At 38.1% G+C, this 144,179-nt stretch overlaps 2 protein-coding genes across 3 annotated transcripts in view; one reads left to right on the top strand and one right to left on the bottom strand.

Moving 5' to 3' along the window:
• The first annotated feature begins 34,487 nt into the window (after positions 1-34,487).
• DCLK2 (doublecortin like kinase 2) lies at positions 34,488-129,068 on the top strand. 2 transcript variants are annotated; one of them, XM_050895407.1, is made up of 17 exons: positions 34,488-34,929; positions 47,876-48,210; positions 82,596-82,698; positions 85,151-85,252; positions 86,585-86,635; positions 90,817-90,911; positions 100,125-100,197; positions 101,167-101,275; positions 108,194-108,251; positions 112,023-112,142; positions 113,886-114,032; positions 116,310-116,443; positions 117,754-117,831; positions 119,509-119,605; positions 121,498-121,578; positions 122,787-122,903; positions 127,666-129,068. In XM_050895407.1, the coding sequence occupies exons 1-17, from the start codon at positions 34,509-34,511 to the stop codon at positions 127,885-127,887; spliced, it is 2,343 nt and encodes a 780-aa protein (XP_050751364.1). In that variant the 5' UTR covers positions 34,488-34,508; the 3' UTR covers positions 127,888-129,068. The 2 variants fall into 2 exon arrangements, with proteins under 2 accessions (XP_050751364.1, XP_050751365.1); XM_050895408.1 differs by lacking the exon at positions 86,585-86,635.
• A 7,884-nt stretch (positions 129,069-136,952) lies between these two features.
• LRBA (LPS responsive beige-like anchor protein) overlaps positions 136,953-144,179 on the bottom strand; it is a 432,278-nt gene continuing 425,051 nt past the window's right edge. Inside the window, exons 56-57 of the mRNA XM_050895295.1 lie at positions 140,809-140,960; positions 136,953-138,481 (exon numbers count right to left, since the gene is read on the bottom strand). Of these exons, the coding sequence (XP_050751252.1) occupies positions 138,391-138,481; positions 140,809-140,960 (243 nt within the window). The 3' untranslated portion in view covers positions 136,953-138,390. The remainder of the gene's footprint in view (positions 138,482-140,808; positions 140,961-144,179) is intronic.

Genomic DNA, 144,179 nt, shown 5'->3' with positions numbered 1-144,179 from the left:
TACTGGTACTGGGGCGGGGTGTCTTTGTTGGTGGGTTTGGTTTTTTTTTTTTTTTTGCTTTGTCTATCTCAACTAAAGGATTTTGTCAATTTGCTTGGAATTCATACCTTGTGTAAGCCAAGCTTTTAAAAGTCATTTAGCTGAAATATTAGCATGCATTCTTATACAAGTTTATATAACTCCTGAAGCTCCTGTGAAAGAGCTGAGTGTCCAAAAGCCAAAGTCTTTTTCTAACTTTCCTCACATACCCTTTGAACTTTTTAAATGGGTAATGAATTTTCTCAGCTACACGCTTCAGTTGGTTTCCTTGGATTTGATGCTGATATTAAGAGCACCGCCAGCTGTCACTTGCTTTACCAGACTCTAGACAATGAATCAGAAATGTGTTGGCCTTTACATGTATTATCCAGCTTTTGCCAGTGTAGTGGTCTCAAAGCTGCATTGACAATTTTCATGCTACCAGATTAAGTGTGCCTTAAAGTAATGCACAGATGAGCTTCCATACTTTCTACAGAGCCTTTCCCCCTATATTCTCTCTTCTATTATTGTCATCACATTTCTCTCTTTACCTTTGCTCTTGTAAAATTTACCATGGTCTTTTAGATTATACCAGGAGTTTGCAAGTTGTTCAACAAAAGCCTATGAGAAGCAGCATGTCAACAACAACAAAACATTCTGGTTTCAAACCAACACTCACTGCATGTTCCACAATAGCCAAAATGTTTCCAAAAGCTAAGCACGTTCTCCTGCCATTAACAGCATGCTATTCCCTGTGACTGTACAAACATGAGTTACCTTTCTTTCACTCACAGCTGGCTGACTGCCTTCTGTCATAAGCAAGAAACCTGCTGCCTCTAGTAACAGATGAATTTGTCCATGTCAAAAGCTACTACTGATTCTTTTCTTCATATAAAAATAGCGCTCTCTCCTTTTGGCCTACATGCATCTTTCCCACTGACAACTGTTCCCCCCCCACCTCCCCAAGAGAGACTCCAAATGTTTACATTTCTTAATTGAATTTGTGTAGAAAGGAAGTCCGAGTGAACTTTGGCTTGTGTTCAACAGTAATTCAGATAAGAACTAGAAGGAAGTTTGAATTTAAAGGAGAGAAATTAGAAACTCAAGCCACCAAATGTTATTCAGTGGCATGTCAAACGCTTATCAAGATATCATTTATGACATATTTAATTGTTTCTTGTAATTTGAGTAATATGAAAGACTTTAGTAATAACAAATGTTTCATTGTGTTTCTTTTTGAACTGCTATATGAAATCCTGAAACATTTAAAGAGGATGCTATAATTAGACTTGGCTGGAAACTTCTTGATTAAACACTTTTCATTTGAAAAATGCTGATTTGTCAGAAGTGCAAGTTTTTGCAGAAATAGATGTGTTTTAATGAAACTTTCACGAGAAAAGCTTTTCAAGTCAAAACAGGAGATAACCAGACATAAACCGTGACAACACTCAGCTCACAGAGGTAAGAAGTTGTTCTGCTGTGTCCTGAGGCAGTGGCCTAACCAAAAGGCTCTTTCGATCTGGATTCCCTAGTAAATGATACAGGACAAACTGCCATAGTATTGGATATTAACTGGCAGCTTATCTTTCCTTCCACATCTGATCTTGTCACCTACTTCCTCCATAGCTGTCACCCATTTACTTATTGTAGAAACTTTGCCACTTTGGCCTTATCAGATTGGCCTGACTGTTACTGCATTCTCCTTGGCTATCCCAGTTCATTTTAATCTAAATTTTGAGCATTTCTGAATCTGTAATATTTCATTCCACCAGGTCAGCCTCCACACTGCACCCAAATTAGGGAGAGCTTATTTAGTTGGTTAGCTTTCTTTAACTGGTGTTTGTCAGAACCAGTTCAAACTGATGTTTGCTTCATGTCACTGAATGAAATCAAAGATAAACCTCTCAAATTCTGCAAGACTTTAAGAGTTCACAGAGCTACCTTTAAAGCTTCATCTGTAGTAAAAAATACAGTAAATCAGTCAGTCAGTTAATTAAGACTGAAAAACCACTGTGACCTTTTCAATCTACTTATGAAATTCATGAAGAATTGCTTTCCAGAATGAGTAGGATTGCATGATATAGTGTAATAGACTGAAGCCAAAACTAACAAGATCTTTGAAGGTCTTGAATAGTCTGCTTCCAGTGAAATCTAGAGTCTCCCAGACTTGTTACCTGGCACGAGCTATACCATCAGTTCTCATGAACAGATTGTGAAATTTGCAATTTCCTAGGAAAATTTTTGTGCTGCGATCTACCCTGATTTTTTTCTGTTGTCAGGCTGCTCACTTCTCATGCCAGCTGCTCCACCCACCTGTTCCCCTGTGTATAACTTAATAATCTCCATGTGATATAAACTAGAGCAGACCGAGGAAGTGTAAACTTTCAGTGTAGGATGATAGCACGGGCCGACTCCGGGGGAGTAGAATGTCTGGCAGTACACATACAGCAAGCACAAGATTTTGATCAGCAGTAATGAATAGATTGGTTCAGGGATAATACTCATCAAGTTGGTTGGTGTTATGGGGATTGATTCTGCAAGGTGCTATTCATCTTGTAGCCACACAAACATTTTTGAGCAAATGAAATGTTCTTCCCACTTTCCCGTCTTCTAGCTTTCCTCAGAAGTCACAGTAAGGATTCTGTATCCAAGCAGGAATTCTAGCTCCTACAGTCAGAGGATGAACAAACTAACAAACAGACACATCTTCCAGTCTTCGATCAAAAAAAAAAAAACCAAAACCACAACCCACACCAAAAAAACACCGTGCTCCCACACCACTTTAAATCTCCTATGGAACTTCCCAAAGTCTCGTGTTGAAGTGGTTGTGGTGATTTCCTAGAGTTTTAACAACTTGTTGTTTCAATTTAATGGTATGAAGTCTTTGGTAAAAACAGTGATTTAATGTCACAGAAAATGGTGATCTTTCTCTCTTCAAAAATCAGCTGCTGAAAAGTTAAACATCAAAGGGAGCAGGCAAGCTGACCAGACTCCCCTCCACTGACAGCAGAAAGAGGAGAACTTTCAAATTGTGGTTCATCCCATCTTTCATAAGATGGGAAGAAAGACATTTTAGAGTTCATTATTTCTCTCCATTGACTAATGAGGCAATCTAGGTTAGCAGGTTGGAGTAAATGTCTAACTTTAAAAGTTTAACTCTCTAAAGTTGGAGTGTGACACGAAGTTCACCCTAGAAATTTCCTTGTACGTACCACCGCATACATGTACAAATATCTGTATAACATTACATAAGAAATGCTGATGTACTTTCATATCACCATTATAAAGAATCAAATCTTTGAAGATCAACTGTAAGTACATTAATTTTCAAGATTATCTTTGAATAATTTATTAAGTGAATAAGAAAGTTTTCATAGTTTTCTCAATTTGGTGGCAAATTTTTCCCCTTTAGAACAAGGAAATACAGCACTAATTAGTTTTCTAATTTTAGATTTGTATATCTTGTTTTTGATTTCACATTTGTTTAATTACATTTATAAGTATTGGTAAGGAGTTTTGATACTGAACAAAGGTAGTACTTAGCTAAGTAATTTAAACAACTTGTTTGCTTGTTTAATTATATGTTATCAGTCTACAGCCAAACACTTCACCTTATTTAGTCAAGCAGCGCCACTGCCTTTGCTAGATTACTTATGCAAGTAAAATGAGCAGAAGTTGTCTGCCATGACTCTTAATTAGATGGATAATTCATCATTGATATCCATGGGGAATCAGAGGTTTAAATCTGGACAATTAAACACCTTCATGCACCTGGGCCTCAATGGCCTCACCATGCTGAGCCTGCTCTTCTCTTACTGATTTCAGTGTGAGGCAAGGTTACTCAGCATCTCACTTTTCTCTGCCTGGGTATGAACTCCATTAAAACCTGGCAGTAGCTCTAAGGACTAACAGTTGGGAACGCAGCTAAGTAAAGTGGTGCAGAGTCCATTCGGACTACAATAGTGGAAGAAGGAAATGTACCTTGGGGCAAGAAAATAGATCTCAGCTGATATCATCTAGAGCACTTTGGAAGCAAGATAAAAAGAGCAGATCAGCAGAAGCTCACTGTGGCACTGTGGACTTAGAAATTACAAATTAAAGTCTATGCTACACAGGCAACAATAAAGAGCGCTTCTGACAGGCAAAACATTACTAACTCTTATTCACCACAGGCTTAAGAGAAATAGCCCAGAGAACAGTATATTTACACCACTATGAAAATAATAAACTAAGGTTACCAATGAATTTAGAGAAAAGGGATAGGATATTCTTATCCCTTTTGGAGGTAATAGCAGTTTTCTACTTCCCATCATTTAAGATCAGGACTGTGATCTGTTTGCACTATAGGTACCTGTATTTCATTTATTGCTTCACTGCATAGAAATATTTTAGCCTGGTTTTCCTAATCATTATGGATTCACAACGTGTGTGCAGGTCCTTCTCTCCCTAAGTTTTCTAGCACTCTGCTGGGTATTTTTCCAAGGGAATCCATACCTCAATGATATGAAGGTATATCACTTATTTCTAAAATCTGACGACCACTGCTACTGGTTTTCCTCTAAATATCCAATTCTGCATTTTAGACATTGTTACACAAGGTGGCAGACAGGAGCTCTTTTTTATTATAACGAACCTGGAAGAATTTTTATTTCTGTAACTGTGACAAGATGCAGTCCTAAAATCCCAAAACTTTAACCACACCCAAACACACAAGCAGCATATTCTAGCTAATTTTACAATACAACAATACAACAAAACTTGCAAAAACCTTCACCTGCGATATACTTCCACACTTAAAGACATATATTGACATGGATAGATTTTATGGATTACAGTTCTAAACTACTAACAGCTGTTCTGTGTGGGCCTGATAAATACTCCTTACATGTATGACACACTTTGTTAAATTATTACACTGTTACACTTAGGAAAGAACAAATCCTGCCCACATTTAGGTATGTGCTTGACTTTACCAGCCTGACTATTCCTGGCATCAAGTATGATGTTCATAAGATCAAGGCCTAAGATATCATGTGCAATAACTTGGAATAGAAATGTCTTCTAAAAAAATAGCACTTGCCCTAGATGAAAGCTACTGAGATTTCATTGCAATTATCAGCAGCAGCCTAGTGAATAAACATGAGACACTCAGGAATTTACTCTGGTCAGGCATCAGGGAGAAGAACAGCATGAAACAAAGGAGGGAGAAATGATGCAGAAGGGCAGAAGTGATTCTTTATAGCTTCCGAGTGTTGTAATTTATTTTGAAGTGTCTGGTTATTCTTAGTGAAAAGTCAGGCAGGCCTAGAAAAGGGCCAAATGTGTATGCTGGGACAGAATTTAGTGCTAGACAGATTTTGGAAGTAAAGCTCTGGAATCACAGTAGCTTTGCCTCTGAATTCTGCACCTGGTTACTACAGAAATGTTTAATGTATCTAACAGGAAAAGCAGATCTGTGGCTAAAGGCTTTCTCTTTATTGTTAGTGTAGCGGACCAGAGGACGAAATAAGATACAGGTGATTAACAAAGGATCTCATGCTGCTCCATGTTTGATATGACCTAGATTTGGGAAAAGCAGGTATTTACTAAAATGAATTATTTAACATCCCAAAGAATATAGGCAAGCTGTGTCATGGAGTGGTCTGGAAATCAGTCCAGCTTATGCTATAATTTCTTTTATTACAAAGAAAAAGTTTCTTTTTTTTTTTAATAGCTTTGCTGCTTGTCACTGGCTACTTCCGACCTTTGCACTGCTACTTCTCATCATTAGACTTTCTTTTGTTAAATCACCCTCTCATTTTCTGTCAAATCCTGATTTCCATAAGGGATCCATTATTAAATCCCTGCACTAAGTGAGAGGATCTGAGGAAGGCACCCCATAAACAACCTCAAATTACTGAGATAATTTTAAATGGTAAGCCATGGACAAGCTAAACCAGTGACTTCTACTATTTCTGCTGAAATTCTCTAAGTTTTTGCATCTGTTAAAAAGGACTCCAGACTGTCATATTCCTTGTACTTGCTTCTAGCAGTAACTTATTTAATATTTTCTTATATTCAATGTTTCCTATATCTAAACTGCAGAATCTGGGAGCCCTTCCCAGCCATTTGGTCTAGCTGCAGTCTCTGTCTGCATCCTGACCCCATGTCAAGACAAGTGTTCACAAACTTTCTGGCTTCATCCACACTTTTCCCCATACCTTGCTTCCCATGGGAAGAAAAACAGACATGAAGGGTGCAAGAGGGTTGTAGTATGCTGTGGCCAGGTCTTCAAGTACGACAATCATGTGATCAGGTCTCTGGGTGTTTCCCAGTGTTTAGACATAGTCATTATTCATTCAGTGTTTAGAGTGGTACAGTCACTTTCCCTCACATAAAATGCGAAGGTGTTAGAAGTGATCAGGGCCCAGTTCCTTCCTTTTATGAGGCACAGACCCACATCATTGGAATATCATCCTGGAAGATCTGTGGTAACAGAATCTTTGAAAGATGGATCACAGGCAGAGTAATTAATGTCACTAGGACTTTCCCCAGCGATAAGGAAGTTACTCCTCATTGCTAATTTCTACATTAGCCACAGTGGAATTGTATTCTAATTTCCAGATGTATGTGGATGAGATGAAAGGAAAAGGATTAAGGGACTTAACATGAAGGCATTGCAACAGTCATCTGGTGGGGCAGCTTGCAAGGGCTAAAGCTACAGCAAGGAACAGCTTGCTTACCTATGGTCGTAGCTCTGAAGGGACTTGTAAAATTGAATCAACAATAAAGCTCATCATTTTTAGATGATAAATGACATTTTACACAGGGTGTTGAAGGAAAAGGAATAAAGTGTATCGTAATCGCCCACTGCTTGTGGAACTGTTGAACCACTTTCTGGTTCCTTTTTTTTTCCTTGCCTTTTTATTTCTCCATTACCATTCAAAGAGGTTTCTAAAAACTACACCACTGCTAGAGCTTTTAACTTCCTGCTGTGATTTGTGGGCAGCAAGACTGTTGTATTCCTCTATTCTTCTTTGGCAGTGAAGAACGAAGAAAGAGATTGGAGGTTTCTTTCTGAGACACTACAAGAAGAGACAGAAGAGAAGGAATTGCCTTGCTACATAAGGCAGTAAAAGACTGCAAATTCTCTTCGAACACTCTTCTGAGACAAGCAAAGGCAGTAGGATCACTGAATAAATTATCTTTTCTTTGAAAACTGTTAAGAGAGACAATCACAGAGAGAATATTAAAGTTCTTAAAGTGTTGATAGATTATGGCATTACCTCCAGGAGAAGATCTGGTTTGGAAGGAGACGCACTCTGAGGAATCAAAAGAGAATGAATAATATTATCAAACCAGCTGCTGAACATAGCAAATGGAAGTCTGCTTCCTCTGACCTTTCTGTCTGTACAGACACACTACAGTGGGCTTGAGAGACCTGAAATGAGGATAATTTTCCTGGGCCTTTTTTTCTCTAGATAGTAGAAACAGATTGTGAGCTGGAATTCGGAAAATTCAAACCTTATCCTAAGATCTAAAAGTTGAGAGAACAAGTAACAGGAATTGTCAAAAGTCAGTGTAATGCAGAGATCCTATTATTGCTGAGAATTATTTAGGATTGTACCTAGCATTTTCTAAACTCCTTGCTTTCATACCAGTCATGGTTCTCATTAGGTGCATTAGAAGTCTTTTAGAAAGGAATTCTTATTTTGTTGTGCAAGAGTTCAAACATACTTGGGCAACTGAATTCACCTCAGCCCGTTCAGTAGGTATTCCAAAATTACAACTGGCTGGACTGACAGCCTGCTCTTACCTATCCTATTCAGTGAAGTACAGTCAAGGATAGCCTCATTTGGAGATCTGCCAATCTGCCACTCAATGAGCTATTCAAAGTCTATCCCCCAAAGAGAATTGCTCCTCTAGTTCCTCTTGGTTTCTCTCGAGTTATTTCAACTTTTCTTGACCAGCAGCCACACCATACCGGGGTATAACTCTCCCTTGCTGAGCATGTGGTGCAGTAGAAGCAGTGCTAACAGAAGGCCAGAGTCTATCTTCAAAGTAAGTGATCTGACTCCTAAGCAAAGTTCCCCACTTCTGCCAACACAACAGTACTCCTTCTCCTTCCTCTCTCACCAGACTGTCTAGACAGCCGACAGAAACAGCCTATAGCTGCAACAATAGCAGCCTCATGGAAACACAAAATAGTTGGATCCAAGGAGCAGGGTACAGTGCCCCATGAAACTGAACAGGCCCTGGGTCAAGGACAAAGGATATTTAAAGAAAGCACAGTTGAATCCCTGAAGAATTCTACCTCTGGAGAATATTTTTTTGTTAAAGAGGTCACTGAGACAGACAGCTTGCAATCTCATTTTAGTTAAAGCAGGCAAGTAATTGTGAACTAAATTCATGACAGGAAAAAAACCCACATATCAGTCTATAGATACTGATACAAAACTAGTTGTAATTGAACTTACAGACAAGAGAGAAATGTGCTTGTGTCAAAGATGTATCATTGGATTATCCTGAGTAGGAAGACACAGACTTTGCTGTTGAAAGAAAATGGTTTCTTAAGATATTAAAAGCAGATCCTTGGGTCAAGTCAACAAGCTTATCACAAGACTAGACTCTGGTTTGCTATGCATATCTGAGACCAGAAAGTAGTCGCTCTCATGCTGACCAGTCTGTTCTTAGTGCTTCTGTCACACAAATGTTCATAGTTTTGTCAGATTCACTGAAACAGAAATTTCCAAATAGGTGAGGAAGGGTGAGGGCATAACTGCTGTTCCACTCCCACATACACCATGATTCCTTCCCTTCCTGTCACTGCAGTAATGTCAAACTCAAGCTTTCAAAAATAATCATAAACCAGGACTCTCTAAAGTAGTAAGAATGACTTCATAGAAGCAAAACTAAAAAACCACCAAACACCACACCGCATAAGTAGGCAGAGAGCGTACAGGGCAGGGAGTTGTTTCTTGTTATCCACCTTTTGCAGTGCATTGTTCCAAGTTCTCTTAAGAAATATTTCTCTAAGCATACTTCAAAATTAGTGGCAGATGATACTATGTATAATTAGTTAATTCCTGGAGATGTTTAGAAGAGACGTCAGATATCTTCAGACTGCTTCTTTGGTACTTCCATAACCAATACATAAATATTCTCCTGTTTCATGCTTTTCTCAGAACACCTTAAAATTCAAGATTCAACAGGAGCCAAACAACACGGAAGAGAAAAATTGGCCAGACATCTTTTCTAATTAAGTGCACTCAACAAAACAGTTAGAAACAGTTTCAAAATACACTTTCTACCTATGTATCTTGGTAATATGTACTTGGAAAAATATGTACTTTCAGTGAAATACCAAAGACATGCACAAGATTAAAAATACGAAGTTGTGTATATTCAGATGTAGGATAAAATTAATCAGTAACACAGGAAAAGGAGAAAAAGTTGTGAAAGTATCTGTGGCCAGTGACTGTGTATTAAAAAAACAAAACCAAAAACCAACCAATCAAGTATTAGTTACACTCACATTCCATACAAGATGACTTGTTCTGGTTTTAATAGACCTCATTACCATTTGCAATTAGAAAGGCTTTATCCAGCGTCCTCTGCTCCGCAAAAACAAGACTATGTTATTAGCACCCTTCTTGAAATGTATCAGATGATAGAGTTTAAATATGACAAAAACCTGAATTCAATATGGCACTACTCTAGTGTTCCTGAACTTTAAGATATACATACTGGAAGTGACATAGAGCTTTGTCTTCCTTTCAGTTGAAGTAACAAAAAAATTCTTCCTGCTATCCCCACTAAGCTGACTATCTCCTCATAAAATAATATTGAAACATCAATAACATTTTATTGATACTAAGAGCAGGATGGCCAGTACTGTGCAAATGCAGAAGGACAGCCTCTTTGCAGATAGTTTTCCACTTATATTTGCGGGCTTTTCAGATTGTTCAAGCAGGGGCAAAATTTGCTCTTTGCCATATGTAACTGTTCGAGTTATTAATTTGCCAAATCAAGTCTTCTAAAACAGCATTATTAGGGAAGTTGTTATAACAAGAAACATAGCTTAGCAACAAGGGAAAAAATTCCTTTTGTAATTTAAAAGAAATGGAGCTAGCCATTCTGCTTCTGTACTTTTTCGTGTATATGTATATTCTTGCCAGCTCATGGAGAAACTAGCTGAGAGAGTTGAACCCCACAGGAGATGCAGATGGCTCTTTGATTTAGTTATTTGTGAAATAAAAAGAAATTCTGCCTGTAGACAGAAAAGTGGGTTTTGTTCTTTATTTTCCATTTACTGAAGATGAAAGCTCCCATATAAGAAATGCAGAAATCCGTGCCACATTTCTTGCTTATATAGTCATCAACGACCTAGCATGCACACAATTGTCAAAACCTAGATTAAACATTGTAAATGACCACAGCATTTTCTTCCTGGAGCTAAAGCTATGATGTGATCTATGGCCATTTTTCCCTTATTTGGAAACTGCAGGGTTCATACTCCGGGCACAGTAAAAACACAACACAGAGCTATCAAGCAAAAGTAATCCTCTTTATTTCAAAACAGATGACTAGCTATTTGCATGGTTAAAAATACCAGAGTTTTTCCCGGGTAATCCGCTAGCCAGTCTGGTCTACTTTTCCCCCCCCACAGCTCTAGGTCATTCTTGGATTAAAAACAAAAGACTCCACCCTTACTGAAATTTTCTTTAATATCTTCACATCGTAAAACAAATTAAAAAAAATCCAAAACAATCACCTAGACCTTTACAACTCATTTACTTTTTTCTTTCATTAGCTTTTTTTCAATTATATTTTTCTATAATGTTGTAAATATTCAAAATTTTAAACTTATGTATGGTAGTTCAACTTTTGCAACTATTAGATTTTTGTGTTTCCTGTAAGAATAACGAAGGTTTCTGCAAGCATAAACTTAGTTGCAAGATGTCTGCTACAGAAACTGCAAGAAACTAGAGGAAACCTCTTCATCACTTTGTGAACTGCAGAGAGCCGGCACCACCCACAAGAATGGGTAATGCTGGTTGTCAAAGAGGCTGGGCCATACCAACCAGGTAAGGATTCAGCACCTCACAGGAGCCACATCTCCCAGCAAGGCCCTAAGAATTGTTTAAAACTCCTGTCTACCAAAGCAAGCTACTGAGGACATGGTGGTAGACACAGCTTGCCGCCTTTGTTGCACACAGAGCAACGATTTTGCAAAGGAGTCCAACTTCTATTGTAATGAGTGAGATCTAGTGAACATAACTGTAAATAACCAAATGTTCCTGGTGTGACAGTGTTAGATATTCATTGTAGGAATAGATGGATCATGGCAGGTAAAATAACTCTCTCTTTGGCAATTTTACAAGTTTTGAAGTTGTATGCCAGAGTATACAGTAGTCGCACGAAACAGGAAGAAATTAACGGGCTTGCTAAGAAGTCAGTATTATGACCCAAGCCATCAAATATATGGTTTGAGATAAGAATTAATTCTTAGGTAAGTGGTAAGTGCTGACAGAAGCATTTTTTCCATCACTAATATACATAAACCTTTAATTTTTTTTTAATAAAAATAATGATATGAAAGAAAATTTGACCTAGAAAGGGAAAAATTTGTCAGAATCTGAATCTTTCTGAAGTAAAACTAAAGAGAGAAAAAAAATTAAAAAATTAAAGGGCACACAAATTAGCTTTCTGAGAAATGTCATGCTTACTAGCAATATCACTCTTTTTTAAGAAAATAAGTATATACAACTATTAACCCCGTTTTAAGACATAACCCACACTGAGAAATTACTGGCAAGGTATCTTTTATAACATTGCACTAATATAGATCTCTGGTAACAGCCTTACACAGGCTGTCACTGCTATTCTCTGATGTAGGAGGGAGACAAGTATGTGAGGCAGCACAGACTGGCAGAGCAGGCTATACACACTACACTTGCCAAGATGCCTGAAATATAGAGCAAAACTGTGCCATTCAGTCAAATATGGAGCCTGTGGAAGTCTAGCAGCGATAAATAGTGACACCTAAGGGAAGGAGTGAACACCTCCCAAGGGAAACAAACATTCATGCAACGGAAGAAAAAAATAGCTATCCAAGTCCTCTCAAAATTACCTTTATGATTCCCAGGAAAAACAGTTTTAAAAGGGCAAGTTGTCTATCACACTACCTGTCCAGAATAGGAAAACTGGCAGAAAAAAAACTTCAGTCATGAGAAAGGCCTCTTGTCATCCAAAAGGTCAAAGCAGCTGCTTCCATTATCACTAGGGCAGCTTCATCCACCTTTGTCCTACGTACAGAGTTTAAAAAAACCCTGCTATCCAAGAAAATCTCCATGTCCAGAACATTAAAAGTAATGTAATACAAGAATGCTAATATTATGATTGATACCACATCAATTCCACAGCAAAACAATCTCCTCCAAAAAGGTCAAACAGATTCATCCTCTCTGTAGAAGAAATTATTTCCCCCTCTGGAAGAACAGGTTTGTAGCTTCATATCGCACAGAAACAAAGCCTGCATTATCTTCTAGACAATATAGGTGCTAGAAGGGAACAGGTGTATTTTCTGTTCTGCTGTTCTATGGCCTACACTTCCTCAGGAGCATGCTGCTCACTAATTTTCTGCTCCCCAGCTCTGATTACCGGCAGATCCCCATATTTGTCCCGCTCAGCAACCATAATGCTTAAAGATGCTGTCACTTGAAATAGAAAACTGTACTGGCAAAAGAATTACACAGGCTTACCAGAGGGTAGGAGACAAAAATCTCCCTTTCTTTCTTGCATTAACACCTCTGAACTTAATTTTACCTCAAGCAATTCGCTGATGATACAAGTAAGATACTTTAACTGAGAATAAGACCTCAGAGAATACTGCAGAATTCAATTTTAAGTCACAGCCTCACCATTCTGACACGTCTTCTGTATCTTACTGTGTCATGTTCTTGTTTGTCCATGTCCCACAATATAGCATCTGTGTGTTTCTCTATCTTAATGTCACCAAATGCTAGTTTACACAGAAGGGCTTGCTTAGGTTCTAGCTAGTTATATACTGTACAAACACAAATTAGCAGCTTACAAAAATTACTCTGCAATCTTCAATATCTGAGAACATAAAAATAGTCCGTTTATTCTCTCCAGTACCGGTATAATAGTAGATGGTTAGGGAAGAGCGCATAAGAACAGAGCAAACATGCAGTGATGTACCCCGGTACTCCTCCAGCTTCCAGTAGTCTGTGACTTGGGGAAGTAGCTTCATCAGCTAGAAGTCTTATCATTGTGTTTAATAAACTTAGATGGGTTTTCTTTCATTACTTTGAACCTGTGCAAACCTTTTGGCATGCACAACATCCTTCAGCAGCAAACTCCACAGTTCAGATGCACACTACGTGAACACATTTTTTTTCGTTGGTTTGTTTTGAACCTCCTGATAGTTCCTTTTGATGCCCTTCTGTCACAGACCAGAAAAGACAATGATCACTTGGACCCTATCTGTTCTCTCAAAGTCACCCATCATTTTGTAGATCTTCTTATATTCCCCATCAGCAGACTTTCACAGACTGTAGAGTCATTAGGTCTGCAGTCACTTCTCATGTGGAATCTTCCGTGTTTCTCTTTTTGCTATCAACTCCTGAGATCAGGAAAGTTATGGTATTTGTTTTGTTCTGTTCTCTATTCCATCTTTATCATTTCTAACACCTATCTGCTTTTTTATAATCACCACAGAGCACTGCACTTACATTTTCATAAAAATACTCATAACTACAGTATCTCTTTCCTGACTGGTTAGAGCTGATTCAGAACTCTTCATCACATATTTGAAGTTAAGAATCATTTTCTTCATCTGTGTTGCTTCACCTTTCTCTACAGTGAATTTAATCTGCCATTTTGTCACTCAATGTGACGAGGCCTTTCTTCTTTGCAGTAAGTTTTCTTTTTTACTGCTCTGCACATTAACGCCATCAGCAAATGTTGTCACCTCCCTCTTTATTCTCTTTCCTAGATTGTTTACATTGAATAGCATGGGCCTTAATGCAGATCTCAGTGGAATTTGCCCGGTGAAAATCCTATGCTGAGAAAACTGAACATTTGTTTCTACCTTCTGTTTCCTATCTTTTCAACTGTTACTAATCTATGTGAAGACCTTTCCTTTTATCCTATGGCAGTTCGGTTTCTTTAAGTATTTTGGAGGGATTTCTGAAGGCCTTCTAAAGTCAACCTCAATTAGATCACCTTTGTCAAGCACACAACAGTGATTCCTTTAGGGAACTACAGCAGAGTTGTGAGACATGACTGTCCCCTGCAGAAGCTACACTAGCTCTTCCTGAATACATTATATTTATCTACGGCTTCATTGCCCTGTACAGACATCAGACTCATCAGTCAGGAATTTTCCACATCTTGTCCAAAGTTCTTTTAAAAACTGGTAACACATTTGCCACCTTCTCTGGTACAGAGGCATTTCTAAGTGGTAGTTTATATAACACAAGTAATGGTTCAGCACTACCTAAATAACAACCTCCAACTGTTCACTCACTCCCGTCTGTATTTCACCTGTCACCTTTTTCAATATGTCACAGTAACCTTTGCTTTCCATCCTCTAAGGAATGCCTAGAATCTACATTAGCAACAATGTCTTATTAAAAACTTTTAATTTTTTTTTTGTTTAGTTCTTTTAATTCCTGCATGAAGAAGGCCGCCTCCTATATGAAGAGGGCCAGCTGACCAAAGTTTCTATCCTGTACACAGCAGGTGCATTACAAACAGAAACATCAACCTTTCTGATGTTCATTCAAATCTTGACCTCAACTAAAGGATGGTGCTGAACACCAAACAACAGCATTTGCAGTGATAAACATCACATAAACAGTGATCAACATCCATCTGCAGGGGAATTTGCATGCAAATAACTCAGCAATGATAAAAACATAACTACTAGGAACTACAGGTCTGATCAGCTGTAAAGTGCAGGTCCCTTCTGATTTTAATTTTTATTTAGGTTTTGTTAAGAAAATGTAAGGGAAGAAAATAGAAAATTTTCAGTGGTATAACTTTTAGTGATGTTTAGGCATCAAATGCTCTATTTTATGCACTTGAAACCCCATCTCCTTTCAGTAATCTTTATTAATGAAATAAAAAAATCAGTACAACAAGAAAATCGGTACAAGAGGTGCTTCTCATTGAAGTTCCACTGTTGACATTCTGTTATGGCATACTCAAGACTCAGCACAATGAAAATGCGCCAGAAATAAACTGTACTTATGTGTTCTTAAACACAACATAGCAGTTTAAAAAAAAATTAGAGATATAAACTGCTGTGTATCCTAGTGAAATGGTAAGTTTGGCATTTGTTATAAACAAATGAATTGAATTCTTGAATTCATTGAATTCTTATGCATGTTTTACCCCCTCATGTAACTAACTCATCTCTTCTGTGTCGTCTTCTAACAGTCTGACCCACACAGCTTGCCTGTAAACTGTTTCCAACTTCCCTCTCTGCAGGCTTCCTCCCAAATCTAGTTCTTCAAGGTGTGCAACTGATGCAACCCAATATGAGATCAGTAACATCAAAATTTAACAGTATTCTGGGGAAAGGAAATGAGAATTGCACTACATCAGAAAGATGGAAAGTTTTCCTTCCACCAGTCTAAGAAAGCCATTTCTTTCCTTACCCTGAGCATCTTATTTACAAAATACCTTCTTACTTTGGCTATCAAGTAGCTGGACACCAAAACTGTGATGTGTGTTGTGTGCAGCAACTATGTTCAGAGACATTCAGAGATTCAGTGAAATTATGGTATTAAAGAAGTCTGACTTTTCACATGGAGTAGTACAGCAGTTAAAAAGTCAATTTTAGAAGCATATCTAAGATGATGCCTTCTCTTCCACTTGCAGAGCAAAGATACCCAGGGAAGAAGACTGATTTACAGAATACATAAGTTAGTGACTGGATTAAACTAGTTTGACTGAGAGTCTAAAAACTGCATGAGCACGCTTTAAATGATAAAATTGTTTACACAGATTCAAAGAACAATTTTATTAACCCAGGCTCTTTATATAATATTATAATACAAAGAAATTTCCTCTAGGGATTTTAATGAATAATTTTGTAAAGTATTATAAAAAATTGTATCTTAGTTATAAACAACAACAATATAACATCTGTTCTTATAAATGGTATGAGAACCAGAATAACTGTAGAACCACATTGCTTTCATCTTTATTCAAATCTATTGGCTTTTTGTATAGGGCAAATATTCAATAATTTTTTATGATTCATGGATGACAATGAAGATAAGTCATCACAGAGGACTCCACAAAGCAGAGTAATCACACTTCTTGGTATCAAATTTGGTGCTTAACTTTGAAGTTTAGGATTTGACAGGTATCTCCCTAACTTGAATTGCCACGGTTAAATGAGCCTAATCTGCTCTACACTTCAGCCACCTCTTCCCAGACTCCCACTCACCAACACACAATGGTGTAAGAAGACAGCAACACAAGCCTTTTCAGAATTAAGTCATTTTTGAGGTATTGCGCCCTTTTCTGTAGGAGTGGTAGGAACATAAATTGAACCTGTTTAGAAAGGACTCCCTAAGTTAAAGTCTCTCATAGTCCGATCTCTCATGTTCCTTTATCCTCTGATAACAGCTGAAAGATGCAGAGCAGACTTGTGAATCTCCAGCAGGTAACATGCAACCAAATCCACTTTCCTGGGATATTTACTTACAACTATCTCCTTTTGCCTGCAAATGTCCAGACACAATAAAGTAAACTGACTATTTACAGGGCAGAGATGCTAAAACACATTCCTTTAAAATAGTAAATTGGTGCTGGTAGTGTCCCATTTAATTGGAAGTTTTGTGAAATGAAACAAAAGGAAGCTTAGGCTTAAACATGTTTGGCTAGAATCTAGAGAGACTCATTTTTCATCTATTCTGCTAATTTGTATAGAATCTATTTCACTCCTCAAACAGGCAAACAATTCAGTATGGGGGGGGGGGGGGGGAGAGAAAATAAAATGTATCAACCCTTTCAAGTTGCTATTTGTCATCACAGAGTTTCCTAAACTCTAAATCCAAGACCTTTTCCATTGAGCACAATCCTCTCAGAAACCAAGAAGGAAGACAGATGTCAAAACAAATCTAGCAGAGTGGTTCACAATGTAATCCAAGTGCCTAACCAGGGCAAACATCAATGCTATGTAGAAGATCTTCATGAGGATCTTGGTATTCTCTGTATTGCAACAAACTGCTCTATTAATGGTGCTCATTCTGTAATCCACTCTGCCAAGCACACCAGCTTTCTAAGAGAGGCTTTTCTGAGTTGTCGACTCGTGTCCTTGGGATAGTCCCTCACCCTGCAGTTTTGCAATGGTTTAGTTCCTCCTCACCAAGTTTTACATAACCCTGTTCATAGCACTGATATGACAAATTTAAAATTGTAATAGTTAATAATGATCACACCTCTCCTATCATCACAGTCCTGACTTGTCTTACCTTAGCACTGACTGATACAATGTTAACAGCTGATCTTCCCAGTTTGAAAACTAACTTGAACAGCACGAGCAAACTGAGATCTTCCAGCCCATCACTACACTTTTCCTGCAGCTAAAGAAATTTATAATCCCTGCTTGCCTGACCATAGCACTACTACCTTTAGCAAACAGATAAGAAAAATGAAGGAGATGAAGGAGAGAAAGGAGATGAAGGAGGAAGGAAGGAAAATATGGAAGAAATCAAATACAGAATACCAGACGCAGATTCAACAGGGTTCATTTGATAGAGGCTTGGCAATAGGTGTCTGATGATAAAGAGTTGCTCTGTTAATTCAGTAGAAGTCAACTCACAACTCCTGTTATGCTTTAGGATCAGCTGGGGACAAGTTGTTCCCAGCTCCAATAGTTAGCACAGCGTAGACAGTTCATCCAAAGGAAAATCTAATTCTCCCTGTGGGCAAGGAGTCTTGGTCTGAAGAGCTCCTATTAAACCCCAGGTGGAGTGTAAACAGCTCTCCTAAATTATAAAGCACGTGAAAGGATTGCAGTAGATTCTTGACCTTTTGTCATCCCCTGGGGTGAGCACTTGCAGTAGAGTAGCTGTCCATCTGCTCTGTTAACAGCCTCTATGTTTCAGTAGCATACAATATTAAAGCTATTCAGTATCAGGCAGTGTAAAGCTCACCTAATTTAACACCTGGTACAAAAAGCAGCAAGCTATTATTACAAATGGCAAAGACACCGGAATGCATTTCAAGGAAAAAACAATACAGACCCGTGATTAATAGACTAGCCGTGCCACAATTAGACAGTCAATCACTAGTATCTTTCTATTTCATTTGAGTTAAACACAAAACAGTGGCATTAGTAACCTCCATTCAGACTGACCAGAGTAATGTCTACTCAGAGTGCTAGCCATTTGGAATTATTGACTCCCATTGACTTGTCAAAAAATTGTCACTTCTGTAATTTCTCATTTAAGTTTGACAAAAATGAAATGGAACGTTTTGTGAACACTTCTTTGCAAGCAGGGATATTATCAGCTGTATAGAAAGATTTCTGGAAAAGAATACAAGGAATAGGAAGCAATCAGGGACTAATCGTGAATCTAAGACTAAAAGAAAATTGAGTAATGGAAGCAACAGAATACAAATATACAGAGTGTGTTACTGCGGCAAAGAGAAGGGCAGCCAAAATGCAGAATGAATTAGTGCAGTCAAATCAGTTAAGAGAAAATTGGATGGGTTATAACAAATCATGAAAAGAATAAAACTGGAGACAACGAAGGACTTTTAATAAATGAGGAGGCTGCTGAAATTAATGAGGCATATCAAATGTTTGAGATATTGCAGTGCTTTACAAAAACGTGCCTTCTGTGAGGCAAGTTGAGAACAGAACTGGCAAGTCATCAAGTGGTAGAGATATGTAATGCATTGCATTGAGTGTAGGTAAGAGAGGACTTTTAAACATGACCATATGTACCTAAGAACTTCTGAACTCAGGGGAGAGGTATTTCCTTTTTAAGACATGCGTGCCTTGAGAGATACCAAGCTACAGGAGAAAAGAAAGGCAAATATGGTACCATTTTAACAAATACTAAAAAATTCTTGTGATTATTATCAGTAAATTCAGCTCCAGTTACTGGCCAAATAATGAAACTAAACCATTTCCTGTGCAGGAGGCAAGCAAGCTGTGATCTAGAAACACCGTGCATTATAAATTGTAGCCAATCATCATTCTAAACATATCTTTAAAAAAAAAAAGGGGGGGGGCAATAGGAAATGGAATTTTTGAAAATTATTTAGTAGAGTCTTTTGGGGTTTCAATTCACATGTGCATGATAGTACTGTGTTAAGTCACCAGAAAACAAAATCCAGACAAGGGGAAGAAAAAAAAAAAAGACTAATGGCCACATTCATTAGGGATTTGCCTGAACTGTTTCACCTTTTGAAAGTCAATCGATGGAAAGCAAAAAAAGAATATTGATAAAACTTCTGTTTATTGAGCTAAGGAGGTGTATCAGGAAATGCAAGCATTATATCTACACTTGAATATTTTCCTAATTATAGGAAGCATAAATCTGACTTACTCCTGACAAATGTGACACATTCTACATGTCTTGCCATTAATGAGTTGGCAGGGAAGTAAAACAGCATAACAATTAAAATTACCAGAAGAAAATAAATTAGGAAATATTGCAAATACCAGAAAGAACAAAATAGCAAGGCAGAAGACAAATAGCTCAGGGGCAGGAGGAAGAAACTGGAAAATCCTGAAAGGAAATTTAAACTATCTTTCAAAACTCTGATTTGTCATGGCCAAATCATGGCAAAGTTGTTGGTGAGAAAACTAAAGAGGTGAGTAGCAGATATTAAAGGTGTTCCCTCGTCAATCCTTCTGGCATCCTTTGCCCTAATTCTGCTATTCAAAATCCCTACATCTCTCAGAATCCCTAGCCCCCATATTCTGTGCCAGTGGATATGCCTGCCCAGGTCTTGCTCTGCCAATCTACTCTAGAAGGCTGAAATTTGAGTTAGAACGAGGCAAAGGATATAATAATATTTCTCTATTCTTGCGATTGACTGACATTATGATCTTAGCCAAATTACATTCTGTGGATTTCCTCACCTTTGCAAGAAGACTGAGGGCTAGTAAAACAAGAAGGGCTTTCAGATAGTGTTTTGAGAATTAATTGCTACATGTAGAAGACTTAAACTTTGTGTTAGCAGTACTACAGAAACCCAGAGAACTGTAACATTTCGCCCAGTCAGTACATGCAACTCTGCTTTCAGTGTGGGGATTCTTGTTTGGATTTAGCTGCCTGTTAAACCATTGTCACTGACATACACTATTCAAGTCTCCTTACTTATTCATCAGCGTTCAGGGAGAAGACTAAAATCAGCACAGTTAGAATATGACCTTTTTGTTTCAGTTCATATAAATAATGTCATGAGATCATATTTCTGCTCTCCCTGATGTGAATAGTTTCATGAACTGAAGAGAAATAGAAGCTTTCAGAACTTTTGCAGTCACAAACACAGCATCTCCCCTAAGTGGCTAAACAGCAAAAAAGGCAATTCAACTTCTGAATAGCAAGAATGCTAGAAAAGGCGACTGACCTATTTACTCAATGAAAAGGATATTAGTAGTACTTGTAATCCTCATTGATACTGACAGGAAATGTAAGATTTCTTTTTTACTTTGTCCACATCTTGAAGAACAGGAAAAAAAAAATAAATTTACCCTAGTACTGAAGTGAACCGCTCCTGTCTAAAGCTTTTATTTTACCCAGACAGATCAAAATACTTTACAGGTATTTATGCAAGAATTATCTCTGCTTCACAGATGGAATATGTGAAACAGATTCTGGTGACTTGTTTAGCAGCTTTACATCAAAGGAATGTCGGAACTCTAATTCTGGCTGTGTAATTCTCTGCTGCATGATCTTGACAAAGTTGGATCTAACTTTGAAGCTGGTCCTGCTTTGAATGGGAGGTTGGACAAAATGACCTCCAGACATCTCTTCCAATCTAGTATGATTCTAGTTTGCTTTGTATCTTTCAGCTTTCCAGCCTGAACATACAAATCACTATGCAGACTTCAAACCCCAGATACAACATATTGCTAGGCTCTGCGCAAAGTCAGTGCTTAATCAGGAACCTAGTAGGACACAGAATTTTAAATAGCAAAATCTGCTCCTTAGCATTTGAGCATCATAGTATCTGCGGAATGACAATTGAATATCATTACAAGTTTTAAAATAAGTGCTAGCACATAGCACATCATCATCCTCCGCAGCACAGAACACCCAGCTGTTCTCAATTAGAAGAAAGCACCCCTTGAATTCACTAAATGTAAATAAGGGTATCTTATTTGGAAAGAACGAGGTATGTTCAGCAAGAAAGATCACAAATCTAGTTTTAAAATATCAATTTCATAAAAATTCTAAATTACTCCACTAGTACTGAAAGGGGGAGATCTCTCCTGTGCTGCAGTTTTGTTTGGATGTCCATCAGCATTCTGTCATGAAGCGGTTTGTTTTCTCTCCTCTGGGAAAACAATTTGAAAGCACAGAAAATATTAGTTGAGAAGGAGGATAGAATGGATATATTTTAAAGCAAAGAGGCAGATGACCTTGTAGTAGGTAGCTTGACTGAAAGAGCTGAAAAAAGAGCTGAATACCTTGTTAGGCAACCAGCAGCGTTATAAAAATTAAAAAATAAAATTACTTTTAATTCAACTAATACTTTGCAAATCAGTACACAGGGTGGCTGATACCAGTGCCTTTTTATATCATATTGTTCTGAGTAAGTGGTTTTTACTCCAGCTCTGTAAAATTATCACTTTTTTTATTTAAAACCAACTCTGACCAGTTACCTTACAAGTCTTCCGATTTTTGTTGATGTAGCTGTGTTTTCATAATTATCTCATTTGCCTTTTAGCAAGGACAACACATCTTCTGATTTGTCTAATGCCAGGGGGTTTGCTGACCATGCTCTAGCATCAAAATTCTTGTTTTGTTGCTGCTTTCTCTGCAACTTTTGCGTGGGATTCTTAAATCCTTGCAACTACAACATTTTTTACGTTAATTTAATTATTTTAACCTTCTTCCAAATGCATTTTTAGAAAAGTTAATGTAAGTTGCCATTTTTATATACTAACTACAGTACCATTACCTAAGAACCAGGTAGTAATTTCTTTAATTCTTTTGGTTCTTTGCTTTTTTTAGCCTTCTATTTCAGTACTGCTTGTTTCTTCAGATTTATTTTCTCTTAGAGGTTCAACAAACTATTTAACCACAAAACTAAACCACAAAACCCACTTTTGGTGAGATGAAAAAGAAGTTTGGGATCTGTGGAGTTCTTCCCCATTTACAGCTAAAGATCAATTACAGGTCATCATGTCTTTTAACATATGATCTTTTGAACTTGGGTGCACTTGATTAAACAGTTACCATCACCTACATCTTCCTTTCTATGAAAAGCTATTCCCCAGTAACAATCAAGAAAAGCAAATCTGTAAAACTACTCGAATGTCACAGTTCAGTCTGCTGTAGTTGATTAATTCACCAGCAAACCCAATACCACAGCTCATACCTTAGGTAGGGAACAGAGGGAGCTGAAGAGCTGACAGGAAAAGTAACCTTCTTCAGAGACAAAGACAGATGGGGAAGTAGCAGCTTAAAGCACCAGAGGTAAAACTGACAGAACCTGTCAGAGCCTTTGTATGTTTTTAAAAAACACACACAAGCTCTGTTTCCTTTGAGAAGAGGAACAAGACACACAGGGATGTTTCTCCGGCAACATACCTCTGGCTCCTTTGCAGAAACAGCTACCTTGTGCCACTGCCTCTGGGGCCTCATTCAAAAGAAACTATTAACATCCTTTGTGCATTATTTTTTTTCAATACTTATTTGCCCTCTGCTTTCCGTCAGAGGAAAAACAGCCCAAGGAGCAATAGCCTGCAAGGGTGAGTCTGCATGTTTGCTAGCTTCAGCTGTCAGAGAAAGGTTTGGGTTTTTTTTTATTTTAACCGGACTTCAGAGCTGCTTTTTTACCCTTCCAAAGAATAGCTTTCAATTCTTTTATTCTTAGAGTTCATCCACATGGGTAAATTAACAGGAAAAAGTATTGTGGAAACAAGTTGTCTGTATTAGCTATGAAATCTCTCTCTGTGGATACTCATAGCCAAATGAGGGTACCTTTCCCTGAAGTAGTTGGTCAGTAAAGATTGGACAGAGGGAATGGACATAGGACATACCCAGAACATCTACTGCAGTCATTCAGTACTGGACTGACTTGACTGACTGGATTGGGCTGGGCTGCAAGTTTTCCCTTCAAGAACTGTGACCAAAACTGAACATAATGATTCATGCTAGGCTGGGTTTTAGGGTGGGGTTTTTTGTTTTGTTTTTTGGGTTTTGCTTTATGGGGTTTTTTGTTTGTTTGTTTTTCCAAAAGAGAGTCACACTTAATTAGAAACAGCAGGAATAAATCATAAACAAGGCAAAACTGTTTTCAATTGAATGAAAGATTTACAGTCATCTTTTTTACTTACAGCCTTATTTCATCCCAGGTATTTCAAATTCTGGGTGCTAGGATGTACTCTGATGCCATTTCTACTTTATTCTTTTCTGCTTTTCAGGACTACCTTTAGTTCACCCCAGGCATTTTGTTCTGTTTTCCTGTCTGGGTACCAACTAAGCATTCTGATATGTTCAACAGAAACACCCTGAGGTACTTGACACCCACAGTAAAGTATTAGTACTTAAGACGTGCAAAGTTTATCGTCCCCATTCTTCACATTGTACCATCCAGTCTCAAAATATTTGTTGTTGTTATATTTGGGCATACAGTATTCACAAAATGCCATAAAAACATCAACACATTCTTCAGCTTCAACCCATAAAATAGCTGTATTCTAATGACTTCATACCACTTTTCAGTCCTCTCATGGAGAGCTTCGTCTTGACACATAGCCCTCTCTTCAATGGTGCAAATCATTAACTTTTTTGTCCTAGTAATGCTTAAATACTATTTCCATTCAGTTGTTCACTTAACTTGCTGTATGTGATATGATTTCTAAATAAGGACCCACTCACTTGTTTTGTTTTCCTATTGGTCTGCTGCCACTGTAAATAGTTCACAATATGTAAAACTGTGAAGATGAAAGGGGTCTAGGAAAAAGGAGATATGAGTTCTAGCTCTATGAGTCTCACCACACGATATTGCTGTACTAATTCCCTTTCCTAAAGGGAAGATAAGATGTTCTTTCTTCCTCCCTTCTTCTGTCTGGCCTGCTCTAAAGGTAAATGTTTTGGGTACTATACATCTTTATATATATACACACACCCCTGATCTAGTTGAAGATGTCCCCGCTCATTGCAGGGGGGGGGTTGGACTAGATGACCTTTAAAGGTCCCTTCCAACCCAAACCATTCTATGATTCTGTGATGTGTTCGGAGAGCACCTCTTACAGCTCATTACTCTCAACTAGAGCCAGCATATTTGTGCAATAGCAATAAAGCAACAAGAAGTCACCTGACATCTTCCAAACGTTATTTTTCTGAGTTGCCCATAGAAATAGGTCTAGATTAATCAAGTTTAGTGAGTTATGTTGATGTCTACATCCCCAAATAGCCTTTCCCCATGCCTTTTTTTTTTTTTGGACGATCAGAGACTTACACAACACAAAACACCTATTTATTTTCAGTACATAACAGCACACAGTCTGAGATAAGGCTAGCTAGATCCAATTTGTGAGCTAGAGATCTCTACAGTTGTGCATAATCTCTTCTCACAACCCTTCCTAGCTCTCAGTTAAATGTCCAATAATTTGTTGTGAACCAGCCTAATCCACAACAGGACTGAAGATGAGCATGACAGCAATAGGTCACACAGTACTCCTCAGTGACAGAGATACAAAGATACAACAGTCAAGCAATCTGTTCTAAAAGGAATCTTTAAGACAATAGGGGTTTTTTGTTTGTTCTGTTTTTCTGGCGGGTTTTGTTGGTTTTTTCCTAATAGACAAAGAATTGTAGTCCAGAAAATGAGATTTAAGTTTCCCTTTTTGCTACTGTTAAATGCCATAGGTAGCAAATACAATCCTTAACTTAAGAAAAGCAACGAAAAAGGAAGAAACGACTAAGCTGTGTAACGGGATACAAACACATGATTAGCAAAAGAACCAACATGCATTGGAAATTATGTTCTTTTCATATTTGTTCCTTGTTTATAACAATACCAAAATTTTCTTCCTACAAATATTAACCTACACAAATATAAAACATATTTCTAAAATAAATAAGCAAAAATTCTCCACATCCTCGAATTATCCACAAGATGGCAGTGCTGCCATCATACAGAATAATCCGACCAAACCGATTATCAGTACAACCCGTCTTTCCCTGACTACACATACAGCTGTCAGAAGATGGTATTTTACTCATATCCAGACAAAACCCTCACCATTCAGCAACTGGCTGAGCAGTATTTAACATGCTGTAATAATGAATTTTACAGGCTAACAACTGACAGCCAGACTGGAGAAGGTCGTTTGGGGTTGATTCTTCTGTGATGTACTGGCCTCTGAATCTTCTTTAAAAATAATAATCATTATAGGCTTCACCTCTGGTGCAGAGTAATGTAAGGGCTGCTAAATTGGTCGGTTTATCCCCTCCAGCCAGGTGGCTAGCTATCCGAGACCCACTCAACAGCTTAGTTCAGACTGGTGACGAATCGTAATAATCAAATACCATCCTGTGTATTCCTATGCAGCAAAATAAAGGCATGATTGTGCATCTGTTACAATGTGTATACTAGTTTGGTATAGCTTGCAGTGAACAATAGTTGTGAATACAAAACAGCATATGCTGTCAACTAGAGTATAAACTCCACACACCCCCTTAGTTTTCATTCACCTTGCTGTTGTCATTCATGCTAACAAGATTAAATTTATACAGAACACCTGCATGGCCTACAGTTATATTTTCATTTAGCTGCACAGATTTTCACTGTCCAGATTAAATCATATTTTACCTGAAAAGCAAGGAACTATCATTGTTTTAGACAAAGGAGCAAGACATGGAGAATATTTCTGCTATTGTGAAACTATTACCACTCTGCTTCTCTTTCATTACCTACCCACGTATCTTCAATCCAGTGCAAAGCTTGTGCCACCATTTTTTTCCCCAATTTAAAAATCTTCCGGAGGGGTGGGGGTGTAAAATAAATCCAGTATCAATCAAGTAAGAACAAGATTATGACCTTTTATCTGCAAAAGTTTTCACATAAGAAATACTTTACAAACTAAATATTAATCCTCTATTCTCCTGGTTTAATCCACAGCATTTTCTTGCAATAGATGTTCCAAGGCCAAATAATATTGACCTACAATTTCAGAGGTTACGAAGTCTCTGAGAATTTCATGCTCTACAGTAAATGAGCAGCAGAGCGGCAAAAGTTCTACGATGTTTACAGCACAGTTGTTTTCTTGCTATTCAAAACAAAAATGTCAGTGGGCAACGTAGGTGTCCAATTCTAAAAAAAGAAAAATTAAAAATCCGAACTAGAAGTATTTTCCTAGTATAACAGCTAACTCTCATGACCAATTTGCGAGTAAAGGATCAGACAACAGAACAGAAAACCAGATGGAAAATCTGTTGAAATATGTAGGTTTGCACACCAATCAAGTATATACCATCCCAGCTGGTGTAAACCCAGCTTGCATTGGGCCATAAGCCCGTATATTAATGGCTGAAACACTGAAATAGGACAGTTACTGCACTTTGATTTGGACTTTGAATGAACTAGTATGCTTATACTCTTTTTACCCCTGCATGTCTTGCTAAATTTGAATTCCTCTTATATAAGAATAGAATTACAAACTAGCACAATTTAAACTACTTTGGCATATGTCCTTGTTAAGCAGATTAATAGCCTAATTCCCTGTTATCTGCTCTGGCTAACTACTAGTTTACTGGTGCTACAGTTTTCTGTTCTATAAAGTAGTACACACACTGAAACTATGTGTGTGTGTATATATATATATATAAAAATATATATATAAAAAATAAAACTTTCATTTTTTTATAAAAACCTGTAAGAGCTATCATATTTCCTAAGAGTTCTCTCCTAGAAGAGAGTAGAAGTTCCTAGAAAGGTTTTTTTCCATAGGTTTTTCTCATCTTTAAAATTCACCACTAACTTGTACCAGATAGCCTAGACACAGTGACTTTTAGACCACTGAGGGAAAGAAGAGACGTAGAACACCTGTGTGTATGTAACTGAAAAAACTGAGTAGCAGTGAACGTTTTTTGTTTTCCCTGTACTCCAGTCATTTAGTATTTTCTGTATATGGCAGGAGAAGAACATAGGAGTGACTAAAGAACTCTCTAATTTTGGGGGGAAAAAAATAAAATCAAACATCTAATGGTAAGCAGAAAACCCTCCCCAGGTAACTTGATTGCAACTCTTATGTTTGTCAGTTGTGTTTTGGTTCCTGATCTGCAAACACGAGACAGTTTTTGAAGTCAATGAATTACCATTTGCATGCACACCAAAGATAAGCACTTTGGACTGTAACCTCGATGAGTTTAGGACTAAATCCTTTCAGTGTACATGTGGCACTTAGCCCCTTGTCATTATGGAAAGAAATAAGGCAGGGATAAAACTCAGTACTTCAGGCACAGTTTCCTTCTCCTTACTTCTACAGAACCAAAGGGTCATATTGCATATAAAATCTCCCATCTCTGAGATTTGAGGAAGTTCACCATGAAAATAGGATTCAGACTCCTTCAGTTCTCTGAGGAGTCTTGATTTAGAATTAAACGCTAGCATCTCACTTTTTTACAAGGAAAAGAAGAATCAGGATTGTTACTTTTGTTCCAAACTCAGGCCACAGCAAATATATTGAAAACTCTGGAACAGCCCAAGGTTACTTCGTGCCTATAGCCATACTTTTGTCAGCAGCTAGCTTCTCATGATCTCCTGTGCTCCTCAGCTAGAAGTGTAACTGAGAGTTATTCCTAATTGAGTCACAACTGACCTTGAAATTATTTAGCTTAAGGTTTTGCCTTCTCAAGAATAATAGTTGGCTGCACTTGATAATATGTATTCAATTACTTCAATTCTATATTATTTCCAGCTCTTTACAAAGCAGCACAGACCACTACCCCTTCTGGAAGAAACCTGACTGGTTTTGCAGCAAATTGTTCACTTTCTAGCCCATGCACACTACCAGGACCTAAGAAACTCACCAGATTTTCTCCACTTACCTCTCATGATTTCTTTATTTATTGATAAATCAGAATCTTTTCCTCCTCCCAGACCTGCCAGGATGAGCGATCCTAAAGGAAACAGTAAAATAGGAAGTCAAGAGATAGCAATAGTCTCAATTTAAGTCATCTGAAGAGAAGAAATGTGATATTCACAACGTTACTGCCAATAATTAAGCTCCAAAGCAGCACTTCATTATTTTATTAAGGCCAAAAGTTCAATTTGGCAAAGTTCCAGCACAAGCTTCGACCATGCTGGCTGTAGTAGTTGAGAGACATCATTCTGCTGCTAATGTAAATGGTTTTGCTGGCAACAAGCAGTCAAATGTATAGATTTCTTTTCAAAGATACAAAGAGTACTGAAACATGCAAGCTAAAGTATGACTGATACAGAAAGAGCCTGTGAAGATTAAAGGAATATTTCACAAAACTGGATCTGATTTCCTTTTAAAAAATTAAAGCAAGAAGATTCTTATCAAATGAAAGCCAAATGACTGCCTTCTCTTTTCTGTAGAGGACTGAACTTCATTTGTATTGTGCCTATGAACAGACAGAATAATTTTGCTGAAGTTAACTAAAACCTTTGTTTGTAATTAGGAACAAAACAGTGGCATACCATTCTCCAGTAAATCTGACAAAACACATAAAAATATTCATACCATAATTACTAGAGCAGTCACACAAACGTAGAAGGGCAGGATTGGGTTTGGTCCCTCAGCTCCAAAACAACACTTATCATTATATGCAAGAATTCTCTAACAAAAGTGACTAGAGCTCTAAGCTGAGTCTCCAGTGATGTGCACAGAGCATATATTAGCACAAAAAGGGTGAGATCACTCTAAGGGGATACAACTCAGTCTCCCCCAGTAGCTGGCTAGGTGGTAGATCTTTAGATAATGTTATAAAATTCTCATCAGCCATTTCTGCAACCCTTCTTGATCGTGTCCATCACTGTATTGGTACAGTACAAAAGAAGAAAAGGCTCTGACACTTTACAAAGTCTATTACAAAGTCTATTACTGTGAATAGCACCATGACCCAGGACTTCCACAACAAAGTAGCAACAAGAGTAAGACCATACACAGGCTTCCAAAGCAAGATACGCACCCACAGACATGACCGTGCTCACCCTAGATATAGCAACATATACCAGCAATAATAGCTTGCTTCCTCTCTGCAAAGAATTAAAATTTAATTCTTCTTTATAAAACTATAGGTTACATTCAGCTATTGCTCATTCAGAAAGAGGCTCTCTGCACCATTTTTTCATTGAATACTGCACCCAATAGTCTTCAGGTGAAGAAGGTGAAAGGCTACATTTGCCTTTTTTGCAACTTAGAAAAAACTTCTCATGAAGAGTTCATTCCCCTCTTTCTTTCCTTCTGTTGTTTCCAAGTGGTGAGTCTCCACCTTGGAGTAGAAATTAATCCCTAAATACATGACTTCACACTTTTACTTCTACATTTCATTCCACTTCTCCAGTCTTCAAGGTATTTCTGTAAAGCATCATCATTCTCTGCTGCACTAATTATGCTTTTCAAAGTCCTCAAGAGAGTTACAAGATTCCTCCAGAAAGTAAACCTAAGAAGTAAAATCCCTATTTCTACTAGGTATTAAAATTCATAGAGCTCAATAAAATTGGGAGTTTTTTTAGATATAATGTTTTTCTTACAGGCAGTTCCTTGTTGTGCCTCTATCTCGCACAGGCAATAATAATCTATTTTACTCTCTGTATCACAAGGCTAGTAAACTTGCTGCCTTTTCTCTTGCTAATATGCCACTCTGATCTCAAATTTGATTAACATAATTAATTACTTAATTAATTTTGCTTAGAGCAAAATTGTTTCCAAATGGTACTAAATATATTGGTTCTTTTTTGGATGTGAAAGAGGTTTGTGTGCTTAAAAGCTTGTCCTTTTTCTAACAGCTGTATTAACTGCTCTGATGCAAGGTGTTACCTCACCTTTTCTTGCAGCTTGTTGACATTATCAAAAGATGTCATTTGTACACTCTCCCTTTTTTTACAAAAAATCATTCCTTGGATGAAAATGCCCCTGAAGCCAATGAAGTCAATTGTGGCACTGGAAGAGAACAACTGGGAAAATTATTACTCTTCATTCTCTGCAGTTGTTCTATTGCCTGCTTTTTCATAGGCCTAAAAAGTTGATACTCTTGGCATATAGCTACACTGTACAATGGCTTTGTTCTCAAAGCTAGGTAAATATGCTATCCTACCTTCCTGCCCTATCCCATTTTTGGAGGTCAGGGTTAATATTCAACCAAGATCATTCCCCAGATCAAATTTGCACAGATATTTGTATTAGCACAAACAACGGCAGCAACTCCAGCTGGGTGGGAAAAGGAATCTAGGAACAACAGTGTAGATGAGAGAATTCTGTGTAGTTGGCTTTATTTCAGTAACCACTGTATTATAATTACATTTTTAAAAAATTCCTTGAGCAGATCATTTGTTTCAAAATACATATTGTTTCATTGTTGTTTTCATCTCTACTTTCTATATTTCATCAGGTACGGGTCATCAGTGAACTTTAGACCTCTGCTGCAGTAGCTATCTCAGAAAGCACAATTAATTTTCCATTTTTAAGTATATTGGTAATTCACTATAACAAATAACTGTTGGCAGTGATCTTTGAAAGACTTATTTGAATCTTTTCCTATTCCTTGATAGGACAAGGGGTAATGATAGGACAAGGGGTAATGGCTTTAAACTGAAAGAGGGTAGGTTTAGATTAGATGTAAGGAAGAAGTTCTTCACTGTGAGGGTGGTGAGGCACTGGAACAGTTTGCCCAGAGAGGTTGTGGATGCCCCCTCCCTGGAAGTGTTCAAGGCCGGGTTGGATGGGGCTTTGAGCAAAACCAGGACAATTACAATTATTATTATATTTTTATTATTAGTAGTACATTTTATTTTACTTTTGTTATTAAACTGTTCTTATCTCAAGCCACGAGTTTTACTTTTTTTTCCCTGGTCCTCCTCCCCATCCCACTGGGAGGGGGCAGAGGGGAGCAGCTGCATCGTGCTTAGCTGCTGGCTGGGGTTAAACCACGACACATACATACAAATAGAAGCACTGTGAACCATTCCCAATGGGGACTTACAGAGCTTATTAAAAATACAAACAACATCTGAAAAGAACCAAAAAGGAAGAGCACAAGTTGTAGGAACATGTTTGAGGTGTCACCAGGAATTTCCTTGGCAGTTACACATGCAGGTCTAATCGCAACCTCTCTGTAAATAGCTTCTTAATATAGAAGTAGTTTAGTTTTACAGGCTAGAAGTCAATTTCATGTTTATATGCTCTATAAAACACTGTGGCTGTAGAGACTTCAAAACCTCTCTGTAGTGGGGATTCCCTTTGAGGAGGAGAGAGAATTTTCCTGGTCAAAGATGTGAGAATTCCCTTTTAGTTTTACTTTACTGTAGGGATTGTATAAAATTCCTTTCCTCCCATCCCATCTCTAGCTAGAGAGTTCAGAAGTCAGAGCAAGTCCTGCACATGACATATCCTACCATCCAGCAAAACAACTCGAAACCAATAAAATGTCTACCCTGACACTGAATTCTCCAACCTAAATTCAGCCATTGATACTGTTAATACTTTAAATTCATATATATATTACATGTTAGTCTGCATGAATCCTCTACACATAGTTGAGCACTGTACTGTGGATAGTAGGGAATTGTTAACAGCTGGGAGGAGGTAGAAGGTATGTACAAGGGAGAGACTAAACTTCCCTGAGCATTTGTGATCTTCTTCTGAGAAAATCGAAAAAGATTAGTTGAAATAACCTTCAGCTGAGGTTTAAACTACCTAATTTGACTTGTTCTGCCAAGACTAGACAAGCCCATGCAATTGGGCCCATTTGGAAAAAATATAGCCTCACAGCTGAGATCAATCCACTTTGGAGCAAAGTTACACAGGTGAGTTTGAACTTAGTAGGTGTATTCATGCCCCTACTGTAACAAAACTCCCCCCCTCGTTCAGTTCCTTCTGTTGATTTTACCACCAGAGGAGATAATCCAGGTCCATGGTTTATCACATCCTTTTGCTTGTGGAGGTTTCCAGGCATCACAGAAGTTGGCACTTCAAGAAAGAGTGAAATTCACTGATGTTTTCCATGTATTGTCTTTAGGAATATTGTAGCTAGATGTTTAATCTACTTTGTAATAAACCCAGTAATAATGGTGAGATTGTGCTTGACTTTATTGGTATTTCAAAGTACAAAAAGTGAAAAATAATAAATCCATAGAAAGTGTGGCAAACAATATTTTCAAAAAGTGCTGAAACACAAAACCAAACATAGATAGAACTTCTTAGCCAAATCTCTTCCCTTTCCCAGTATGTACAAATAGACAGAAAACATATGTCCTAAGCTTTGTAGAATGTCTCTACTGAATAGAGTTCTGTCCTAAGCATGAAAAGGACTTTCATAAACCTATCCTCTCCTGTATACGTCTTTCAGTTACTAATTTAATTTTCATATAGAGAAGCTCCACCTGCAGCAGTTACACATACAATGCAGAGGGTCAACCCGAGTACCACCTCCTGACACCAATTGAGTAAGTAGTGTGGAAAAGGATGGGCAAAGGTTCTTACGGGCCCAGGACAAATGAGCAGAAACTGTGACCACCTGTAATAATGTAACACAACTGGAATCTCTCAGAGCAAGAGATCTGAAAAAAGTGAAAACCTGTACCTAGTTGTAAATGCCTTTTACATTTTTTATGTACTCATTATGTCAAGAAAAGAAAATATATTCTGTAGTAGTTGAAAATAAGTTGGAAAAAAAAGTTGAAATTGCACCCATTTCAATGCATCTGTCAGCCATTTCTAGCAAAAGTGAATATGACTTGAGCAACCCAGGGAGCATTGAGAAGCTACCTGGGGAAGCTGTGAACCGTGGGCTAAAGCACATTTAGGAGGTTAAGACCGTGGGAACAGCAGTTGGGCTCATTTTGTTCCTCAGAGAGGGTGGGAAACTCAATGGCGGTAGCATTGACAAATGAAAAAGGGAAATGATAGGGATGCGCAGTTTTCTGTCCTGAGGGATGTATTTTAAGGAGGCGGCCATAGAGAAAGGAGCCCTAGAGGCATTTTTAGCGTTTTAACCTAGTAACGGAGCCAAAGTAAGGCCAGGAGAGGGCCAGCAGACAGCTCCGCTGGTACGCCTGAGGGGGCGGTGGTTCGATGGACCGGTCCCGCCAGAGCCGCCGCCAGAGGGACAGAGCTGCTCCTGCGGTACAGCCGCTTCCCCAAAATCATTCTCCTTTCCTAGAACCCCTCTCCCTTCTCGCTTCATCCCCTGAGCCCCGCCGAGAAGCCGGCCGCGCCACCAACGCGGCTCTCGCCGCGCTCACCGCCCGTCCCCGCCGCTGTTGGGGACAGCGGCGCCACCGCGCCCGCCTCGAGCCGAGATGGCGCCGCCCCCGCCCCTCTTCCCGCCCGCCCGCGCAGCGCCCCCCCCCCCCACGCCCCGCCAACGGCCGCGCCGCCCGCCCGGCTCTAGGGCCCGGCAGCAGCCCCGCCCGCCTCCCGCTTCACTGCCGGCGGCCGGGCCGCAGCTCGCTCCTCCCGCCGGATCCGCCGCGGTTGTTTGCTTTCTGAGGCGGGCGCTAGCAGCGCCCTTGCCCGCCGAGGACCCGGCAGGTTGCGCCGCTCCCCACGCTGACTGGCGGCCGTTGGCGCCGCAGGGGTCCTGGTGCCCCCGCGCCGGGAGCAGAGCGGGAGCCGGCCGGGAGCTGGCGGAATAGGCGCTCCGTCCCCACCACCCCTCTCCGGCGGAGTCAGCAGAGAAAAGGCTGAGGAGGGGACCTGCGCGCACCGCGTCCTCCGCATTGTGCGAGCCTGCATGGGCACGGCGCGGGGGCGCGGCCGTGGGGCTCCCCCGAGCCTCCCGCCGTGCGCTCGCACCCTCCCCGGCATTGCCTGTAGCCGGGAGGCGCCGAGTTAGGGCCCGGGGGATGCTTTTGTGCGCGACTGCGGGCGGAGCAGCGGCTAACGGCGGAGCTAGCGGCAGCTGGAGCTGCGATTGCGGGGCAGGTCGGGCGCCGCGGTCACCCGCAGCCCTCCCGGCGAGAGAGGCCGGGCGCGATGCTGAATTAGGGGACGGGAGCCCTTGCGAGCGCGGGGGCAGGCTTAGCAGCCCGTAGCCGGCCTGGGTCCCAGCGGAGCTGGGAGGGCAGGCAGGCAGCTCCCCATGGCGAGCAACCGAAGCATCGAGCTGGAGCACTTCGAGGAGCGGGACAAGAGGCAGCAGCGCGCCGGGCCGCGCCGCGGCGGCACCGGCTCCGGCGGCGGCGGCGGCGCGGGGACGCGGGGCAACGGGCTGATCCCCAGCCCGGCGCACAGCGCCCACTGCAGCCTCTACCGGACGCGGACCCTGCAGGCGCTCAGCTCGGAGAAGAAAGCCCGCAAAGCCCGCTTCTACCGCAACGGGGACAGGTACTTCAAGGGCTTGGTGTATGCCATCTCCACCGACCGCTTCCGCTCCTTCGATGCCCTCCTCGTTGAGCTCACCCGGTCCCTGTCGGACAACGTGAACCTGCCCCAGGGTGTCCGCACCATCTACACTATCGATGGCAGCAAGAAGCTCACCAGCCTGGATGAGCTGGTGGAAGGTGAGGGGGCTCTAGTGGGCCAGGGGCAAGCAGAGTGCAGGCTGTGGGCGGTTCTGCCCTGGCATGTTGAGGTCCAGCGAGAGGTGGCATGGGGCCTGCTGGCGGGTTGCAGGCTTTCCCTGGGGTGGGCTTTCCTCTTGCTACCCTGATCAAAGCTGAGAGAGGTTGCCTTGCTGAAAATCGGCAGCGATGAAGCCCCTGAGGGCAACTGGGCCGCGGTTACCTGCTGCTGTGTGGTAGGCCTCATTTTCCTAGTGTGGACCGTCCACTTCTCCCATCAGCCAGACGAGAGCTGTCTGCATGTGTGGGGGTTGACTCTAATGGTAGTTAAGCAGCAGGTACTCTTTTCATCTACGAGGACTATAGTAAAGTTCTTGGCTACCTTTCAGTCATCACCATTTGTAAGAGAGGGAAATGCTGTAATTTACTTCTCTAACAGTTATTACACTGTCATTGATGCCTCACAGTGGCTTAAGCTTTCAGAGAGAAAGCCCCTGTGCTGTGAAAAGGGATATTTATACCTTACCACTTATTAAAACAAACAAGTGTAAAGTGCTATTTTCAAATGTGATCAGAGTCCATATTTATGGAGGGAATTATCTACCTTGTCTGACTTCCAAAGGCATTTTGTAAAATCAAATGCTTTTCAGAATTGTCCCTAAGTAGCTTTTGATAATGAGGCTTGGCTGCTAAGGTTATGTAGACCTTGCAAATCTGAGCAGAGCAGCACTTGCCTATGTCTCAAAATGGGGCCAGAAGTACTTTTTCCTGAATGAAACATATGCCTCTTTTTTTTGTAGGGAATGACAATTACCAGAACAAGGAGCAGAATCCCCCCATGTTCTCTCATGATGTCTTAAAATACAGTTTAAACTCAGCATTACATGAATCAGCCTTTCAAATGTATTGATTATGTTGTGCACACTGTGAGGTTCATAATCAATTTACACTGGATGCTTCTCCTCAGGTACCTAATACATCAACCACTGCAGTCTTCCACCCAGTGACTCTATATGCCAGGGGTAGCTGATTTGCATTAATGAAGAAGTACAATTTGTAGGTCTTCTAGTGCCTGCTCCTTTTTAGGCTTTCAGCTGTGTATCCTTTAAGCTTTGATTTGGAAACTTCCCTTTTCAAAGCAATGCTGAATCACACCTGGAGAATTTGATGAGAAAGGGAACCTGAAGATCTTTCTATAATCCAGCAGTACAGGCACTGGGAGTTAGGGACCAGCCACTCCAGAACATGCAAGAGGGAGAGGCTACATCACTTGCTGCATCAAGGGGGGTCTCACTCAAAAAAAGTTATGAATGAAAGTGCACTTTATAATAGTAACATAGTGCCTGAGGACTTTCCCCGTCATGTGATCTACCATAAGGCTGTTCCACAGTCAGAGGAAATGTGAAATGATTGTAGAGTGAAATGCCGACTCTCTGGTAATAAAATAAATGTGAAATCAACCAAAAACTTTTCTGTGATTCGGTGATTAATTTAGAGATAGCTAAAAAAAAAAATGAGATGCTGGTGTGGGGATGGTAGGGAAAGGAGATGAAGCAAAAATTGGATAAACTAATGATAACTTAGGGTGACTTGAAATGTTGTAGAAAGAATGATCTTAAGTTTTTATGGCTTAAAACAAAACAGACAAAATGACTTGCTGGACAACAGTATAAATGCAGTATATACTCTCATAATTCTATTTAAGTTAATAACTGAAAGCAAAAACTTACTTCCTGTCTCTTCAAATACTCATTGAAAGAGTGACCTTTGTCATTGCTCTTCACTGGAAGAATAAAGCAAAACAAATGTCACAACTGAAATGCCACTTCCATGATTTCTCAGTAAAATAAAAGGAGAAAAAAAAGTCCAAATTACTTAGTCATCTGTCCATCACCAATACAACTCTTGAGAATCTTAAGAAAATCCTGTAGCATCATAATTGGATTAGTATGTTCTCCAATTAGCATGCCAAAAACTTTACCAGTGTAAGTCTAATCACCATACAGAGAAAGGAAAGCATATACAGGGGCGGGAAGAAAGCAAAAAAGTAGTGAATTCCTTGAAATTATCTGAGCTCTTTGCCAGCTGTTTTGTTCTTGAGATGCTGGCAGAGGATCTGATTTGTTTTTATTTTCTTTATTTCTTGTAGTTCCAGCACAATAAGCTTGTATTTCTGCTCTAGAATAAATACTTGAACATTGGTGAACTGCAGTAGCACCAGAAGTAGTTTTGAATGGTGTTTTGTTGTATTGCTTTTTAATTTTCAGAAAGGAAAATAAAATTAAAGTGCTGTTGTGCATGCCAGCTGCAGGCTGAACACCAGACCGAACATGGGTCCTTGATGCAATACCTAATTGACTAGTCTGTTTGCACATAATCAGTGTTGTTGAACTGGTACATGGAATCTCAGCAGCTCAGGTTCAGTAGTGGCAGCTCTATCAAGTGAGCAGAAGGTGAGTGCTCAGCCACCCTTGCCAAGCTAGCAAGATCTGCATTAAACCTCCCTCAGCTCAAGCCTGTGTGTGTAGCTCTTGGACATTGATGTGCCCCAGTGCAGGCAAGCTCTTTAAGGCCTACTCACCATTTATCAGGTTAATATCTGTCTGAGGTTTAAAAGCTGGCAGTATCAAATTCTCTATCATAATAGTCCAAACTAGCTGAATTGAGTCACTGATGAATGCTTTTTGGGATTTGGCTGTATTTGGCAATCTGTTTTACTGTTTATCATTTTAAGAGGAAGATAGCTAATGCACAGACTACAGAATCTACAGAAATGTAGATTTCAAATATTACTGTTACAGGTTGAGTCAGTTAAAAATTTGACTGGATCACGTTTATTAGTCAAAAAATGACAAGCTCCATTTTAAGCATATTGCTTTTATTAACTGGATATGACAGTAAAAAAAGCATGTTATGCTGGACCAGCCTTAGGCAAATATAATTTCTATTCCCAGCCCTTGTAGATTGGGAAAATTATGGCTCATGAGTTTGACAGTTTCCATTGCTTTCTTAGAATGGGAAGAGTAAAGAATTTCATTGTCTGCTCCTGATCTTGTTTGAGCAGACAGATCCAGAGAAGGGATGGGGGTTAGGAATACTATGACTTTCTTATAGTTTTCTTTCTTTCAGCTTTAGTATCAGACATTACACTACTTTTTACTTTTGAATAGGAGATTCCATGTGTAATTTTATATTTTTCCTTCAATAGCAATAATGGAATAATAGTTTCATTTTTATTCTCTACCAAAGTTAACTAATTAAGTGTTTGTCTAAATCCTTCAGTTTTCTTTAAAAATGTAAGCTTCCTAAAGCATGACACAATGGTAATAGTAAGAACTGTGTAGTTCTTTAGTGCTGAGGTTTGTGTTTTACATTGATGTCAGTCATGCTCTGTCTCGCTGTCCTGTGCTTTCATTGTCTTGGTAGTGAAAGACATGGAGAATCCTGATTGTTAAGGTCTGCTGCAAAGTTGGGAGATATTGTTGGATTTGGGAGGGGAAACCAAGTGTAGACTCTATTCCTGGCAAGAAAAGTTATGTTGATTTGGCATGCGATAGGGCATTTTTCTAGTTCCCTAGGTAAGGAAGCATTGCTAAGAGTCTTTGTTCTTTCAACTGCAGTGCTTAATTAATACAGTCCTTTATAAAATGTCAGTAGTTTTGTCTGCACAGTGGTGCAGACAATCAACAGGCATCTGTAGGGAAGTCTTTGGGCAGGAGGTGGGAAGGTTCTGAGCAGGGCAGTCCTTATGCATGGCTAGGACATGCAGCACAGGACAATATCTGCTTGAGAGAAATGGGCTCTGCCACGCTAATACAGAGTAAAAGAATGTTTTTGAAATGAGCTATTGAACAATCCAAGTATTTTCTGCCTTAGATCATTGTTATTGTTACTGCATATTACATTTTAATCCTGCTTAAGTACCTGTGATTCTAGTCGATGCACACTGTTGTATTAGGTCAAGAATATCTTTTCTCTTGTCAGGGCAAGCAGATGGTAACACCAAGTAGGCAGTTTGTATTTTTGCTTCTTCCAAAAGGTATGATTACCGTCCTGTGCTAAAGCCAAAAGCTGTAATGCTTTAAAAAGAGGCAAATGTAGCAGGTTTAACAAAGAAGGGTAAAAAGGAAGAATAAAAGAAGGATTAAAAAACATTAAAAGTGTATGCTTCCAAATATATGTTCAAATCACTGTATGATGTGTTCATCATACGCAGTCCTGGAGCAATGGGGTGTGGATGTGAAATACGGATGTAATTGTTAGTTAACTTCCCATCCAAGCAAAGTAAAATAGTTCCACCACTGTGCATCTCCTAGTTTCAGGGACAGGAGAAATGTAATTTACCTGAAAAGAGTTATTTACTTACTGTGGAGGAGGCATGTGGTATTAGGCAGGTTTGATACCAGGTGGCCTTAACTGTCTTCTTGAAAGCTTTTACCCTGCCTGAGCAGGGGGTTGGACCAGATGACCTCCAGGGGTCCTTTCCAACCTCAACTGTTCTGTGATTCTGTGAAAGCTTGTAGGAAGCTGTCGTCTGAACCTCCTAACTCAATAAAGTCAAGAGAGAACTAGGAGCAGTTAGTCATCTGCTAAAATCCTGGTTGTCATCTCAGGTTTTAAAAGGTGCATGGGGAACTTAAATGCTGTAGATGAGGAAAGTTCATGACTTATACAGGGTTATTGGAGGTGACGTGAAAGTGAAGAAATTGTAAGAAACTGGTGAGGAAGGAAGTTCTGTGAAAGAAAGGAAGGAAAAAGAGATCTAAATAACCTAATCCTTCATAAAAGGGGTTGTTTTATTTTTAGATCAGTCCTTTTATACACACCGTAAATATACCGTTCTGGAAATTGCTTGGCTTTGTGTTACAGAACACAAAAAAGGTACTCTCGTGTGATTCCTAAAGTTAGAAGGTTAGTAGCCCTCATAACTACTGTGCTGTACTGAATAAGCAGCTTTTGACACCCTTGAAACTAATGAGTTCCACCAAAAGAAGCTGAGGAATGTCAGATGGATAAATGAAATGTACCTAGAAACCTGCCCTGTCCTATGTGGTTCGTAGGGGAACACATGCTTAAAAAATATGGAAACTAACATTTTTCTTTCTGTAGGGGTGTTTTTACCTGTGTCAGCTATATCATTCTCTGTTATGCAGTGTGTCATTTAAAAACATGATGCTTTATGTGGCTCCTAGGAAATAGTAGTTAGTGCTTGTTAATACCTTGCAAAAAGCAAGCCAGAAAACCTTGTTCAGAGACTTTTGTTTCAAATATCCCAATTCAGGATTTTTGAGTGTTGTATACTTAATTTCTTCCTTACATTACCCACTGCATGACATATCCACAGTTGGTTTTTAACCTAATGCTAAGGAAAATGAAATATGTACAAGCCTTTCTTTAGTAGTCTCTGTTTTTAAGGACAAAAAGTCTGAATGTTTCTAGGCTATTTCTTAAATGCCTAGCACTGTGCTTCAACTCACAAAACTTGTGAAGAACCCCAAGTGGTCGGGCAGCTGTGTTTCCTCAAAACTGCACATAGTTGCAAGTGATGTACACTTGTGATACAAAAGGACAAGATACATCCTTCTTTTCCTATCAGTACCTAAAATTGCATGGCTGAATTTTGGAGAGTTCACATACACCCTACTTTCTTTATCCCTGCATTTATGTCTTGAAAGGTGAGCTAGACACATTTCCTGTGAATAACAGTGTTGAAGAAACAGATGGCAAAAGAAAACCTTTGTAGATGAGTTTTTAAGTAAGCAAAACAGTATTTAGGCAACTGATGGTCTATGGCTATTTATCAGTCAGATTGACCAATGTAGTCTTGTTTTCTCTTTTACCCGTTCTGTGTTCATCATCTGTATTTTACTGTCGTGAGGGAATGACGAGTATTGTGTTTAGACTGTTAGTGCTCTGAAACTAGAATCCTTCTACAGTGTGCTTAAACTGTATACACACAGCACACACACACAGGTCTTGCTTCATGGATAGTGCATCTGATTATTAATGCGGTACAGGTAAATTGTTTAGAGGCGGGTAATGTTTTGTTGTTAATAGGCGAAGTTTCATGTCTTCTAGTTGTTTTGCTAATGTTAATAAGACATAGAGAATTAGAAGTAAACTTACTCCATTTGTTGATTATATTGTGACCCAAAATATCATTAGATGTTACTCCTTTTAAGTGAGCATATGCCCCATTTGAGGAATTTAGGTGGTAGCAGGATTTCTTCCTGGAAGAATTGACACTTTTAGATTGCTCTGGGTACTGTCATGAAGCGTCGGATGGAAGGCACATATGCTCTGTTGAAATTATAATGCCAACTTATAAGGAGGTTTCATGCTTCTGCCAAAACTGCTCTGCAGCCTGGTTAAGCTTTCTGCTGTAGAATAGTTTGGCTGGGTTCAGAGTCCCAGCTGTAACCTACGTCTGTAATTCTTGCATTTTTTTCTGCATTTAAAAAAAAAAGAAGATAGTATTGCTTAATAGATCTTTCTACTTCATTGGTCTATAGTTTACTTCTTCACCTGCAAATCTCAATGTAATATTAGTGACTAACTTCACGATCTGGTCTAAAAACTAAGGAGCTGATTCACGTTAATGCTAATGTTGTAAGCGAAAGGCATGGTACTTATTTCCAGTAATGTAACTGCTGTGACTATGTGCCAGTTAAGGCTAGTATGCATTAGCTTTAAAATCTTTCAAGACTATAAATGGAAGGTGGGCCTTCAAACCATAAAATTGACCATATCGAAGTCAGCAATGTAAATATTTGAAGTATTGTTTATGCCTATTTGTGGAGTTGTGTCAACTTTCTAGGGCTGGTAGATGCACAAATGACAAAAAAAAGCTACAGCCTGGTCTAAATGCCACTGAAGTCTCAGAAAAGATTTTCTTAGTGATTGAGATGGTATGTATTTAGGTTAGACACATGAAAAATCTCATTCAAGGCATTTAGTGAAACAGCGAAACTTATGTATGTGATTTTAACTGTAAAGTTTTCTGTTATTTTGTTAACAATGTTTGAAATCAAATTGCTTGGTTTAAACCTTCAAAAAATGAAGTACTGTATGTTACATTTTACAAATATTGGTTTTCTGGGAGAGTGTGGAGATTATCAGAAGTGTGTATTTATACATGAATTGATCCCAAGCAGATTTAAAATCAGGTCATACGTTAAAGCTGTGAGCAAATATTATATATAACATTACACTTTCAGGTTTTTACCTACAAAATATAAAGTAAAAAAGAGATAATACTCTTACAAATGACTTGATGTTTCTTCCAGACAGACATATATAAATGCATTTTCTACTTTGAAGGATGGCTAAAATAACAATTTAAACGCTAGCACAGTGTTCAAAAATTAATGTCTGCTCATCAAGGAGTGGTGTTTTCTTAGGCATGCTTTTTGAATACACCATTCTGTAGGAAAGTTTCCTGTAGTGAACTTTATAGGTGTGATTTAACTTACCCCTGCCATTTTTTTCTCCCTTAAATGTTTGCTTCCATTGAATAATCAATCATATACCCCTGTTAAACCAAATAAATCAATGTTTAACTCATTCCTAGAAAACCATTCTTTGTGCAGAAAGCAGCAATTGGTTTTCTAATTATATTCTGTTTCTAGTGTCTTTTCGGTATTTTGCAAGGTTCTCAATAGAACTTAGAAACTGTGGGTGAAGTGCTGGCTGCGGTGAAATCATTAGAAGTTTAAGTAGTAATTGCAATAGAGTACAAACTTCATCCTTTATCTTTTAAGTCATGAACCGAGCAAGTCACTCAGTGTATGTGTTTTCTCACTTACAGTCCTTGCTCTTATCCTGCCATATGTGCCTGCCTTGCAGGTGTAGTAGGAAAATCTGTTTTCCATGTAAAACCTGTGTTACTAAATTTAGTTTATGTGACTGGTATAAGAAAGCAGGCATGGAATTTAAAACACTAAACAATCCGTAATATACTACAGTTCTCAAGTAATTAGTCGTTCCTGTACCTGCCAATGATAGGAAATTTTGCAATCAGTTTTGCCAGATACTTTTTTTTTTTTTTTTTTTTTTAAGTTGAAATAGTTTGTGCTTCGACTTAAGGCTTGGCTAAATGCAGTTGAAACAAGTTATTTGAAATTTGTTCTTTTCAGGTATTACATTGTTTTAAATTGAAAGCACTTCCTATTTTTTTTTCATCAGAAAAGGAAAACTAAGGCCTCTGCTTAAAGGAAAAGAAATAATAAGAAGAAATCTGTGGCAAATGGGTATTGCAACCTATTCAGATAATCAAGAAATTATTTTATTCATGCATCAAGCAAGGGAACTAGTAGAAGGCAAAGAGTTTTACACTGCTGTTTTAAAGAAATAAAGATCCTTTTGGATTAATACTGACTGAAAATTTTATAACAGGACAATTTCTGCTGTCCTAAAGGGTGTTGTAGTACAGCTCTGTCAGATAGTAGATCACATCCCATGATAGTATAAAGAAGCTATTCTGTTATGATACGTGTCCATAAAAGACAAAGCTAGCATACCATATTGAGACTCTTCTACGGTAAATCCTCTAGCAAAGGGATGTTCTGTTCTCTACCTGTACTTCTTTATGTAAAGCAATTAATTTATTTCAAGTTGGAGAGCCCATTTCTGAATAGCCTTAATTTTGAGGGGGGTTTTGTGTTGTTTTTTTTTTTTAACTTTGTTAATTTAAGCTTCAGCCCTGAGGTTTAACTTTGAATTGTCTTGTGTGCGTTTGTTGGTTTTTTCATGGTCTAGAAAGTGCATTCTTTTTGAGTTTGAAAGGATAATTCCAAACATGCTCAATGATGGTGAGTTTTGAGGTACCTTGTGCTGATTGCTAGAGTTTATTTAACTCTTTTGCACACAGCTGGACAGGCTGTACTGAAGAGGTTACGCTGAAGTGACAGGTGACTTCATGTACTGAAGCTTATGTAAAATCTTTGAGATGCTAAGGGCATTCAGTGTGTTTAGAAAGGTAGTCTCATGCATAGGATGCTGTCAGATTTATTTATATATAAATTATTATCAGAAAACATTACCAAATTCTTATGCAAATCAATAAACTTCAAAGCAAGTGGTCAGGGACTTTCCAAAGTTGAATGCCTAATATTATGCACCCAGAATAATGACTATATTACCTTCTGTTCATTTTTTGTAGGAGGAAATAACAATTAGCATTCTTAACCAACACGCACACACAAGAAACAAAGTCACGTGCTAGATGCATCCATAAAAAATTTAGCATGTAATCATGGAAAAAATTGTCCTAAGGGTATGTGCTGGTTTTGGCTGGGATAGAGTTAATTTTCTTCATAGGAGCTAGTATGGGGCTATGTTTTGGATTTGTGCTGAAAACAGTGTTGATAATACAGAGATGTTTTCATTATTGCTGAGCAGTGCTTGCACAGAGTCAAGGCCTTTTCTAGTCCTCACACCGCCCCACCAGTGAGTAGGCTGAGGGTGCACAAGAAGCTGGGAGGGGACACAGCTGGGACAGCTGACCCCAGCTGACCAAAGGGATATTCCATACCATATGATGTCATGCTCAGCAATAAAAGCTGGGGGAAGAAGAAGGAAGGAGGGGACGTTCGGAGTGATGGCATTTGTCTTCCCAAGTAACCGTTACGCGTGATGGAGACCTGCTTTCCTGGAGATGGCTGAACACCTGCCTGCCCATGGGAAGTAGTGAATGAATTCCTTATCTTATTTTGCTTGCGTGCATGTCTTTTGCTTTACCTATTAAGCTTCTTATCTCAACCCACGAGTTTTCTCACTTTTACCCTTCTGATTTTCTCTCCCCCATCCCACTGTGGGGGGTAGTGAGCAAGCAGCTGTGTGGTGCTTAGTTGCCAGCTGGGATTAAACCACGCCAGGGTTCTACGTCACACAGTAAACTAGTTGTAGAGGGGACAATAACAAAATGATCAGCAGTTACAATGTTAGTAAATCTATTGGTATGAATTAGAACTACCAGCTTCTTTGAGATGCTTCTTATTTGGCAGCACTGTGTTCAGAGATAAACAGCTTCATGGCTTGTTAGAAATTGTTCAGAAAATAAGCATAGTCCTTTGAATCTAGTGTTAGAGGATGCAGAGAGGGAAGCCTTTGCTTTCTATTGCAGCTGAGCTGCTGTAACAAAACTTGAATATCTCGTGTTATTTCACAATAACAGGATAGATGAGTGAAAGGTCTCTGAAAACAGCTGTTGAAAGAGAACTGTCCACCTATTTAGAATCACAGGATAATTTACTTTGGAAGGGACCTTCTGAGGTTATCTCATCCAATGTCTTGCTCAAAGCAGATCTGATTAAATCAGATTGCTTGGAGACTTGTTGCAACTTAGCATGTAGTTCTGGGGCAGCATAAGCTTCTAGGCCACCACAGTTTTTCTTAAACTGTGTGGGATTTTTTTTTTTTTCCCCCTACCTGTAGATTAGTGCTAGTGTGCATGCAGCTGTGTGGAAATCCCATTCAAGGAGTTTATGGGCTGAAAACAGCTCATTTTTCTTTGTTCGTTTTTTGGGGAAGAGGAGGTGTCTGTTTTTGTCTGTATTGGTTTCTGTTTTGTGCACCACTTGGTCTATGAATATGAGGAGGAATGATGGAGATGAGTGAAGAGGAAGAATACAGGCAAGGCAGTGGCATCCATAAAACCTCACACCAAATTGTTTCTTTGTATCTCAGTGGAGTACAGTCCCAGTGATGTTTGTGGAGGCAGAACTGGCTGCCAGACTTCCCAAACAAAATCACTGTTCACTTCATTATAATCTGTTTTCTTTCAAATACAGCAAGTAAACTTTCAGGAAGGTCTAAATACAAGATAAATTAAAAAGCAGTGTAATTGGTATGGGAAAAGAAATACGAAAAAGTCTTTCAGATCACAGTAATTCTTCAGGGGTTTGAAAGTAGTTTACTATTTTGCTTTTAGAATAAGCTATACAACTTCTAAGCTAAATCAACTCTCCAAACTAGAGTTCAGAAAGTAAAAGTATTGGTTAAAAGTTTTCTAGTGTGTATCTAAACATAGGTATACATTTTGTAACTTTTACAATACTGTCCAGTAGACATGTTGTCCAATACTGTCCAATGTGTATTCTTTACTTCTCTTGCTGTGTATGTAGGAGGTGAGTTTGGTTTGTTCCACCAGTGACCTTGAGCGTGTAGCTTTAATCTTAGAATAGGCTAAGCTTTTTAAGATATAGGTGGCTCTTCTGCCTGGAGGAATGGTGTGTTCCATCAGTTTGGAATGCTTCCCTTTCATCCTTCTGGCAATACTATGCCTCTTCGAGAAAGTCTTTGGATGTCATTTTGTGAGACCCTGTCATGGTTTAACCGCGGCCAGCAACTAAGCACCACGCAGCCGCTTCCCCCTCCCCCCTCCCAGTGGGATGGGGAGGAGGAAGAAAAAAAAAAATGTGCAACTCGTGGGTTGAGATAAGAACAGCTTAATAGCTAAAGTAAAATAAAATATACTACTAAGTAAGAATAATAATATAATAATAATAACTGTAATGAAAAGGAATATAACAAAAAAAAGAGAAATAAAACCCAAGAAAAGACAAGTGATGCACAATGCAATTGCTCACCACACGCTGACCGATGCCTGAGCAGCGATCTGCCCCTCCTGGCCAACTCCCCCCTGTTTATATACTGGGCATGACATTCCATGGTATGGAATACCCCTTTGGCTAGTTCAGGTCAGCTGCCCCAGCTATGCTCCCTCCCAGCTTCTTGCACACCTGCTTGCTGGCAGAGCATGGGAAACAGAAAAATCCTTGACTTAAGATAAACGCTACTTAGCAACAACTAAAACATCAGAGTGTTATCAACATTATTCTCAGACTAAATCCAAAACACAGCGCTGCACCAGCTAGTAAGAAGAAAATTAACTCTATCCCAGCCGAAACCAGGACAGACCCCAAGGATGTGGGTTACAGAAATAACCCAGAGTTAAAGATGTCCTTTATCATGGTCTGCTTCTTGAATATTGCTGTAAGACATTAAAAGAGTTGTGGTAAACAACAAACAGCAGTTTGAAGAGAAAATTGTCCTCTTCTTAAAAAAAAGCCCGTTAGCCTCCAGCCTTGCATTATGTCAAGAAATGGCGAAAAGTAACAAATTCCTTAGGTCTGCATCATGGCTGGTGCCACTTTAAATAATTTGATGTAAAAGTGTGTATTACTAGCCTGTGATAACATTTTTTTGTCCTCTGACCTCCCTTTCATGACTTCGGGAGATAGCAGCAGTGCAGGCTTTGAATTAGGAAAGAAATTAAAATGGGGAAGTGTAGATGTCCTTTCCTATTCCTGTAGTCTCAAAGTCCCATTTGTGGCCTCAACAAGTGTTTGTTGGTCTAAAAAATGTTGAAGTGAATACATTTCAACAGTGTATCCTTGGTAGAAAGGCAGTAACTCCTGGTAAATTAATGTGTCCTTCAGGGCAAGGATCTTGAGATGCTTGAATTTTATTCTGTTAAAACTTGCTCCTTTTAAAATAATTCATTATTAAACATAGATATGTGTGTACACATCTTGAAGTATATTTGAGGAATATATAGGGGAGGACCTGGATATTTGCTGTAGGAGAATGCTCTTAATGTCATGTATTGTGAGCTCAAGTAATTTAAGCACTTGCAAAATGACTCTGCAGTCAGAACTTATGATCCAAAAGAATGGGAAATATCTTCAACCCCCTCATTACCCTTTACTGTTTTGTTTTTTTTTTTTAATTTCTTAACCAGAGGTCTTTTGAAACCTGTTGAAACCACTCTATGAGAGTATTGTTTGGGTGGAAAGCTCTGATAATTTACAGTCCTCCATTTAAAATGGCCTGCAGTTGAAATACAGGAAAATCACTCCTTCTGAAAAATCTGACATTTTTTTTTAAATTCACAAAAAATAGCTGCAAAACCCCTTAAATTATGAAAATGTCATCTTCTTTTCAGGTGAGAGTTATGTATGTGCATCCAATGAACCGTATCGCAAAGTTGATTACACCAAGAATGTCAATCCCAACTGGTGTGTGAACATAAGGACTGGCTCCACTCGATCCTTGACATCTTTGACATCCACAAAGAGTGAAGTGAAGGAGAGTAAAGATTTCATTAAACCCAAATTAGTGACTGTTATTAGGAGTGGAGTAAAACCACGGAAAGCTGTGAGAATTCTGCTGAATAAGAAGACTGCTCACTCCTTCGAACAGGTCTTGACTGACATCACAGAAGCCATTAAGTTAGATTCGGGTGTAGTCAAGAGACTTTGTACGCTGGATGGAAAGCAGGTAGGAGAATAAATTGCTGTGACTGTCTAATAATTATGAGTTAATCTAAGCTTCTTTGTTTTCATAACTTGAATTCTTATTACTGTATATGCTTTAACCTACTTCTGAATAAGGACAGTTTAATAAATGGCAACTTTAAAATTTGTATTAAAATACTAATATCTACAAAAAAATTAAAATTGTATATAATGCAAAAGAAGTTGACCACTTTACATTCTAAGTAAAAAAAAAAAAATATTTTTTTAAAATATCTTTTTCATATACTAGCTGTTGCATTGCTAAAAAAAGTGCCTGTTGATTAAGTAATACAGTTTATTTGAAAGCAAACTTGTTAAAATACATATGTGTTTTCGGAAGCAGAGTCATGTTTTCAGACTACTACATAGTGCTGAGTGGTATAAGAAAAATATTGCTGCCTCCTTCCCTTTCACTTCCACAGATTGCTCTTTAAGTAGTAAAAGGACTGAAATGTCTTTCTGGAGGTAGTAACTGACATGATCTAAGGTCAAGAATTTTATCTGAAAAGAATAATTCTGGCGGGTGGTCATATCTTTGCAACTTGCTTTTACTTTTAGTTTTACCCCTGCAGAAACGTGCTGCCAGGATTAATGATGCGGTAGGTCTTTTCCTCTCACTCAGAAATACAAAGGAGCGGCCCACAGGATTTTCTGCTGCACCAGGTTAACGTGTCAGAAATACATTTGCTGTTGATCAGTCAGGGTAATGACTCAGCCCTTCATGGAACAGGACTTTGATACTTGATACCTTTATTTGACACTAATGTGGAACTTTGACAGCATTGTGACTTTAGTAATACAGAGCAACACAGGCTGCAAAGTAGATCATATTCAGTATCAGGTACCTGGACTATTGTATTGTTGACTAAATGTTAGGATCCTTGCTCATTCAACAGGTATTTTTGCACACCTGCATACCTATGTATTTGCATGAACTACTTGTAAAAGTTTCAATTGTGTTGAAAGAGATGTGGGAATTTTTATTCTCAAGCTTTTTATAATGGTTGTAATCCTATAGACTACTTAAAAAGCACCTTTTTGTGTTGAAAGGTGCTAGCAAATGTATTGCAGAACAAATGCACTTACTCAGATTGTCTCGATATGAGGTCTGTCTCTGGTTATGTTCTGTGTGCTGTGGATATACTTTTTGTAATTAAGTACTTGAAAAGAACTTCTCTTCTTTGGTATTAAATATAGCGAGGCAAATGCATCACTGAGACTTGATTTTCAGTATTTGGTAGCACTATAATGTGCTCTTTAGTTCTTCTAATAGGTTTGATTTTTTTAATGAGATTTGTTAACGCGATTTGTTAAGAGAGAATCCTTTCTAGGAACATCCGAAATGTGATTTAATCATGTTTAATTTAATTCATAATAAAATAGTTTTGAGGATATTTGTTATACAGTAATTAGTCTCTTCTCCCCATGAAGTATTCTGTTACTGTCTCAGATAAGATGATTTTAATCTTCTCAAGCAAGTAGATAGAAAAAGTCAGGAAAGGAAACTGCAAAAACTAGGATTCTCAGTTCAGATTCACCTCTTCTATTGCATTGTTAATACAGTAGAAACTCACTGGTCTACATTGATGTGGAAGATGCAGTAGTGCATCAGGGATCAATAAAATTAATTAACATTAAATCTCACATATATTGCTTGCACATTACTATCACCCATGGTGGATGATGGCTATCTTCAGTCCACAGTGCGGATGACCAATCATTGGTAATGCTCCAAAATAAGTATAAGATTTCTAATTGCTGCATTACCTCTTCCTGCCCTTCTGTGGTAAAGGCAATAATCAAACTTGGACTGCAGATGTAGATGTAGGTGTTCTCAAACAGGATTGAGAAATCCCTAGTTCTCACTGCTAACAGCCTGCAGATAGCTGCTCCTTACAACAGCCTCTCTGTGTAAACTGTTTCAGCAGTAGTAGTGCATAAATGTGGAGACCTCCCTTCCATTTGGAAGAAAGGCCTTTTGTTTTTCCATAGACTTTGGGAAGGAGCCTTTGCTTGCACAATCATAGTGTAATCATGATTTAAGTGGTCATGGGATATGGTGCCCCAGATAGAAGACCTATGGCTTTAAACACCCTGATAATAAAAGCCTCCTTCTGCTTATCTAGGAGGATAGAGACTTCTGGGGGGGTTTTTTGTTTGTTTCTTTTTCCCCAAAGTGAAGGACTGACCCCAGTGTGAGGCAAAAGGGATTTTTTTTTTCTTTTCTTTGTTTGTTCATTGCTGGTATACGTAGAGGTTGGTGCCCAAGGGCTTTGTGGGGTCTGGCAAATAAAGAGTTGCTTTGCTGCCAGTTACCAATTGGTGGAAATTTCTGAGCCTATTTTCTCTAATGTAGTAATTGCTTATTCTTCTGAATCTGCTACGGAGGCAGATCTTTTATGTTCGTTGTAGTGTTGGCACAGCTTGAAAGGCAACCATTAAAAAAAAAAAGGCATTTTGTAAATGACTATGTTCCTATAAATGTAGCTCTTGTGTTTCTCAGGGTTTTGGTTTTTTTCTTTCCCCTGCTCCTTCATATTTTTATCTATGAGGAAATACATATTTTTTGCGTTTTTTGTGGGTGAATAGGTTTAGGTTGTATTTTCTGTTTAATACAGAATTGATGCTGAAATTCAGATGTTTAAAACATGCATGTATAAAATTTGTATCCTTTTATTAAGGAATGTGTTGTTCTGTTAATTTATGGGGTGATTTTGTTTTCCAGCAGAACTATTTAATGTGTAGTAAGAAATGATCATGAAACCAGTGCTCTGTGAAGAAATCTTTTTAATTTTGAGCAGTACAACGGAAAGGATGTCCTCAAAATAGTTTTTATTTACTCTTCTAACTTCATTAATCTTGACTGTAGCAACATCTTGATGATAATACTAACACAGAGAATAACATCCATGTTGGATATTTTCCTTGATTATTGTGTATGAAGACAGACAATTATCAAGCTTTTAACTGTAAGATTTTGTAACATTTACAAGGTTTCCTTTTATCTTCAGTTTCAATATGGGTGCTGTAACTTAGCATATTAGTGCTTTGTAGCCTCAAGTACAGAATTTTTTTTACCTACATAGATGCAAGGCTGACTTTTCACTTTTAAGCTGTTGAGCGACCAACTTTTTTTACCTCCCAAGACTTTTGTGATGGTTTCTGTGTGAGGAAAAATGTTCCTGTAAAAGTAACTAGGCTTTAACTTTGCAGTGCAGGCTTCTGCTATTCCAGTCTTTGTGCTTCTGACATTGAGGTTTGCCTAATATATTTGCTTGACCAAAGTGTTTTCCTTACTTGGCTGCATTTTTCCTGGAATCTGTCACTATCCTACTGTGAAGCAAGGACAGTCAGACTGAAACTTCTCCAGTTGGGAGGTTAACCCTTCGTTATCTCAGAAGAGAATGGAGGGTTTCTATCTTGCTAAACAAGTTTCAAGCTTCAGTGATAGCAAAGTGTAGGGTAGCAACTTAATGGTAAATTACCTGGACTAATTGTTTAAAAGAATATAATGGGGGGGCGGGGTATAGGGGGAGTTTCCTGTGAGAAACTCACAAAAAGCCATACGGAACTCTGAAGCATGTGTTTGACACACAAAAGAAAATAAAATCTTTGCTCCAGGAAGATAGTAACTTTTTAAGCTTGCATTGTGCTGCAGTTTCATGGATTAATATCCATAACAGGATTGAAAAGGTGGATGAGCCACCATTTCTGTAGTCCATTCCCAAAATAGTGAGAACATACCACAAATAAGCCTTATTTTAAAGGTCTTTTTTGATGGGCCACAGGTATGTTGGTGGCTATCTCTGAAACCAAAAGTTCCCTAATTTTCTGTTAACGAAGTTTTTCATAAGGTGCTCATTAAAAGTAAATGGGTAACTGAAGAAAGCATATATTACATTTGGGAGTATTCATCAGACTCATCATGCTCTCGTCAGTAATTTTTTATTTTCCAGTGAAGATTTGAAAATTCTTAGTAGAGATGATAGCTTTTGTAAACTGAATTTTGTATTTGCTTTGTAGTGGAAGTACTAAGGAGACCAACTGGAGCTGTTAACATACCCATCATAGAGGGCAGAATCCAAAACAAGGGATGAGCAGGAGAGATCTCATTTATTAGTACAACTGATATTCCCCATATTCTTGTTTCAGTTCTTTTGGCATATAGGCTTCTGTCATTCAGGTCTGAAAATCTCCATTAATATAGTATTTTTACTACAGTCTTAATTTCAGTGAGAGCTGACTATTTAGTACTGAGACAAGTTTTGGAACATACGACTTTTGTTTTTCTCGGTTTTCCAGTCTTGTATGCAAAGTCATACTTGGATGAGATTTTTTTAAAAAATAATTTTATTGCAGTTAACTGAGTAGTTTTAGCAAATATTTACCTTTAGTGCAATTCTCTCCTACCTAATCACAGTGGAAAGGCTACTTGGTTTTCAACTGTATCTTATTCATCAGCAGTACACTTTTTTTTTTAAGGAACCAGGCACTAGGAGTTAGGTGTACTTTTTTTTTTTTAAGTGTCGTTTAATTGTACTGTTACATCACTGTCTGATACTGTTACATCACTGTCTGATATCTCATTGCAGGCTGAGAAACTGTAATAGAAACTTGCTTCCATGTTAGCAGGCATTATGTGTAGTTGAAAGCTACTGAAACCAGAAGAAGTCTTTATCTTATGTCTCAGGCTCTAACCTAGTACAGGAACTTTCACAAACGTATTGGAAATAGCACAGATTTGAATTTCTGCTACAGGCAATTTTGCAAGAACATAGAAAGCTCCAACTTTTTTGCAGTTCTAGTTCTGCAGAAATTTAAAACAGCACTTTAAGCTGAAATGTTGCATTAATCTGCAAGTATGAGGGGAAAAAATCCTTAAGCTCTTGCATTCCTCACAGCTCTTCAAAAGTCTTATATATTGTCACAGAGGAATGTCAGTGGCAACTGCAAAGGGAGTAATTCTCTGCATTGCAGATCTCACAGAAGTTTGGCATTGGTGAGCAAGGAGTATTTCCTCGTCTAGCTTCAAGACTGAACAGTAATGATAGTCCCTGCATTCATCTTAAAGGCTGAGGGTCAGAAGAGGTAGTGTCAACTTTTAGAAAGCAATTTAAAATTTGCCAAACAAACTGCAGCAGACTACTTGGTGATTTGACACTATGGATATGATTGACAATATAACTACTAAAAGAGTAGATACGTTGGATAGAAAGGCTTTTCAGAATTCATGGTTGATGTCCACAAGAAAAAGCATGTTAATCTGCTTATTGTGTGGCAAATTACACAAATGAGAGTTATGTCTACTGGGGGGGGGGGGTGGTGGTGGGGAGGAAATCACTGCAGTCTTTATATTGGTTTATAAGACTTAAATATCAGCACAGCGTGTGCAACATTGCATGAGAGAATGGGAACAGGACCATTACCTCTGAGACCTCTTGATGCAGCAGTGGATAGCCCTGCAACTTAAGGGTGGAATATCAACTTGAAAGAGGCATATATATTGTTGGTTGGGGGGGGGGGGGGGTGTTGGTTTGTTTGGGTTTTTTTAGCTGACATGAGTCCACAAACTGATATTGTGTGAGAAACAGTAAAACATATTGATGGAGATGCAACCAGAAGTAGTATTTAGATTGTCTTTAAAAGAGAGAGAATAGAACTTCTGAGAGAGAGACCTTCCAAGAATAGGAACTAAGTGGCCTGGGAAATTAAATCAGAAAAGATACACACTTACAGTAGAGAGGTGGAAAAGAAAAGCTCATGCTAGATGCTGTCCAGAGCCATGTTTCTCATTGACTGGATGGACATGAGACAAAACCAAAATGGAAGAGCTAAAGATTACTTTCCAAGGCATAGGGAAACCCTGAAGAAGGAGTCCTGGAAAAGTCTAGTTCATTGGATGAGTTGACTGTCCCTAAGATTGAGCTAAATAAACTTCACTCTGAGACTTATGGGGAAAAAAATTGAGGAAGCAATACTGTGAATCACTTGCTGATGGTTGGCTGAATCCTTTTCCCCTTTTATGAGTAAATATGTAGCAGTGGAACACCTCTATTACCTGGAAGTTGAAAAGTTCCACAGTATTTGGTACAGTCACCTTTATGTGTGGTATAGGCTAGAAGGGTTCTGACATAGCACCTGTCTGTTCAGAGAGCCTGCTGTTTTGGGTTGAGCTCAGGACACAAAATGCTTCAACAGAGTGCATGATGTGGGCTTTGGGCGGGGGGTTGGGTTTTTTGCTGTTGGTGGTTTTTTAACAATAAAGAGTTATGAAACAATGACTTGACTGGGGAGAGACACAAGGGAAAAAAACCAATAGTGACTGCTTCCTTGTAACTGAAGTAAGCTTTTCGACACTGTCTTTTCACATCAGTCAGCCAGGGAAACATGGTCTAGAAAAAATGCACTACTTACTGGATGCACAGTTGGAATACTGTTGTTCTGAATGATTATTGATGATTCACTGTCAAACTGGAATTTTATATTGAGTAGGGGTCAATGAATGTGTGTCTGTACTAGTCACTGTAAATGACCTGGAAGATGGAATAGAGGATATGCTTAATAAATACAAAGAACACAGCAAACAGATGAGCTACAGGAAACCTGGACAACAGAAAATGAGAATAATCTTGAAAAACTGCAGAAATAGCTTAGGATAAAGCAGGTTGAGTAATCTTAGACTCACTGGTTATTAACAATGCAGATAGGAAATGGCAAGTAGTTCTTGTTGAAGTGGTAAAGCATCACAGCTGAAGATGAATTAATGGTGTCAATGGTTGTGCATAGGAGAGGAAAGCTAACGTCCATACAGAAGTTACGGTCAGTCATCTTGTTTCTGATGTACATGTCAGGTGGCCATTCTGCTCTGTCTCAATGCAATGATAGCAGCAAGAGACAGTTTTATTATGGAAAATCCAGAGAAGAGTAAAAAGAATTAAGAAAACATGTTCTATGAAGAAAGATTGAAGGAAATGGGATTGCTTAGACTAGAGAAATATCATCAACAAGTTTTTGGGAGGATGAACAAAAAAAACTAGCAGCAAAGAAAAAGGAAATTACTTCTGTGTCTTCCCTGTGTATAGGAAAAGAAATAATAGCCTTAAAGTTAAATCAGATCCAGTGGAACTCAGTAGTAAATAGTCACTGTAAAATTAAGATTAATGAAGAGGTGATTTTTGTCAGAGCAGATAAATGGGGTCTAATGGTCTCTGAGGTTTCTGAAAACCTTTTTGTTTGTTTGTTTTTGAGTGTTTTTGGTAACTAAAGGCTATCTACAGCTTTGGAAGAGCTGTTGAGCTAGAGATAAAATAAAAAAAATCTGAGTGCCAGTTAACATTAAAATGTGCATGTATACACACCTGCATCCCACAGAGAATTCATACAGCAGGGTTTACAGTTAGAGTAAGTTTTATCCCAATGCTAGCAAACCTCTTCTAATATTTGATATGAAACGTGATTTAGGGGAAGTTGGGCTTGTACTAGAGGCTAGAATTGTTTCAGAGAACAACTGTGGAGAGATGTCTGTCTAGTCAGTGTGGGATACAAATCTTGCAAGTCTAAGGAAAACAAAAGAATTAAAGTGGCCCTAATCTTGAGGAAGTCTGTATGACAGGAAATTAATTCATCCATGGACACCGCTACTGATATTTTTGCTCAGACTTTCAATCAGTGTGCTCAGAACTGGAAGCCGTGGTTATTTATTTCTAGAAGAAAGGAGGAAATAGTGTACTCAAGCAGAGGAGATAATTTTGGCCTCTGTCCATGGACATAGAAATATTCCCATCCGTGGTTATTTACGGAAGGAAGTGTTATTTGAAACTAACCTGAAATTAACTGTGCCCTGTCATAGATGCAGGGATCTGAAAAAGACCCTAAATATGAAAATACAGAGATCTTTTTCCAGCTACAAATCTTGTCATGGAACACTTTCTAAAGCATTTTCATTACACGCAGTGGTGCAAATGCCACAGGCAGATAATGTATGGTTTAGGATTTATGCTAGAAAGTATTTACAATTTTTATCACAGTTGTCAGTGGATCATATTACCAGTCCAATTGCCATTTTGAGGAAAAAAGAAAATGCAAAATGATAAGGATTTTGTTTAAAAGTAACAAAATTATGATGCTTAAGGTGCTACAGAAAAAGTGTTAAAAAAGAAACAGAACCTTGAGCATCTAGTGAGTCATCTCAGAAGAGTGTCTTAAGCTGGAAGTGAACAATAATGCTGAGGAAGCTCTTCAGCTTCGTTGCATATGCAAAAAATAAAGGTCATGCCATGTGAAATAGCCACAGTCTAGCACTGGAAAACTTGGCTCTCTGGAACAAAGGTCTTTATTGTGTATTATTGTTACTTTCTGGAGATCAATAACCCAAAATACAGTACAGACAAAATAGAGAACATATATCTCTTTCCTCCCCACACGATTACATAATTCTAGCTTTGGTGATGTGGTGTAATGTTACTGAGAATGTAATGGCTGGGGTCCACTGGATAGGAATTTAATCTTTTTCAGTGAGGTAAGGTTTAGATATGTAATTAGTAATACCCACTGCCATCGAACTAACAGGTTGGTGAAGAGGGGTGTTAAAATAATAGAGTATTTCTAAAAATGAGCACAAAATCAGACCCCGATGCGAAGTCAACACTTTCAAATTAGAGTGTGGCAACTGAAAAAAATTGCTGATACTTTAGCTAAAAGCAAGCATGTGTGTCCTGTTAAAAAGTGACATCCAACTTGCTGGAGTCTTTGTGGATCTATAGAGAGGATAAATCCTACTGGGTTTTCAATTTTTGTCTGTGCACACCATGAGCTGACAGCACTTAATAAAAATGACATGCTGCACAGTGTGGGAAACAATCACTGCAAAAATAGTGGTGTCACCAATGGTAACGTTGTATCTTTGTTGATGTATGATTACAATAATTTTAGTGCTGGGTTACAGAAATGGCGTGTGTAGCTCTTGGAATAAAAGAGCGGTATGCAGTCATTGTCTGCCATCTGCCATGCTAAAGATTGAATCACATGACTTGGAAACTAAACCTTGGGAATTTGTTGTGTCCCGCTGAGCCTGGCCATTAACAGATAATTAGTCTGGTAAAAATCTTTTGAATTCATTCTGCAGCTGTCATATGCCAGATTAGGATTTGTGTCACAGGTTCCTCATTACTTTGAGATCTTGGAATTTTTTTTCCTGTAATTAAGTTACCCTATGTTACTTCAGTAAACAGTTCTTGCATTATCACATTTAAACATGCAAAGTTTTCTTTAAGAACCCTTTTACATCTTACAGTGTAAAGCTATTTACCAACCACATATGAAAGGGTTTCAAGGTTGAATTTTCTCCATTCCTGTTCATAACACAGTCTATAAGCAGGCTTTCTAGTTTTAGGTTTTGTCTTTCAGATTGTCAGGTTGATGGATCTGTTATAGTAGCTGCTGCTTGGTTGGCTGCAATCAGATTGTCAGTGTCTCTTAAGTCTACTGAAGCAAAAATACTGAAATCTTAAAATATGAACTTTTCTTCTAGATTTGCACCAGTTATTAAGAAAAATGGCATTCTCTTCCATAATAAATTAATGGCAGGAAACATGAAACAGTATGTCAGAGACAGGAAAGGGAATATTCATCTTTAATGTTTAAAATATTGCTAGCTGATTAATTTGCAATGAACCTTTAAACACAGTAGTCTGAAGACTCTGAAAGGAAAGTAATGTTGAAGTAATAGCAACACAAGCCAACTTTTAAAAGCAAAGAGCTTCCCAGCGCTTAAATGGAGCAATGACCCTGTTTGTGGCTTGAAGTTTGTAAGCTTTGCATAGGAAGGAGTGATAGTGTTTTCACTGTAGACAGTGAACATCAGTGTTCTTGTAGCACTTCTCTTGTTTACAAAGTCAACAATCATTTTCTTCTGTTGTGCAAATATGCAATCTATGCCATGTTCTCAAATATTTATTTTGTTCATATTTATTTGGTGGTTTATTTATTGATACATGGCACAGGGTGTCTCTGCAACCATGGAAGGCTTTTTGAAGAAACTGAAATATTTCAGAAGAAAGCAAAAAGAATAGAACATAACTTGTAAACTAAATGGCAAGTTAGATTTTTGGGCTAGTAGGTTCAGCATTTCTTGGCTTTGCCCTTCTCGTTTCTAACCTCCAACTCAACTAGTATTTAGTTAGGGAATTCTAGTCTGGATAAAATTATTGGAAAATAGGCCAGTTAGTTAAGAAAAATAAAGATGGTTGAGTACCAGACAGCCAGAATCCTCTTTGTAAGTGCTTTCTGAAGGTGCCATTTTCTTGCATGTGGAAAACTTGCAGTTTCTCTTCTAAAGAAATCAAGGGTCTGGTTGATTTAAATCTGAATAAAATTGAACAAGAGAGATTCAAGCATAGATAAATGTGGAGTTGGATCCTAGTTCAAGAGTATTTGCCTTATTCTCCCTATATTTTGCAAGGGACCCAATAATACAGACATTTAGAATATGCCTACGTGGTTGTACAGGCAGACATCTGACACCAGCTAGCTTTGATTTGTATAACTTACGGACCTGGAGGTGGTCTATGTCTGATCAGACTGCAGACTGATTGACATCATATCTAGTTGCTATCAGGTGGGTGGACGTGTTCTCACCCAGTCAAGTATATAATGCTTTTTGAGGTAGGAAGTATTGTTTCTATTGCAAAGAGAATCGGAATATAATGTGTGCGCTTGGTAATAGGTTTTTTTACCAGGCTTCTATGGGAGTAGTAGAGAAGCAACTGATTTTCCCATTCTTTCTTTTCTTATAGGCCCATGTGTCAGACATTAAGAAAAAGCTTATAAAATTAGTATTTTTTCCCTCTGACATAGTTGCTTTATTACCGAGTTTCAGAGTTTTGTTTCTCCTTTTCCTGCAGAAATGAAGAGTGACTTTGATGAAGGGCTTTTGATTGAGCAGTTCGGGTTCTACTCATATTGAAACTGAGACATCATGGCTGTATGACTAACTTTTCTGGATTAGCTGTACTAATTGTTTCTGATATTCTGTTTCTGTCTATTTCTAATCTATATCTTATGTTTCTAGCATATACTGTGCTATAAACAAAAGTATTCTGAATATTTGGTTACTAGGTTTTCCTAGAATCTGGGACAGTTTTCAGATGCATTTAGATACAAGTTCTTCTTTCCTGCAGTCATGTTACAACTAGGAATAGTAATCCAGCCAAGGTACATTTAAAAGTAACTATTAGCTAGAATCCTTCATATAATCACTTCAGGAATAGCAGAAGTAAACAGGCTGTTGAGATACAGGACTGGAAGGGACAGCATGGGTGAGAATATCCAATCGCTGGCTGGCATTGGCAATCTCATATGCTTTATGTCCACAATAGTTCACAAGAATGTCCACTGTGTCCTTCTCCTATACACCGCTTGTCACAAATCCATCCCCAGGACCTGTATCAAACTGAAGATTGCTAATCCATGAAACTTCGGGACTTTGATGTTTGTGTGTTACAGAGAAAGAATGGGAGAGATGAAAAATGTTCTTTATAACCTCAGCCTCTACACTGCCAAGAAATTTTAGATGGACTGTTTGAAAATAATTCTAGAAATTGGACAGTGTTCTGGCTTTCTTAGCAAAGAGAACACACTGGTGTACTTGACATCTGACTCAAAAAAACACCTCTGCAAACAAAATCCGTATGCCACAACTGGCTTTATGTGAGCATAAGAGGAAACATGGCACAGTGAAGGTTCCTGGTAGACTTAAGTATTCTGGCCAGTTCTCCTTGTGGCTGATTTTGCCTCAAAGGGAAAAGTATTCTCTCCACTTCCCTGGAGCTGAGGGGTTAAGCAGGGAAATCTGTCTTCTGCAGGTACCCATGCAAGCTCTGATAGAGCAGATTAGTGTGTAAAAAATTATGTATTAAAGCATATTTGTAATATTTATGTTAATATATACTTATAAATTTTGTAATATATAATACTTCTTATGTTTTTACTTAAAGCATAAATACAGTAAAATGAATATTGTAAGCTTGTAAAGTCTAAGAGGAAGATGATGAACAAATGATGAAATCTGATTCATGAAGCTCTGTATTTTGTCCTCCTTTGTTTTCATACACAAACAATAACATTTCCTGCAGTTTTAGTATCAGAGTGGCTGTTGGTAGACAATGGATTTGTTATTACCTGCAGTCCTTGAAGTCTGATGCCTGCTTAAGAACACACTTCTAGTTCAAACACTAATATTCCTTTACTGAAAGGGATTTGCTCTTGCTTTTGGACTGACGTACGTAATTGGATGTGTGAGAACCTCATCATTGTCTTCTGTCACACATTATCAAGAAGCCCATGAGAGAAGGTGCAGTCTGAGATGTAAAGGTGTTTTTTGAGAAGTTTTTGGGATCTGAGAGGGCTTCAGATACTCTTTGAACTAGTAATTATTATACATATTTGCTTGGTTTTGACAAATGACTACATCTTGATTTCTTTCAGCGTAGTTCATCTTTTGCACGTTATTTTTTTTCCTATCTTCTACTTCTCAAATATTTGACTTTTAAAAATGTATTTATGATACTTACATCTAAACAACTTCTTTTTTCTCCCATATATATGTCACTAAATGTACACAATTTAGAACAGTATTATAGTAAGTGGGGGAATGAAGGTGTTTGATTCTACTTCTTATGAATTGCAGACACTTGGCTGCAGACACCAAAGCAACTATCATGGCTTGCTCATGTATTTTGGCAATAATCAGTGTGAGGTGAAAGTTTCTATTCTTTGGACTTCTATTTTGGAACTTTATTTACCATCACAGTAACTCCATCTTCCGTATATCTTAATATATGGAAGATATAAAATAAATACTAATATTAGGAGTGTTCACTGGTCACAATATTGTGTAACAATTTTTTTTGCCAAAATCTGCATGGAGGGAAGTGCAGATTAGATGGATGAACATTTTTATCTTTTTTTTTTTTAGGAAGTTTTTCATCTTCATTTAATACCTATGTAACGAAATATGATTGACATTACACATATATTAGTGGAAATAAAAAAGACTTACCACATGTTTTGTTTGTTCCAATACAAATCAAAAGACGTGAATAGAAAATTATCAGAAGCACTGAGACATTATGTACCTCTAAAAATGATTAGGAGTTTAGCACCTCTCTCACTCTTATCTGAGGCTTTCAAGAAGTCTCTGTTCCAGTCCTTAGTAAGAAATAAGATTTATATGGAGTTTTTGGAGGTAAACACTCATATATAAGTTATCAAGTATGGGGGGAGGGTCTGTCTGAAAATTCAGCCTGATTGCTGTTTAAGAAAAAAGCACCTCTAGTTTTAAAGCTATTAAAATATGATTAGCCAAATAGAGTCTATAAGGCCAGATCACAACACTTAAACCCTTCAGTCTCTGATGACCTAATTTAATGAATGTAGTTTGGTAGTGAGAACAAGAAGAACAGCAAAGTACTTTATAAACTCAGTGTTCAGTTGTATCTCTGTGTGAGGAGGGGGTGAAACGTTTTGAAATTGTGTTGGAAATCTGAACTGTCAGTGTGAGGGTTTTTTCATTCTTTACTCCCATACTCATTACAGAAATAAAGGATGGACTCACAGCTATGTGGACTTTTACTGAGCTACCTCTGATTGGAAAGAGAACAGCCGGAACACAGTGCCATCCAGCTACATTTCTTTGTTTGCTCTAGTTCTCCTTAATCCTCCTTAGTCTAATGCATTCCTTCTATAAGTATTGCTAAGTCAAGGTATGCAAAACTACTCCAATGCTTGCATATTAGTGGCAAAAAACTCTGCAGGGATTTTGATTAACTCTGAACCCAGCAGGCTTCCAGAATGAAGAGGGACTCCAAACCTATCAATAGCTAGGCCTCCAAGATTTCTGCTTCATGCTCACACTGTGGGGAAGATCCTTGTGTCACATCCTAGACCTTTCTTCATCTGTTGGGAGGTAGATGAAAGCCTGGTAGTGCCTAAATGCTTATCTGAAATTGAAAACTTCAGGTTATCCATCTTGGTTAAATAAGGATTCTTCACTAATAAAAGCAGTTTTCATCATTGCATTAGCCCTGTCACCAGGGTCTTCACTTGATGGTTGGGAGTGCAGGGCATCGTTTGTTTATCAAAAGCCTCCCTGAAGAGAGGAAACAGGATAGTCCGTGGTACTATCCTATGGAGAATGTTGCTGTCATCTACAAACCATTTTCTACTTACTCTTCTAGTTAAAAAAGATAAATTATAATAAAAAAATGTCAGCTGGTAAGCTAAGGAAAATGAGATGCATACCTGCTCTGACTGTTCTCAAATGTTTGGACACAGATGCTCAATACATATTGAGGTATATTTTCTGGACAATGGAAAAACTGTGAGAATAGGGCTTTCGATATTTCTGCTAAATATGACTCCCCAGCGTTTCACTGCTCTCAAGTTTGCAGCATATATCTGAAATGACTTCGAAATCTTTTCATGTGGTTTGTGTTTCGTTTTTTTCCCTTCATCCGTAGCCGAGTTTATTGGAGAAATTCTCTTGAAATCACATGTGCATTAGAGGCAAAATATGCCTCTCTTCTGGCTTGTTTGCCTGATAGTTAGAAGCGGATCTATCTTTTAAATGGAATCTTTTCCTTTTCTCAAAATTTTTCCAAAATTGTAATCTCTGTGTTTCCTCCTTCTCTTCAAAGCCAGTGGGAATTGATACAGATCCTGGCAACAGGACGTGTTGCTGAAATTCTCATTGCTCTGAACAAAAATTCTTTATTGCTGTAAGTATTGGGGAAGGATGGAGGGGAAAGCTAGCGTCCAGTGTTTTCACATGCAGACCCAACTATGAATCCTTGTTAGTACACTGATAAGAATTACAACACTTCCTCTTTTGTATGATGGAAAAAAAGGGTTATGTGAAGTTCAAAATTGACTTGGGACTGAACTAAAAAAGCCTTGTCAGGTGTGACATGAGAAATAAATATTAATACCTCTTGTGTAAATTCATTTTGTTCGGGATGAGTCTGAAGTTAGAGGCTCTTTGTGACCTTAGTTTTTTCTCAGTGTTTTATATATCCATATATAATTAATCTCAAAGTGTTTTAGATGATTCATCTTACTTCATACTGTGAGTCATTTTTAGTCTGACTAGCATACTTGAAAAATTTTATTTTTAACTAAGGGCTAGATATTTTGTGTATGATACCTGAATGTTTGTGAGAGGACCTTATCTGTAAACTGTCCTCAGTTGGCAGGGAACAAGTTATAACTTTGTTTTATTCTATAAAAGTTCTCTTTTAATTGTCATTTGCTGTAATAGAAAGTGCAGGCTGTCTGTGAAATGAAATATTAACATGGAAACTCTTATTCTAATAGTGTATTACCAGGTTTCAGTGAGAAAAGTGACTTTTATCAGTAGCATTCTTTACCATATATATGCTTGTGTTTGTGTATTTTGTAAAACGCATAAATAAAATTGTTTTCAGAATTTGTATCCTCAAAACAACAGCAAATCTAATAACTTTTTTAATAGAAAGTATAGTTTAACTAGGTTGTTCACTTTTAATATTCTGCTAGACTAGATTCTTCGATGGTTAAATCTGGCTGACAGTTCTTAGAATTTGATATATTAGGTTATACTTCAGATCTCAAAACTCATGAACACATTTCCAACTATTTTAAAAACTAAATTCTCAGGTCAAAATCTGAATTCTGAGAAATTAATTTTCCAAAATACCTGCGTGTTTTCACTAGTGCATAGATATGCTTGAAGTAAGTAGCGCTTGACAATCTATTCATTTGTAAAACTCTGATTATAAAATTGCTGGTTGCAAATTACTTATTCTGCATCACTTCTTTAGCAGAAACTTGATGTCTGCCTTCCTCTAAGTCACTGTGACCCTTCTCCATCACCTCTCTGATGGGATTTGATTTACGTTTGTTTTGCTTGTTTTGCTTCTACTATTGTGTTGTATTAAGATAGCCTTGGAAATCCCTCAGGTGATTTCAGTCTAAATATGGCACACTTTTTTTTGCCTTTTTTTTTTCCTACCATCAGTAATGTTAGCATGTGCTAGGTAAGGTATGTAAATGAATGCATCTTTGGGCAAGGTGTTAGTTGTACAAAGTTGTACATACAAGTTGAGGGATAAACTTACCTGTTTACATGCTCACTCTCTTTGCCATCTTTCTAACTTAAAAGGATTTAGAGTGTCCACAGCTTTTAATATTTTTTTGTATATTTGGTGTAAATGCTTCACTTAAGGAACGTTCTTTGTTTGGTTCCTGGTGATAATACACAGTTTCTACTGAAACACAGGTGTAAAGTTTCAGTAAGTCTAAAATGGCATCAATGTAACCATAAATGCTGACTCTCCATTAGAGAGTGTCATGACCTTATTCAGAGTGATAGTATGGGCTTTTTATAAATAATAGCAAAATGACTGGACTGTGAATTTTCACTTGCTTTTCCTCCTCCCTCTCTTGCAATCTTTCCTCTGTCTGGAATGGATTTCAGTGAAAAGTGGACATTATAACCTAGTGATATCAATAGGGTTTGGGTGGGTTTTTTTTGTTTTGGGTTTGGTTTTTTTGTTGTTGTTGTAACAAAGTATTGTGTAATTATAAAATCTTTTAATGGCAAATCTGTGAGAAAACCACTATGAATTTTTGGCTGTGGATATAATAAAATTTATTTAAAATATTGTATTGAAAGAATAAGTAATCTTACAACTTGATGAAAAATATTTCTTAGTTTTTAATTGATGAAATACTGAAGCTTCAAAACACTCAAATTAGGTAAATATAATCTCACTATGCAGGAGGAAAATTCTGTCAAATGAAGACTATTTTTTTAATTGAACTCAATTCAGTGGGTAAAGTTTTACTTTCCTTTGGCTGAATTTGTCACAAGCTTAATGTTAGTAAAGAATGAGTAATTGTGTTTCTCAGGAATTGTGAAGTAGAGATTGTAGGGGCCATCTTGAAGTAAATGATATGCACTTTTGTGGAGTTTCTTTAAAAGAATGTCACCTGACAGTTTTAGAAAAAGCTGATGCAGCATCTGCTACTTCATACTGGCAGACAATAAATCCACGTAGAGGATTCCTGCATTCATTTGCCTTGGATATAAGGAGTTTACAACACTGCACAATAAGCGTGGCTTTTACTTCAGTCTACTTCAGTTTTATTATTTATTTTAAATATAAAATAAAGTATTTTAAAAGCAAAAATGTTTGTGAAATTTGCAGATTTTGACAGAAGTGAATATTTACTGTGAATTCTCTGAGTTGACAAATGACTGGAATAACTTCTAAAGTGCATGGCCAAGAGGGTGGCACAGTTAGAGACTGAGGGTAGATACATTTGCATATAGCCTATGAGGCATTAAAATTAATATGATTTACTTTTCTAACTTCTATACTTGCTAAAAAGCCATAAAATACCTCATCTCTTTATAAAAATGTTTTAAACTTTTGCTCTTCCCATGTCTAGTGTAAGCTTGCAGGGAGATGAAACATGTACGTGTTTTAAATAGTGTTATTTTCATAACTGTTATATTCTTAAATTTTGCTGCTTTTCTATTCTTGCTGAGTCTCACTGCTTTTTACTTCCCTGCATATACTTCTCACAGTAGTAATTTGCTGATGCACAGGGCAATACTTGAACATTTCTGGGGTCTGTGTGTAAACTTAAATTTGGGTTGACAGTACTTAATTAAACATGAAGCATAGTAAGAGAAACTGTGTGTAGGGGGAGATTGCACTTCTGCTGTGATTTTTTTAAGTTTTTTTTCTTAAGCCTACTGTTTTTAGAGTTATCCTAAGTATTACAAATATGTCAACCAAATCAGAGAAAAAAGTCTTCCCAGGAGGAATAAGAACTTTCACTGAACTTGGTTATTGTATTGCAGGCGCTTCATACTGTATCTTTCAGAGCATTCTCCAGATGGACTTTCAGGAATTTCCGTACTGATAGATACTGAGTTGAGAAAAATCAGAAGTCCAGAGAGCTTGACCGTTGCTCGCTGGCAGGCTCTGAGCTGTCGTGTTTTGTTTGATCTGGGTCTTAAATGCAATAAAGGAATCGTAAAAATCAGTTTTAGACTTTAATACAGCTCTGCAGAAAGCTGCGTTCAATCCCTGCATGTAAACGGATTTCAGGATGACTGAGTTCCTCCACATTTATTAATAGTTTTCACTCCTTTAAAGGCACCATTATGTAACTGCCATGTATTGAAAGTAAATATTTGTATAACGATTTCAAAGGATTTTTTTTAGACTAGTAAGCCAAGAGTTTTATAACAAAAAATGTTGCTACAGTCCCCTTTTCACAAAAGAAAAGCCTGTCGGGGAAACATCTATGGAATACTTAGCAGACACAGTGTAAACCATGGATTCCTGGAGTTGCAGTTAACTTTTCCATATGATATTCTAAGCAGCAGTTTCAACATGGTGTTCATAGAAAACAGATGGTTCCTAACAGCTAATTAGGAATGGTAAAGTAATAGCTGATAATTTTAAATTCCCTTCTCGGGGATCTGCATCTCTACTAGAAATATTTCTGGGGAGGCTCAGAAAAAGGCAAAAAAAATATTCCACTGATCCAGTATATGCTTTCTAGAAGACCTTTTAGCATTATGCCCTTATTTTGGGAATAAATGAGCCGTGTTGCCTATTATCCCTTAGACTTCGCACTTGCAACTGAATTAAAAAAGACTATTGTTAATGTCGAGTAGATAGTTTGTATCAATACAAATCATATCTCTAGGCATTTTCTTTAAGGCAGCTTCTAAGAGAGCTTCTTGTTTGGGGAAGGCTTTGCAAGTCAGACAGGTATCTGCCAGCCCATTTTAATGCACTGTACAGAGTGCACTGTACTGCCAGTCCGTTTTAATGTACCAGTAGAGAAAATGTCAGGGTAAGTAAAATCAAGGAACTATGATTGGATACGCTGAATGCAGATAAGAATTAAGATTCTTGCAGTGAATCTGCCAAAAGTAGCTGGGCTTGTGTTCTAATTTTGAACACTAAATCAGTTGATCACTGACAGGGCCACACGGAGGTCTGCTTGGCACACATAGTGAAACTCTACCCAGAGCTAGTAAAAACAACATATGTTCCCAGAAGCTGCTTAGGAAGCTCTGTAAGCACTGGGGAATATCTGCAAAAGCCTTAGACCTTGAGAGTAGAAATAAGGACACCAATAACCTCATAATGAAGAAGTAGTCGCCAGAACTATATTCCTGCTTTATCAATAGTAACTAAATGGATTAAGGCTAATACTGCTGTAAACAAGTGTAGGAGTGGTTGAATTTCTAACCAGGACTCCAGTATGGACAGAAATTCTCTCAATGGGAGGAACTGCAAGAGCGGGAGGTGTAAAGTGAATCTGTTAGTATAACTGATATGTGAGATTCAATGATGATATCCTGACATATTTTTGTTTAAGTGCCTGCTTTACCCTTTTATGGTCTATATTATCTCAAGACTGTGGTGATATGTCAGCATTTGAAGAGAATATCAGAAATCATGCCTCAGAAAGCATTTTCTGCTCTTGGAGAATATAAGATTCTTGTGGTCTAAGGAGGGGGAGAATGACAAAAATTCAGGTGTTTCTGACACAAGGTACCTACAAAATATTAGTCAAATGAGAAATACATATATTTTTTATAAATCTGCTTGTTCAGGATCAGACAACTAACTGTATATTAAGCTGTACATGTAATGAAAGTTAGCAGGAAGGAAAAAGACAAATCGCACTACGTGCTTCTTAAATTAGGATGCTTCCCCAGACATTGTATAGTTTTTGGAGATGGAACAAATAAAACCTTGACCTGACTGCAGAAAACTGGAGGAATGGGGTTGGTGCCATGTTGTTGTATGTGTAATCAGAAGTATGTGACAATGACAACCTGCTGCAGTGTTTGCTTCAAAGCCTATGTAATTCTGAGCAGATCCCGTATCTGCTCCTGATGTGCTGCTAAATAGCACTCCCTGGTGCTGCTGCTAGTTGCAAGGTATGTTTGTGATATGAAGAGATTGTCCATACCCCTTTTATTCTATTGTATTGCAAGCAGCCTGTAGCGTACAATGTGCATTTCTGTGCAGTTGCGTACCCAGGTGCAGGCTGTGGAGCTGTCTGTACTACAAACCTCCCTTCTGCATGGGGCAGGGGTGAGTTTATAATACATTTCAGTTCCAGAAGGATCACTTGACGGTGAATAGGTGCAATTGCAGCATGGCTTTAAGTTGGATCTGATACAAACAGCAGTGCACTGGCAGCATCCCAGGCCTCAGCTGCTGGTATTGGTACCCAGGATGCCAGACTGCCTTTTTCAAAGTTTTATGCTGGAGCATTGCTACTGTTAGTATTGAATATGGCTGGATTAAAGCTACCCTGGATTTGTGTGCATGAGATGGAGTCCATATTAGCAGAGTCAAGCTTGGAACTTGTAGGCAGATGCAGGTACTATCATCTCCAACCTCAACGTTATTTTTATCTTATTACAGAATAAATTAAAAACCTATTGTAAATACACTTTTCAGCTCTTTATGCCATGATCTTATGTCTGCTTAGTCTCGGTGAGGACATTGCTTTGTTTTTTAGGAAAAGGAGGAGGAGGGAATTTGGAAGTTTTTTCTGTTTTGCAAATTAATCCTGATAATGGTAATGAAAAAAAACCTGTAATCCAAGGATTCTCGAATTATTTGCATAGGTATTTCCATCAGCTGCAACTATAGGTACATTTTGAGCCAGATTGAACATCTTGATACCATTCTCTTTAAACTGGAGTATGGAGCATAGAGCAAAGGCATCAGCGCTGCAGCTTAGATTCAGCCAGACTGAGCTGGACCTTGATTAATTCCACTTGTTGGGAGCTGTGATGGGAACATCATGAGAGATGCTAGAGAGGTGTAGCAGCTACAGTAGCTTCCAGTTCTGTGCAGAATAATGTGGCGATTCACCTGTTGGGGCTGCATTTGCTATTCTCAGCTGCCCCAGACTAGCTTAGAATCAGGAACGCAGGGAGCATCCTCTGTATTGTTGGAGGTGATCTCCATGTCACTAGCTGTGTATTACAGCTGGGAACTCTCATCTGTTCCCAGTTTTGTTGTAAACTAACATAGTTTACATTTTTATCTATATCTTGCAGTTTAAGTAATGTTTTTAAAAAATCTTCTTTCATCAAAGTTGAAAACAGGTATGATAGATATATACAAATGCTAAAGAAAACTAATTAAATGGAACCACCCCCCCAGAATGGTGAAGCAGTATTATTTATATTACACAGTGGCACTAGCAGGCACAAAACTGTCTCATAATGGCTCTTGCTGATACGTGATTAATAAGAAAAAAATTACATCATCTCCATATGTAACTTTTGCTTCTGGTTCCGTAGCCTGGTCTTAGTTTTAGCTTGAAGCAGACTGGGTTTTGCTTGTTGTTTGTGTGTTTGCTTATTTAACCAGAGATAGGTGATTAGTGATTTCCAGACTGGCTAGCTTTGCACACAATATGAATAGGAATGTGTAAGGGTTCTACTGCTGCGTTTACTGGTTTTCTGTATGTGGGAAAAAATGTGATTAATGCAGTGAAAATAATGAGGTCTGATACATGAGGTCTTAAGCGTCGTGAAGACAAAGTGTGATGAAATGCTTGATGAACTGGTGATTTAAAAAAAACATGAAACACCAACAACTTGAAATTAACAGATGTATCCCAATTCACATTTCTCATTGTACTTAAATGGCTTTCAGTAATGTATTAATGCTTCTAAGTAGTTTTTATATAGAGGAAAAAGGGTTATTTGAAAAAAACAGCCCTTGGATAAAATAATGTATTTAATGAGCTCTGACTTTATTATGGGAAAAACACAGACTTGGGACACTGTCAGTTTAGCAGCAGTTATCTCAAGTAAAATTTAGGAAAAACAGATTAAGCCAAACCACTGAAAAGATTTGGTCAGCCAAAATCTCAAGATTATACAAATCTAAATTTTGCATTGGGCCTTTATGTAAATTAGCTCTGTGTAATTCTAAGGTCACATTTATGTAATTCTAAAGTTAGAAGAGGTTTGTATTACAGGAATAAATATGGTTTTTATTTGCTCTTCAGTGAGTGGTAGGAGTTTGGAAGAAAGTACTGATTCAAGTATTGCCAAATATAAGTGGAAGAAAGTGAAAAATTCTTTTAAAGTGCCAGCATTGTTTTCTGAGGATAGCAGAGCCTTCAGTGACTGGCCTTCAGTGTTGAGTTTCACTGTGGTTGATGTTACGATTTGAAGATTGTGCTTGCTCCATTTTACACTTCATAGTTCAGTATCTTAACAGGAGGAGGCCTGGAATGTATTTTTAAAGTTTCTTCAAAAAAAAAAAAAAAAATTCAGTGGTTTGGAAATGGATCTTCAGTAACAATCTATGATGTATTGTTCCTGCTCTCTGAAAATTTATTTCCAGATACCAGTAATGGATTCTGAACTAATTAATTCAAAACAAGATGATCTTTCTCATGCATTTCAAAAGCACCTATCATATAACTGATACAAAGGTCCACAAACCAAGATAATGTTACCAGATACTTCCAATGTTCAGCAGTGTCTCTGATGTTTTGGGTCAGCAGAAACAGTCATCCAGGCCTCTTTAGGGTTTTTTAATATTTAGTAGTTTATTGCTGCATTATGACCTTATATGCATCTTTTTCACCTTCCAATTTACTCACACTTTACCTAAAAAAAAAAACCAAACAAAAAACCCAATAGACTGAGTCAACTTTTAATACAAAAAAAGTAGAGTCACCTAAATCCTCTGCCTAACTCACCAAAGTCGAGTTCCAAGCTGCTAATAGCAGTATAGCAATAGAAGTGTAATACAGTGTGATTTTAAAATAGGATATCTAAAACACTTCACCCAAGCATTATAGCAGATGCCACAAAGGTCAACTGACTGAAAAAGGGGGCTTAGCACTTCTTTTCTGTACTGTTATGTGGTCTGGAGAGTTTTTGGGGGGGTGGAGTTGGTTTTGTTCTGTGCTTCGGGAGGGGGGTCCATTTTGCTTTTTTTCTGAAACTTGTGGACGTTTGTTCGAAGGAAGAACTGACATTTTCAGATAAGAAGAAAGAAACGTGTGTGAGATTTTGTTGGTTTTTGTTTTTAAGGAGAAACTGATGGAGACACCTTTTTTCCTGGCAGGATTTTTGGTATAGCAGTATTCATACATCTGTTCTTTTGTCAGTGGCTAAAAATGTTACTTTTCCGCTGTCTTCGTAATCCATTTGTTGTCTGAACATGAAATCAAAGATGTTTCTACATCTTCAAATGTGTTTTACATCTGTTTATCTGCCTAGTAAAGCAATTCAGAAGCAGCAGCAACAGACTTAGAAATAATATTGGTCAAAGTTGGGAGCTAATGGAATTGAATTGGATCTCTGAAAGCCAGTTGCAAAGTACAGTTTCTATTTCCTGTATTACTGGAATTTTTCTCACATTTCTGAGCATCTCATCTTTCGATTAATCAGTTATATCCTCATTGTTTTTACTTGATGCCCCTAGCCCAGCATAACTGTTCCAGACATTGCATACAAGTTCAACAGACCTCAATAGCTCATGACAGGCAAAGCAGAGTAAGCATGGAAGCTAATTTGCTGAGCAGCAAATACCTTCACAGTATATGTGGTAGTATTTTTACACTGAATTTCTGTTATTTCATCTGTGAAATGTCATTGTTTGAAATGGTGAATAGAGAGCATCCAGAAGCTCAATTTTGTTTCTGTATTTCCAGTTTGCAATTAAGTGAGGAGGATACTTCAAGAATCAAATGCCTTTGAAACTTGTGCATGCTGTTTGAATGTATGGCAAGCAATTAACATTGCAAAACCTATAAGCTAATATGATAAAAATAGAACTGCAAGGTTAGTTGGAAGTGCAGTTGTTGTTGTACTGAAACAGAATGCTGATTAAATGAAGCAACTTAATGGTTAAAAGTGTTAAATGACCAAAACTTAAAATATGTGTGAAAAGCATCCTTCTAGTCTGTAAGGAGCTCAATGCGTTTTAGTAAGCCATCTTGTTATGTGCAGTGGTATATATGAAGGGGACAGAACTGAAAGACCTGAATTTATAGGGTACCTAAACTTTTTCCCCTCCTATTGCAGTGCTGTGAGAAACAGCTTTGAATAAATACAAGATTGAAACCCTGACACAGGAACTCAGAAAACAATAGATTTTTATATCTCTACATAACAACATTAAATTGCAGTGAGTCGTGCATTTTGACTAATACTTTGAATCTTAGAGTTACTTTGATTTTTTTAATAGGATTCGAACAGAAACCTGACTTCAGCAGCTACTACATGAAGAATTCAAGCCATAGGAAAACCACAGAATCATAGAATGTTTTGGGTTGGAAGGGACCTTTAAAGGTCATCTACTCCAACCCTCCTGCAATAAGCAGGGACATCTTCAACTAGATCAGGTTGCTCAGAGCCCCGTCCAACCTGACCTTGAATTGTTTCCAGGGGTAGGGCATCTACAACCTCTCTGGGCAACCTGTGCCAGTGTAAAACTGTAAAACTTCCATTTAAAGCTTAAAGATTCATGAAAAATTATTTGTACCCTTCATCAAAGGACCTTGCCAGATTTCTACCTTTTCTTCTGTTCTTTCTGCACTGGCCACAAACACTGAGTTTGAATTTCTTATTTGTCTATGGAAAAATAGTTCTCATTTAAAGAACTGCTGCTTCTGTAACCTCTCCAGGAAATAGTGTCTGCCCATGAACAGTGGAAACCTTGGATTGCAGTAGATTATCGTTGCATGCCACAGCAACTCTTCTGATCTAAAGAATCAGAGAAATGAAAGTACATTGAATATTTGGCCATATGATTTCATTCTTTTAAGTTCTCCATAGTATGTGAATGCCATGTTTTTCAAGTTAGGGTGATTACCTAAGGGCGCTGATTTCTATAATAGTGCAAAAGGGGTAATTTTATGGAAAAAAAAAGGTATAACTTATATTTTAACTGCATTTGTGTTGTGGAACAGGGTGTCATTAAATCCATAAGATTTTACTGAATTGGACAAGCCAGCTATCTGTCCTTATATGTACACTTTTTCTTTTAATGTTCTTTCATAATACAAGTAGCTTTTATTTTTAGACTAGCTACTCAGTGGTAAGATGGAAGGTTAGCTGTGTGAAGTCAGGTGCTATTTTTGGTTCTGTATTAGGCTTCCCAGTTATGCCACTTAAGGAAAGACTCTGCTGTGATTAATGCATCTATGGGCAAAGATATAATCCTTGTCTTGTAACTGAAAATACTGTTGTTTTTTTTTCTCTTCAGACAAACTGGATTATGGTCATATCATGAGCTACATTGGTTAATTGTCTGTTTCCAGTTTCCACTTATTCCTTGTTTAGTAAGGCTGTTGTTTCTTTGTGTAACTCTTGAAATTGAGAAGCATGACGTTAAATTTCACTGTTTAATATACTGAAATGATTCACTCTTGTTGAAGTAGTGGATAATGCTGCGGGAAGGGTTGTTCTGGGGTGTTTTGTGTTACAGGGATAGATGAGTTGTACAGTGTGATTAAAAATGATTCAAAATTTCCAGCATTTTAGTCCTTTTCAACTGTAATTATCCGATATCTAAATAGCTGCACATAATCAGTGCAATACTTGAAATATGATTTTGCAGAAAGAGATCAGTTTTGCCCTCTGGAAAAACTGGCGAATGGACCTTGCCAGAAAGTCCTACAGTACTGGAAGGCTTTAAGAAGTAGATACGTGTAGGAACTCACTTTAACTTGTGCATACATCTACAGCTTATTTTTCTTACTGTCATTTCCATTGCAGGGAGGATGATCTATTTGAATCACACTCAAATGCAATCTTCCATTTCCACATGTGTTCATTTTCTGAATTAAACTTCGAGATGTTAAAAAATATGTGCAAAAATCTGTTTAAAATTGAAATAAAACTAAAATGTGATATGTGCTCTATTCTGTCATCTATTCCCAATAGTTGTATGGCTGTATGAGTTGTGATGACCTGACCAGTCTGTTTATGCAGTCTTTCTGCATTGTCATACTGTATTAGGCGTTTCCTGGGCTTACTGCCAGGCTTTTTCTGTTTACAAGGGAGCAGGCAAAGATTTAACATTTCTGTTTTCTTTCTTACTCTTTAGATTCCCTGTGGGACAGAAGGGTTTGTCTCCTCCTTTTTCACTGCTGTTTCTCATCACGGAGTATCAGTGAAAGGAGGTTCATTTTCTAATGATGACTGTATTAATGTGATTCAGCCATTGATTAAATAGTCATTTGGGAAGCTGGCCTAGAAGAATTATTCTCATTACAGTCTCTGTTTCAGTATTCTTTTTTTTTTTCTTTTTTCTGTTTTCCTAACTAGGTTAACAAGCTGCCTTTATCCAAGGCAGGCAAATTCAACATTTAAAAATTTTTAAAAACAGAAAACTTAGTTTTTCTCTCACTGTTTACTGAATTTAATAAACTTGAAGGAAAAGACAAAAGGGTGCCAGATGCCAAACCTCAAATGGTAAATCAGACAATGTCTTGTGGGAGTTCTGACCTAGAAATCAGATTTATTATATAGTTTTATTGCAGTGTCCAGCAGAGCTGGGGAGGCCCTCAGACCTTTCACAAGCTATGATTGTGCTATGATAGCTTCATGAATTTGAATAATTCCATTGACTGCAGCGGAACTGCTCTCAAGCCTGAAGTTAACCAACTGCCTGGGTTAAAAAGTGACTTTGTAGAGTGAGACAAAAATACAGGTGAACTACTTGAATTAGCTATAGAGAAAAAGGACCATCACATGTTTTCACAAACAGATAGTTAACTGAGACTGTTAGAAAGGTCTTGGAGCCTCTGAGTAAATTGCAAACAAACAAACAAACAAACCCCACTTTTAAAAAGTTTCTTTATTTTGTCAAGAAATATAGGAGATTAATATAAACGAAAATCACAGTCTTTAAAATCTGAAGTAAATTTGCCAGTCAAGACACACAGTCATATAACAGAAGATCAGGTAATGATTTTTTTAATTTTGTAACACAGTCTGTACTTTTGAATTCTTTCTGCATGGTCTGATCTCTGTTACTGTATTTCATATTTTAGTTGAAGACAAAATAATTGTGCATTTAAGCCTCAGAAATTAAGAGGTATTTGACCTAATTCCAATTATTTTTAGAGAACACAGGAGATTTTTTTTTTGTCCTAGTCTCCTAATGACCTTATGGAAGTTGGCTGTTGGGAAGTTACTATGATGCATTGCATAGTCCTCATAGCTACAGCCAGTAGGAAAGGTGTCTAGAGTCTGTCAAGCTCGTGGTTGTATGTTCTCAAGCTTTAGGGCTCCCCAGCCTACCATATAGCTATTTTGGGCAGGCGTGCACAGTCTTAGTAGCGTTTGAGCTATTTCAAGCGTAGCATCAGAGGTTAGTAGCTTGCTTACACTTCTTTTGGTGTTGTGTGATTTTGTTTTATTTGGGTATTCCCAGAGGGATTCTGTAGTAGAGCTGTCACAGAGAACATAAGCTGATGAGGAACAGAAGTTTTTGCAAGTGTCAAGTGCTTCTTCTCTATACCAGTAGGAATCTTACCACTTGACCTGATTTTCCAGGTTTACTACGTATCTGATAGAGCAGTGGTTTTTGTTGCTGTTCTTGTGTACAATGTGAGCTTCCATACTTGCATGGCTCTTGAACAATTGCTTTTTTGCCTGCTTCCATATCACTTATTGTAGTTGCCTTTGACACTTCGTCATTTCTACCAAATAAATAGGTTGTTAATTAAGAAAAGAATACTGGCAATTACAGTATTTTTTTTAAAGGGCATGTCAGGGGCTCATTGGTTTGGCTTTTCTCTGTATTTCTACTTCCTGGGTATATTCTGGCTACCCATCTGGCTATTCTCTTGCTGTTTATTGAAGACATGTCAGGAAATGTGACTCAGTATAACCAGGCAAATAGCTGCCTTAAGCTAGCTATTTGAGCTAGCTTAAGAACCTCTTTTGTGCCAATCTTGGTTTCAGTCACAAGGCTATTGATGGCTTAGTAAGTAGTTAAGAATATTGGTTAAACACATACACCCCCTTTCCCTTGGTCAGGTTTTTCTGTGAAAGTGCAGAGACCAAGGGGAAGTTCCAGGTAAGAAAATCTGTGTTAAAATCAGAGTGCTCAGTAGGAAAGGGCGGGAATGCCCTTTTCACCTTCCTTTTTGAGTTCCTGAGGCTGCCCAGAGGAAACTCTTCCTCTTGAAAGTTAAGTCTGCCCCTGTTGGTGATGGAACTGAAATAGAACACAGACAGCTGACCTGTTTCTGCAGGAGTGCTTTCCTTGCATTTTGCACTTTAGGGCATGCATAAACCCTTGAACTGTAAGCCTGACAGCTTCAAAAACACTGCAAGAATTTTAATGAGACTGTATGGCAGTGAAGAGGAAGTGGCAGCGCTAACTTTATTTAAAAAGGGGAAACAAAAATGATGATTACAAATATGACCTGACTGGCAAAGTAGACAAATATTTGACTTTGACTTACTCAGAAATAAAGATTGGTGCAAGGGGCAAAGGGCAAAACCGTCAGGACAGCATAGCTGTAATCTGCCTCAGTCAAAGAGGAGTAGCATTTCCCAGCAGAAATGTGGAGACCCCTCACACTGAAGGCGGTAGCAGGGAGGTTGTATCTAGATTTGTCATGCTGACATTTCACAAATTATTCGCATTTTTTTTCAGCAATTCATGGGAAAAAAACCACTGCGTTTCTTTAAGAATTTCAGCCTTAAATGCCTGTCACTACTGCTGAGCTGAAAACACATACACAAATCCAGCTGTTACTATGCATGCCAGTTTTCCTAGTTTTCCTTTTGCCTTGTATGTTATGTGCTTCCTTTTTAAAATATTTACACCATATCCTGTTTCCTTAAAGTCAGTAGATATAAATATTTCTTTCATTGTTAAAATAAATACAAATAATCTTGCATATCTTTTCCACTTTTGATGTTTTAGTTCCCTTTTCAGCTGATGTAGAGAATTTGTCATCCAGAGAAGCTTTCCCCAGACACAGGGTGTGGCTCTTCAGACTTAAGCTGTACAGTCCTGTTGCTGCTTACTTAAATTGAATCAGCCAGACTAAATTGAGCCAAAGTATTTGTCTTTACAGCTCTTCCTTCTACATTTAGAATGAAGCATATTTGTAGAGCTGGAATAAATACAATTTATCCAGTGAGCTCCTGGCTGGAGGGTGTTGATACATGGTTACAGAATTCTCTTTGGTGCTAAAGATTTGAGAGGAATTGAATTCTTTAGTAATTTTTCAGGTGTTTATAAAACCTCCATGGTGTCAGTCTCTCAAATTTTTTTTTAGTTTTTTTTTTTCCTCTGGAGGTTGGAGGACAACTATCTTGTGGATAAAGGTTTATTTATATAATTCAATTTTTTTTAATTGTAATTTCATCATAAAGGACAATTATTAAACACTTGTTGAATTCTGTCTATAAAAGTTCAATCATTATTCATGTTTCTTCTGGTGGGAATGTATCTTCTGCTTGTTAGATTCAGAGGTGGGAGTAGGGGTTGGCGTAAATTACTTTTCTAGGCCTGTGTGATGGTAATGGGAAAGGGATTTCTCTATGGATCACAATTTATATATTCTAGTCCAGTAGCTTGATCTGACTGAAGAAGTATTTCTTTGGAAAGAGGAAACTTCTTTGGTTACAAATATTTGTCAGAAATATAAACCTATTTTAAAAGGTAAATATGATGGGTGTATGTGACATTAAAACACTGCACCAGCAGACAGCAGGAGATCAGGAAATTGATTTTTCAAATAGATGTGTTTCTCTCCTTTCCCTTTCAACACCCCATGTTCACATTTTGGCTTGCATTTTTGCCCATTCCTGTGAGTTTGTGCTTCATTTTTGTTCTGCTTGTAAACCACATTTTTGTGCTTTCAGCTGTGTGATTTTGAAGTGCTTTTACCATTAATGGTCTTGCAAACTACTGTTAGTCATGCCACTTCTGTAACACAATGCATATTTAGTAATATGTACTAAATTATGTACTAACTACATTTCTCTGTTAGAAACGTCTTTGTGTTTTTCAAAAAACTTCATCCATTCAGTGTCCCAAGATTTCCTCAATTGGGAGGGGGGAAATTTTATGAGAAAAGACTGCTTTTTTTGTAACAAGCAATTCAAGTTTTGAAGCACTGGATCATTGAGCATTTTACATACTTGTTTGGGTTTCTTGCAATTGAAGCCAGTTACAATTTAATTCTCCTGGTGCTGCCGCGTGAATTACGTTGTCCTCTGATCTTTGGTCTGACAGTGAGCACAGCCTTTTTGAGCCCATCGGGAAGCAGTCATGCCCAGAGTCATTTGCACATCGTCTCAGAAAGCTATGGTGAGAATGCAAGTGAATGGATTCTGTTGAAACAGACATGCAATAATGCTGTGGGTCACCCTACTAAAAAAGAAAATGTAATGTTGTCTTCCAGTTATATTTATTCTGAGACTACTTGCACAACATTTTTGCTTTTCTCTATTCCCTTGTATTCCTGCTTGTAATTCTAAGCCATTAGAAGTATTTTTAAAGGACTGAGTACAAGTCCAATCCACTCCTATCCAAATATGCGCTACTCTGCTGTGTATAGTGATATATTTTGAACAAAAGCAGTGCAACAAGACAACCTGATAGCAGTCTTGAGTTGTCAGAGGAGCACCAATAAGTCACTTTTTGTTCTAAATAAAGGGAAGGCAGTGGAGTTACCAGCAGAACATGGGCAATGTTTGGCTAGGAAAGCGTGTTGTGTTTAGAAATAAATAGGATTTAACACATTTTAAACATGTTAATTGAAACATCCGGAGTTAACAAAATAACATTTTTTCTAAAATGTTCCTAAAGCAGTTTTTCAAAATATATTTCGCTTTTTGGGGCGGAGGCGGGGGGGGGAGGGGAGAATTCAAGGAAACGTGAAATTCCTTTGGTGTAAGCCTTTGTAGTGTTGGCTATAATGATAAACCTCTTCAAGGTGTTCTAAGTTTTTCACATTTTCAACTTCATGCATAGAAGCTCACAGCATCAGGACTAGCAAGAGAGTTGTTACTTGAATGAATGACTACATGTTTGGCTATTTTTGCTATGGTACGCTTATATGCAGCTTTGCTAATACCATCTTCCTTTGAAAGGCATTTTAGGAAATATTTTGAGGGACTGAACAGTTCCTTTAACACCAAGTGCAGCAAAACAAAGAATGGGTAAGACAGAGTATAGACGCTTAGTGGAAAGAGAAGCAGCATTTGTCGTACACTAGTTTGACAAACCAAATTTTGATCCCTAACTTACTGGAATGACTGACATGCCTTTTCATATGCACAAGTTCTACTGCTAATGAAACTCTAAAAAAAAAAAAATCAATAACCGTTCAGAATTTTTTTTGTCTTTAAATTTCTAAACTAATTGAATCCCGCTTAAAGCTATAAAAAGTTGCTGTATGCTCTAAGTATAGATATTCTTTGGAATGGTATTGTGTGATTTGCAAGTTAGACCACAGTGGACCTGCAGCATTAAAAATCCCATGCAAACCATTTAGTTATTTCAGCTTTCCCTTAATAGTTTTTTTCACACTAAGTGGGCAAAAAACTGTTATCATTCATTGCAGCATATACATTAATTTTAATTCTGTAGGAAACAAAGACTGTTTATTTTAGCATGTTTGCACCTTGGGAGCTGCTTTGTTGACTGTATTACGATAAAGCCCTAGAAAAATAACCATTAGATTGTACTTTTAGGAAAACAGAAGATTTCCATGAACTTGGTTTTAAAAATACTTCCCTCACCCCATAATGTGTGGTTATTTGGGATTGGTAAGTTCTAGCAGATCTTTATTCTTTGTTGGATACAGTTTTTCAATATGTTTTTTTCTTCTTGTATATTTTATGTGTAGCCAGTCTGGACTATTTGTAGGGAGAAGGAGGACTTCCAGTATTCACTGCTGGAATATAGCAAGCATCTATGTAAATCTTTCTCATACTTGCATTTATCTGGCTTTCAGGTATAAGTGTAGTTTACTATCTTTTACAGTAAGCTAAAGTCTGTCTTGGTCTGTGACTGACAGGTGGAAGTCACAGCGGTCAGGTACACAGCGTGTGAGCAGACTGAGAGGCTGGCATTAGCCTGAGCTCCAAGATGGAGGTGCGGTTGCTCCACCTCCAGCAGTTTATCTGATCCCTGGTACTCATGATTACTCCTGTGTATTCTTGCCTGGGGAAACTGTGCATATATGAACATGTGGGAAAGCATCTATGGAAATTTATACCTTTCTTAAAGTTCTTTATTCCCCTCCCCAATAGCCATTTACAAAAGATTTTAAGGTGCATTTCTAAGGGTACTCCTGCCATCTTTTGTGCACAGATCTGACCCTTCCTTTGTAGAATTGCTCTGCAGACCGCAAAAGGATGATGCTGCATGCAGTTATATCCCTGTGTATTTCCCAGCTTCTGACATAAGACCTGTCGTTCTCTCCTCTCTTACTCTCAGCTCAGATGTTAGACTGGATGGGTTAAGGGGTGAGGGGGAGGCTTTGAATCAGAACAGAAAGATTCATTTTAGGCTCTGCTAAACCACAGCATTTAACTCTAACCTGCTCAAAACAGCACTGCAAGGGCATTGCGGGCATGAGTAGAGCAGTGATGGGTAGGCAGAGCTTGCGGAAATGGGACCCAGTTTTGGGGGCTTTGGGTGTGAACTTGTGCCTCACAGAACATCTCTGCCCGTGTCCAGCAGTGCTACTGGCATAAGTGTCCTGAAAGCTTTCTCACAGCTTTTCCTGTGGAAACGATAATGAGTCCTCTTATTAGTAGAGAGAGTTATTAAGCACAGAGGAATAAAACCCGTTTTAGCAAAACTTCTCTTAAATTTGCACGGCCTTTTGAATCCAGTTATTACTGCCTCTTCGGTTAACTAGAAGCAGCGGTTTCAAGTACAGCTGAAAATGTCTCTCGTCAATGAGAGCAGATTGTCATTGCAACGGTAAGGTAACAATAAAAGGATTTTGGTGATGGCTGGAGTCCTTTGGCTTTTGGCTGCATAACACAGTGACACAAATGCTGGATACTGCATGTGGCACTGTAGTGAGGATCTTGCTGTAAGGGCGCTGGCTGTTATTCCTGGGTTAGCTGCCATGACAACTGCGCTGCTGGTGAATGCCCTGTGTGGGTGTTCTTGCAGAGAGCTGAGGGTCATTGATATTCTGAGTGTTTCTCAGAATACTGCAGGCAGTAGAGAGCCCTTCCTGTAGTTCTGCCAATGTTTACTATTATCACAGTGGGTAAAATATGCAAATGGTGTTGACAGGTATCTGGGAAGGAAAAAAGCTAGTTTCCCTAAAAGCAGTTTTTTGTTTTACCTCTTTAATTACATGGTTTTACCAAATGGTTCTAACTTTCTTAGCTTCTACATAGCCTTTTATTCCCAGATCTCATTTGGGTGTGTTAAAAAGAACAGGGAAACAATTATACAGTAAAATTTTAATCCGTTTACATTTTAAAAAATAGCTTGCTACCTGCAAACACTTTTTTTTTTTCTTACAAGGGAGTTAGAATGAGTTTGGTGGGATTTCTTGCTGTGGCATTTTTGGTTTTAATTGTTTTTAAAGCAGACACTTGCTCCACTACAGGCTGACTTTTATTGACTTTTGAAGAGTGAGGTTTTTTCCAAGGTCTTTCGTTTTGTGTTTTTAAAGAATGTCTGAAACATTTTTCTTTCTGATATCCCCATCCTTCTCGAAATACATTGTAACATTATTACGGGGAGAATTAAGAACAGACAGAGCTGCAAAGGGCATGGAAGGGACTCTATATTGCTTTTTTCTTTATTATGGAATACCTTTTAATAAAAGGAGGAATTCATTTTTTTTAACAGGACATTAAAACATGGAAATTAAATGCCTCAGGGTATGAAAAAATAAATTTGTAGATGCAATCATTTTAACTCAACAGATTTTCCCACAGCAATTAATGTAAGAATATAAGAAGCTTTGATATTTGAGTAGTGTTTATAGCTGGTCTTGTCAAAGTCATCAGCATGCATGTGTAGTTATAGGCAAAAATACAGGTGTTAAATGTAAGAGAAGGTGTTTTGGAGGTGAGAGGCAGTCATATTTTACATTCTTGAACCTGAGGTTTCCTGCACTGCTGGGAGAACTGAAGTACTTGAGAACTGGAGTGTTTCTGTCATTATAAAAGAACATTATGATATCACTGTGAAAAGGAAAACACAAACTTACTAATTGTTGCTAGCTAACTGAAGATCTAGTATTTGAAAGTATTGCATTTGTTTATTTTGCTTTGTATATTTTGCTGTCAAGGTGACATGCTTGCAGGACTTCTTTGGAGATGATGACGTCTTCATTGCATGTGGGCCTGAGAAATACCGGTATGCTCAGGATGACTTCGTGTTGGATCACAGTGGTAAGACTGTACATCCTAAACCCACTGAAATAGTCAACTTCATTGAGAATTCTGCCCCCCCTCCCTGTTCAATCCTCAAGAATTGTGTGATTTAGGAAAATATACATGGGAATATATTTTCCTATGAATTAGGAAGTTTTTCCAAACCGTCATCTGGATTCTGTAAGTCTGTTAAAATGCACTGACAAACCTGATCTATTTTCTTGGAAAACAGACCCTGTCCCTAAAGTTACATGGAAAACAGCAATGAATTTTAAAAGGTTCAGTCATGGATCTAATGGATCTAAAATCTGTTAAAAATGTTCACTTTTGACATCTGTGACTATAAGATGATTTCCATATTGCTGTCTTCATGAGATTTTTGAAAAATCACATATGTCACCATGCTCATTTCAGGTCTTGAATTGTCCTGCTAGACAATTCATACATTCCAGTCTTGTCTGCTGTAGACCACGTGTTGAGCCTGTTTATATTGTGAGGTTATAGGGGGTGTTGGGTGGGGAAGGAGGTAAGACAAACTGGGACTTTGTGCCCATGCTGTCTGCCATTGATAGATCATGAATTTAACTTGATTTACGAAAGTTGTTTTTCAGTAAGAGAAAATTTGTAATGTAAGTTCAAGGAAAAAGCTCTCTCCTCTACCAGGGAGTTTTAGAATTCGCTTGGAGTATCAAATCATATATATGTTGGTTTTTTCTCCATGTTCATAGAATCATAGAATGGTTTGGGTTGGAAGGGACCTTTAAAGGTCATCTACTCCAACCCTCCTGCAATAAGCAGGGACATCTTCAACTAGATCAGGTTGCTCAGAGCCCCGTCCAACCTGACCTTGAATTGTTTCCCGGGATAGGGCATCTACAACCTCTCTGGGCAACCTGTTCCAGTGTTTCACCACCCTCATAATAAAAAATTTCTTCCTTATACCTAGTCTGAATCTACCCTTTTTTAATTTAAAACCATTACCCCTTGTCCTATCACTACAGACCCTACCAGACATGTTTTTTCTGTCTATATTGGTTCACCTGTAGAATCACCCTGTGATTTTCTTTTATGAAAAAATTAATCTGTGGTAAAGAAAACTTGCCCTGGCAAGAATCATCAGATTATTTGAGGAGAGCTTCAGGTTGTGAATAAGAGGGGGGTTTTTTTGCCTTGCTCTCAGGTAACTGAAAGCAAAAGCACCTGCTGTTTTTCTGATTTTTACAAACGCCATAATTTCGATACAAAATCTTCAGTTACATCAAGAAGTATAGGTATATATCTAACCACTGGTCCATACATTTGAATGGATGGAGGATTCAGCTGGCTCCCATTCTGTTGTTTTTGCCAGCATGCTACTTTTCCAGAATTGCCTGATTATGTTGATTCAGCTAGTGTGGAGGTGACAAGAAGGGTATTTTTTTAACATAGTTTTACACTAGCAAAGATATGATTTTATTCTTATGCAGGAATGGAAGAGCATGGTTGTATTAACTCACACTGCAAATCTCAGTCTGGGCAAAATCATAATTTCCCTTGCAGATTTTAAGGCCGTAAGTTTGCTTTTTGCATTACACCATTTACACAGTAATTGGGCTCGTTTCCTTTCTGAGAACCCAGTGATGGAGGGGTTTTTCTTCCTTTGTCTCCAGCTTTGGTGGTCCCTGCTTCCTCTAATAACTCTGGAGGTCTTAATGGAGAAAAGGAGGTTAGGTACAGAGTGGAATATGACTTGACTGGCAGGGCATGCAGCTCTACTTACTATTTTTGATGGTGACGTGGCATCATAGTGATGGCATTGACATCATAGTGATGAATAACAGGGACAAAATTAGGAGGGAAATTTATATGATTCTATTGGGAGTGATTTGCAGTGGATGCTAACTGTAGGAATTAAAATGTTTCCAAAATGTCAATGCATGTATGCCTATTGATTCCTTTCCCATTTAGGTTGTCCTTTATTTAATGATATATAGCTGATGCTAAATGGCAGCAATCTGTTGTCTCAGCCTTTTGGAAACAATAGACGTTTTTCACCTCTTTAAAAATTGGTCACAACATCAGTTTCTTGCAAAAGAAGGTAAATGGGGCTTGCTGTGCAGTTGCCCTATATGAAGCTGCCATTACAGCGTGCAGGATTTCCTGAATTATCAGAACAGCTTTGGCATCAGCTGACTCCTTTACTCTTTCAGCTGTGCGTAGGTACAAACTTGAATTATGGTAATAATCCAGCTTCAAGACATGAAGGAATATTACATGCAGAATGTTACATACAGTGTTTGAGTAGCTCAAATATGTTTGTATGGTATGTAGGTTAAAGTTCTGAGAAGCTCTTATAAATTTGTTTCATTCAGTTGGGCAAGCATGTTTAGAAGATACTGATGTTCTTTTTCTGGATAATAAACAGCAACAGTAGTGTTTGGAGGAAGCCTGTACATCGAACTGTTGTCAAAACTCTCTCTGCTCTTTGTAGAATGCCGTGTTATGAAGTCCTCTTATTCCCGATCATCTGGCATGAGACATACTGGGTCCAAAAGTCCAGGACCTTCACGTCGAAGCAAATCACCTGCCTCAGGTACGGCTTCTAGGAAAGTAAAGTAAAATACATGAAAGTTAGAATTTGTTTAATGGGGTGAAAAAACTGTTGACTCTGTCTGAAATACAAGTGCCATGCTTTGTTTCCTGAGGGAAAAAATGTTTTTTCAGTTTGTTTCATAGATTTAATACTAATTTATAATAAAATTTGCATTTATTTTTGAATTCTGAAAAAAAATGTGGTTTCTGTTTTTTAATTAACAGGCACCAAAAGTTTCAGTTTATGAACATTGGAATAATTTGTGCTAATTGTACACTTGGGATGTGTTTTCAGCATGGCACTTGATTTTCTTGAAGACTATTAACTACAGGATGGTTATGTGGTTAAATTCACGTTCATTGAACTAGAGTATACCCTTAAGTGTTTTGAATTTGAAAGGTTTCTCCTATATAAGCCAAATATTGTCGGAAATACAGGATTCTACTGTTTCAAGTAATTTTAGGAGATGTTCTGGAATGTTATTGCCCATTAACAGAGAAATTTTTTTTTCTTCTTCTTGTGCTTCCTGTAATTTCAAAGAAAGGTTCACATTATGTGTTTGCCAGCAGTTTGGCTGAGCACCATATGTTCCAACCATTGAGTCTTTTATGCAAATAAATAGAAGGGAAAAACTTGGTTTTTTCCTTTTTTTACCTCTGCATTTAATTTCTAAATACAGTAAAAGTTAATTTTTTTTCCCTCAGACCTGGAGAAGTAGCCCTGAAATCAAACCATTGAATATGTAAATATACGATGCTCTGTTTTGTGTGTAACTATACATGTAAGCTCCTGTGCATGTATTCAAAACTGCAACATGTTCCATATTCTCATCGCCATATCAATATTTGTTTTGCTTAATTGGTGCTGGTTAAAGTAATTTTATGTCTTTGAGTTCTTTCAAAGTGGAATATTTATCATCTGTTTATAAAGGTTGAATATTTAACTGAAAAGCTTCAAAGAAGGATCGCAGTAACAACAAAGAAAAATCTAGCATGAAGGGCAAGTTTCACAACTGATCTACATGTCATGCAATCCTGTGAACTCCAATGAGATAGCATGGGATATCTATCAACAGTGAATTTTATGCAAAGTATTTAGAAATCAGTGCTATCATTTCTTTACTTATTTCTACTTGGACACCCCTTTGGTTAGGTTAATTTGAAAAATTTATCTAAAGTGTCTGGTATTTATCCTTCTATTTGCTTGCCATTTTTTTCTCATGTAGTCTTTACTTACCTTTATTTACCCTTCTTCCTTTCATGCATGTTCAGAGCTGTTTAATAACTTCTTTCCTTAATGTCTTTTTCCTTTGTGTCAAATATATGAGTACAGTAAAGAGGGGTGGCCACTACTCCAGTGCTTATTCTTCAGCAAAATCCCCAGGTGAGCCATTACTATTATGGCTGTATATCACTAGTGTGTCTCCTCCCTCTCCATTTACCTGTATTCTTTTCGCTGTATTTGTGAATATTTTCAAGCTTGAAACACAGGTTTTGCATTTGGTGAACCAGAGACATAATGGGTGTTGGTTTTTTGTTGAAGTAGATCGTTTGAGTGAAATAATATAAATGATGCTTTATAGTTGTTGGACATCTGCTAATGGTGTCAAAGTTAAATTTGTAAAGGTATAATTTGACTACAAGTAGAGGAGTATTCTGAGGAGCAATACATTTGTATGTGTATTCTAAAGCATATTATAATAGAAAATTTCAGCCAGCGCAAAAAGACAGGGGTGAGAGTTGCTGAAAAAAGCAGTGCAAAAACACGTGTCAGTTTTTCATTTTATTTGCAGTTTCTTACCTTTCTTTGGGTTTTTGTGTTATTTCAGCCTAAGTTCTAAAACACCAAGAAACCTCTCTGAACCTTCAGTTCTAAAACAAGTAACATGTATTTTGATTAGCAAATAAGTTAAGAGTTTGCACCATACTAGAAGTTAACAATTTAAAAGGTATTCATAGGTTTTTTCAGTTTTCAATATTCCAATATGCTAAAGAATTGTAGGCTAATATGTACTACTTAAAGAACGACAGAGAAGAATTCTTTTTTCCCTGTATATTCAGGCTGCTATACATGTCAAAAGAAACCTCAAAAGAACTTACAAAACACATCAGAAGGGTAAATTTTGCATATACATGAACTAATCAGCAAATCAATAGCAGCAGACAAGTTTGTGCCAAAAATGAATACAGATTGCTTGTGTGTTTTTTGAGTTTAAAAAAAAACCCCAAAACAATAGTACTGCTGTCTGAAATAGCAGTGTTGTGGTTTAATCCCAGCCGGCAACTAAGCACATAGCTACTCACTCACTTTCTGCCCCCCATGGGATGGGGGAAGAGAAATGGAAGGGTAAAAGTGAGAAAACTCGTGGGCTGAGATAAGAACAGTTTAATAATTGAAAAAAAATATAACAATAATAATAAAAAATTGTAATGAAAAGGAAAATAACAGAGAGAAATAAAACCCAAGACAGACAAGTGATGCAAGTGAAAACAATTGCTCACCACCAACCAGCCGATGCCCAGCCAGTCCCTGAGCAGCGGCCCCCCTGCCAACCTTCTCCCTAGTTTTATTGCTAAGCATGACATCATATGGTATGGAAAATCCCTTTGGTCAGTTGGGGTCAGCTGTCCCGGCTGTGTCCCCTCCCAGCTTTTTGTGCACCCCCAGCCTCCTCGCTGGTGGGGTGGGGTGAGAGGCAGAAAAGGCCTTGACTCTGTGTAAGCACTGCTCAGCAATAACGAAAACATCTCTGTGTTATCAACACTGTTTCCAGCACAAATCCAAAACATAGCCTGTCGAGGTTTAACCCCAGCCAGCAACTAAGCCCCACGCAGCTGCTCCCTCACTCCTCCCCCTGGCCCCAGTGGGATGGGGAGGAGAATCGGGGGAAAAAAAGGTAAAACTCATGGGTTGAGATAGGGACTGTTTAAAGTAAAATATAATACTAACAATAATAATAATAAAATATAATAATAATAATTGTACTGAAAAGGAATATAACAGAACAAAGGAAAAAAAAGAAATAAAACTCAAGGGAAAAAAAACAGTGATGCACAATGCAATTGCTCACCGCTCACTGACTGATGCCCCAGCAGCGATCCACCCCTCCCGGCCAACTCCCCCCAGTTTATATACTGAGCATGACATTCTATGGTATGGAATATCCCTTTGGCTAGTTCAGGTCAGCTGCCCTGGCTCTGCTCCCTCCCGGCTTCTTGCACACCTGCTTGCTGGCAGAGCATGGGAAACTGAAAAGTCCTTGGCTTGGGATAAGCACTGCTCAGCAACAACTAAAACATCAGTGTGTTATCAACATTATTCTCACAGTAAATCCAAAACCCAGCACTGTACCAGCTACTAAGAAGAAAATTAACTCTATCCCAGCCAAAACCAGGACATAGCCCCACACTAGCTACTATGAAGAAAATTAACTCTACTCCAGCCAAAACCAGCACAAGCAGTTGGCTGACTCCCTATAGATGCAAATTTTTTACATATACACAGGGCCAATTCCAGCTTTTACTGTTGTTGCAGTTGTATACCAACTCACATGCAGTGGATCTCAGAAGATATTGGCAAAGCTCTATCTACAGACAGCTCTTTTAAATAGGATCCTCAGCAGAACATACCATGTGTTGTAGAATCATAGAAGGACAAAAGCTGGAAGGGACCTCTGGACATCATCTAGTCAGACCCCTGGCTCAGAACACCTCCCTTGTCCACCAAGCATACCTAAGATATTAGCAAAGAGCTAGAGTACTGTCAGTGTAGCTGGGATGTTCTTCCTTAGACACTTATGAGAGGGAAGAAGTTTATGTTAACCAGCCAATTTCACCGGTACAGTTTAGTGGGTCTGTCGATGCCTAAAAGGATGGTAGTGACTTAGAGACAGATAAGGATGTGTTATAGTGTAGGCCTCAATGGTCATGTTCAGGAAATAGTGACCTTTCTGTGAGCTGTATAAAAAGAATTTGTGAATAAACAAAATTTTTTCCTCCTGTAGTAATAGTTGGTCATTTGGAAGCAAATTCTACTGAAGTATCTCATTTTTGGTCCTGAACTTTACAGCTCAGTATTTTTTATAATGGCTACAGCAAATTGTGTACCTGAGAAGCGGAAAACAGTAAGATAGCATTCACTAGCCCTTTTTATCATCACACTTGCAAATTCTTTATAGAACAAGGATATGCCAGGTTTCAAGAAGGTTATCTAAAACAGTCATGAAAAGAAGTCTGCAGGAGGGACATATATTCCTAAATACTTTTAGCTTCTTAAAAAAACCACTTAAATAATTTGCCTATTGTTCTTACAGGCAACCCTTGTTAAAGTCAAGACAAAAATATCCTAAACATGCTGAATACTTTTAGTAGAAAAGACTAAGCTCTTAGACCTGTAACAGATCTGGAAATGTAAATCCAAGTTATCAGACTTCAAGATAGACTTATTCTGTAGCTAAATGCTAATTAGTTATGTCTTAACATCACACATAAGAGAAAGAGTTTTTTGTGAAAAACAGGGATTTGTGGAAGTTACAGTGCAGTCAGCCTGGCCTACTGGCAGATGGACTGTCCAGGCTGTAAAAATAGTACTGGGAAGGCATCTTCAGCACTCGGAGGATGTTAGGGTACTAGGTTAATAGACACTTGTAAAATAAATCCAGTAGCGCTGGTTAAGAAGTGATGCATAACCCATGACAGACCTCTGAATGTATAAAGGATATGTGCAGGTGTAACTGTTATTTACTTTGAAGCTAAGTTTCTATTTGCGAGGGTTGCTTTTTTCTTTCTGAAAAAATAATTCTTCACCATGAATCAGCTATTAAACCTTTTTAGCTCTTAAACTTCTGCCTAGTATTTTCCTCTCCCAAGAAAGATGAGGTTCAGCTAGAGAGGAAATAATGTCACATCATATAATGTTGCATCGTATTTGTGTATGATGAACAGTGTGCTATTCTGTCTGCATAATGAAATTCATCAGTTTGTTTTTTTCAGAAAAATACAAGGATTGACCTAAGTTATATTCAAGTCACCATAGATATAACAGATATTTTATCAGGCCTCTCTGGAAAACTGGACTTAAAATGCATGAACTCTTGAAGTCAAGAGGGGGAGGATATTGTATGTTTTCACAGACACTTGAACTCCTTGGAAGTTCAGAAATAACCTACTAGCTTTTACCTTGCTGGGGCTGTTTTCCCCTAAATCAATATTTTTCTGAACTACTGCTTAAGTTCTTTATCATCCAAATAGCTCATACTTCTTGTTTGTTTGTTTGTTTGTTTTTCTTGGGAAAAAAACAAACAAAACAACTTGTGTCCTTAGAATGACAATGCAATATTTGTGTGTATTCTTGATCCCATATCCAGCCACATGAGTTTTGGGGCGCAGTTGTGTGGCATGCAAGCGTATGATTTATTCCTAAATGCTGAGGAGTCTATTTTGGTCTTTGTATGCAGACTTGAGTGATAACTTGTCAGAGAGGTATGTTATGTTTAAAAGCAAGTTAGGGTTTTTGACTTTTATTCATCTTTTCTTTCATTTGTTTGCTTTTATTGCTTTGGCCAGTTAATGGAACCCCAAGCAGTCAATTATCCACCCCAAAATCTACAAAGTCCTCCAGTTCTTCACCGACAAGCCCAGGCAGCTTTCGTGGACTCAAGGTAGGTGCAAGAACCATCAAAAACCCTAAATTCCATTATTCATTGAATGATGTATTAGAGTGACGCTGAAGAAGAAAAAAAAAGAGTTATAATTCTATAGGGTAGCCTTGCTAGTATGATTTTTGAGTTGAAGTGGATAAGAGATCTGAAGTAAGATTTTTGTATTTTGTGTTTGGTTGGGAGGATGGAACTCTCAGCTTAGGAAAGGCGGAGGATGATGAATGTACTTGAATATACCAGTTTGCCCTCCAAATTTTCCATTGTTTCGTGGACTGCAGAAACCCCCCAAGTAATTTCTATTCCCTCAGCCTATATAAATGTAGTATCCTCTTTTTGATACCTTATAGTCTTGTAGCGTTGCCCAAAATTTCATCTGAAGCACCCTTCTTCATCCGTGGCACACAATTTCACCCCTTAATGAGGTTTCCTGCCTGAAAGCGTGTGAGGGGTTCCTTTGGGAGCAGCCTGATGTCTGGCAGATTTTTCTCTGTGTTGCACCAAGAGAATTCTCTTCCTCTCCCGCTTAAAAATTGGTAACATTTACAGTTCTTAGAGGCTGCTCTGTGCCTTTTGCTCTGTAAAATAAAAGGAACAGTCTGGAGTACAGTTGAGCATCTTACTGCTGCATTTGTGCAGCTGTCCTTTCAAGGAGAATTTTCTTATGAAATCATCAGTTGCAGCTTTTCTGGAAGCACACTGAATGGTTCACACTGATTATTCTGATCAAGTAATAGCTCCCATTGGTGAACACAACAGTTGTGAAGAGGCTGCATAATTCTGTGGAAAACTGTTTTGTCAATTAAGAGACTGGCTAAAGGACGTGATTTGAATAGTATTTAGATTTGGGGTTTGACATGCTAATTGTTACCAAATCTTTGTTTTGCAAGGAGTATGGCACTGGTTTCTGCCAGGCTTCTGTGACAATTCTGAGAAAAGATTTTGATTTATTTGTTTAATTCTGATATATTTTTAGTTGTTTGGTTCATTGAGGCAATTTAGTGTTGATCTTTGCCTTTATGTTGTTGAGCTGTACCATCCCATAGCTTCTCTTTGTCCAAAGCTACATAGATTGGCCTTTCCCCTATAAAGCATTTTCAAGAGCAGTAATAGTTGACATTGAAAATTAGAACTCTGTGTCTTAAAATTTGTCTGGACAGCTCTGCTATGACAGTAGAGGACACCAAAATCATTGGACTTGAGGCTCTCAGCTGGTCTGCACTATATTTAACAAATGCTCTTTTGTCTTTCTTTGATGAAATTACAAGTTTAGAAACTAGATAATTTGGTTCGTTTTTTTCCCCACGTTGTCCTGTCTGCTTTTAGCTGGTTAAAGCTGCATTAAGAAGAGGTAATTCTGATAGTAACAAGCAATTTTCAGTAAAGCGGACACGTCCTCTTTCCCCTTCGCTGTCAATTTCACTGAAATAGGCTGTTGTACTTTTTCATTTTGGAATTTAATTGATGCTGGATACTAATGGGTTTTCATGGCAAATAATTCATCCCTATATGACCAAAGAAAACAGCAAAAACAAATTAATCATCTCAGACCTGGCGTGTTACTGAAGTAGTGAGTACCTCTTGTTTTATCCCATTAGGATGCATCTGTTCAGTAGGAGGATCCCAGCTGTGCTCCTGAGACTAAAGATAGGGAAAGTTATCTGGTGAATCTCAGGATAAATTCCAAAAGGATCAAGTACACTGTGCAGTGACCCTTGGTTTTTGATTATGTTCTAGTAGTCACGTCTGTTTCGGTGAAGTATCAACGTACAACCAGTAACAAGGAGGCATGGTTTTATGCAAAACCAGATTCTTTTAAGAAACCTATTGTTATTTTTGTAGGATTGATCTTGGCCAGTCTGATGAGGAAAACAGAGGGAAAGCAGGGAGCAATTTTATTATTTTGAGATTACTGCTTTTCCCTATTGTTAAATAATTCCTAGTTGCTAATACTGCATCGCTGCGCAGACAAGTAGTCTGGCTTCCTGCACTTGTATAAAGAAGGTGCCATGACTGCAGCTGAATGAAAATGTAGATATAAATACCATGGCAGACAGTGAAAGAATAAGGTATATTTCTGAGTTTTCTGGCTTTGGAAATGCAATATTTTGGCTGATTTGTTGTGTAGAAATCATATATGTTTATTTTTGTAGAGCATGAAGCAGCAACACTTAATAATGGTTTCATATGAGCTTGGGGCAGCAGGAAAAGGGAACAAATCAGGGTTGATGTTTCTATTTCCTGTAAAGAGCAGACCATCGGAGCAGCTGCACATAACTGTACTTTAAAAACTGTGTTGTTTGGAAAGCCAGAGCAAAATAAAATATTTTACTATAGATTAGAACCTGGCTAAGCTTTTTGAAGTTTGACGATCAATGTAGAGCTTAAGGGATAATGCTAGTCATCAAGGCAGTAAACTTGCAAAAGATACTGATTACAACAGAAATTTTTTCTCAGTCTCAGACATTGAGTCTTACATTATATTTTCCAAATGCCACTTTTCCTTTAAAGTGAAGTCTTTTCAGTCCCCAAGGATTCCTTCTGCTTCACAACACTTTATAAGCAGAAGTGGTATGCTCAGGCACAGAAAACTCCTTGCAGGAAACACTCCTTGTGAACAGCTTATCTTTAAAGAGAAGGGCTTTCCTTCTGTCCTTTTTAGCTCTTCCAGCCAGAGTGCCCTTGTGCTATTAATTGTTCAGTACATACAGTACGCCAGTTTGCCGTCCAACATCCCAATCTTGCAGAAGTGTTTTAAAAAAATTGTACTGGAGTCTGAGATTATATTGAAGTAAGAAATTTATGCTATGGCTTAATAATGGTAAACACTACAGAATTTTCCCACAACCCCAAATAAATGCCTTTATTCCAGTAAGTGACAAATATGGATACCATGCACCCAATTGCATGCTACTATGTATTCTTATTAAAGTTGTTTATTTTTAACGTCACAATTTTAAACTGTAACTAAGCATTTCACATTGCAGAGGGTTTGTTTCAAGGTAAAGATTTAGATATAAAAGTTAACAAGTATGAAGTTAACAGGTATGAAGTAAATGACCACTCTGTATGATATGCTTTTTTCAGCAAATGTGCTGAGTTTCTTATTTTTCTATTAACTTTTCCACAGAGATTAAAACTAGCGCATGGATTAAAAAATAATGATAGTAGTGCATTAGGTGGCACAGGACAACTGATTGAGAGGAGTCCTTTTGCTGTTCTGTAGGCAGGTGACAATTGAAAGGTTTAACCTTTGTCTTTGGTTCTAACTGTGCATTTATAGATACCCAGATACGCAATGCTGTTAGGGGTACTTTGACTCTTAGCTCTTCCAGTGCATCTGTTACTATGCGCACTTTGTACCATAAAAATAATCCAGAGACTAGATTAAATATGAGATTTTGGAAAATGGTGTTGTAACTTCCTTATGCTTACTTGGATGTGTTTTATTGTCCCCTCTTGAAATTAAGTACCACAAAGTCTTGTCATCTTTTTAAAAAGAAAATAAAATTGTACAAATAAAGAAGCTTTACAGTTGAGGCCTTTCTTAGAATCCCAATTATGCTAAATGGCGTTGTGTTTGAATTTGTCTCAGTATTACTTTTTAGATTGTTTGACCAAATGACCAAAGTGAAAGGGCATTAAAACCTGATCTAACAAATAACTTAAGTACTTGCTTAACTTTAAGCTATTGAGTAGTCCCTTTTACTTCAATGAGGATGTTAACGTACTTAAAGTTAAACATGTGCTTAAGTGATTTGAGGGATTAGTGCCTATCTTCATCAAGGTTTTAAACTCTTCAATTTTGTACACGTGCTTCTGTTAGCAGTTACATGTTAAGAATATTTACATGCAGTTATCCAACCTAGTGACACAGGTGCAATAGCAGTTCTTGGAGGAATTCTTTAACTGCTGCCTTTGTTGAATTTACAATTCAGCATCTTTCTCGCTTACACAGTGGATAAAAAGAGTTGGCTAACTTGTGCTGGTAGGAAAATTGAGGTGTTGCACTTAGTGTCAAGTCCATTCACCATTGTCATCAGTATGCTAAATGCTTTACATGATGTGATGCAACTGAAAATCCCTTTAGAAAAAGAGTAAATCTTTAAGTGGTTCTTCAGTGTTTCCAGAGCAGTGCAACAAAATGCATGACGTTATATATATGCCATACCATGTATGCTCAAATTAATGGTAGCAAAATCACTACATACTAATCGGCTATTGTATTGTTACAAGTAGCTTCTCAGTATAGTGGGGTTACTAGCAGTGTTTAAGTATCGCTTAAAAAATATGAAGTTTCTATCTTACAGATTAAGTTACTATTAAGCAGTATAATAATAAATACTAACAACATCTCACTGGACATACTGATTATATAAATAACATTTCATTTCTGTTTGGAATATCTTTTAGCCTTTTCTTACTGCAGCCTTTCAGGATGAATTACAATGACACTATAAAAGTGTCCCCAGATTTCAGAGAATACTTCTGCAAACGGTTAATTCGCAATTTCACTAAAATATTCATAGTCTACAGTTAGATTCATCACCAATTTGAATGTTTTCATAAAGACAGAGAAAGCTTCTTTGAGAATATCAGGGAGTTTTTCTGAAGGTATGAGAGTTCACATTCTCTTCTTAGCCTTCAGATAAGATTACCACAGCAATGCCCGATCAGAACTCAAGGAAAAGTTAAAAATATTAGACATACTTTTTGTAAGTTTGGCTAGATGCTCTTTGAGGATATTACAGGATCAAAATAGTAACAATAATGTTTGTGTAGGGGTCCCATATTTCCATCTGGAATTTTCCAGACACAAGGGTGTGGGTGTGCGTACATAGGTGTACATGTGTACCATACAGTTCAGAGTCTCTTCAGCACATTATGAATGTGCTGGAGGACAAGGGCAGCACGTTTAGTGCATATTAGATGTACTATGAAGATGCTGAGCAACCATAGGAGGTCTGACTGAAGTCAAAGAAGCACTTGCACATATGTGTACAGGACAATGTACACAGGACCTTTGTATTCCTAGCAACCTGATGGCAAAAGTCCTTCATTTCTGTCCAGACAGGCAAGAAGGACAGACACAGGAAACCTTTAGATGGGTGCTCTAGAAGACACCATTCCATGTAGCTGCCAAGAAGTTAGGTATTTCCTTCAATATGAAAAAAAGCCCCAAATGTTTCCACAAACATTCGTGTCATGGGCAATTAATCTAATCCTGAGTGCAAAGGTTTGTCAACTAAGGTACCATTCCACTTCAAGAGAATATGGGTTTATATCTGTGGATCCTTCCTCACACTCTCATGAGACAAAAAATAAAATCACAGCAGATGTGTAGTAAGTTATCTGGGATTACTTTCTTATGTCCCTGTACGTTTCTATTTTAAATACAAGCACTATGTTTACATTTTTTCAGGTATATGGTAGCATTTTGACTCAAAAGATTTATTAAAAATCTTTGCTACTGGACCAGTAGATGTAGCTTGATTAAAATGACTGTCAAGCTGCTGCTTTTTCATTTCTAAATCACTGACATTCTGATCCAGATTTTAAGGGAATCGTGGGCCAGTCCCTCCCTGCTACTTATACATCACCTTACATTTGCATACCCAGTATCAGTTCATGCTCTTGGACTCTGTGATGGTTTAAAGGCTTGTATGGTTTTTGTTTGATTTTTTTTTTTTTTTTTTGTGTACTTTCAATTTCTTATCCTTAACTTAAAAGTAGAAAACCTGATACACACAGGATCTGTCAGGATGCAGCTGTCTGGCACATTATACATTGGATACTTCAGATAGTAAAAAAAAAAATAAAATCCTACAGTGTGAAGTATAAAATAGAGTTTTTGATGGGTTGGATATTAGTAGGGGTGAAAGGAAGAATGCTAAATGCCTGTTCCTTAGTTATTCTGTCGAGGTGTAATAAGCACGTTGTGTACTAAAGTAGGTGTGTTAAGTTTGTGGATATGACAGATCTAATGTGAGTGTTTCTCACAAAACCACGTGTCATGTTGATAAACCTGGTGACTTAAGTCACAGTCAGTCTATATAAAATATAGAGAAATGTGTTTAGATGTTTTTGTGAACCTGGAAAAATGGTAATTCCACAGAAAATAGTTCAGCATGTGAAGAAAACAAAACAATTGGACAGGTTTTTTTCAGCTCAGTACCTCTTGTAACTTTTTACAGCATCTTTAATTAATCTGTAAAATGATATGCAACTGGTTTTGAGAACTGTGTGTTCACCAAGATATTCTCAGTATCTCTAACAACTATGTTGTATTGTGCATTTGGCTCTGGATGTGCTGTTGAAACACAAACGGGGAGACAACTTAAGGGAAGTAAAAGCAATAATTGTTATATTCTGTATTGCATAATGTTTAAATGCAACAGGAGTGACTGTCGGTGTAAGATGTTCTTGGCCAGTAGCATCCACATTCTGAGGCAATTGTTTTATTTGAAGGGCTGGATAGCCATTCCTGCTCTAAATTACTCTGTGAGCTTTTAAAAACAAAGAATCAAATTCTGCCTCAGGTCTGAGTTTTCTAGGACTTGCATGTGTATGTGAGAGGGTGGATTTAAGACCTGTGCACTCTGAATTTATCATGTGAAGGGGAACAGTATTGGAAGAGAGCAGTAGTACTGTGTGGACTAGAATACAGGAGGAAGAATTGTTGCAAAACCTAATCTGTGGTGTGATTGTAGATGCCATCCATATTTACTAGTGTAATATCAAAGCAACATGCATCCTTTTCTCTTCTCCTTGCTACTTCAGGAATGGCTGGTGAACCAGTCAAGTCTACTTGCACTATCCAGAATCTTTACTTCACCTTCAAAATACCTGCAGCTGTTGGGATACGAATAGTACAAGATATTCTAAATATTACATGTCACTGGGTAGCTAAATAATTAGAAAATTACTTTAATAATAAAAATCACTTTATTCTGTGTCACTTATTGTCAATTCCTACCTCCTCCCCACCTTTTCTGGCTAGTCAAGCACCTTGCAGACATCTTAAGAGTTTATTTCTACTGTGCTCTGACAGTAGGGAAGGACTAGACTGATTTTGCTGGTGAGGAACTGAGATACAGACCTACAGCACCCAAATTACAGGCAGTCTCTGTTGTAGAGTGAGTTCAGCCTCATGTCTAGAGCCATGAGGCAAATTAGTGGCAGAGCTAAGGTTAAACCTGCCGTTTCAGATTCTGATCTAGCACATCAGCCACAACAGCAGCATTAGATTTTTTTCCTTTTTGTGTTCCTTTTAGCTTTTTTCCCTGTTGCTGTTTGCTTCCTTCTTGTAAATACTGTGGTAAGAGGGAATGTGCCCAGTCATGCTCTGACCTGATTACAAGGATGAAGGAAGTTGGAAATGTGGGCTAGATATTCCCATGTATTGTCACTGACTGAAAACCCAAAAGAGATTACCAATAATTTTGGCTGGTGACTAATACTTTGCAATGATCTGTTCTGTTATCTCCGCTTCATGCTTGAAGAAAATGTGACTGACAGGTTAAAAGACTGACTCATGATTTTGCACAAATGTCATTTAACCCAAATGTCCTTGTTCCTGATCCTTGTTAAATAAATAGATAACTCAGAAAGACAGCAGCATTAACATAGCCTGGTTTTAAGTTATTAGCAAGGAGCAGAGTAGTAGCTGACTGGTGGCTGTTTGATGCTACTCCTATGCCAAATGCTAGTAAACATCATTGGTTTAGAGGCTCTGCAAAATTAAGTTGTACAGCTTCTAGTTACTGTACCTTTAGCTGATTTGGCAGCTCAGCTGCCACTAGAAACTTAAGCATTCATTAGCATTTCATGAGCCTTTAGACAATATCCCTGTCTGTTCAGTTCTTTCATTGACAATAGGGTTAATGATTTAAAATATTCAGCAGTGTAACCAGACAATGTCAGCTAAAACGGAAAATGCTGCATTTGCATTCCTGGTGTCATGCAAAGCCATTTCAACAGACACTGAGCTTAAGGCAGAGAAGCATTTTAATCCTTTATGTGGTGAGTGGTGAGAACTACTATAATAGCCCATGAAGAAAACAAGATATGGAACTTCACAGACAGCAAGAAATGTTACGTAGAGGAAGGGGAATGATCTAAAATATGTTTTAATTTCATAGAGCATCCCTATACTTAACTGTAATGGGAGAGCTTATAAAACAGTGGTGCATACAACAAATCCAGTACATTTTACTATTTATGGCATTCATTCCTATGCCTCCACCCCTTTAAAAAAAAAAAAAATTGATTGTTGTGTATGTCCCTGGGCAGTATGACAGGATGACTTTAAGTAGAATTGTGAAGATTCAGATCGAGTACCAATTAAGTTGTTAGTGCAGCAAAAGTAGTTTTCTTCAGCCTTCATCCTTCAAAATCATTTAGATATTTGTTTTTTACACAGTGTCACAGTTACTAAAACTGAATCTATGTCTGGATGCATATCAGACATCTAACTTGAAATGCTTGTAGATGTCATAAATCTTCACGTCCATAATAAGCTAAAATATAGAACGCTAGATCACCAAGCAAATCTGACTATCGTAGATGTACCTGGCCACCTACGCCAAAGTTCTCGCCTTTAAATGAAAACTAGTAGGGCCATGCAAGCATTTCTACATTACCTTCCTAGCATGCCTCAGTGCTAATCTAAAGAGAGCATGTATTGACAGAGTTCAGTTAGGGAAACCTCAGACAGTGCCAGCTATGAAGAGATGTGTTAGACTACAGCACGAGAGCGTGTGCTTGCTGCACTGGCCACTGAATAGTGTCTGGAGATGGCTGTCTCTGGCGATGGCTGTCTCTGGCTTATGTGAAAATGTACGCAGAGCGTATTGTAATGATCTTCTGTAGAATGAGGAGGGAACATTGCCTCCATGCACACTGGCTCCATAGTGTTGAGATGGAACTTGGTGCAGCTGGAGGGAACTTTCTTTGCTGTTTACTGAAATCTGCTCAACTACTTATCTAAACAGGAATATCAGGGCTGAATCTTAAATTGGTGCAAGTTACAATGATGTATTATAATGATGATGAACTGTGAGAAAGCAAGAATAAAAATAAGATGGGACTAGAAAAGTAAACTGACTCTGTATAGGTGTTTTTAAGGTGGGTTTTTTAACGTTGCTGGTTTTTGTCTGGCTCCTTCTTGTGCTTACTTTACCATCAGAAATAATAAGTTCTTATGTACTTCCATAGATCCCTCCACATGGTGGATCTTCTTCCAATGTGAATGGTGTACCTGAATCACTCCATTGCCAGAGTCCCGAAGGTAGGACACCAATAATTGCTAACAATCCTTGCAAAAATTTTGTTGTAGGTGACAGTTGGTTTAGTACTTCTAGATGGTTTCTGATGACTCCAAATCATTTTTTGTTCTGAGATGTTTGATACCTTGTTGACAACCTTGTCTTGGAAAAATTGTTATCGCATTTTCTACATCAATACAGTAAAGCTAGGAAATAAATTTTGTTCTTTTTTTGTCAAGTGGTAGCATATTAGTGGACCCTGCTCTTCAATAGTCACTATTAGGAATTTGAGTGATTTTGAACATGACCTGCAGAGTATCACCAGAAGCGTGTTTGTGGCTGGATTGAAAGTGGCGCCCTCCTCAAAACAGCACATTGTGCTTCAGGTAGAACCACTAGCCCATCAACTGACCTTAGCTAAACTTAACCTTTCATTCCTTATCTCTTTAAAACAATGTTATTTTTTAAATTATTTTTAAATTTCATTTTAGAGTCAATTTTTTCATTTAAAAATACTGAAATAAGCAGCTGTCAAACTTATTTGCATTTTGGATGTTTCAGCAGCAGCTAAGGGAACTTGAAGGATTTCAGCAGATAAAACTTTTGGTTCTTTTACATGCATTGTAGATGAATCTTATTTGCATTTTTGCTTTGAGTATGCAAAAAGATACTTCAAAAAAAAGTATTTTGAGTTCAGAAAATATTTAGACTAAGGACTTCTAACTGCATTCATTACTTTTAGAATATGTCCACACAAAAACATAGTAATATTTGATTTGTGTGTTAAAAGGTCAAAGAACTCTGATTAGTCTTATCTTGTTCTTTCTTAAGTTTAAGATAAAACCAAGGGAATAAGCTGTGAAGAAAACAGCTTGCTTTTAAGTTTTGTTTCGCATTTGTGACTGTTCTGTATCTGTGGAACCCATTGGGAATATATTACATCCTGCTGACACTTCTCTTCAGCTTGCATTATTGACCTTGCTTTTTTGCAGGTGTGAATGGAAACAAGTGCTCAGGGTCATCTACCATTCTTGAGAAGTATAAAGTGGGGAAGGTGATTGGTGATGGCAATTTTGCTGTTGTAAAGGAGTGCGTAGAACGGTGAGCAAGGAAACTGTTCAGTACTGCTGTTTATTTTACTGGATAAAGCCCTGTGCATTAGCATAATTTCATAGAAAATGTGATGAGATGAAAGCAAAAAGCAGTTGCAAGGATATGCCTATGCTTCAGGAGAACAAGGCATAGCAAAACACGCAGAGCTTCCTATGTATTATTCCAGCAAAGGGGTACGAGAGCAGCAGAGGAACATGGCTTTTTATCCCAAAAACTAAAGGAGGTATCACCTAATGGCGGCTCTTAAGGAAACCCCACAGATCTTCAAGAAATCCCCTCACACAACAGACTGTTGTGGATGGCAGGAAATTGTATGTGGCATCTAAACAGTCTTTGAGAGAACCCCCTTCTGCCTCAGCAATTCTGCTGCTATAGTATCCCTACCGCCTGCTGCTTAAATGATTTTTCACAGCTTTCAGTATACTGTGGGCAAAGTCTTCTTAAAGGCATGCAGTTGGTGGCTGTTAGCCTGTGCTACTGACTCCTTTGTGCTTGCTTCTTCTGTGAGGTAGTGCGGTGACTAGCCAGAGACTTTTCAAATCAACCCTTCAACATTCCAGGCTCTGAAATATTCTGGTGCCTGATTTCGCATGGGGTAGACAGGATACCTTTCCAGACCTGTGCTGTGTTACTGCTCTTCCTCTGCAAGCTTTGTGTCACTTTGCTGCTAGTGCAAACATAACAGATGATTTGACTGTCACTTTCTCAGTGTATTTTTTTAGAACCACCTTCTGCTATCTTCACCGATCTGAGAGTTATGTCAGCTGCTTAAATATTATGAGGACTCTCCAACTTGTACGCAAATACTGGGCAAATTCAGCAAATGTCTGTAAAAACCATAAAAGTTACAGAAACAGTTTCTATTATTTGATCCTCATCTGCTGGTGTTATTTAAATGAAAAGAAAGATAATTATGAATGGAAACATCTTATTCCAGCCTTAGCAGATCATAGATGCATAGATAGATACTTTTGCCGAGTCATCCAAATGGGCCAAAATGGTTGGGCTCTGAGGCTGAACCTTGGGCCTCCTCTACTGAAACATAGGTGAATGGATCTTACAATCCATAACTTTCTGCAGCCATTATTGCTTTTTCTCAAGAGAATTGTTTCTTCATATTGTATCTATCTGGATTATTTCTCTCCATTACTGAGAATAATATTGGCAGGTGGTATGTAACACAATGTCTAATACACCCTTCTGGTTTATAGCAGCAAATGACAATTGTTATTTTTAATACTTTTTGAGAAAGTGCTGTAGAAGCATGCAAGGTTTATAGAGTAAGCAATAAAGACTGGGGTGGCAGCTGCTAGAGATACTAGCCGAGTACAGCGCTGATGAAAAAAAAAGGCTAAATGTGATCTGAATATGCTACAATTACTGCTCCAAAAAAGTTCCTGTTGGATGTGCAGGTTTAAGGTAATGCTTCTTATCAGTGTTAACATCTAGACTCCAAGGTCTTGATTTTTTTTCTTCTTTTTTAACAGTTTCTACCAACAAACTCTGGTTCCTGACAAGCATTACCGTATCAGTGTATAATCATGTCCCTACTGCTTTAAACACTGCAGGTCTGTTACAAAAACTGTGTGAAGGCAATATAGCCAGCTGAGTTGCAACTGGATTTCTGTCCATTTCATTTTGCAAGAAGCTACACATAAAAGGCTTGAGAGAAACTGAATAGAATAGAATATTTCAGTTGGAAGGAACCTACAACGATCAGCTAGTCTAACTGCCCAACCACTTCAGGGCTGACCAAAAGTTAAAGCATGTTTTTCAGGGCATTGTCCAAACGCCTCTTAAACACTGACAGGCTTAGGGCATCGACGACCTCTCTAGGAAGTCTGTTCCAGTGTTTGACCACCCTCTTGGTAAAGAAATGCTTCCTAACGTCCAGTCTAAACCTCCCCTGGTGCAGCTTTGAACCATTCCCATGCATCCTGTCACGGGATGCCAGGGAGAAGACATCAGCACCTCCCTCTCCACTTCCCCTCCTCAGGAAGCTGTAGAGAGCAATGAGGTCACCCCTCAGCCTCCTTTTCTCCAAACTAGACAAGCCCAAAGTCCTTAACCACTCCTTATAGGACATTCCTTCCAGCCCTTTCACCAGCTTTGTTACACTCTTCTGGACACATTCAAGGACCTTAACATCCTTCTTAAATTGTGGGGCCCAGAACTGCACACAGTACTCAAAGTGAGGCCGCACCAACGCTGAATACAGCAGGATAATCACCTCTTGACCGTCTGGTTATACTGTGTTTGATGCATCCCAGGATGCGGTTTGCCATCTTGGCTGCCTGGGCACAGTGCTGATTCATATTGAGCCTGCTGTTGACCAGCACCCCCAGATCCCCTTCTGCAGGGCTGCTCTCCAGCCACTCCTCTCCCAATTTATACTTGTACCCAGCATTACTCCATCCTAGGTGCAGAATCTGGCATTTTGACTTGTTAAATTTCATCCCATTAATCATAGCCCAATGCTCCAATCTATCTAGATCCCTCTGCAAGGCCTCTTGTCCCTCAAGAGAGTCAACAGCACCTCCCAGTTTGGTATCAGCAACAAACTTGCTAATGGTGCATTCAACTCCTGCATCCAGATAGTTGAAAAATATATTGAACAGGACTGGCCCTAAAATTGAACCCTGAGGAACACTGCTGGTGACCGGTCGCTAGCCAGATGTAGCCCCATTCACTACAACCCATTGAGCTCTGCCTTTCAGCCAGTTCTTCGCCCAGCGCACCGTGAACCCGCTCATCCCACAGTTGGACAACTTGTCCAGAAGGATGCTGTGAGGGACAGTATCAAAAGCCTTACTAAAATCCAGAAAAACTACATCCACTGCCTTCCCTTCATCCACTAGGTGGGTGACCTTATCATAGAAGGATATCAATTTAGTTAAACAGGACTTTCTCTTTGTGAACCCATGCTGACTGTGTCTGATGATTGCATTATTCTTTAAATGCCTTTCAATAGTAGTCAGTATAATCTTCTCCATAATTTTTCCAGGAACTGAGGTTAGACTAACATGTCTGTAGTTCCCTGAGTCTTCCCTCATCATACCCTTTTTGTAAATTGGAATAACACTGGCTAGCTTCCAGTCAGCAGGGACCTCCCCAGACTCCCAAGACCTTTGGTAGATGATCGAGAGGGGTTCTGCCATAACATCCATTAGCTCCTTCAGTACTCTGGGGTGAATCTCATTAGGCCCCATGGACTTGTGAACATTCAGCTGATACAGCTGGTCCCTTACAATTTCAGTGTCTGCAAAAGGAAAGTCACTGTTTCCACACTCGTAGTCCTACAACTCATAGGACCGGGCAGCCCAAGGTCTATCAGTATTATTAAAGACTGAGGCAAAAAACCACATTGAATGCCTCTGCTTTTTCTTCATCCCTATTAGTCAGATGACCATCTTCAACAAGTATCAGTCCAATGTTTTCTTTAGACCTCCTCTTGCTATTGACATACTTAAAAAGCCCTTCTTGTTATCTGAAACAACACTGGCCAGTTTCAACTCTAACTGAGCTTTGGCCTTTTGTGTCTTCTCCCTGCACGTACGAACCATGGCTTTGTAATCTTCCTGCAAAGCCTGACCTTGCTTCCAGAGATCATACAATTTTTTTTTCCTCTTGAGCTCCATGAGGAGTTCCCTGTTCAGCCAAGCTGGTCTTCTGCCCCACTTGCTTGACTTCTTACAACACACTGCTCCTGTGCTTCTAAAAGGTGGTTCTTAAAGACTGACCAGCAATCGTGGACTCCTAAGCCCTCAAAAGCAGATTCCCAGGGTACTCTGCTAAATAGCTCCTTGAATAGCTTAAAGTTTGCTTTCTTGAAATCCAGCGTAGCAACTCTGCTGTCCTTTTTTCTCATTACACCAAAAATTTTAAACTCAACCATTTAATGATCACTGTGGCCAAGACAGCCACCTACCATCAAATCCCTCACAAGTCCTTCTCTATTCACAAACAGCAAGTCTAGGAGGGCATCTTTCCTAGTTGGCTCACTGAGTACCTGTGACAAGAAGTTATCTATCATCTCCTACAAACTTCAAGAATTTCCAAGACCTGCTCGACACAGCGGTATGATATTCCCAGTTGATGTCTGGGAAGTTGAAATCTCCCATAAGGGCAAGGGCTACTGATCCAGAAATTTCTCCTAACTGCCTATAGAGTAACTCATCAGTGCTTACATCCTGGCTGGGTGATGGGTAGTAGACACCCACTACAACATCTCCTTTGTTTTCCATCCCCTTAATCCTCACCCAGAGGCTCTCAACCACATCATCACTGTAAGGGCTGTACAATCAAACCTCTCCCTTACGTATAGTGCAACATCTCCGCCTTGCCTGCCCTGCCTCTCCCTCCTGAACAGCCTGTAGCCCTCCATCCCAGCACTCCAATCGTGGGACTCATTCCACCAAGTCTCACTAATACCAATGATATCATAGCTCTGAGAGCTGACCAGTGCTTCCTGTTTGTTTCTCATACTGCATGTGGAAGCATTTCAGATACGCTCTTGAGCCCTCCATGCTCCCAGGAGCAGTGTTAGTGTTCACACTAGCATTGCTGTCCTCAGGCGATGCCATGCCAACTCTTGGCTTACCTACTGCAATCCTGTTGGTATCCCTTCCCCCATCGATTCTAGTTTAAAGATCTCTCGATCAGCCCTGCCAGCTTATGCCCAAAGATGCATTTTCCCCATTAGGACAGGTGGATCCCATCAGGCCCCAGCATACCTTGTCTCTCGAAGGCTCTTCCATGGTTTAAAAACCCAAAGTTTTGGCACAGGCACCAAATGAATGATGCTTCACAGTGTTTTCCCATGCACCCTGAAACTGGCCACACATCCTTTGTTATCTATAGAGTGAAAAACATCCATGAAAGATAACAGGTTAAAAGCATAAGATAACGTAATTTATTATTTTCAGAAATATCGACTGTGCATTTTGGAAATCACTTAAGTTCCACTGAAAATGGGACAAGGGCTGCTAAGTCACTTGGGTTTCAAAACATCTGTGCTTTTTGGAATGAGGAGACTGGACTAGAAAAACAACTTTCCAATTATTTAAAAAAAAAAAGCAAAATTAAACTTAAAAATCTAGTTTTGTATGTGATCCAGTCTTTATATTTAGTGAAGCATTATTAAATGAACTTTATATAAAATAAATATACAACAATAGTTGCTAATAATAACAGTTGGAGAGGAAATGCCAACTACAAATGCTTGTCTTTTAATTCCTATTAATTATTATACTTCATTTCTAATAGTGTTGTGCTTAGAAGCCTTAGTTGTACAGCCAGGATCCTGTTATACCAGCTGTTCTACAAAAAGAATAAGATGGTCTCTTTTGTAAAGGGTGCCTATATGTCTGTATATAAAGACATGAGTCAACAGATGGACGCTGACAGCTAGACAGAAGAATACCAGAAACCTGTCAGACAATACTGGTGTATGATAGGCAGTGGTATTAGCACACAAATTATGTGCATGATAGCCAGGGTTTTTTCTTAGGTGCTATAGTAAAGGACATTTGCGAGAGGGATTTGAAGTTGGTTGATGAATTGGCTTTGTGAACGTTAACTCCTCTTTCTACACAGCATAAGTGACGAAGGTTTACTAAGTGGATTTTGCTGATCAGTTATTTGCAGGCTTTCAGATAATGCACTTAATTTAGTTTAACGCATAAATTGTGATTCTGAATTACACGTTGTATTCATAGTAGATTTTACATCAGGTCTATAATATGAGGATCACAGATACCATTTAGATAACACGTCTATCTAAAGACCAGATCAGGTTGTAACTATGACAACCTCGCAGATACAGCTGTGCTTTCAGAGCAGAGATTGTCTACTGCATTTTTTCAATAATGGATAGATTGAATGTGAGACATTAATTCAGTTCCTTTTTTTGTAATTTTGACTAGTGGTATCTAATGTCAAAAGTACAGTGAAAATTAACCTGGAAGTTTAAAAACATGCCTGACTCTTGCTTTTGTAACTGCCTCCAGTGTTTTTTACCATACATGCTAGTGGTGTTCTGATGTACACTGGAGCCTGTAGGTACTGACGCAACACAAAATAGTAGCAACAAGGTCTTATGGCATTTTCTTGTAATTTTTAATTCATTGTTAATATAAGTAGTAATGTCTTCTTCATTTAAAAAAAAAAAAGATAATTCATTTGTGTTGCTTTTTTCTCTCATTTTCTCCCCCTCTGGAGAAGCGGAGAAGATTTTTGTTGCTTAAAGAGACAAAAGGCAAACAAGAGCTCCTTTCTGTGAGAGTATTTACTGAAAACAGTAATCCTTTTTACTTTGTATATAACCACCCTCTTAAATGTCATGGGACTTTAGATGACTGCTACAGAATTCCGTAGAATACTTAAAAAAATAAAGAAATAATGAAATACAAAAGGTCAAAATTAGAGCCTAATAAATTCTGCGGGATTTTAGACTAGTCTGTAATGAACGATGAGTTTTTAGCTCTGCTGAATCCTGTGGAATTTTTCCACTAGGGTATCAATCTTTCTTCTGCTCACTTACACATAAATGTGAATGATTTTATCTTTAAAGCCTACCCGTTGAACAAAGCTAAGTGGAAGGCTCAAGACAAATTTTGCATGTTGCATTAAAGAAGTGACAGAGAGTTGTGCCAGGTCACAGAAGAATGAATTGCAGCTGGAGCCTGGGATTAATACACAAAGTGAGCTAGGTTGTGGTAGTCAGGGAAACAGCAGGCCCAAATGCTGCTGAGAAAACAAAAACCAAAATCAAGTCCGTTCTGTGAATTTTCTGTCAGCAACCTCCATGGGTCAAGGCATTCTGTTATGATGATGTATATTCTTACAGTTAATGCCACGATTTGTTGACCAGTGTCTAATTAATGGTTCTCATATTTTTCTTGCTAGATCTACAGGAAAGGAGTTTGCACTGAAGATTATAGACAAGGCTAAATGCTGTGGAAAGGTAGCGTACAACAATTTGCATGTATAAGAAAAATAGCAGAAACAGCACTAGCAGCTGCTCATTAGTCATAAATGGTGGGTGTGTTTGGGTTTTCTGACTATTTTCAGAATATCTGTTTAACAGGATGATAATGTATCCAAGAAGCAAATAATAATAGTGAGTGTTAGTCTACTAGATAATAGAGTAAAAAACAAACAAATTGTCATCTATTTTATTGGACTAACAAAGAAAATGCTAATATGTGTCCAAAATATATTAGAAAGATTTTGATCCGTAAAATATGAGAGAGGAAATTTGCAGCCATATGTGTATTTATAGAATTCCCATCCCTCTCTGCCTCTTATTTTTGTCTTTTTATGGCTGTACATGCTCCTTTTATATGCAGAACGTGGATTTGGAAAGAAATTTTTGCAACCATTTATTTCTGTTTATGTAGTTTCACCATCCTGTGTAACAAAGATCTCTTAACAAAAGAGTTCCTTAAACTTTCTTTTTAATTCAAGCTCAAAAAAAACAAGTCCAAAATTGTCTCTCCAGCGGAACAGCATGTTACATATCGAAGCAAATATCTGAGAGTGTCAGACCTCTTCTTCGCCTTCCTCCCAAGTACAGAGATTTTAAAAAAGGAAGAAAAAAACTCCAACCTACAGCCAAGAATGTAGACTAAGTGTTGGAATAGATAACAACAAATAAAATACTTCTGTTTTCACTGATTTGCAATACCTTAAAAACAAAGTGCTCTTGGGGAACTTATGAATCAGATGGATCGTAGTTTAGGGTTAGCTAAAAGAACACTGAGGGCACAGTATTAATTAGCGATCAAATTCTGGATTAAAGTCTCTTTGAGAGTAGGAAATATGCCATTCTCTCAAGGATGACTGAAAAGATGGACTTTTTGATGCAAACAACACCTTATTTTTTTATGTAAATGATTGCACTGAAATGATTCTGGAGGTAAGTTTGCAACCAAGTCAAGGTTTTAATTCAAAGGTACCCTTTTTGTCAGTTACATAGAGTAACTGCTCTGAAGTGTAATTCAGAGCTCCAAATGTTGAATGTGCCCTTGTAGAAAGATGTAGCAAGTCTGTATGACATTCTTTGTATGGTAAGGAGCTGTATATTACTGTACACTAATGCATTACCTGCTGTGATGACTTGCTTTAAGTAGAGGTCCTCAAACAGAAATGTTCTATCTATGCAGATTTTAAATTGTGTATTAGGTGCTAGGAGATGAGTGTTCCCACCTCCCTATCACTTTATCCCATATTCTCTAGGTTTATTTAAGGGAAGATTTAGAAAAGAATCTTAAAAATGTATAAACACAAGTGCCTAATTGCCTTTTTGAGATTAAAATGTTGCCCTTTCTTCGGCTGTGCGAAGGGTGACGCGGCGTGTTTCACTCCAAAAGAAAACTTTTGAGTGATGTGTACAGCTTGCAACATTAGATGTTTTTTATTACTTGTCTGAGTCAGCTGCTTAGGTATCATAAATTGGCATGATCTAGAGATAGACAATCCATTTTATACAGCAGAGTTTAGATGTATTTTCTATTTATTGTTCTCACTGCTTTAAAACAAACAAATAAAAAAAAAAAATCAATGCCATGGATGTATACTTGTCTGTTTTGAAAGGATCTGTGTCCGTATATCTACGTACAGATGTATGTGTACGTACAAGCAGAGGACTGTTGTTAGGAAGATGTTTATACCTGTTAGGGCAGTGGCAGAACTGTCCACGAAGAATGCCAACAAAGAAAATAATTAAATTTTGCTACAGCTTACTCCTTCCTCACTCTGTTTCACATGCCAAAATAAGCCCTGCCTTAAAAACACCCATCTGGCCCAAATATGCATGTCTTGTATGTTGCTCACTGCTCTCTAGCAGTTTATCTTGGATGTCCTAAAACTTGAATCCAATTGACTAATGTATTATTTTCCACAAGTGGCTTAAATGTTAATTATACAATAATTTCTCTGTAAATAGATCATATTAATGTAGACTGAAATCTATATTGCACTATCCAGGAAAACATTATAACAAGTTTGAGAATTATTATTTTTTTACGTGACAAAATATAGCAATACAGTGGGGTAGCTGAAAATAACTAACTACATATTAGTCAGCATTTTGAGGACAGGTATTAGTAGCTCAACAACATTTTGGAGCCTTTTTAAAAAAAATTATTATTGTTTATTTTAAATAAACATTACTTATGCCTGAGCTTTATTTAAAGCAATTAACAATTTAGTCAAGTGAAACAAAGAAAGCACAGGTAAAGCTATTGTGCCTTACTTGTAATTAATGGATGTAATAAATTTAATATGTTATCTGTTCTTTAGGTAGAAAAAGCTATAATAAGATTCTAGTTTTTGCTTGGACTCTTAATGCTAGTTTTGAATTTACAGGCTTCCATCCATAAGGCTTAGTATGCTGTGGCTGTTCACTTTTGTCTGTTGATGAGATTCAGCATTGTGTTTAACAAAATTGCTTCGTGTTTGTTTGTTTTTTTTCTCCAGAGCACTTTGCTTGGAGCAGACATATGTTTGTTCAGAATGACAATTGATGCTCTTTCAAACTGAATTTCAAAGGTGTGACTGTTTAACCCGTATATGCGCACCACACTCTCACGAAATGAGATGCACACATGGCATGTGGTTTCTGAGTTACATAGCCACATAAAGCTTTGGCAAAAACACAATGCATCCATAAATAACCCTGGAAATAGAAGGTGAAGTAGCGTAAGATCTTCAATCACTGCCTATGCACAGTGGATCCCATCTACTTCTAGTGTTCTGCTCACAAATGCATGAAGTGCATGCTACTAATCAGTGCATTAAACATGAATAAGTTCCAAGTCCAGTGACATGATTTGTTATCTGCCAAAGTGTAAGGAAACTAGTGTTTTATGCAAGCATTGTTACTTATTTTGCAGTGAACCTAAATACAATACCTGTATTCCAGTATTTATAAAGGAAAATGCAAATCATTCTTCACATGAAAGGGGCATGCAATTTTCTTCACTCTCCAGTGTTAACCAAGTGCTAAGATGTTCTAGAAAACAAAACATTCTGAAACTAATTTGTTCTTGAAAGACATTACTTCCTCAGAAGTATAGGGAAGGGAAAATTAAACTCAATCTGTGTGCTGTTTAGCTGTTGGAGCCACAACGACTTAACTGAGCTATTACATATTTTGCAGATTGTAAATCTGAACATACATATAAAATGAACTGAAATCCATAACCAAAGCAGTTATAATATTTTTCCTGTATATAATCCACAACTTTTTTAAAAAATAAAGTCCTTGAAAACAAATCCTAGGTAATCTGTCCTTGAGTAACCTACGCTAAATGAGAGGTGAAGGCTGGAGAGGATCAAGAACATGTTAACTATTGATGGGAGGGTGGCAGGTTACAATGATCCAGCTTGGGGGCGGGGGGGTTCTGAACTTAATTTCACCTCATAATACCCACATAAGAATATAATCTGCACTTCCTGAATTGCTGTCATGTTCTGGGGTCTTTTTTCAGAGATATCCCATTGGTTATGTGTGTGAAATACGGTATTTTAAATTAATTTGGTCAATTATGAAGTACAGTTGGGCTAAAATACAACTTAAAATCCAGCATCTGAAAATAACCTTCTGCTATATAAATTAAACAGCAAAAAGAGTGCTCACTGATCAAGTGATCAGTGGTCAGCTGATCAAAGGAAAAGTGAATTGGCAATTTCATGTCTGTTTAGATAAACTTCTGTCCTCCTTTCTGAACAGGAACACCTGATTGAAAATGAAGTGTCTATTCTGCGTCGAGTGAAGCATCCAAATATCATTATGCTTATAGAGGAAATGGACACCCCAACAGAACTCTATCTGGTGATGGAGCTGGTCAAGGTAAGACTAAGATGACTTTTTTTTTTTTTTTTTTTTAAATTCTCTGTGTTGGTGTGAAATCTGAGAAGTATCTAGGAACATTAAGATCTTGGGAGACATAATCCGATAAGATTTCAGTGGCAACCTGCATTTTTAATCATGCAAATACTCTTGTCAATCAGTTATGTTAATGGAATTTATGTCTCCTCAGTTGTAACTAGACTATTTACACAGATTTGAGGTAATTCTGCAATGTGCACAGTCTAGAGAGAAGTGGATAGTGGTTTTTATATCATGTTTACAATATGTGGGGGTAATAGTGATATGCATTTACTGACAGAACGCCTGCATTTACTTCACTAATATCTTTAATAATTTGCTTTAAAGAAACAAACTCTCTTTAATGAATTTCTCTTAGTAGACAATAGATACAATGAATAGTTTAAACTCAAGGACCAGCAAAATTAAAACTCAAAAAAATCTCACCTGTTTTGCTTATATCGAACATTCACTTGCCTTATTTCCAATTCACCAGAAAATAGATGCTGCTTTCATACATATACAGAGAAAACAAAAATCTTCATTTTGCTGTCACCTTGTGAACCAAATACACAAGTTGCATCAAGTTTTAGTCATGCACTCTCTTGTCTGTGTTCTGTACATACACAGGAACACTGCACATCAGCTTGATAGGCATGTCGGATACAAATAATATATATCATCATCATCACTTTTTATTTCTGTCTGAAACATTGTGAAATTCAAGAGTCCCCTCTAGAATGGTTGCCAGCCTGGGAAACCTCTAAAGAAAGTCTGTAGTTGTTGAATTTGTAATTTCTGTAGCCTACCCATTTCTCTTCCTTTCTAGAAGTTATTTTTATATAGTAGAGGCTTTTTTGGTTTTAAGACAGTATTTTTTTTATATTTTAATACACCACCATCTTGGCCTGTATTTCCTGAATTGCTGCTTCTCTTCCACGTGTATTGAAATGCTTGGAATGCCACCCACAGCTCAGACAGATCACTCCTACAGATGTATCCAGGGTAACCATCATAGAGACGCCCACGTAAAATTTGTTGCAAAGACTGGAAATGCTGCATCAGTAACTCGCTTACATGTTGTTATGTATTCCAAGAGGAATAGGGCATCCATAATCAGAGACTGCACAACTGGCACATTCAGAAATCACCTGTAGGTTCTGCACTTTGGTGTATCATAGAACCATTTAGGTTGGTAAAGATCGTGCTTATGTTGTTTGCCTTCTTCAGCTATATTTATTTATATCTACAGAAATTCCAATTTGCAGTTCATTAAAATTGCTGAATATTTGTTACGTTAGGCTTTTTATTATTGGGCTAATTTGTATTACTTTAGGCTTTACTCAAAATCAGGGCTGTTTTTTGCTATGTAAAGGTATTATATTGCTAAGATGAAGAAAAGGGAAACTGTGTGCCTGTACCTGTAGGTAATATGAGTGATCAAAGGTAGGAAGATCAATAGAATGAAATCAAGACAGAGAAGAGCTGTGATTTGCCCAAACTCAGACACCAGAAGCCTGGAGTACAGTTGAGAATTTAATGTAGATGACCCAAGTCCCAATCCAGTATCTTGGTGACAAGATCATCTTTCCGCAAAATAAATTTTTTCCTGTTTAACAGGCATTTGAGCATGCCTTTTGTACAGGAAGATTTTACGTGGCTTATGAAATATCATCATCTTAATTATTTTTCATGTAGTGATCTATTATCTTTCCATTACTTTAGGGAGGAGATCTGTTCGATGCTATCACTTCTTCTACAAAATATACAGAGCGAGATGGGAGTGCAATGGTCTACAATCTAGCCAGTGCACTCAAATACCTTCATGGTCTCAACATTGTGCACAGAGACATCAAGCCAGAAAATCTCCTGGTATGTCCCCTTTATTTTCTAATATTTTCTCTTACTCTGTTCTCATTAATGCAAATGCTTGTATATAAATGTCAAGGAGCTGAGCAGAGAACAGCAGGAATATTAATTTAGAATAAGTATGTATGAAATAAATCTTCTGCCATGAGATAGCAATCACCATAACCCACGTGAGCTGTGCTCAAACCCATCCTTAGATCTGTCTTTATTTACATTTTGATTGGCTGCCATTTGGATAAGCAGGAGTATTGTCTCACAAAACAATGAATTTTAAAGCTATGTCGATGAATTATTTATTATAGTTTGCAAGTAGGAGAAAAGGTGGGCTGAGTGCCATTTCTTTGAATGATCATATGGTTATCTCAAGCAATTTTTTTTTCTTTTTCTTTCAGTGTCACAGTAGGAACATCTTTCTGATGATTTACCAGTATTCTAGCCATGAATTAACTCTGTATATACATTTATTTTGTCCTAGGGGACTGACTACTTTTGTTTTCAGCAGAGACATAAAATAACTGTGTTGACAAGAATTACCATGAAGTCTGCTTTGGGAACTGCTTAGACTACAGTTCACAGAATGGGAACAGCGTGCTATCTTGCTTATACACAGAGGTTATACTTGTATTACATATTAGGTATTAGATATTACGTGTCGTGCACTGAACGAACAGGGCCATAATCTCCCCTGCTTGAGCCACTGTCATCAGGAATGCTAGTAGCTTTCATCAACACTTGGGAGGCATTTCTTAAAGCCTTCTGTGGTGTTTGTCAATCCTGTTTAATGAGGTGGCATCTAGAGTAGGAGTCATGGCTTATCCTAGACGGGATTTTGAACTATTACAAGGATAGGGCTATAAACTGAAAATATTTTCCAATTAATAGTTAATTCTTTCCCAACTAATTCCACTGACAGTGTTTAGCAATTTAAATAAGCCCTCAAATAAATTAGATTGTTTAGCAAAAGGAAGGGGGGGGGGGCTTCTCCTGGAAAATGTAGTCACGGCAACATGGCACTTAAAGAAAATGAAGGTGGAAGTCTCACTTATTATCAGTGCATCTTCAAACACAGCCAGTCCAAAGAAATTTTAAGCTCTCATTAGTGATTGAATCAGTTATAAATAGGCACAAATGTCCTTTCTGCCTAGAAAGCCTAAAGCGATTACTCAACAGATGCAAATCTTATTCACTGTGATTGACAGTGGCAGAATGTTAAGATAACATACTGGTGTTGAATGTAAATGCAAATAATTCCCATCAATTGCTACCTATAATTGCAAGTAGTTAGTTCTTTTGCACAGGGTCATCCAGCTGTCTGAATTACATTCTCTTTACTAGTCATGCATTTAAAAATACAAACTGTAAGAGTAATAGCACATATGAAGGTGTTATATCAAGGAGAACAAGTGTTTCCATTAATGATATGAATTACACAGGGGAATGAAGGAAGGTATTGCTGCCTTAGCAGTATTCAGTTGTTTGAGGAAACCAAATAAATTCAGCCATTCTGGAGTCCTACATTCTAGAAACTAGATCCTATTGAAATCATGTTAACATAAACATTTTACTTTAAGAACAAAACCGAGATTAATTTATTAGGGATGTTTCCTTTACTGTTGGTCTGGTTTGATTTACTCTTGCTATCACTGTCGTATAACACTTTCCTTTCTATTAAAATTTAGCTTCTTTCATCAATAAAATGACTCAGAACAAGATGTGCTAGATTCTTTATGGAGCTTTTGGTACGATGCACTTGGGTCTGCACAGAAACCTAAACACTTCTCAGTCAGCTTTCTCACTCCTGTACTGAACTAGTCTAGACTAAGCTTAGGGAAAACATTTGCCTATGAAATATCCAGTATGCTAACTGACTAGATTTATGCTAAGTTAGTGAGAGATGTTAAACAAATCTGATCGTAGCTGCCAATCCCATTTTAAACTCTAGGTCCCAATCAAATGGAAGTATAGTATTATATTTTTCTTAATATATTTAAAACTTCTCAGCGTTCTAGGATTGGGTTTTCTTTTCCCCCTCTAGTTGCTTGAGGTTATATCATGGTCTGACCTACATACCTGGCAGACAGCTCCACTGAACACTAGCTCCAGCTGCACTGTTGCAGTCAGTGGTCATACCTTTTTTCTCTTTTTTCCTTACAGGGCTGTGGGAGTTACCTTTTTTCCCTATCTTCTCAGTGTGATGATTATTATTTTCCAAACAAATTCAAGGATTTAAAAAATGCAGATGTTCTCCTCCTCATTCTGTTTTTATTTTGCTGATTCTAGGTATGTGAATATCCAGACGGAACCAAGTCTTTGAAGCTAGGAGACTTTGGACTGGCGACTGTGGTTGAAGGACCTTTATATACCGTCTGTGGTACACCCACATATGTGGCTCCAGAAATCATTGCAGAGACAGGGTGAGGATGACTGACTAAGACATAGGTCTTGTAACCAGTTATTTTTGGCAGGTAGCTCCTAACTCTTTTAAGAACTAGAATGCTCTAATAGGATGGTCCTCCATCTTTTTGTAACCAAACCACCTATGAGAAAACAGGCATCATTCAGTTCCTCGAAGAGGCCAGTTTCCTCGCTCACCCTGCTCCCAGAATTCACCTTTGCCTCCTTACCATCTCCCTAGGACCAGCGCTGGTGCAGGGGAGTTTTTTGGTCTGTGTTCCCTGCCTCACCTCACTGTTCAGATCCCATTGCACCAGCCGTGGCAGCTGCTTGGGGAAAAATGGACAAACACACACAGTGTTTATGTTAGAAATGGAATCATTTATATTGGAAGAGACTCCAGAGGTCACCTAGTCTAAACCTGTTCTCAGAGCAGGTCTAATTAGATCATGCTGATTCAAGTGACCTTGTTTTGGTGACATGTGCTATTTGATAACTGTGGGTTTAATTAAACAACCCCATTTTTCTGTATTTAACAGGTGGTTGCATAAATACAAAGTAATTTTGTAAAATGGTAGAATTTCACAAGTCATCTTTCCTTTTAGACCTATTAGACCTCCATTCCATGCTAGCTGACTCTTGCCATAGCTGTGACCATTCTGAATTTGGTCTTCCTAATGGAGGGAGGTTTGTTGTATTGTTTCAAGCATTATTCAGGGCATTTGTCGTATCGAGAAATATTTCACAGGTGCAGTGAGCTCAAATGTCAAAGCACACTTCATCTGGATGTTTTAGATTTTGACAAACTGAATCTACTGGATAGAAAAGAATAGGAAAAAAGACCTCTTTTTGACCTCTAGTGTTTTAATTTCTGTGCTTTAAAAGAGAAGTGCGGTTCTTTTTCCCTGTGTTGCTCACTCAAGAGACCAGAGAATTGGTATCTTTCTTGTTGCTTAGCAACACATGATAACCTTAGAGATAGTTACTCCAATACGGGGACTGAGAAAGCACATCCTTGTCTTTTATCATTTGTGGTTCTGGATTGGGAAACCTTGATACTGAATTGAATCTGAGTATATTCAGAAGACCCTGGAGGGCCTTGAGGCTTATGAAAAAAAAAAATCAATGAAAAACGATGTTATCATGGTTTCCTAAAGATCGTGAAGGATGCTAAGTAAAATGATGCTTAGGTACAAAATACATTTCCACATCACTAGCAAGTAACTTAGAACAGATTCTCAATATATATTCATGTAAATGTAATAAATTGTTTGATTGGAATGACGTTTTTTTTTAATCCAGCACAAGTAACACAGTCTTGTTTCCTCAGATACGGCTTAAAGGTGGATATTTGGGCTGCAGGTGTGATCACATACATACTGTTATGTGGTTTTCCACCTTTTCGCAGGTGAGTGTCCCTATATGTCAAAGGGGAAAAATAGTAAAGAACCAAGTTCTTTCTGAGCAAGTCTTACCTATCTTCCTGAAGAAGGCATCCTGGGAAAAAAAAAATTATTAGATTGGCACATTTTCTTTATCTTTTTGTTCCTTTTTAAAAATTGTTTTCACTTGTCCCTCTTGTCAGGTTTTGGGATCAATTTTATTTACTTATTTTTCTAAGGGAGCAACTGGTTTACTGCTGTGTGCAGGGATAGGGTGGTGTGAGGGCATAGTTTCTTTTCCTTTTGTCTGCTGTGTATCCCAGTTCAATGAACGTGTATACTTTGCCCTCTAGTGTTTCTGTTTGGGCACAGCAGCTTACTGGTTTGTAGTGTTGAGGGTGAAGGTTAATGGTAAACTGAGGTGAGGGTAAGAATTTGCTTATGTTGCATTTTTAACCTTGTTAATCTTTTTGATAAGTGTCGTATGAGCAATGGAGTTTGCAAACATGATTCTTGCTACTCAATGTCACAATATGTATGCGTTCTACTAAAAATCAAATGGATATGCTTTGTGCCTCAGCAATTTTTTTCCCAGGGAATGAGAAAGAATTGGCATATTTTAATAGGGAATTCTCCTCGTAACTTGTAAGTTATTTGTGCACAGTCTGTTTGTCCATTTTTACAGCAAAATACTTAGTTTTTAACTAAAAATCACCAGACTGAATAAGAATATTTTGCAAAGAATACAATATAAACAATTGTCAATGGAAAAATTATCATTTAGTTTAGGTATTTAGTTTTTGCATGTGGTTAGTTCATGTTTAAAACTGAAAATATGTTTTGAAAGATATGTTTTATACAAATGGCAATTGCTTTGAATAGCGTTTGGGGGTTGGGCATGGAGAATGTCCATACCATGCTATTAGAATCACGTCTTAACCAAGGTTAATAAATATTTATTGCAAAACCAACCCAAGAGGTAAATTGTTCATTACAGAAATAGGTTGGGTGGATGTTCACAGTGGCTAGGGCTAACAAACAGAGGTGTCATTTGTTGGCCAGGACAAGCGGTTAAAAAACAAGGTTTGTTGGCCAGGACAAGAGGTTAAAAAACAAGGTTTCTAACCAGGACAAGGGGTTAAAAAACAAAAAACCCGCTGCCATTGATCCCTGAATATTCATGATACCATGTTTTTCATACAAAAGTACTTATCTTTTCAATATCAGTAGCCTGCCAATACTCAGTAAACTAAATGTATCATGTATTTTCCATATCTCCTCTTTGGATTTTGAAAATTCTCCTGTTGTGATAGTTTAAGAGAAGAGGCTCATTTCACTACGCTTCTTCCCCCTATCATATGCTTTCTGTAGCAGGTCATTTAGAACTAGGCTGGCAAGTGACTTATTTTTTAATCACCTTTCCTGTTCCTGTACATTAGCTATGCAGTCTCTATTCCAGTGGAAGTCCTTTCACCTCAATATATATTTTTCACCTCAATATATTAGTTTTTCTGTTCTCGTCACTCCTGACAGTGTAACTATGGCAAACACCTCAAAAGTGCTGCCAGTATATAAGCTTGCAAATTATGCATTTATAGTAGTTGATATAACATCATTTCTGTTCCATTCCCAAATCAAGTTAAAAATTTGCATGACAAATTGACTTCTTTCTTATGATCTTTTTCATTACTGCTGTTCTACAGTGAAAACAACCTTCAGGAGGACCTCTTTGATCAGATACTTGTTGGGAAGCTGGAATTTCCTTCTCCCTACTGGGATAACATCACTGATTCAGCAAAGGTACTGATACATTTTCCAACCTGAAATAGTGTTTCTGACAAGCCACTGAAAAGACTGAGCTCTGTTGGAAAGGCAGAAATGAAGATTCAGAACAGACTCTTACCCACTCTTCCAGCTGCTGTGCCTTTTTAGTTAGTTAGCTTGACAGTGCTTGATGAAAGCTCAGGTTTTGCAGGCCATCATGTTATTGTCTGAGTAAGTAAGTAAGTGTAGCAGAATGCCAATTGCATTCCATGAACATCACATGCTATTCAGTTCACTTAATGATGGACTATTATAGCAGGTTCAGTGCTTCAGCTGTAAAATAAGTGTCTTTCTGAATTTTTCCCTCCTATCACTCTTTTAAAAAAGAAAAATTATTGCTAGGTGGACTGAATGCAGTTGACATAATTTGTTCCTATTTTACTTGAGCCAGTTATTAGAACTTTTCAAGAGGTGCAGCCAGCTTGATTTGCCATTGCTACTAGTTCTTGTATTATCCTTGCCATTTGTATTTAAAATGATTGTGTCTGTAGGAGAAAGATTCCAACTTTTAAACCCCACTTCTCAAGCTAATTCAGTAGCGTGCTCTGAATGATACCTGAGGACTCTAATTAGCAAGTGGAGATTATTTGTTATCCAGCCAATGAGAAGTTGCATTTTTTCTGCATTTCCCAATGGCTGTTTATCCATTTGCCAACATTTCCCAAGGTCCAGTCATCTCACACTCTTCCAGACACGCATTCTGAACAAACAAGGCCCTCAATCTTGGTACTAAAGGTGATCTTTCACTTCAGACTTACACAGACTAAATAACTTGGCTGTTTGGGAAACCTCTCAGTTAGGTATGTTGTTATCTGCTTGAAGAAGCCATTTCCCAAAACTGAAGTGATGAACAATCTCCTTGAAATACTCTTGATAAGAATATGAAGACTGACAATTTGGAGGCTATAAGAGGTTTCTCAGGGGGGGATATGGTGCCAAGTACATGAAGTTGTTCATTTGGGTGGGGGACATATTTGTCTTAGTAGGCTCATAGAACCAGGAATTACACCAGTAAACTAGTTGTTAGTTGCATAAGAAGAAACTTGAATGAATAAACAACTGAAGAAAGTTGGCTTGGGGTTTTGGGTTTTTTTAAATTTTATTTTACTGACGGCTTTGTATCAATGACCTCTTAAGGTTTATCGTATCTGTAGGCACCGTTAATGGAAGGCCTATGGAAGTATTTGATAAAGCTAAAGACATCTGCTCTAGTGCCTCTAAAATATGATGAAAGCCACAATATCAAATCTTTTGGGATTAACCATATAGTTAGTAGAATTAAGCATTTTTCTCTTTCTAGCTATCTGCTTTTTCCTATACAAGGTGATCCTTAGCTGATGAAATGAGTTAAATGTCTTTTATTCTTCTGGAGCAACACAGAAGAGAACATAGTTTTCAAATAATTTCAGCAGTTTCTTGAATTTCAGATGCAGTTTCTTGCCTCTGGTTTGTGCTCTTCATGTATTGTTACTATGTGCATGTACACTGCTCAAGAGGATCTTATCTGCCCCAGGTTTGTTTTCGTGCAGGTCACCTGCATGAATATATAGAGAACAAACTGGAACATTATAGCTGATTTTTTTAACATTTCCTTTTCATCTGGTTTCAAAAGACTTGGTGAAACATGAATACAATGACGAAGTTGATACGAAATAAGCTGTCCAGTATACTCAAACCTAAAAGGCAGATTTTTTGTTCCGCTAAAGTCACACTGGTATCAGTGTAAGCTGGTTTTTTTTTTCACCCAGGTAGCAAGAAAATTGCACTGAGGAGACCGTAGTGCAACAATATTTTCCATTGTAATATCCTTCCCCACTCTCCTCAAACTCTTCTTTTTTTTTCTTTTTTCTTTTTTTTTTTTAATAAAGGAGTTAATTAGCCTGATGTTACATGTGAATGCTGAAGCCCGATATACAGCAGCACAGATCTTAAGCCATCCCTGGGTGTCAGTGAGTAAATTACATTTTACTTGTCTCTAATTTGATATTAAATCTGTAAATCTAACCATTAAGGCGTAGTTTTCAGAAGCGGCGATACACTTCTGCTATGCCCACTTCTGTTTATTGAACCACTAGTCCCATTTCGACATAAAAGAGAACAACAAGAGTCTGAAGGTAGCTTCAGCTCTAACAGCACTGTTAGCTTCTGTGCTTTGAAAGACTAGAGTGAAGGTATCCCTTGCTGACTGCGATTAGAAGGTGCTGGGGGTTGCTATAACCCTGCTTAAACATAACATGACAGGCAGATGTGTGACTTGGGCATCTTTTTTGTTATTTTACATTCAACCTAGAAAACAGTCATCTCAAAAATGTGTATGTGGAAGCACTGTTGTGCGTGTTGGCATCTTACTTGCTGCAATGCTACTTACAGTACGATCTCCTGTTTCTTGAAGCACTTCAAGCTTCATAAGAGAAATAAAATTAGCAAATAAAATACCTAATTTAACATAGACACTAAGCTGATGGCTGCTGGGTCCTTCATCTTTTTGGGCAGCAGCAATGGGGAACACCAAAGTGCATTGCTTATTGATTTAAAATCAGTTCATTATTAATAAATACTAGGTTTACATGTATGTAGTCAATGTTTATTTCCACACACGTTTTAAAAGAGAGACTGAATATGATCTGTGGAGTTCCCTCAAACAAGAGAAGACAACTATAACGAGTGTGTCTATGCATAGCAGCTCCTCTCAAACGTATTTATGGTACTGTATAATGTTTCCACACTTAGGCCATGATGGACCATTTAAAATGCTGATTTAAAAGAAAAAAAGCATATTTGTCATTTGGCTATTTTTAACATTATTTCAAGCATGTTATTTTTAACATGCTTGAATCAAACTTGCAGCTTATAATTGTGGGACAAATCAATGGACTGAAAGTATACAGCGTCACATGGCATTTTAAGAAATAGAAGTTCATATATAAAACAGTGGTTGCTACGTTGCTTTCCTCTGTAATTTGTCTCAACCCATTTGAACTATATCTTATGTAGCAGAGTGCATTCACTTTTGGGCTGCCTGTCTGAACACTTACTTCACATTAAAAAGCAGGAAGTACCTGAGGATAGTAGAAAACTTCTCTCTTACTCAGTTACATTCAAACATACTTTTGGTTTTTTCCTAACTAACTTGAATATTGTGTTTATTCTTATACAGGATGATGCTTCCCAGGAGAATAATATGCAAGCTGAAGTAACAGGTAAACTGAAGCAGCACTTTAATAACACCCTACCCAAGCAAAATAACACATCTGCTGGGGTTTCTGTCATCATGGTAAGAGAAATGAACATTTTCATACATTGATATTATACTTTGCATATTTTCCTAACAGTGCTCTATGAGCATGTGTGATGCAAGAATAGCAAAAGCAAAGCTAGAATAGTCTAATTCTAGTCTTTATTTATGTATAGTGTGGATTGTCTCATCATCGCTTGAGAGCAACCGAGTCTATCGCAGTGTGCTAGCTAAGCTATAAAAACAAGCTTTCAAACAGAAACATGTAAACACTAAGTAGTTGTATTTTGAAATGAAGCTTATTAAAGATTTGAAATCTTTCATTATAAAAACTGTGATTTTTTATCATACTGACCACCTAGTTAGTTAAGTAAGCTGTTCCCCTCTGCCCGACCAAGTATTGCTTGATCTTGAGCATACTGTTTTTCAACACTACGCATGCCAGGAAACCAGACTCCATTTCAGAAACTTTCTTCATAGTATTGAATGTTTACCACATTAATTTTGTCCCAATCTAATCCCTGCTATGTTTTTTCTGTTCCCTAATGGGGAACTTTCTTCAAAGCATACAAAGGAACCCTGATGACCTACAGCTGAACTTACATAAACAGTAATTCCAGAAGGCAGATGTATGAATCATCAGTATTCAGAACTGCACTTGTAATTGACCAGTCACTTTTGCAGAGAATATGCAATTGCTATAGAGATTAAACTGCCATTCTGTTCTTATTGTGGTCCATTCTTGTCTCATGCAAGGACGGACACTGCGCACAGAGAGTATCTTCAGTTACTAAAAGAAAAATAAAACCATCTATGGTAGTAACAAAACAGTGATTTCCACCCCCACCCCTCCCCATTAGTATCAATTACTCTCAAAGTCTGGCCCACTTATGTTAACAAAGAATTGTTTTAATCATCTGAAAGTAGGTAAATATTTCTGCATACATATATGCTTTTGCAAATACATTTCTGTGAATTAAATAGGCCAAAGATTTAAATGTAGGAAAAGTGGTAACATAAAAATAAAAGTGAGAGAAGTCAGAAAATGGATTTCAGGTTCATGCTGTTGTCTGCATTTCATTTGACAGTTTGACTTGACAGTTTGAGAGGGACTTCAGAGCTTCATTCTTTATACTGTTGAGACTATGGATAAGCCTGAAGCTGAAAACTGGTATAAAATGCACTATATGTAATAAGTGCAATTTTAATTCTAACTCTCAGCCCCTCTCCAACTTGCATGCCACTTAAGCCTGTCTCAGATCTCTGACACAGCGTAGCTTCTGGCTTCTTATTGGTGTGGGTTTTTTCTGATTCTGTTAGCTACTGACATTCCTTCAGCCAGGAAAGTACATCTTGTTAAAACTTTTCATTTTCCCTTTTCCTGCCTTATTTCCTTCTAACAGGTACGGGAGGATGTAAATGCATAATTATTTCTGAATGCAGCTCCCAGTTATTGCTGAAGGGAAAAGTAACTTCTTGTTCAAAACACTGTAATCTAATGAGAGTTAAGCCCCCAATTTGTTATTCTTGCCCTGGTTTATCCAGAGCATTGAAATTTAGTTACTTCATGTTAAGAAGTTCTTCACTTGTACTAGCACTCGTTGCTTAAAAACATTCAGATTCAGACAAGCACAGTATTGTAATTCTCATGTATTGCAGTGCATTGCTATGTCAGTCCACCTGCATATTTAATGGAATCCCTTTTAGCATCACTTCATTCAAATATTGTCATCTGGCCAATGCAGATAATACCATCATGTGGCAGATAAGTAAAACTGCACATACCTACTTCAGTGTTCTTGCACAGGAGAATCTTTCTGCCCCTAAACGCATGTTGCTGTTAATTCATTACTGATTTTTTTTGTCAATTTCAAAATGTTCTGTAAATCTAAATTTGTTGCAATTGTGTTAGTTCTGCTTAAAGTAAGTCTAGTTTCTGTCCCTTGCTTCCTTCCTTTTTCCTCCTTTCCCAATGCCTGCATTGCTTTCCTCTGAGTAGGTCCAAGGCAATGGTACGTACTAACTGCAATGCTTTGTGCTGCTGCACAAAAAATAGACGTTCTCCATTTTTACCAAGAAGAAAGGAGAAATAACTCAGCCAGTCTGAAGTGGAAAGAGCTTTACAGCCACACAAAAACAGTAAAGGAAAATCTTTTAAACACAAAAAAGCTTTCTGTATTAAGTGATGTATATTTGAAATATTCTAAGCAAACAGTGATATAACTAGCTCTTTTTTACTTCCTCAGACATATCTTGGTCTATTCCCCGGGAGTCATTTTGTGCATGTGTGTATCTTACAATATCCAAAAGCAATTAGAAAAATATGAGAATCCTACGAAGACAGAACCAAAAAACCAAAACCACTGAAATAAGCATTTTTTCCATTTAAAATAAAAATTTTAATTATCACTTCAGCCTTTATGGTATTACAGAGCTAGTCAGAAGGTAATCAGTCCTAAATTAATAGAAAATATTCTTACTTAGCAACAGTAAAATTAAGCCTCCTCTTCAATCTTTAAAAAAAAAAATCCTAAATTGCATTACATATAGGTATGTATTGCTATGTGCAAGGCGTGACATCTATCAGAGGCTGCAGTGAGGACAGCACAGGAGAAAAATCACCATCAGCATGAACTGAAAGCATTTCCTTTCCCTTTTAAATAACTTATCCTGCCACTGAAATAGCAGAAACCTGTTTATTCACAACTCTTTTTCCAGCAAGCAAAAGAGGAAATGCAATCCTGCCAGCATAGCAGCAACTACTGCACATCATAGCTAAACTCAAAAGCCTAGATATAGTTCAGCTAGTCATTTTCTTGCATGCTCCATTTGCAAAGTCGATTGTTAGTAGTAGAGGATTCAATCGTGTACTATTGAATTTTCTCCTTGTACCTGTATGCATGTAGACTAATGTTGTAACTCGATTTAAAAAAAAAAAAAAAAAACAAACAAACAACAAAAAACCAACCAACCAAAACACTCTAAATTTGGGAACTTTTATACTCAGTACTTTGGTCTGAAAAAGCCTGGCAGGAAGGCCTTGCGGGGAGGAGGGGTACCATGAGGCCACTTGCTACCTCCTCTGCCCCAGCACACAGCCACATCATTATACAAAATAGAACAGTTTCAGCAGGAGAGTCTGAGTGAGACTGATTCCAGAACAACCGACCATCCGTATACCTGCAAATTCTAGAAGTCCTCTATTTGAGAAATCGGAGATACTAGCCCAGCTGTCTTTGCCAAGTCAGGTAAAAAGGAAATTTGAATTCAGGTACCCCATAATGAAATAAGTTTTCACTACCAAGCTATATGATCAGTTTGGAAAAAAGAGGCTAAGTACCTTATTTCTGCTGTCCTTGATGACTTTGATGCAATAAACCACATCTGAAAAAAAAAAAAAGAAAAAAAAACCATGCTAAATCTAACTTGTATCAGAAAATTATTTCAGTATCTACATATTTTTGTGAATAGTGTATTAGACAAACTCCACTAAGAATACGTAGAAATTTTCACATTAGTAAAGCAAGTCCTCTTGAGCAATCAATTAAAAAACCAAAATTGCTAAAGAAAAGGCAGAGCACCTGACCTTACTTTACAATTAGCACATCCCAGCTCATGAATTTCCACATAACAGTGTCATATACTGCTTACACATACATATGCAGGGGGTGCCACAAAGGTGAAACATGTATTTGTGCTCTGCTCCTCAGTTCAAGTGTCACACATTTGTGGATTATTGGAGAAAGCCCGAGTTGTACGTGACCAGAGTTAAGTGTACCTTGCACCATTCTACATAACTGAATAAACTACAAAGAACTTAATCTGTATTAACTTAAATCTGTATTACCACTGGTACTTGAAGATCTTCCACAAAGTAAATAGTTAAGCCAAGAAGTATATGGATTTATAATGATCATTATCAGCCTTCAAACTGTGAAACAAGACCAATTATGCTGTCCCTCCAAGTCTTAGAAAGCAATTTTGATGTATATATTTGACACAGGAACTACTAGATTTCCCTCTAGGTCACTTTAGACATTCCACTAGCAATTAAACATTACACTGTGGTTTAATATAACTTGCAGTATCCTTCAGAGGGTATGAAAGTTGTCAGCTTCAGCAGACACACCACATACTCCAGATAATCCACCTACTGCACTATAGAGGTCTCAGTTTTCATTCTAACCTCCTATTCTCTTCTCCAGTAAACTAATTTTTAAGTATACTATTCAGAAATGATGCATTTTTTCACTGTGTCAGCTTCATGAGAGGTCATTTGCCTACTCTTAACAATAAGCAGAAAAGTAGACCCTTTTCTTTAAGACAGAAAAAATCGTTAGGTTTTCATCTGTCATCTTCACAAACAGATACACTTCTGTACCACATGGTTTGTTACAGAAAATGTATTATTAAGTTTTCACTAAGCATCATGCGATTCCTTCTGTCTGCAAAAACAGGTATATAAATTTTGCTAATAGCTAGTATGAAGAGTTCCTGTCATATCATAAACACGTCATTTTTTTTTTTTCCACATCAGACTTGCAAGACAAAATTTTACACTCGCACCATCATGGCAAACATATGTCAGGAAGATATGTTTTCCTTATGTTTTCCAAAGTCAGCACCACAAAAAGCTACAATTAATTATATATAAGATTTCTAATGTTATTTCTCCTTTTTTTCTGGCTCTAATGCATGCACTTAATGTCTTGTAGATTGTTTTAACGCTTAAATTAAGACAGGGCTTTGATTTAACTGCTCTTTTCATATTTTGCCTTGGGTTTTTTTGGTTTGTTTTTAGAACACAGCTCTAGATAAAGAGAGTCAGATTTTCTGCAGCAAGCGCTGTCAGGACTCTGGTAGAGCTGGAATGGAGAAAATTTCTGCAATTACTGCTGCAGCTGATGATCCTCGTGTGGCTGGGTCCAAGACCCTCTTCCCTGCTGCTTCTGAGCCACTCGGATCCCCCACACTCCCTGCCTCAGTATCTCCTGAGTTAGCTGGGGATCAGCCTGGTGCATAGGACTGATGAAACCAAACCCAACTGAAGTTCCCTGCACTCTCGCCACAATTTCTTTTCATTTCACATGACAGTTTGTTTTCAGTTTGTGTGCACCCTCTCGTGGTGAGCCCAAGGCAGGCTCTGTCATGGGAGACTGATCTTCTAATAGTGGGTGAGTGAATGTGCGTTTTGAGTGCTCTTTGCCCTTGTCTTGAGAACAGCGGTAGGGGAAAGATTCTGGCAATGTTAGATGATTTTTAAGTTATCTGTGTTAGTTTAATGAACTGCATTTCACACAGCCTTGGGCTCTAAATAGACTAACTTATGGTGTAGCTAACCATATTTTTATACGAGCAGTGAGACAATGAACAGTTACCTGGCCTCACCTCTACAAGCAGGCCCTGTTCTGTTCTTCTGATGAGGATTCTCAGAGAAGTAGGAGAGGAAGACAAGGGAAGAAAACTTATATTCACCTTCTATTCTGATGCCTCTATTTTTAGCCAAGTTTCTACTAAACTTGAAGAGGCAAATTTTCACAAAAAATTTTTAGTGGACTAACTGTAAAATATCATGAGACAAACAATGGAGGTAGAGGGAAGGATGGCTGTTTTTGCATCAGGTTTGTTATCTGACTTGCAGGCTGCAGGGTAGTGTTTAGATAATATGAATTTAAATAAAGTGACTTGGGATGTAAACATGAGCACTGGACATTTATTTGTAACGAAGACTGGAGTCAAGGAAGCCTTTTTGTTCTAGCCATTTTCTATCCTAACCGCAAGTGTCCCATCCACACCTTTCTCCAGGGTCAGACTACCTATTAGATAAAATAAAATGACTTTGGACCTGTGAACGGAAAGCCTGCTGCATGTTATCTAAGCTAGGATGAACGGAGCAGTTCCTAGTTCTAGGGTGAGCTACTACAAATAGCTGCCATCAATAGCTATCAGAGGTTTGTCAGTGCTATCCCCCTATTCACCTGGTGCAGGCACTGGAAACAAGGATTGGGGAGCAGCTATCCTTAATCTGCAGTCACAAGATAGATGAGGTTTTATCTTTACCATAATGCTTAGTTCAATATAGTATGTATTCAGCTTATTCTTTTCCTTTGCTCGTTCTTACGAATTGGTCATAGTTCATTTTCTTTCTTAGCTATACTTTCTACTAGAATTGTAAAAGAAAGACCTGCAATAAACTTCCTTCATTAAAAAAAAAGTCATTCATTTCTTTGAGAACTCAGTTACTTTGTCAGTGAAAATGTTGTCTTATTCTGTCTGGAAAGATTGACCAGTTAGGTACCTACCAAAAAGATTTCATAAAATTAATCTGAGGGATTCCCATAACCTTTTAAAGTTCATTGACTCCTGTGGAAGACACAGGTAATACATGACTGAACATGAGTATTTTAACTTTTGAAGAGGCAATTAAAGATCAAAAAATGCCAACTGATAACTTCAGGTCATGGTACAGCTGAAAGATGTATAGCATCTTGGCAAAAAAAGGGTAGTAAAGGTATAAAAACATATTACATGTCTTAAACTATGATAAAAAGGTTGGGCTACAAGCAGTCATTGTGAATTAACTTTGTTACGGGTTCACTGGAGTAAGTTCAAGATGAGTGTGGGAATGGCCTTTGTATAAAACTATGTACATTTATATTTTGGTATAGTGTAAAAACATGAGGATAACACTCTAACCTTACTCAGAACAGAAACTAGCGAGAGTCCATTAGCTAGCCGTGTGTGCAGTTGGTAAATTCTGTAACAAGTCTTAGACTAAGCTAAAGAAAGGATGCATGATTTCAGATGGAGCGGGCTACAGCAAGGAAAGGGAGCCCCTGGCAGAGAAGACAGTGACAGACTACTGAATTGGGAGATTAGTGAAGAGGGAGCAGCAACAAAGTGATGAAGGCTGGGTTGAGTTCTGTTTTTTCTAAGAGGATGGTTATTCAGCTGTGCAAGGCCTAGATATTTATTTTACAAACTAAAAAACTGTCATGGATTAGCAGAGGTATCTAACAAGTTGTGTTCCACAAAACCTCATGCATATATAAAAGAAAGGATGATAATTTGCCTGGTTAACAGCTGCCAGTTCTAAACTATTACTTTGTCTCATGGAAGAAGAAAGTAAAGACAGACATACATACCCTGAATTCATGTCCCTAAGTTCATGACTGATCAACATCTAACCATTCTTAGACAAGTATTTTGATTCACAGAGCAGAGGCAGATGATAGACTATGCCAAAACACCTATTTAAAAATAGTGATGACAGCCGGAAAAGATGATCATGTGGCCAACATAATCGGATCAAAACATGGGATAGCTGGGCAAGTTCTTAACTCCGTGTATGACCTTAGGAAAGTTATATCACTACTCCATGCCTACATTTAGTTCCACAGATGTTAAATCTATGGGCGCATAGGTGGTATGTTTGTGCTGCTCAGGGTATCACAGTTTAATATAAAAATAAAGACGTGTTGGTTAACACTAAAACACTTAATAAAGGCTCATAAGTATTATGTTCGGTTTGTTATCTACTGCACTTTCATTTAATCTTCTCTCTTTGTAGAACCATCAGTTGCTGGAAGAAGGCAAATATAGAAAAGATATTCTAAAACAGAACTATGCTGTCTGCTATAAAGGGAAAGAAATGACTATAGAAACTGTAAACTCAAGTTATATGTTTGTCAGAGGACTGTCACCTTTTTTGTTTCATAAAAGTAGCTGAAATTCATGTACCATTTTGATAGATATTGATTAAATGTCAGTTTTTTCAAACACTCAACAGTGACAGACAACTGCTACCATGCCTACATTTTTAAAAATGAATTATTAAAAAAAAGTCTTTTTAAAAATCCCCGGTCTTTTTAGCTCCTTTGAACGTGAGTAGTTGTTCATATATCCCAATGGAGCCAATTCCTGCAGTTCTAGATTTGAAATCCCAGAACTGAATCCTCCCCTGCTGTAAATCAGCGTAACACTAAGTTCACTGAGATTTCCATCAAAATTCACCCTTACAGATAATTACCCCCATTCTTGAACTCATAAAATTATTTACAATAATTGTCAAAATACATTCAGGTAGATGGTGTTTTATGATGATGTTACTTTCATCAAGTATTGGCTCATGCTTACAGCTAGTCGCTAAGAATAGAAAGTTCAGTCTTTTAATTCAAGGAAGCAGGTCTTCTAAGACCTAATTAACCTCTCTCAAAAATAGAGGTTCTACGATTTAGGTATGTGGCGAGAAGACTATGGCAGCAACAGTGACTTCAGCAAGTAACATCCAATGCCATTTTTCTTGCTTTATGCTTAGAGATCACACTGAGTGTTTATGAAAGAGGTTGCCAAAATACACGATACAAGTGATCAGGCATCCTTCAGCGGGTGCCAGACACTTCGTGTTACCTCTTGGAGGGCCCTGGTGATACAGGAGACACTCCAGCACCCTGGTGTACATCGAGGAGATCAGAAGCAAGATCCTGTATATGATTTCCGATAGGGATCACAGCTTTGGCCTTTATGGGAAGACCAACCTCTCATTTTCCTAATCTACTTGAAATAAAAAAACCATTAGCTAGGAAGCAGTAACTTGTTATACCACTGCCTGTACGATTACCAAAAAGGGGTTCAAATTCCTATTCACAGAAATGATTTTGATCATCTCAGGCTAAACCAATAAATTTATGCAGCAAGCAGGAAATTTTTATTTTAAAAGTCTCATTTAAGCCTGGTTTTCGTATCTTTCTTCCCCCCAGTAGTCACTGGTCTAATTATTACAGATTGATAGAGCAAATTTACTGAAGTATTTATTCACTTCTACATAAATATACATATTTATCAATTATCCTTGTTTTTAACAGTTTTAAAATGGGAAATTATATTTCGCATTTACTCATTATTTCTTTCAAGCTACGTTCAAACAGCAATTGGAAAGCAACAGAAATGCACAAAACTAGTAACCTATCCAAAATGCTGATTAAGTAAAACTAATTTTTTTTAAGATTAAAAAAAGGCAAGCAAATGAAACACTCCTACTGCAATCAGTTTCAATGTCTAATGCATACAAATAGGTATCTAGTTGAGCTTTTCTGTCAGGGGAATCCTTTCTAGGGGGATTTTTGTTGTGTTTTTAAACTAAATTAGCATTGTAAAAAAAATACCAGGGCAGAGACTGAAGAAGCAAGCTGCCATGCAACCACCCACCAAGAAGTTTTTCCTCAGCTGTTGCTTCTGTTCTTGATTTTGTTTCAAACAGCATTTGAATTTTAAAGTGCCTTTGTCATATTTGGAAACGGAAAGCCCAGAGCAAGAATCGTGTAAGATGCAGGTTTCAGAGAAGCACAGCTTCACCAAGAATTACCAGCAACTATTCCCTTCTCCCCAAAATAATATTTGCCAATTAATACGAAATACTGAAGTTTAGAGTGTTTAAACACCGAACGCTTAAACACTTGCTTAAAAAGACACTAGCTCTATTGTTTAGAATGGTCAGATTTTGGTTTTGCAGCTACTGGGGCTTGCTTGAAAAAGGATCCCTAGCACACAGGATAAACAATAAAAAAAAGCAAAATGCAAAAGCAATCTGCAAAGTCATCTATCTGTTATTGGATATATCTATTGCTCAATACCTCAAATTCTAAACACACAACTAGACTGAGTTGTGCTACAGCATTTTGCAGCTCAGAGCTCACAATACACAGTAAACAAAGCAACAGTGGGAAGAAAAAAATTAGACGAACTTGAAGAAAATAGTAAGTGATCATATCTCAAACTTTGTCCATTTAGCAAATAGCAAGCACCACATTTTTAAAACCTCCTTTCGTCTATTCCCATGCAATACAGCATAATTTCCAAAGCACACATCTAAATGTCTTTAATTAGTTGACTATATGATGCAGTCCCAAGTACGAAGTTGTATGTAATTTCAGATTTTTACTAAATGTACAAATCTTTTTGTTTTCAAGACTATGCTTTCTGATATTATCTCAATTCATTTACAAGAAAGTAGTTGTATCTCCCATAATTTATAAAAAGTTGTGAAATATTTCACATACTCTTTAGAATAATATGCTTCTTTATAATAAGAAGTCTCAACTAAAACTATTTACAGATACAAGTTAGAATTTATTCTTTCAAACTTTGTTTCATATGTTTTAATCCATTTTTTTCCTCATGAGACTGGCTGTATTTGAATTGCAGGGCTTTAGGTTAAATGTAGTTGAATTTCAGTACATCTAAACAAAATCAGAAACCATTTCCTACAGTTTTTGATCCAGAGCTTTTAAAGAGCAGCTTTAAATTATGATGTATAAGCACAGACATGCATCATTAACTGTATTAGTTTACTGAAGATCTTAAGTTGGTTCTGCATAAAAGTAAACTATTTTGGATTTCATGTGATGTTGTATCGCATGAGAAATCCAAGCAAGTGACTCATCTCAAGTTCTACACAAATATCCTAACCCTCTATGGGAGAACTTTCACTAGTTTAGAGCAGCGCACACAGAATGGCTCTAGTTTTATTTAACTAGGATGCAGCCAGTTTCTCAAGAACAGCACAGTCATCTTTTATTCCCTTTGAATTACTTCTAAGAGAAAGCAAAACAGAGATGCCATAATGCAAGCACGCTTAAATCTCTGTGAATATGAAACTTAGTACATAAAACGGAAAAGCTGCAACCTAGCCACCTAGTCACCATATCTAGGCCATTTTTATTCAATATATCTAACAGCAATTATGTCCTGACTAAAGTTGCAATAAAATTCATTTCCCACAGAAGTCCCAGTTTTTAATTTCCTTTTGCAACTAAAAGAAACGAAAACAATTTTTTGCTCCAGGACACCAGCTCTGTATGAAAAACATGGGTCAGGTTTTTGTTGCTGCTGTTCAGGTATGTGGAATAACTGAAGAAACTCCACTGTTCCTTAAAAATCCCGAGCCTAATCCCACACATTAAAAGCACCACAGCAGAAAAGGTTCTCCATAATGTTCTGAATGGAAATTCAATTTGCATATTTTTAGAATTACAATGAGAACCCCAAAATCATGCCAACTTCTGACAGTAGTTGTAAAAAACAGCTACCACTGTACCACAGTAGTATTAACATCTACCAGTATCTACAAGGGCCAGGAGGAGGATCCAGGGAACTACAGGCCTGTCAGTCTCACCTCAGTGCCGGGAAAGGTTATGGAGCAGATCATCTTGAGTGCCACCACATGGCACGTACAGGACAACCAGGTGATCAGGCCCTGTCAGCCTGGGTTTATGAAGGGCAGGTCCTGCTGCCTTTTCTGTTTAATAACTTCATCAATGATCTAGGCGAGGGGATCGAGTGCACCCTCAGTAAGTCTGCAGACGACACCAAGATGGGCGGGAGCGTTGCTCTGCTTGAGGGTAGGAAGGCTCTACAGAGGGATCCGGACAGGCTGGATCGATGGGCCGAGGCCACCTGTGTGAGGTTCAACAAGGCTAACTGCCAGGTCCTGCACTTGGGTCACAACAACCCCATGCAACGCTACAGGCTTGGGGAAGAGTGGCTGGAAAGCTGCCTGGTGGAAAAGGACCTGGGGGTGTTGGTTGACAGCCGGCTGAATATGAGCTGGCAGTGTGCCCAGGTGGCCAAGAAGGCCAATAGCATCCTGGCTTGTATCAGAAATAGTGTGGCCAGCAGGACTAGGGAAGTGATTGTCCCCCTGTACTCGGCACTGGTGAGGCCGCACCTCGAATACTGTGTTCAGTTTTGGGCCCCTCACTACAAGAAAGACCTTGAGGTGCTGGAGCGTGTCCAGAGAGGAGCAATGAAGCTGGGGAAGGGTCTAGAGCACAAGTCCTATGAGGAGCGGCTGAGGGAACTGGGGTTGTTTAGCCTGGAGGAAAGGAGGCTCAGGGGAGACCTCATCGCTCTCTACAACTACCTGAAAGGAGGTTGTAGCGAGGTGGGTGTCGGTCTCTTTTCCCAAGTAACAAGCAATAGGACAGCAGGAAACGGCCTCAAGTTGCGCCAGGGGAGGTTTAGACTGGATATTAGGAAAAATCTCTTCACCGAAAGGGTTATCAGGCATTGGAACAGGCTGCCCAGGGAAGTGGCTGAGTCACCATCCCTGGAGGTATTTAAAAGACGAGTAGATGTGGCACTTAGGGACATGGTTTAGTGGTGGTCTTGGCAGTGTTAGGTTTACAGTTGGACTCGATGATCTTAAGGGTCTTTTCCAACCTAAATGATTCGATGATTCTAAACTCTCCCTTTCCTAGTAAATAATAACCTCCATCAGCAGAACACCCACAGATAACTCTCTGTGTTATCTTGGTATCAGATTAGCTCTTTCAGACATTTATTCTGCTAAGTGCTAAACCAGCAGAGCGGGAATCTGTAGCAGAAACAAAGTGCTGCAGATAGCTGGAGGACTACCAAGAGTACGTCAGGACCAGAAACAGTAATAAATACATATACTTTGCATGAGGCATGCTTTCCAGGTATAGAGGCTTTTTGATAACACACACACAACACAGCCAAGAACTGAAGAAATACTCAGAAGTATTATGGCATTCATTTACTTTTGCTTGCAGTAACACCACAACATGAACTTCCTTCAGAGAAACCACCACTCTGATCACACCATCATCTCTTGCCAGATCCTACGGCATTTATATCAGCAATTTTCACAAAATAGAAGGGATTTCCAGCTATTTGTGCGAAGTATTTCCCCACAAACCAAACTTGCAGCACTGCTGCTAACCAGCCTTGCTCTCAGCAGCAGCAAACACTGCTTTCCAGAGCACCTGACATAAACTATAGCTAACACTATGTCCATTTGAACTTACCAGAACAGAAGAAAGCCCGGACTGTCACATAAAAAAAAAAAAATGCTGTTCATAAATGCTCCCTCTGAATTTTGAGGAAAGAGAGAACTCAGCTCCCTCTTTTTCAGGAACATTCTGCAAATAACAGCTAGCTGGGGCCCAGCTGCAGGTTAATGCCTGACACCTGTTGATTAAAGAGGTTTCAGGCAATCCATTTGACACAGGTGCTGCCCTGAGCAGACTAACAAATACCTGAATAGCCAGAAATTTAACCCTTTTTTGCCACCTCATCACAAACAGCATGACATGGACTAGTTCAGCCAAGCTGAGATCCCAAGTGCAAGCTTGGCCCCCCAGGGCGGTGCCTGAGGTACGTTTCTTTACCCGTGGAAGGAGGGGTATGACCTACTCACCAAAGCCCACAGCGAAGCAGTCCAGAATGGGGGTGTCTTCACAGGCTTGCTCACGGAGCAGAAGGTGAAGATGTCCTTTTCCACAGAAGGGCTGCAGCACTCGTAATGTGCAAAACGCCGCGCTGCACTGCTGCTGCTGCTTCCCTGAGGAGTACTTGATACCATCGCACAGCTGCCCATCAGCATGCGCTGGCCGGATGCAACTCAGGATGGCACACGCAGATACAGACGTGCTTTCAGTTTGGGAAAGCGTCTCATGATCAATAGGGCCCTTTCGAAAACAAACAATCTACCAAATCAACTCCCCATGAAATATTTTGGCTCTAAGATCAGAAACTATTACTTCTATCACGAATAAAGTGCTTCCTAAGTCAGCAGATCATAAAGAGAAGACTTTCAGGATTTCCATTTGGCAAAATACACCTTTGTTTGGGTTTTTTTACCTCCACCTAGCCTAGGAAACCCACCCCTTGCTTGAGACAAATGCAAACTGAACTTCAAGAGCACACCAATTTCCCCTCAAAATCTTCTGATATAAGGCTATGAATGTTGTTGAACTTAAGGAAGTGTGAAGTACAAGTTTTGCGTAACAAATGTTACTCCTAAATACACTGGGCACCTACCACAGACATGACAACTAGAGTCTTCACTTAATCAGATCATCCTTCTGCTACACAAAACATAAAAATGTAACTCTACTGATGTTACCATAACCACATCAGTATAAAAATGTAGAAAGCACAGAAAACTTAGTCACCATTGCATAAACACCAAGAGTACTTTAAATGCATTAGCCATAGCACCTATTTCCTCTATTGTGAATGGACATTGAATCACAAGAACCCAGTACTCCACTGAAGCTCTCAATTACAAATGTAATTTTATTTAATTTCTTCACTCAAACTGAATTTTCTCATTCCAAATCTTTACTGAAAGAGATAGTAGTTAAATGCTTAGAAAAAACAGGAATTGCTCTAGTAGGCAGCTAGAGAAATGTATGTATCAATACAGATATGGAATGTAAATTTCAACTCATATAGATCACAACATACAAAGAAGATTTTTATGCAATACAGACTTACAAAACAATAACAGTTCTTTTCACAAATATTTTCACAGAGTTCTGCACAGCAATCTTGTAGAAAAGTAGATTTGTGCAACACCAAAATAACTTATTGTTCCTTAGTATAAATTATTTTTCATTTCCTAAAAGAAAGAGGTAATTTAATATGATTGGGCAGGATCTGACTGGATTTGGTGATAGCAAAATATAAAAAGATAGTGTTGCTATACGCAGAAAAGGAATATGGCATGTGCTACAGTATTGCAGGGGCTAGTTCTGGGAAAAAAAAAGAAAGTCGCCTGCAAGTCTACTGCTTCTGCTGCTGTATAGAGTCTGGGCACCAGCAAACACCTGCCTTTTTAGTGCTTTCACAGTCAACCAGCAGAAGTGTGCTTTGGTACTTGCACCTATTAAAAAATACCTGCCTCTGTGGATTTCTAATTTGAGTTTAAAGTCTTCAAAACAGCCTTTCTGGTTTTGAGGAACAATCCACGTTTTGGTGTGCTTTGAAGGAGATGCCAGGTAGAAACTAGAAGGATTCACACTTGATGTAACACAAACTCCATTCCCAATTTCTCTCTCTTAACTGCACAAAACATACAACTAAAAGAGAACTAATTGTCTAGGCCTAGAAACATGCTTGAATAGTAACATTGATGGAAATGATTTGCAAAGTTTAAAATTACATTAACCATAATTTAAATATTACCATTGATTCCCAGAAACTTCAGTGCTGATGTAGTACAATCATTTGGAAAAGTACAAGACAAAGTGTGGTACAGATAGCACAGATTAAAATTCCCCAAACATCGTAATTCATTTCCATTATGTTAAAATCATATATTCCTCAAGGTTATAGATAAAGCTTCACATGGAAAATCCGTTTCTTCATAATATAGCTAGAATGTGAGTTTTAACCATCTTTACTTTAGATTTCTTTTACATACAGGGATCAAAATAGACTTCTCATTATGACTAAAAATATAGATTTTTAACTACAGAACCCAGCAGCCATTTTTCTGCTTCTTTGCCCTTCCCCAAAAAAGTCAAGCAAGGTCTACAAAAATAGCAATTAACTTTAAAAAATAGGTTGCTTCTTCCAGCAAATTTAAGTTACATTCAGATGTAATATAGCTATTTATAAGGAACAATGTTGTGGCAAGACACCAAGGGAGGTGTGCTGTGTTCAGTTTCCTTCTGACAACAGCTGCCCACATCAGTGCTAATCTTGGTCTCTGTGAAGATCAGTATCTGGTTTGATACTCGTGGTGCCAACGATTGAAATCATTGTAGAAAACCACGATGCTCCCAGAAGCCATGCCAGTCATTATACACCTAAGGAAAGCACAAGACCAGATTCGTTAGTGAACCACCTCACGTTCAGATACATGAGTCAACACACCGAAGAGTTACATCAATATAGGCACGAGAACCCGAGGCAGCGACCAACTTCCCGAAGACAGCTGGAGCTGGAAGTGCTCCACATACCAGAAAAGTCAGGCTTTAGGGGCTCCCATCTTGGGCTTCCAAGGACTCCAGCAAGCTGGATTTGAATAAACCTGCCATCTGCACCACCTCTGACAGATTTATGGATCACAAAACATACAAAACACCATGCAACAGTTTGTATGGTCGGCCTGAAGCTACAATTGAGAGTTAGACAACAGAATTGTTTACCAGCATCACTGTCCTGCAAGGCCACTTCAGATTTCCTGGGATTATTTCTTGGCTTGCTTGGTTGGCTTTTGGGGGGTATTGGAGTGGGATGAAGCAGCAAAGTGAAGGAAGGCTAGGAAAAGTGTTCATTTCAGATTCGCCTCCCCCATTTAAGCACATGATCTACATGAAGGAATTGGATATGGGCAGAGGACTTCAGTTGGAAATGTTAGTGTTTGGGTTTGAAAGCAATCTGAAGGCTTTGATTGTTTTGGAAGTTCCTTAAAGCAATCACTGTGCTTTCCCCACTGAGGCACTCTTTCTTTCTAAATTCCTTACCTTGGCCTACTACTAGAGATGATTTAGATCTGTTTGAAAAGCCATGACCCTGACTCAGCACACAATTACAGGAGTTTCTATATCGTCTTTTCTACTGTCTCATATTAAAGTTTTACAAAAATCAAAAGTATGAGGACGTATAAAATTCTGACATTTTAGGAAAAAAGCCTCAGAATTTTTAAAAAAAATATTCAGAGTAAAAAGCTGTAATTTTTCATTCAAAACAAAGACTGAATGTGAGATCATCAAAACACTGCATTTTGACAGTATCACACTATTTCATTTCAAGAGCACCATTTTGATTGTTCTTGTATTAGGTTAAAACGTCTTTTTACACACTGTCACTCAAACACATACATTCATGCATACCAAATAAATTACTCTGAGTAATTACCTGTAATTACTGAGTAATTACTCAGTAAAATACTCTGAGTAAATCTCTTCGGAGTTTCTGTGTCTTCAAACCCAAAGTGAATAGGTTCCTAACTTGAGCACATGGATAAATTTATAGATGTCCCTATTAAATTTCAGTTTATTGACATGCGGAGATGATGTTGATATGCCATTAATTACAGTTTAAAGATTCTCTAAATGTAAAATTGTATAAATTTCAGAGGTCTAAAATTCAACAGCTGTAACTCCAGCTTTTGAAATATTTTTAACAGCAGGGGCTTTTTAATGGAAAACTGTTTCTTCAAAAATGCCTATAATCTCTAATTATGCTTAACAAAAAGAAGTCGAATGTTTGATTGAAGTCCACAGATTTTGCTGGCTTGGATTTTTTTAAGTTCATTTTTTGTAAGTTCTAGAAATGTAGTCCAGGTAAAAATGTTAAAACATTCAGTATGGACTTCAGTAAGTGGAAGGTTAAGAGTCTCAGCAATATGCTTTACTGCACAATGTAGACATTCCTAAGGGATTTAGGAGCCAAATCTGCTTGAAAAGTACACAGGAACTCCACTAAGCAAATACACCAAAGCAAACAAAATTCTAGCCGGGAAGGTAAAAGTGTACAAATGAAATGGTAAGCATCCATCTTATAAACAAACAATACTTTTGTGATAAAAACACAGAAGGACTTTTAAGTACAGCAGCATTGGAAAGTGTAATGTAAAAAGGCAGTAAAAATATTAACTGATTGCTTTCAGTAGAAGGAATCTGCAAGGTGCATCATGCTTTATGCGGATAAAACAACTTTTCTAGAAATGAAAATTATTATTTGCTTTAGCAAAATATGGATGTGTGGAGGGAATCATATTGTGCAACTATTCTAACTGTTCTATTTTTAACATAAAGGTCTGGAATTAGGAATGTGATTTGTATCATAAGTGAAAGAAGAAACATGAAAAGCACATATGTAACCTTCCACCTCCATGTGACCCCCAGTGTACACTGGTACAGGCCAATAACTCAACCTATCTTGAAAGTCTGCCAAAGTAAGATTTCTTGAATCTCTCTTCATTCCCCCAAGAGCTGAAATCCTGAAAAAGATTATCTGCCCTAAATATGACACATTAGAAAGAAACTTATGCAAGCGCAGAATTCCCAGTGTAATCACCAGGATCTGTGATCCACAGAAAATCAAAACCAGAAGAAAAACAAAAATGCAATTTAATTGTAAGTATATATTCTCTGAAATTCTTGTGGACACCAGACTTTGCTCTAACCTTTGGTCATACGACAGGGCCATGGATCGGATTCCAGCATCGCACCCTGGGTAAGCAAAAAGCTGCTTGAGGTCCCACATCTGCCGTATCATGACAACTCCATTGTCTCCACCTGTAAGCAGATACTGTCCATCTCGACTCAGCTGAATTGCCTAAGGGGAAATCACATGGATATTTGTCAGATAAATATGTGTTGCTCTTACTCCCTCTCTTTTACTTTCATACAAAGTTTCATACTGACAGCTGAATGTCTAGGGAGACTTGATATCAACACAAGCTTTTGGGAAGCAACATTATTGTTATGTTATTCTACGCAGCAAGAAAATTAATGTTATTACGCACAAATGTCTTTAATAGATTTGATGTCACTAGTTAAGTTTTACCTCACCTGTGATTTATTCCATATTTCAAAGATCTAATATGAGGTCAGCTAAAGAATTTTACTCTTCTAATTAGCTAGATTTACAAGATCGAGCAGCACTGGCATTAAAATATAGTACCTGCCATTCCCCCAAGGGTCTTTAATACTAGCCTAGCAGAAGCTATCCTCCTTTTCTCTCTGGCAAAAGGCTGAATGATGGAGGGAACTGAAATGTTACACAAATTACTAGAATTAATTTAGACCAGCGTTTTTAGATTCCTGCTCTGGATTAATAAGATAATGATCCACCCCTCTTAACAGAGACTGTGTTTCCTTTCATCATCTATCCTGAAACCGCCTGTGACAAATTCAATGGCTTATACCCTGATTTTGCATGCATCATGGGGACTGATGGCAAATCTACATTTGAAATCTTTGTTTGGGATCCAGATCATGGAGAAAGATGGGATATCATTGGTTTTCACAGTGCAGGCTTCTTAAAACAGGAGTCTTCAATCTATTTTGATATTTCTTGTGTGCTGTTGGAAAAATCATGATACATATTGAGTACCTGGAAGAACAGCAACTTTCCTCACTTATCTGATGACTATAGCAGATGATACTATCAGATATTAAGATGACTGGAAGCTTGAGAAATATTTCTTAAAGAGGGATTTTGCCAGTTTAAATAAGCCAAAATGTGGTTTAAGAGAACTGAACGTGAAATTTTATTAGAATAAGTGATACCCTGTGGGGTCAGACAGACCATGATCCATGTAGCCCAGTGTTGTATCACCAACAGTGGCAGCAGGAGATGCTGTGAGGCTGGCCACTCTACAGTCCCTTCCCCTTGTGCTCCTCAGCACCCACAATCACTGGATCAGGAATATCAGAAAATATATCTCTGACCATTCCCTTTAGTATCTATTTATGGACATGCTGCCCATGAATTTTCTTAATCTGTTTTTGAGCCTGCTGATGCCTTTTGTGGCAAACAAAAAAAAAAACCCAAACAACCCCCCACAATTTAAAAAAAAAAATTGGCAGAAGTTCATTACAGTGCAAAATAGTTTTATCTGTTTTGAAGTGATCCTACTAGTTTCAATGAGTACCCCATAGGTCTCATATTGTGGGGTTTCCTGAATAACAGTTCTGCATTCATCTCATCCATTGCCTTCATCACTCTTTAGACCTTCAGCATTTCCTACCTCAGAAAACGTTGAATAAAACTAGTTCCCAACACCAACCCCTGGAAGACTCCATTACTGACTTTTCTCACAGCAATACTAGGATCTTACACACCTTTTCAATACAGGTCTTAGCAATTACTACTACAGTAACCCTGAAGAGTACAAAACTTCTTCTGGAAGGAAGACCCTGTCCTGCTGCCAGGCAGAAAAGAAACTTAAGCAGTAGAGGATACCAGGCCCTGATTTTATAGCCTCATACTCCAACTATCTGGGAAAACTGAAGGGTTTGTACGGTTTTCCAAAAAAACAAAACCAAAAAGTTGAATGAATTCTGTCAGGTGGAATGACATCAGCACAAGCTGCCAGCAAGATCAAGACCCTTAAAACTACAGTTTGGACTATTATAACTCCTGTAAGCCCAAACCTTTTCCTACGCTCTCCTGTTTCCAGATGCCTCTTCTCTTTTGAGACTTTCTGACTTTTGCTCCACAGCTTGACTTCTGTTTTTTCCCTTCTCTGCTCTCTACTTTTATTTTTGTACGCAATACTCGGCACAGCAGCAGCTTATTATCCTCTTCATTTGAGCACATGGAAGGGTGAGAAACAACTTTGCTAGTTGTTTGCTGGATGATTGGCTGTTATCAAAAGGAAAATAAGGAACTTTGCTACTATGAAGTACTATTATCTAGTATTAAACTCCGGATCCTACCTAATCCTTTACTCCATTGCTCCTACTTCCAATTCCTATTTTTCCTTCACTCCTTTATGCCTGTTCTTGTCTTCTCCCAGTCTCTGACAAGTTTCTACATTCCCATCTCTACTTCAATGTTCCTGTCACTCTGGCAAACATCTCTTTCATTCTGCCGTTGGCTCTATCCTTGATTCTGCTCTTCTTTCTCCTCTGCTTCCCCATCAGTTCTTCCCCTTCCTCGTCCAGGATCACCTCATCACATTTCTTGCCATGGCATTTTTGTGCATCCCTCTACAAGGGATGATTGGTTGCAGGGGAAAACTCTGCATCCCTGGGCTACAGATGTTCAGTACAGAATGTAGATGCTAAGCATTATCTACTGAATGCATTTAATCTGAGATTTGTGAATCAGCTAAATTTGGGCAGCTTTTCAACAAAATACACATCCTTCACATCAGGACTAATTCGTGATAAATTTCAGCTCCCTGACCCAAGGCAGGGAGCCACAAAACTTTTCAATAGAACAATGTAAGAATGGAGGATATTCAGAGCAATGGCTTTTAAATTCCAAACACACACGTTCTACAAATAGTCTGATCCACTTTAACTAAAACATTGTCACTGGAAGGCAAGGAAATTGCCTCAAGATGATAGTCTACAAGCAAAATTCCAGCTCAAAGATTCAGATTTAGGAAACAGTAGAAAGAACTGAAGAGAGGATCTTGCAAACATCTCTCTCTCTGCTGAAGTCTGCAAGTATTTTGGCACTTGCAATCTCTGCTTCTACAGTTTTTCGATATGCAAAACTTGTAACATACTGTGATTTTAAATTCCTCAGGAAAAGGAAGTTGTTGGTTTTTCTAATATACAGAATTTATAGCGCATGCACCACAAAAAAGAGAGAAACTAAAACACAAAAATGTTACATTCATGCAAAATTAAAGTGTTTATACAGACTGCTGACAAGCCTAGAAACCAAAACGTAAAGCGTACATAAGATACTGCTTCGTGAGCAGCAATAATTGAAGTCAGACATATTGCACATCTGTATTTTTTGTATTGCTGTATTCTATTACTATGATGCCAAATATATCCTTTAAGAATTATATGATGTGCAACACTTCATTAA

Source organism: Gymnogyps californianus, chromosome 4 (assembly GCF_018139145.2).
Source record: "Gymnogyps californianus isolate 813 chromosome 4, ASM1813914v2, whole genome shotgun sequence".
NCBI classification, from domain to species: domain Eukaryota; kingdom Metazoa; phylum Chordata; class Aves; order Accipitriformes; family Cathartidae; genus Gymnogyps; species Gymnogyps californianus.
This window is presented reverse-complemented; position numbering and strand designations above follow the sequence as displayed.

Coding starts and splice junctions, on each gene's coding strand:
- DCLK2 (XM_050895407.1), top strand. CDS start 34,509: ATGGCGAGCAACCGAAGCATCGAGCTGGAGCACTTCGAGGAGCGGGAC. Junction 112,143..113,885: donor TGGTGATGGAGCTGGTCAAG/GTAAGACTAAGA, acceptor CCATTACTTTAG/GGAGGAGATCTGTTCGATGC. Junction 122,904..127,665: donor CTGGGGTTTCTGTCATCATG/GTAAGAGAAATG, acceptor GTTTGTTTTTAG/AACACAGCTCTAGATAAAGA.